Below are 113,256 nucleotides of genomic sequence, written 5' to 3' on the forward strand. Positions count from 1 at the left end.
TCAATAGGAATACGGAGATGTAAAAATGCAGGACTTTAAGTTTGCCCGGTACATACGCGGTACCTACGGAGGCAGCTGCGTATTCCCATCACAAAAATTGTGTTGTTGAAAGGAACTAGTTCCATATTAGCTAATATGAGTAGCTACTCAGCAGCTTTATAAGCGCCACACTGTTTCGTAGACAATGCCATCTTATGGCACATTCTTCAATGAAGGTTTGGAAGATGACTGTTGAAGCAAATAAAAGTGCTAAAACAAATTAGTTCTGAGGCCAAACTTTCATTTTAGTATAAGAGCAACACTTTTAATTGAGATATTATAGTAGCATATGAAAATAAAACAAGCTAAAAAACAAATGAATAAGCAAACAGTGAGCTTTTTGCTACGAAGTCGTTTCGTTTTAATGCAGACAGAAACGGTAACCACTTGTTATTTAAAAGACTGTCGACTAATTAAAAATTATATGAAAATATTCATGATTCTCTTATTTTGTCTGTAGTTAATCGTGAGTTTCTGAGACCAAAATACCTATTTAAAATATATTTTTATCTTTATTTTCTCAAAAATATTGAAAAAGATGAAGACATGATTTATACAGAGATTTTGGTGTCAGAAACCAACGATAAGTACTATTTGTATTTTACTTGAATTATTTTAATTAATGGATTTTTCGGACTGACACAAGCACCAATGACATTTTTAGCAATACAAAATGTTCTTAAGTTCAATTGTATCATAGAAGATGATGATATTTTATAAGACACAATTAATTTTAAGGAAATTGTCAGCTTTTAAATCATAAATTAACTGATATAACTCACTACTCCAAACTGTTTGTCGGCTTACAAACTATTTCTCTGCCAACCGGTACCGGTAACTCTGAGAGCTCACATGTAAACATCTTGTAACAATAGAGGTCCATATGCGATTTTAGTTTTGATTAGTAAAGTTTAAGGGTCTATTGAATTGCAGTCCTGAACAAACTTCTAAATGCTAACAAGCTTACGTCAGCGCTCGACGCTCCATCGTTTTGAGTAGGTATGTACAATACAACAGTATCAAAGAAAGCGCCGTTGTAACACACGATGCTTTGTTAATGTTCAGTTTAATTAAAAATTCAGTTGCATTTGTACAAAGAGCACAAGCATACGAGTTATTGAGAAGAGATAATAAAGGGGGCTGATAGGGTTAGATAGTTTATTTCACAGGAAATCTAAACTTTAAAATATACCTCTTGGTATATAAGGCTACCATTAAATTGTTTAATATTTACATTTGAAATATCTTTGAAATCGTGAAACGTTCCACTTAAAATAAATAAAGAATAATTAAAATAAATATTTAAATTACATGAAAAATGAAGATTGCATTCATTAAAGCTGACCTTATTTGCTATGAAAGCTGCATTTAAATTTGACAAGAACGTGGATTTTGTTAAAAGGATTGAAGGTTGCAGGAAGTCTGAAAATGAATTCCTTAATAAACCTGCCCATAGTTATTTTACTAACAGATAAAAACGTTTTCTAACTTTACTTACATTGAAATGATGTAATTTAGTTAATATTATTGCTTAATCCAATCAACACTAAAAAAAACTGAATTATTTTCATTCTTAGTGGCTAGATACATTCGACGACAGCCTTTCTCCAGTTAATTAATGAAATTCTTTACAAAAAGCTCTAAGATGTTATGACAAATTTATTAAGTTTACATTAGCTCTTTGAATAGTAACACATCGCTGTGTGAATTAACGAAACGACTTAATTAGCTGCCGTTTATCACTAGTTCAGAAATTACAACATTAATAAATGTTCTATTAATAATCGTATTTTCTTAGACACATAACTTTATTACTAAGACTGTAGTAATTTAATAAGACATTGACAATAAATCTAGATTTCTATCACTTTAAAAGAATAGACGCAACGCATACAATGTCGGCTTTATTCTCTTGGAAGCTAAATGGGTTTCATTAAGCCATTAGGACAGTGCGCTTCATCTTTTTAGCTTTAAATAAAACCTTACTTAGGTTCGTTTTGTAAAGTCTATTTAAAGATGTAGGTATTATTCAATGCTTTTCAAAATAAAAATTAACGAAATGTAAATAACATAAAGTTTTATACTTTTCTCATATAAAAGCATTCACCCCTCCTTTCTTTTAGGTCTCAAAAGAATCCTACATCCAGTAGAACGGCCTTAGACTGAAGATGTAAAAGAAAAACAAATTTAAACTTTTAAACAAATCATACAAATCGAGCATAGACTGGTATCTGAATCAACTATTACTTGTAAGGTTATGAAGTATATTATACATCATTGTCAATCCTAATATCCTAAGAATTTTCATACACCTAGTTAATAAGGCGTTTATAAGACTAAGTTTATACGAAACTCAATGAGAAATTACTAAGTTCTCGAGCTAGAGGAGTTTTAAAGTAGTTAAGCGTACACTAATTTAAAAAGTTAACCGTAACATCGAAATAGACCAGATGAAGTTGATGGAAAAATCTTTCTAAAGGTAAATTAGGTTGTGTAATGTTTTCTACTCCAAGTACACAAATATGTAATAACCAACAATTGTTTTAAATACAAGTCTAGTAGACTCGTATTAATATTTTTATTCCATACTAGCTTTTACCCGCGACTCCGTCCGCGCGGAATAAAAAATAGAAAACGGGGTAAAAATTATCCTATTTCCGTTTCCTGGTTCTAAGCTACCTGCCCACCAATTTTCAGTCAAATCGATTCAGCCGTTCTTGAGTTATAAATAGTGTAACTAACACGACTTTCTTTTACATATCGACGCTGGAAAGCATAAACGCTGTAACCCTTGAAATCGCGAATATGTTTTTCACTCGTTAATAATTTCAACCATTATCAAACGATAATGATTTTATTATAGGTTAGCACAAACTACACAATATTGCTAAATACCGCATGCTTGTAGGCGTATCAGCTCACGAGTTATGATTTTTGGCTCTCCTGTAAAGTTCATACTTTCGGGGTTACAGCGTTTACGCTTTCTAGCGTCGATATATAGATTTTAACAATTCTTTCATAAGCAAATCTACGCGGTTTCGTATAATTATCCTTCGATAAAAATGTCTTGTATAGGTACCCCTCCATACCAAGGTTAAAATGGAATATGGTTAGTCAACACATCATACGCCTGAAGTAAATTCCATAATGCAGTACCTGCCAGTTTAATTAATAATAATATTCAAAGTTTAATTCCGACTTTTATATGTGAACGTTTAAAATTAATTTCAATTACTTACTATATTTATATTTTTAACAATACAGTCTTTGTAATTTGCTCATCCATCCATCGATTCATAACTACCAACGTTATAAACTATCTTCCTTTCTATCTAAATCGAATCCTATTCAATAAAATAATTTTCAATATAAAAATCAACTACGACAGACGAGGAAGGCTCGGCCGCATAAGAAGAAAGAATGATTTTGGGAGCGTAAAGATAGCGTAAATTCGAGACGGCCGAGTGACCGCTAACCAGATGGCTGTCATCACTTATATCTGGAAAAACATGTGGATTAGGAGGATCTTCAGGAAATACAAGTCCCACGATATGTGTAGACGTGACTCAGGACGAAAGAAATTAAGGTCACATTATGAATCAATCTTTATAATAAGCCGCAATCCGCATCTTACAAAATTACATTGCCTTAATTAATATTTCACAGGTTTTTACGGAAGAACACATGAAGAAATTAACAATTAAAATCGTTCTTTTTTTTATATTTATACGTGACTTATTTTTGTTTATAACCATAATGATTCGTATGTGGAATAAGTATTATTTGTGACATAATGTGAGGCAAAATTCTCAACGGAATAATCTTATTTGTCGTTGTACATCCTGCATCCAGATGCAACCAAAGCCTTGCGATATGCAATACCATTATGCTGATTGTATGTTAGTTCCAATTAATCCGAACTGACATTGAATAACGGAATATACAGAAACATCTGTAGTAAATCCTTCTTTTATGTACGAGCCCTAACCTTGTTCTATTATCTAACATCTTTATTTTTGTTACAAATATATAGTAAAATATATAGTTTAATACCCACAACACGAAATGGTACCAACGGATAAGACAACAACAGCGAAATTGATAAATTTACCTTTCACTTAACCTTAATAAAATATAATAAATCTTGAGCTTTGATTAATCTATAAACTCGCAGATACGATAAGCTTTTAAAGTAAATTGAAGTCTTATAATTAATTTTGTGGGCGCACGGATAACTTATTAAATTGTGTTATTCATTTGCGCCGAGTACTGTATTTGTGTGATTTAGGATATAACAAATTTTAAAAGAATTAGCGAAACAAAACTTCTACTATTTATTAAACTGCAATTTGCCAACACATCATTATAACTAAAACTTTGTACCCCTTCTTAATAAATGAACGTGAAACTGTGTCATACAGTTAAAGTTAATGTGAAGAAGAGCATAAAGTTATTTTTAATCAAAAAATTCGTTGATTATGAATTACTAGCTGCCCGTGATTCCGTCCGCGCAGAATTAAAAAAAAAAACTATAGTAGCCTATGTGTTCTTCTAGGCTATGTTCAACATCTATGCCAAATTTCAGCGAAATCCATGCAGGCGTTCTAAAGATACTTTTTAACAAACATCTATCTAAACTTTTGCATTTACAATACTACTTGCTGTCGCCCGTGACTCCGTCCGCGCGGAATTGAAAAAAAAAACATAATAGTAGTAGCCTATGCGTTCTTCCAGACTATGATCTACACTTATACCAAATTTCATCGAGATCCGTTGAGACGTTTTGGAGATACTTTCAAATATCCATCCATCCATCCATCTAAAAATTCACATTTCTAATATTAGTAAGATTAAGATGGTTGAATTTCGAACATAGCGACGACTATTATATGTAAATATCCTATCCAAAAGTGCATAATATGCCATCATGTATTTGTTTACAATCTACTTTATATCTTGCTCTGAATTGATTATAAAATTTGAAAATTTACGCTGGAAAAAAGGTATATTTAAGTAGGTAGGTAATTAGTAATTACTTAGAAAAAAAAGGTTATTGTGTGAAAAACCATTACAGTTCAATGTACTACTGCTGCAGCAAACTGCTGCCATCTACTAAAGAACGATTAAAACCTGTGGTTAAAACGTAGTACACCATGTACCTAACGCCAGATGGCCTAAAATAATTATAACTTCTCTAGATCAGAGTTATTTCAGCCCATGTATTAATTATTCAATTCTGCTATGAGTGAGGTGATGATCTTCAAAGCCTGCACGAACACATACAACCATTCACCAGTCACTTTAAACAACCATCCTCTCAAGAAAGCAGAGAGAGTGAAGTACTTGGATCACCGGATCATGGATACACTCAATGATAATTTAGATTTAGAGAGGGAACGCCGGGCATTGTCAGTCAGAGCGGATATGTTGGCTCGTAGGTTTGCACGGTGTACTACACCAGTAAAATAATACTTTTTAAAGCTTATCATCAGTCTTTTTATACGTGCAGCCTATGGGTCAAACGTACGCAAAGGCTTTGCGAGTGCGCTCTTCTATAACGCATCTGAGATGTTTGCAGATGCCGGTGTTAAAGACTTTGCCGCATCGATAAGAAACAGAGCAGCATCGCTGATGCAGCGAGTACGGGGGTCAACTGCTATCTACAATTCATTGTTCATAGAGCAGGTTTGGACTGTCCCGTATTAGCCATATGGACACGTCTACATGTATAGTAATTTTGTTTAATTTGATTTTGTATGGACCGTGTATCTGCATTAAAAGTTTTATTTTTATTAGTATTCTCATATTCATTTTTTAACTTGTTATCTATAAAATAAATTTTATGAAATAAAAACATAATGTAAAAAATAGTAAACCACCGGCTGCGAAATCCCATGACTCATGCAACCAGTGGTGAAGGCTATAGACAGGAACCTCCTGACTATGCGTGCGGTTTCTAAAATAACTGTCTTTTATATCAGGCCCTTAATCCAACAATTTAGCTAGAGGTTCTTAAGATGTTGGTCGAAGCTCTTTGCTATCAGTCTATTCACCGATACGACTATCGAAATAATGGTAGTGACATATTATTATTGTTCGCGTATGGTCCAACACTACGACAAGCATCCATTAAATAGAACATTAAACATGATCTAAAATTAATTCTATACTTCATCATCATGTGTTGTAAAACTAATCACCTTGAATAGCCTTATCTACTTGTCTACACTGTACAGAAAAGATTGAATTTTGCTATATTTTAAATCTATGATTTGCATATCCTGTCATCCTGTGACAGAGACCGAGTGATGAAGCCTGAAGGATTTCGTATCTTTTATATAATCTACTGTCATGCTGTCTGTGGTATTTGCCATTTGCATTTCAATTTTTTAATCATTTAATTCAGTAATATATTTGCAATTTATTTCCTATATTTAAAATTAAGAACCATAAGATAAATACAAGATACTTGAAAATTATTAATTTGTATATTTTATCAAAAAGTTGGCATCTAAAAAATTGTAAGTTAAATCTATAGGAACATAATGTAACCGGTCTTTTCTGTGAAATTTAATTTTATGGCTACCATTTTGTTAACACCTTACTGTAATTTTTTTAAAGTGAGTAACCTGCAAGTGTTACATAATGATTTCCTATTTAACCAGATTTGTTTGATTCTTTTTTTTCAGATGGACTGGTGAAAATGGCAATTAATCACTGAATGATGAATCCAAATTAGAATGCATATTGTATACAGCGATCTACTCCCCTGCGATGATAATGATACAGATATTTTGTCTTCTATCTAGTAGATTTTACTTCTTGGCAATCCCTAAAAATAGTATTTCTATTTTGACAATTTTTAAGAAAGAACTATTGTACTAATATTAATTTTTGTCTTTTCAGAATTGGAGTTTCATGGCTAATATTTATTTAAATGGTAGGTTCAAGAGATCTCCCCATCCTTCTCCTGGTACATATGTTAAATTTTCCTATTTGCATGAAAAATTTTAAGGTAACTGTACAGTCCTTGATGCTAAGAATATTATTCTTTAAATAACTAATTAGCAGCTACTTTTATACATCATGAAAACAAAAACTAATAACATATTACATTATAATAATAAAATGTAATTTTAATTTTAAATAATATAAATTTGATTTGTTGCAGGATGGCGCTATCTACAAATTGCAAATCTTTATCACTAGATCTAGATCAAACAAATAGTAAGTATGACAGAATTTTATTTATTTATTCAACTTTTCAGAGGTTTGGTTCTTTTGACATTCAATAATAGTGCCCTACATAGAGAAGTGGACTACAGATGAAAACAATATATAGGAACACTAATCAAATCTTTCAGTTGTCTAAAATACTATAAAAGGATTATTTGTGAGCTGATGACAACAATGAACAAAGAAGCTTTATAGGGAGGAAGAAATTATGGATATCTATGTTTTTGTAATCATACATATATCCATCGTTTCTTAATTCCTAGAGCTAAAATCAACTGCTCTGGTAAAAGACAAGAAAGAAACAAGAAGTGCAATAATATATTGGAAATAAAAACCAAAATTGATTCCTTTTGGTACTCCTCCACATCTTATTGGACATAGTTAAATTACTTTTTGTTGGCATCAAAATTTAAATGTAGTAGTCATTTGGAAATATGTAAATTTTTTAAATTATTTCTACAGTTGTGACAAGGTTATTTGTATATCCGATGTATTTCAATGAAATGTATGTAGAAGCCAAAGTATGATGTTATACAATATTTATGCCTAAATAAATTTAAAAGAATTATACTTTGAGAAAGTTTATTTTATTTATTGTACCCATTTATGCTTAGAGGCATCTCACATTTACAGTGGTTTTATCATACTAATGTTATAAATACGAATGTTTAGATGGATGGATGTTTGTTTGAAGGTGTTTCTTGTCCATGTTCTATATAAATACCAAATTTAATTGAGATCTATTGAGACATTCTGGAGATACCTTCTAACAAGCATCCATTTAAATATTTATATTTTGAGAAAGTTAAAATAAGAAATGTAAATAATGTTTCTCCTTTTAATTAATAGTGGACTGCATCGTTTTTTCGATGATTTTGCCAACATCAAGGTAACAGTGTCCAATATTCCCTGACAAATGACCGGTAGTTGATGATGTTAATTGAGACAATGATAAAGGACAACATAATTGTTAGTAGATTACTTAAAAATAAGATATCAAACACAGTGATTTATAGTTTAATATTTTTAGTATCTGAAAATTTATATTAAACCTTAACCAGGGTTAGCAAAAATGGGATGTTATGGGTTTGGGAATTCAGGAAGTAGGTCATACCGTTGAATTTTAAGTTTCGGACAATTAAATAAAATGTGGTCTAAGGATCCTACGCCCACACCACATATGAAATGGTCACAAATGCGAATTACGCCCCGGGAAACTGGTGTAGGAACAAAGCCATAATCGTTGAAACAAATGTGATAGGTATCACATTCGTAGGCAAGTTAATACTGGTATTGTATCTCTGTTAATATTTCCATGTTTAAGATACAATTTAACCTTTAATTCCCTCCAAGAATAAAAGGTTGAATCGACCGAAAGAATTTACCCATAGATTGGCTAGATCTTTACCAGGTATTATTTCCAGTGTTAAGTATGGACAATTTAGCAGATTTATGCAAGTCTCAGAGGAAGCAAAATGTGATGTGAGCCTTAAAATATTATAGTTTTGTTTAGTTTGTGTGATACAACAGAAGACATGGCTTTTAACAGCCCTACTGCTTCTGCCGTAATCAATATCTTGGGTTAATGGCGTTTTCCTATAAATTTCGCCGTAAAAAATGCCGTATGAATGCTTCGGCTGTAAAAACATGTTTTGAAAACAAAAATAAACACAAAACTGAAAATGTCAGTGTCACTTAAGTGTCACTGTCAGTTATTCTTCAGTGACGTATTTATTAATTGCTATTTTGCTATTATTAGTCGCTTTTTGTAATAGTCCAATTTTCTATTCATAAGTGTTTTAGAAATAGTATGTTTAAGAATAAAAGAAGTTAATTGTTATACCTATCTGAGATCATAATATTTCTATTTTTGTATTTATAAATTATATACAACACACGGACATAAAGTATGAGAAATTTGAAAAAAAAGGTCTTTTTAGTGAATTTTAATTTCACTTAAAATTTTAGGCAAAACATTAAATATTCAATGTGAAATGAATATTAATAGATCTGGCAATACTTTTAAAACCTTCCGGAAATATGGCGCATACCGTCACCATATGCAGATGCAGTTGAAGACTGTTTGTTAAACTTGTTAATTTTTCGTTGAAGATAAATGCTGAACGAATAATTTTCTGTAAATCGACTGGACGATTTGTACATAATGTATTCACGTGAAATGTGAATTTTACTTAAATTAGGTATAAACTTTATAATAATGAACAAAACTAATATTCGAGTTTGATTGCTTGCCATTTTTTTATTTGTTGTTATAAATAACCAGTGGTTTATTTCACCATTGTAATTTTTATTTAGGTTTTTATTACGTAATACTCTGTTAAAATGGTATGTTTTTAAAATAGTTTTGTCAAGAAAGATTTTTGTGATAACACGTTTTTTTAAATGTTCCGACTAAAAATATAAACTTTAGACAACTATTTTCTTCAGTTTCACATATGTATAAATTTTAGACATCAATAATTTTTAACACCATAATAAGAATGTGTTGTTAAAAATGTATGTAAAAACACGAATCGCCAAATAGAATCAGTTAAAGCAAATCATCAGCACCGCCAATCTCTGCATCAGCCATCAAGATGTTGCAGTCAACAAGGTAAGTTTTTCATACGTACTAACTTTTTTGTGTTATTCATTCATAAATTCCACTTTTTAAATTTATATGTCATTTCGAACTTTTAGTGACATATTTTTTAATTAAATATAAAACAATTGCATGTCAAAACAATATGTCAATATGCTATTTTATTACTTCAAAAATAAAATAACGCAAAACTGTATAATTTAATACATAAGCTACAAGATAATTTAAGATTAAAAAAAATATAAAATATATAGGGAATTGGCTAACTTACAAAAATATAAAAATTGTAAAATTATGGAAATATGCTAAGCTCTTTATTAAAACACTTCACAATTATTTAACAAATTGAAATTAGCAATAACAAACATTGTTTTGTAATTTACCATGCAATTATTGCCTTTTACAAGGTCCGTTGAATATATAGTTCTAAAAATAATCCAATTAGTGGAATGTATTCTTAATAAACATAATTATTTTAATTCACTGAACTCTACTTTGAAATATCAATAAACTAATAACTTGCTTCTGGAAATGTTGCTATCTGTTATTGCTACAAATTATCAATAAATAATATAGTAATTAATATCTATATAAGTTTAAGATGACCGCTACCACTCTATTAAAATAAGATATATTTAGCATTGTATTATATTGATTATAACAAATGCGGTAAGAAATTTCCATTGTGTACTTTTTTCCAGGTTAAACTGTTTAAAGAGACCTCCGATATGAATTTTCAAATATTGAGGTTATGACAAGAACATAATAATCCTTTATACATCTAACATATTACATACTTGTATAGCATTTTCCTAAAGTAGTCTTAATTCATTTTACTAAAGTAGTCTTAATCGTTTTTAACTTTTTCGCCCAAAGGCGAAGCTGGCGATTTATGTCGTTTTATCGATCTAATTTCGAGTAAAAATTATCTTCGAATAGATAAATAAATAATCAAACTAATTTCCCTATTTTTCTAAACAGTAGTAACAATTTCAGCCAACTTCTATGAAATTCTCTAAAAGAATCGAAAATACTCAACGAATTTAAGTATACGTAGAGATTTTGTATAATTCTTCATTCATTGCTAACCCTTTTCTTATATCTAGTAAATTTCGTAATCTTTAGAACTTATGGGAAAGTGAAGTCTTATTAACCATTAATGTTCACTTGTTTGACTAAAATACATTTTATTTTAATACGTATGCAACGAAAATGGAAACTCTGTTTTGTGAATGTTTATATTTAAACCTGAAAGATCTAAGTTGAGGCGGGCAACAATTTATTTCCGATCCGATAGGTATCATCTGTACATCTAGCTGATTAAACCCGAAACACTTTAGAACGTACAAACTTTAATACTTACTGCACACGAAAACATTAATACCCGCGAAAAATATTACCCTTCTATCAGCCTAATAAAAACCTGTAACCTTTTTTCACGCCGTTGTTATAAAAATAAAAAGGTACATGTAAATAACATTTTCTATATGCCATTTTTGCGCAACTTTCCTATCCTTCGTTAAGAATAACCTCGGTTAGTGTAATAATAGGCGAGGTTATAATATATAACTCTAGTAAGTGTTTGATGACAATATAATGAAACAAAGGCTGCATAATTACTTCTTAACGCGGACATAGTCCAGGACGTATACAGATTGTTTCTCAATCAAGGAAAATATTATAGAACATTTGCGTCACTATAGTTACACAATCATTTTGATTGCATTCCATTAAAAAGTAACGCCAATGGAAATCGAAATGTGCAATCTAAGATGAATCACTATGAAACCGTTTAGTTGCAGTTTTATTTTTTTTAGATTGTATTAGATCAATAGTAAAACATATTTATTATATAATAGTAAAGAAATCTTTCCCGACATTATCTAATCTACACTTTAATTAAAGCGCATTATTTGTTGCCTTAGTTTTTATCAAAGTAATGAAATTAAACAAATTAATAAAACGCACTATGTACTTAAAAATTAGTGAGAAGCTGCAAATATTATATAAATAACTTCACCTGAACAAAACCTATACAGGTATAGCCAATTAACAATACAATTGTCTGGATGTAGGTCATTTTCGTACTATTTAAATAACTGAACTCAACCTTAAGGATTAATTATTATGTCAGATCTTACAAGTATGTATTACTTATTATGATTCCAAATCGTAAATTCTCAGATAGTTTTTCGTCTAATCACAAGAAGCGCTATAATTAGTTTCAATTAACGTCTTATAGAAACTTAATGTCCTAGACTAATATGACGGAACCTGAAATACATTATTTGGATAGGATATAACTTGCTGTAAAGACATCGATAAATCATTCTTATATTATAGGCATGATACATGGAGCTTATTACAATTTTGCGAAATGTTGTATGACATGTCTATCAGATTTGACCACTGAGATAGAAACAGCGGATAAGTTTAGTTCACGATGTCCTGCCTTCATTAAATTACTTTGGTTATTATATTCCGTTTTTCAATACCTTTTTTTGATCTCATTGTAGCTTAAAATTGTGGGTTCAATCAAAATACAGCTGAAGTTTTTACTTTACTCATAAACACGTACATGTGTAGTTCAACATACAGCCATGTGGTACTGCTTCGATAATTATATTTTGATGATCAATTTATACGTTAGGAGAAGGAGATCCTACTTTTCTAAATATTTTATGCTTTTATCCGAAATAATCTCTTCGTGCCTGTATCTAGATTATTGCGTATCGCGCCTATAATAGAAACAAATAGTTTCCTTTTGCCCTAGTAGTGGACGGAATAATGAATAGTATTTCCAATTCTAACAAGCACGGTTCCCGTTACCAATCTGAATAGAACATGCTTTTGTAAATTTGATACACGCTGAACTGCGATCAAGTAGCCTAAGGTTCGATGAACTCAAGTCAATGCAAAAGTGTAGTAGTAAAACGTTGGTTGTTACTGAAAAAATATTGATGGGTTAAAACAAAACACACTTTCCCAGACCGAAAGGAAATTAAAAGTGCTTTGATATATCATAATGATTTCACAAGCACATATAAACTACCTATCAAGACTTGATTTAGAATTATGTAGATGTATTATATTAGTATATATTTGGTGTAGACATTAAAAACTTTGTATATAATTTTTTAAATTAACCAAGCGTAATTTTGTACATAAAAGGTTTTTTTTGTCGTAGCAGCTGCGGTTATCATAAGCAGATGTTTTAAATTGTACGCGCAGGAATGTAGGGAAAGAATTTTTAATTCTTTAGGATTGTGCTTTAAAGAAAAAATGTGACGACCATGTCGGGGGCTTTTAGTCACTAAAATGTATAAGTTTATAATAATGATTAGGGACAGTTGAAATTTTTATTTTAACTTCAAGCTGAAGTTAAAGCCAAATCAAATCAACGGATCTCTGACCGATTTTTTTTAAGACGATAAATATATTTAATATCTAATAAAGTAAAAAGCTAACAGTTTTGTTTGATACATTTTACTCGAACATCACTTAATAAATCATTTTATAACGCATCATTTAATAACACCATAATATAGCAAACCCTATGTGTGTTTTTTACACGAATGTACTTTTAACAAAATAGAAATGCGCAAACGTGAAAAATGACGCGATCTCTGGTACTCGTGTGCGGCGATGATAATGCGGATCGTTTTATACGCTTAGAGAAATTACCGCAAAGCTTATATTTATTCTACGAGGTTTACACGTTCTTGCCTTGAGCAGCGACGAGATAATGTAAGAACTTTCAACGCCATAACATTACATTATTAAAACTTACTACATATAAAAACACAACTCACGCTTGTAACCTAGAGGGGTAGGCAGAATATACGTACGTTATACCTCCATTTGGTGTGGCTAAATAAACCACCGTAATCCACTTTTTGCCATTTCGGGAATTTACACATATGTGTGGATTGCATCACGTTGCAAAAACTTTCTAGTTGAGTACCGACTAATTTTTATACTTTTTTATTTTTCATAAAGTTCTTCGTCAATAAATAAATTCTGTTCTACTCCTGTATTTCAAAAACAATTATCCTTATTTTCTATCGCATCTCAAAAATAAATGTACATAACCACTTCTATGAACCAGCCTGTCAATATTCAATCGTTATCAATATCGGAGCAGATTTCAATCTAGATAATCGGATTTAAGCTGAATACGCTTTACTATATTGGTAAATGTTTCAAACTGGCTGCGTTCTGTTTCAACATCAACTTCACTAGAGTTAATATAATCGTATTTTGTATCTTGTTAGTGTTAGTATTCAACTTTTAACGTAGATTTCGTCTCAACAAAATTAAATTGAAGGGTAAAACATTTTTAATATTAACAACTGAATTTATTGCTGTATATATTGTCGAAAAGCATTTAAAATTTTTATTTTTAGATATGATTAGAATGTACATTTAACGAATCTTACTAAATATTTTTTTCGTGGAACGCACTATAGATTTGCTTCTATTTCTCACATATGTAAAGGTAAATATTATATAATACTAGCTGTCGCCCGCGACTCCGTCCACGTGCAGTTAAAAAAAACTTAATAGCGGTATGAAAAATGATGTTGTCCAATTCTCAGACCTACTGAATATGCACACAAAATTTCATGAGAATCGGTCAAGCCGTTTCGGAGGAGTTTAACCACAAACACCGCGACACGAGAATTTTATATATTAGATTTTTCGAAATTAGGACATATTTTGAATTGAATACTACGGGAATAGGGACCCGTGAATTAATGTGTTATTCTGTTATTACGGAATCCGTAAGTATTTGAAATATTACTACCGTATGATGATTTAAACTTTATCCGAAAAGTGCAACTGTTTCACTCCATGCTGAATTATGATTATACTAGCTGTCGCCCTTGACTCCTTCAGCGCGTACTTGAAAAAAAAACATAATAAGTAGCCTCCTTTGTGTTCTTCCAGACTATGATCTAAACTTATGCCAAGTTTCATCGAAATCTGTTGAGCCGTTCTTCAAACAAACATCCATCCATCCATACAAACATTCACATTTATAATATTAGTAAGATGAATTCTACCCACATCTTTCTTTTGACATCACCTTTTATTTTTCCGGTATTTGAAATAAGTTTCTGTTGGCTATTTAAACATTATCCATTGAAAGATCACCACACTGTATAAGATTTAATGTATCGCATTGTATAACGATTTACATTTAAATTTTAGCACGAAACAAATGCTAAAAACTGTCGGTAATTTTTTTCTAGTGGTCGTTGGCGGGTCAGGTCATGTTATGTAAGGGCTTGGCCGCTTCCGAACTAGGTAACATATACATAATCTAATAAAGTTCCTGTGATTTAATGACAGCCTTCCAACCAATTTACTCACAATGTTTCAATACAATCATCAAATGTCAATAAAAATACCACTTTGTTTTCCAAGTTTTGTTCGTCTGACAAAGATAGCAACTTATCGTTATATAGCGCAGCCATAATGTTGATAGGTGTTTCCCATTGGGCTGTTCGGCTTATCAATTAATCGACTCCTAATCATCTATGTTGCGATATCATTTGATTTAGACTTGTAAAACATTATTCAAATTCATCCTCTAAAATTCCAGAGAAAGGATTCGTATGGAAAAATATTTTTCCTTGCTTCCTATAAATAAGAATGAAATGCAAAGTACTTATTGCAGGTAAAATGAAAAATACAGAATATTACGTGTTTATAAATCCAACTGCATTGGCCACATCAATTGACAACAATAGTGCTACTTTATTGAAACGTATTTAATGAAAGTGTTATGAAATTTTTAATAAGAAAAAATAGTATTCGTTACCTAACACATCTATTAGTAATAAAATAACTTAACATTTAATAATTACCTGCAACGTTATTTCATTTTTCCGAGTAAACATCAAGCGTAAGCGCTCGTTTCTGACAATAAAAGTACATGCGTAGTTTTAAAAACGTTTTATGTCGTTGTTAATATAATGTACGTTTTATGAGTCTAGTCTGTTAACATCTCCGTAGAGTGAGTTCTTATGGATAAATTATCATTAATGTCTTATAACGGTCTAGTCGCAAATTGCGATATCGCGACCTTTGCTCGAAGTCAAGAGGGCGCGATGTAATCTCATTGTTATATTTAAAATTGCATGACCTTTAAAATTAAGTACAATGATAAGTCTACTTTAAAGCATTGCTGTTTTGTGCATTCATAAAGATATAAGATAAAAAACAAATTTTTGTTCGAAATTACTATTACCTGAATCAGCTTAGTATGATCCGACAAACTTATCTGACCCTAGCCTAGTAAAACTAAATGGCCCTAGCTCATAGTGCCACCCTATCAATGTTAAAAAACGTCAAAAAGACTGTCGTAGTGTAGCAATCTTGACATGTCTTAATTGATGTATCATTTTCTACGCCTACAAAGGGTCTTTAGCGAATATATTCATTTCTTCTTCTTCACTTCTTCACTAACCACGTTAACAGCGCTTACACACTGGGCTAGAGGGGCTTGCACGAATGTTTACGACACGCGCCTTCGTAACGTCATCGACTAAATATGCCAAAATTTGTATGAGATAATACAAATATGAGATATGCGATAAATATATGAGATAATGACGTTACGAAAACGTTCTCAATATTTGTGCTAAAAGTTTGTCGCAGTGTATATCTTACTAATATTATAAATGCGAATGTTTGGATGGATGGAACAACTCAACGGATCTCAATGAAATTTGGCATAGTTATAGACCATAGTCTGGAAGAATACTCAGGCTACTTATGTTTTTTAAATTCCGCGCTGACAAAGTCTCGGGCGACATCTTGTATTTATATTATATTGGCGCGACTGGCGCGATTATGACATACTTGACCTAACCCGCCACTCAATTATTTACACACGTTGTCTTGTCACTAGTCCATTGACTTATTAATCTACCAACGCACTAAGTCCGCAGAAACAATAAATTGAAAGTTCAGAGTAAATGCATGTGAATAATGGGTCTTATATTGTTGTTGAATTTCTAAAACATCCTCCCTATGATTATAGTTGAAATTCAAGTCTATTTTTTATAAAGGTGCTGCTCGCGTGCCTACGTGTCGTTAAACCTTTAACTAAATTTCCGCGATAAAGGTGTAACGTATTCAGATTGCAGCCATTTTAGTCGTTCTAGTAAAAGCGTAGCTGAACCAGGTAATCAATCCAAACTCAGTCATAAATGATTCAAAATCGCTTCAGTAGTACATAATTGGTGAAGAAATAATAAAACTGTAGTTTGCGAAGAAAAAATAACAATGTTATCCACACACACCCTCAGTGCCACACTGTCGTTTGTTAGTTTCTCATGCAGTCCCTTAGTACAGATTTTTCATTATAAATCTATCCTAACGGACCCCATTGTTGACTATTAACCTACCCTAAACAGAGTATACGTTTGCATATGACAGTCGATGATACCTCTATCTTGTCCCAGGAAATAGCAGCATATTCGGTCAATAAAATAAAATATAAATATAGTTTGAATTACATAAAAAAGCAATTTTGGTATTTTAGTCTTATATTGTGGTACTCCTTTTACGCGAATGTTGTAATTTTTCAATGAATCTTACTCTTAGTCAATCTAGTGATCTCGGAGCTTCCATGTCTCTTTGTCCGATTTAGTACGTACAACACGTGCCTGTATTGGTCGCTGTCTTCCACTTGTACCCTAAAAATAAACGTGACTCTGATGTCATGAAACAAGTGGTACGTACATCGTTCTAAAACGCTTCACGGTATGACATCAGTATAGCCCGCAACAGTCGTCTATTCGGACATTGAATTATTTATATTCTCACTGAGCCAACTGAATCATCGTACTTTTTATACAATAACAATTTTTATTCCAACTTTCCACAAAAATGTTTTGTCGTCAGGTCTCTTGAGATTTTAAACCTAACACATTGCTTGCTCGCCTGATTCTTATTGTTGTTCGAGATAGAATTAAAGTTAAAGATACATGTTTGTCAATCAAGTCGGATACGTATACGATCTCAATTACAGTATAAAACTGCTTACTCTATATTTGTTTAGTCATAAGCTCCTACTATAAGAATCTCAATGATGTTGAAAATCTAGCTATTTAGTATTTAAATCGTAACATAAACGTACGGTACGGTAAAAATAAATAGTAGGTACCAAACCAATCTCACAATGCTTAGATACTATTAAGGAGATTCTTAATACGAATCTATTTGTATGTCTGATCTGACTATAACCTAAGCCAAGGCAATGAGCTACAAGATAGCGTTTTCAAAACATACCATACCACTAGATAATATGCAAATGTATAATTATACTCTAGCTCGCCCACATTAAACTATTGTGCGGGCCACGCGTCGCACGTCTAATCATGGTGCTGTAATCACGGAGTTATTACGTCGCGGAGTGCGTCACTCGCTGATACCGCGCAGTGCCGGATCGCGTCGACAGAGAGACACTTCAACATTTCGCCTCATATAAACCTGTATACTATACAAGTGATGTGTGGGTTGTGTTCGACAAGCCCCTATGTACGATCGAAATAATGAACACAAGAGACTAGAATTAGATACAAATTCAAGAGGTACTGTTCTGCAACAATCCTTGTTGTATATCGTGGCTGGAAGCAGGTCAGTCGCAATCAGCTCGGATGCTGCTCACAATCGTGACTTGCTTATGACGCTGTGTAGTTAAAACGTAACATGTATCGCAGACACCCATACGCGTGCCAAATATAAAGTTCAACGTAAATTTGGCAGTAGCCATATGTACGCAGAGCCGTTATGCTACGCGGAGATTGTCCCGTCACCTAGATATGATGTAAAACTGCAGAAGGCGTAGAATTCATTTATGGCAATTTGGAATAGCGAAGAGAATTAGTATGCGTTTTCGAACTATAAAGCAAAAACATGTATACCTTTTCTTCAGCATGGCGACTAAGAATTACAGTAACCGACGGTAATAAAGTATACAAGACGATTATGTTAATTGCTTCACATTCAACAAAATGTCTGCAGTAATAGCGTTACTGCAGACTTATGGCATAAGATCGATAATAGTAAGAAACGTACGTTACGCAAATAACACATAATAAGACACGTAGGAGTCCATTTTATAATTTACTATAGACTGTAAGAATTACATAATTACTTTACCGTTAAAGTGTTAATACATTTTAAAGCTTACGTTACAATATACTTTTAAAGCTAAAATCGTGTTATATTCCCACGGTATAAATCAAGTGCAAAATATGTTGATTTGTTTATAAATTTTACAACAGATGAATTGATTCGATGTAAATCTATTTTTTTTTTTGTGTTATGAGTATAAATCGAGCTGGGTTGTATAATGTTATATATGTAAATCATTGAGATGACAGGCATCAATAAGAATGGCGTCATTCGAAGCATCTTATGTTCAGCAGTATTTAGTTGAAAGCTGAGTATCAGCTGAAAGCCATCAAAACTGAATAAGTAAAAAGCTTGTACATGATGCTTTTATGTCTTAATGTACTCGATATCTGAGTAGTACAAAAAGACCGAAAAACTGTAAATTTTTATCTTTCTCATTTCACAAAATGTTGTTTTATGATACTGTTGCAAGATGACTTCGATAAGAATAGCGAAATATACAAAACGTATTACTACTTATGTAGCCACGCATAAATGTTAAGTAAATGACCACGATGTATCAGTATGTTGTAAAATGGAGATTTGTGACCGGCTTCCATTTCAAATGGTGGACGTGTTCATGTTAATGGAATTATGTGAACTGCAGTAACAATTTATATCATCGGGTGAACGGCTTTCTTGTTTACCACCTTATTTATATTGAACTATGGTTCAGTACTATTGCATTTACGTTTTAAAACACCAGTTTTATAGTGATTGGAGTATAACAGGCAACTATTCAACGTCGCTTCTATAATTTTTGATTGACTTCGTAAATACAAACTAGTAATCTCTCAATATATAATGTTGAATACCGCAGAAACAAAGGAACGCATTATATTGGAAAATCCAATGATAAATGCAGAGTCATGGTCGCAACTCCGCAAAGTGTTGGTGATAAAATATATTACACAGTTAACTCGAAGATCGGTTTACCAAAATTTTTTAAGAAACAATACCGATGACTTATTTATAGTACTTTTTGTAAGGTACTTCGAATTTCTTCTACTTAAACGCTGCCGTTGTGTTTTTCCTTGTATAGTATAGTATACTATATTAAAACATGTTTTTAAAAAAATTCAAATTTTGCGTTTCATCTATCGAATAGTTTATTCCGTTTAGGGAGTGGTAATGGTATTAGATTATCATCATCAGCTCACTATATGTCCCCAAGGAGTGACGCGGAGTATACCCTAAGTTGGCGCAGAGCTTACCTAACAAGGTCAAAATCAACCACGCTGGCACAGTACGGGTCGGTTGACTTCACACATATATTTAAATTTTTTCTCAGGTACCTATGCGCACCGCAAGAATTTTCCTTCACCGCAAAAATGTCAGATGGCGGGATTTGAACCCAGGACCAATTGTAAGTCAAACGCTAAACCCTGTGACATCGACACTCTACTTAGTTATAATACTGTATTAATTACTTTGATGTTATTTATTTCTCATATTTCAAAGTCCCGCGTCTTACGAAGTTTCTCTTTGCGGTATAATTAATACCCCCTGGCGAGACTCTTCGACCTCCACGCAATAGTGTGACGCCTTATCAAAGAGCGACTACGTTTTAATATTTGAAGAACTCTTCGCAGCGAATCCTTTGTCGCAGAACTAATATATACATCAGTTGAACTTCGTCGCTTGATTTGTAGCCTATGACAAAAGTAATAGACGTGCCTGCTTACTGTTTGCTATAATTGTTAAAGGAATCCCTTTGTTCCATAACTTTCCCTGACAGTTAAGCCGGAGTTATATCTTCACTGCTTTTAAATTAATTTAAAACTATGTATTTTTATATGTTGGCCGAGCAGCGAACAATTAATGAATTTGTTGCGGTAACACTGGCCCAGTGGTTGAGTGGCCAGTGCCGCGTATCGTATACCGCGCAGTATTTTTTGTCTATTTTTTTACCTTTCTGATAAAGTTGCAAAAATCTTTCATTTACAGAACCTTTATTTTTACTTATAAGGTGTCGAAACAGAATCATAGCGCATCATTTAATTAACAAACGTAACACAATGATGTCTTATTTCGATGATTGGAGATAATACTAGTTAACATAATTTCATCGTACAGTACCTAGGACGGTGACTAATCTCATCGATATGCAGTCCAAGCTAGGAATAGAAGTAATAATTTATTACATTATTACCACGTCGTACCTACGAAGTGCTACGGCTACACATCAATTAAACTTGAGTCAATTTCCAGTTATTGAATTCCCATTAAAATAAGCCATACGCTGAAGTAATATTTTTATATGACGGCAACGTTAATATTTATTTATAAACACCACCCTCTCTACAGTTTTAATTAATTCATCAATCATCAAAAGTGCAAGGTTACTTTACTTGAATAAACGACTTGGCGACTGAAGGCCAAGGTGTGTTGCATAGCAATGAAGAATAAGTGCATTATAGTTATTTCCATGGCTCAAGTTCAAATGTTAGATGTTTTTCATTGCTCATTGGAAACACAAGTTCACTTCCTTTCTCTTTAAAAACATTTTAATACGGATTTCTCATCCTTTTTCTTTAAATCCAAATCACCACAAACCACTTCACCTTTTCTTAGGAGAAGAATGCATACTCTAATTTTTTTAATGTGTTAATATTAAACTACTTATGTATGAAGTACAGTCGACATTTACAAGAATGGCAGGGAAAAAATAGTTGAGATAAAATTATTTTTCCCTCACGTCTATTTTCATAGAGCCTTAAAGCGGTTACGCTAATTTTCAGTGACGAACGACAGATGCTATATATTTACATCTACGAAATACACATTTAATACCTGCGGTCTATATGCCCGCGTGCACCTTTCCGTCCAAGTCCCGTCCAAATTGGACCGGCTGTTTCGGAGATTAACCGGTCAACAAACGCGACATACAGACAAAATTTAAAAAAAAATGTTTTTTCTTTATCAGCTACTCAAATATATCATGTATACGAAATATTTTTTATTTCAATATTACAAGTTTATTAATATGTATGCTTTTGTGTTGGGGAACAATAGGTCTCGTTTTAGGACATTTTTTAAACTTAAATTCGGCGTTGTTATTGTCAATTCACAAAATTTAAATTTAAATGCAAGGAGATAAAGTCGTACGTACAAAAAGTTCTTATCATGCTTGCTTGTATGGCCCCTGCGAATCTAATTATATCTAAAAATAAGACTTGTTTCTTTCATAGACTAATAATGCCTACCCCGAATAATAAAGGAAAAATCAGCGACAGTGATTGTGTGCGTGTGCAAATTTGAATAACAAAAACTAATAAAATCCACGCGTCGATATTTTAGATTATGAGATACGCCGAATGTATGTAGAGATGTTCGGGATAATTCCTTGAAGGCTTTTGTTTCCAAACGTTTAAATATCAGGGAGAGGTGACTATTTTCACAATCGCTCTCCTGCGGGCTTAGGCGACGGCTGTCTTGAAGTTGATCGCGAGTTTTCCCTGATTATATTTTAAATTGTGTCTGTGGTGACTTGTACTTCTAGGTAAGTTTCTAAACAATAAGGCACTTTAGTATTTTTAAACCCGTTCGATTTTATATCATTTTAAAGACTATTTTTATATACTGTAAAAATTTTGGTTCTTAACATATAGTTACAATAAAGAGGATCATCCCTCAGAATCATTTGTTCTGAATCTAAATGAATTATTAATTACGGCAATGGTAAAAAACGACCATTTAAATAAGAAAATTTTAATTGTTATCTATAAAATTAGTAAACCTTTATTCCCTTTACCTGCCTATTCTTAGTTTGTGCTGTGAAAGGTTAAAAGATCAAATTATTACTTTAATCCCAACATTATGGCGGTCCTAGATTCAGGGAACATGCCAGTCACAAGCTTACAGGCTTCAATGGGACTTTTTAGCGTATAAGCTTATCTCTCTACACCAGACTGAAGGGTAATACCCAACTATTTTATACTTGAAATATGGAAATTCAGCATTATTTACTTGTAAGACGCAACGTGTAATTGTTCAAAACATTAGGTGAGAAATAAAAATAATTTAAAAATAATAAATATTAGAAAATTAGTAAATACCCTTAGGATAAATCATGTGAGCATCAGTATACTGATCATCATATTGCACTTTGGTTCTAGACCTAAAATTAGTTAAAAATGCAAGTTTCAATGAAACTAAAACTACAGTGATGGTGTCGTATAATTCGAACTCTCTTTATTCGACGTGATAAGTTCCTAAATTGAATTTTGAAGTTAGACCTGTCTGCCACTGTTGTGCGGGTAACAAATCTCGCCTCGAAATTAATGTCATTAAACACGAGCGCCAGCATTACAAACCCGTATGTTTTTCTTTTATGTGCGAGTATCTACATTCGTAGTGTTTTTTTTTTTTTTTCAGCATAACTCCAGAGGTTGGAGAAACACACATCGCTTTGTTACCCTGTATATGCCATTTTCTTTTACAACGCATTTCCTCAGGTAATAACCTCAAATCATAAACTCCAACTTGTTTGCTAGATTCGTCTCTTAAATCGCAACACGATTTCCAGCTTGCTAAGCGATTTTATACTTCAATACGCGAATTTTTTAATGCTTATTTTAATGGCGAATGTGAATAGTATAGTAATTTGTGTCCAATTTATGGATCGCATGACAACCCTCTTCGTTCTTATTAAAAACAAGCTCTACAGAGAAAAAATTAAGTGGGCGTTCATTCCAACACGCAAAGTGGGCTGGTGTAGGGCTTTAGAAATTGAAAATATAACTTATATAATGCCAATAAAGAAATATATACGTAAAGAAATATGTACGTTTTAAGCAGATTTATCTTCAAAAAGCAAAAGAAAAAGGGATCAAGTTGTACATAATAGTGACAGGATGTAATATCAACAAACACGAGATTTGCAAAAAAAAGGATAAGCCATTGAAGATAACAAAATTTTGTTAACATTTTAGCAATATTGTCTGCAAAAGTTTCTAAAAGAGAAACTTCCACTTTACATTTTGACAGCTAAAGTTTAAAATAATTTACATGAGTATGTAAAATATTTTGAAAGTTTTACAAGATTTTTGTTGATAAATGTAATCAAGATCACCAAAAGTAAGCTTATAGGTTTAAATTTCTTATTCACGATAAACTAAATATCGATTTGCGATGCGTATAGGCGGCCGGAGATATACGATTGAAGCTTTGCTTTGCTACGAATGTGTCCAAAATCCAACAACGAGATCATGATTAAAATTCGGTAACAGTTTCCAGTATCGAGCTTTTTATGTTTAGAACAAGCAAGAGTAGGACATTCGCATGTTGATATCTCATGGCTTTTTCATTATTATTATTAATTCTATTTACTAATTCAGGAACGTTAGAAATTTTTCAATGACATAACATTCTTAACTTAACATATTTTTTTATTTGTTTTCAACAAGGCTGGGCGTTTTTTTTTTGTATAAGCAGAGTTTAGGAGGTCAAATCGGAATTATTTTTAGATGAGTTGTGTAAGTGTTTCGGCAGAAAAAAGTTATGTTTTAACATCAGCATGTCACTGATTTTGATATAACTTTCTTAAGTGTATACTGATGTGTGTGACGTGTATTTGAGGCATAATACGCGAAGTACTTTGATGAAGGTTGAACAGCGAAATTTAACTTTGTTTAATAATTCACTTTACCATCTTTATATATAAACTAAAGCTGAGCCGCAATTTACTTACCATTGTTAAGAAGCATGTATTAAATAGAGGTTTGATAACAGATTTATTGACTAAGCTATTCTAAACATTATCTGCTCTGTGTAAAGAGTTTGTCTGTATTTTCAGTTTCGCGGCAACATCGTTAGCGGTGATTGAAGACAGTTTGAATTCAAGATAAACTCTTCTGAAGGGAGTATCGCTATCGGTCTCACGTTGGATAAGAAGCTGTCAAAGAGATTACCTATTAAAACTTTTCCATTATATACGTTAGAAAATAACTTAGTCTTTGTGTATTTTCTGTTATTTTGTAATATTATATAAAATATAATAATGCCTGATTCATTTCCTGAATCGCCTATACATTTATTGTTGTACATTAAAACAAAACTTACTTTACGTGTACATTTAATCTTTCTTGACAAAACTATAAGAGTTTATGAAAAATATTTGCTTCTGCTTTTGTAAAATATTTCATCATCAAACTATGCATTTCATGCGAATATTGATACGATTTTAAATAATTTTATCCTTGCACGTGTAATTTTATATTGCGTCTTTTGTTTTTGTTTTTTATGTTTACTTCGATCCCTGCTTTGTTGTACAATTTTTTAAAGACGATTTCATAATTCCATAGATATCTTTATGTTAGGCTATTATGTTGTAGGGTACAAAGCTTAAAGGTTTAAAAGTGATAACAAGACTTTGGCAAATATTGGCGAAGATTACACCGGCAAAGTAAGAAAATAATTAAAATGGGCAAACAAAACAGTAAACTAAAGCCTGAGGTCTTAGAGGACCTAAAGCAGAACACTGAATTTTCAGGTAAATGTATTCTTATCCGAATAATTATTTGTTAATCAACAAAATGTGCACTAAACTTAAAAGAAATCTTTTCCTAGGATTGGATATTTTAATTAGACATACAAATGTTTGGTCATGTTCGATGTGTACTAGAGATCCCTGGGCTTCGCTGCATTATCATGGTATTAATAATATGAAGTTCAAAGTGGCGAACGAATGCAGCGTTCTTTTATTGTATAATTCTGCTATCTGTCTCAGTAGAGTAGGGCACATCGCGTTTTACAACATCAAAGTTTTACTTGACACGCTTTGCCTCTATTCTTTAAAGGTCACATAAATTTCGCTGTTTTATTGAATAATTAGAACCGGTATTTTATTACAGATGCCGAAATACAGGAATGGTACAAAGGTTTTTTAAAGGATTGTCCCAATGGCCACTTATCTGTTGAGGAATTTAAAAAGATATATGGCAATTTCTTTCCTTACGGGGACGCTAGTAAGGTAAGATTAAATTTCATAACAGGAGCCAGGTCGCCTATCGATCCTAGCGTAATATTGTCCTAAGTTGTGTGCCGGTCAAGGTTGTTATCCGAGAACATTTCCCGCCAGCCATTTGTCTACGTCGACCACGCCAAGTATGAGTGACCTCCTTTCAGATGTGCCGCAAACGTTATTTCCTTACAACTTTACTTTTATGTATCTACTTTCGTAGTTCATGCTTACTATAATTTAATTCATGTCCTGAAATGGAGTGTTTTAGAATACTAACACGTCTTCCTCTCTTAGGTAAAATTATTGACATTTGTAAAAATAATTTCGTATAAACCGTAATTATGTCAGTTTTATTTTTTCTCGCTTCTATTTTTTCTCAAGGTCATTTCAAGGTGAATATTGAATTTTTCCATCCATCCAGCTTTTAGAAGACGATCGCAATCTATCGTTCTTAGAAAAATTTAGTCGACCTTTTGTTTATTCCATAAAGCCCGCTACAGATGTTTAGTTTTAACTAATTGGTCGAACAGTGGTTATAACTGAGCGTCTGTTGCGGGCTTTAGTTTAATTGTATTCTTCCCGATTCCACTAAACGTTGGATATCAGAGTTTCATTATTACGCAATAAACATGGTTTTTTTTATGGTAGATGACTGCAAATCACGTAAGTGGTTTAATTGGCGTTAAGTGACTACTACCCCAAGGCATCCATAATAAACTAATAAATTACATATGCGTTGCCTACCTTTGAAGAAGTCTTTTAGTCGAAAAAATCGGTTAAGCATAATAAGGATATTTCCTATTCATCTCCTCCTCCGTCAAATCCATTTTCTCTTCCAATCTTTTCCTTATTAAATTGTATGGAAAAGTGCCTCATCTTATCTTCAAAATACATACATATATTGTATTTATATTTTAATTTAATTGGAAACGCTTAAGCTTTCTCAAATAATCCCTAGGGTCTCATATGGCGTAACCACAATCTAATTACAAAATTAGATTATGGTTAATACGCATGGGTACGTAGGCCCGCACAGTGACCTTAACCTCGAGCAAAATAAACATAAAATTATCAAGACGAAATGTATTTGTTTTTTCTATCATAAATATAGCCAGTTTTCTTGAAAATTTCTAAATATATCGGATTGATATCAACTGATTATATAAAATAGATTGTGAGTTTATGAAGCGAAGTTTATGTAACTGTGAACCGGCAACAAGTTGTTTACATATTATATTTCAGTGTTCAAGTTTCGAGTACCGATGATCAGTTACATTTTTCAGTTACAAATAAACAGTCGAAGTTCGTAATTTGTAGGCGGTAGCAATTGTAAGCTCATGTCAGTGTAGTAACTTGATGCTTGGTGTCCTGTGCAGTTTGCAGAGCATGTGTTCCGGACGTTTGATGCGAACGGCGACGGCACTATAGACTTCCGGGAGTTCTTGTGCGCTCTTAGCGTGACGTCACGCGGCAAACTCGAACAGAAACTCAAATGGGCCTTCTCGATGTACGACCTGGACGGCAATGGCTACATATCCCGCCAGGAGATGCTCGAGATTGTCAGTGTAAGTATATCATATTATTGATTTACTATTTAAAAACTTCGCTCTATAACTAACTTCTTTGTATTCATCACATGATTTTTTGTTAAGAATAATTCTTTTATTTTATTGTTCGCTATCTGTTGACCGCGACCTCGTCAGTGTGGAATAAAAAAGTAGCCTAAGGTAAAAAGCAAGATAAGCTCGAAAAGTCATAAAGTCTCGTCAAAAAAGGGGAAGCTGTTTCAGAACAAACGCGTGCCTGTGGACAGACAAAAATGGTATCGCAAATAAACCGAAAATACATTTTTTCTAAATTAAATACAGACATTCCAATTTTATTAACAACAGATAAGTCATGAGTTTCAAAGTGTAGAATTGAACATATTTTCCAACAGCAAAATGTTAATATATGCTTATAATGCTTCTCATTAGCTCTAAATAGTTATGAATGAAATATTATGTCTGACTAAGGACTGTTACTAATTAATAATATTATGAGAATAGCAGCGGTAGTGTTTGTAAAACGAACAGTAACAAGGAGCGGTGCCTCATATCCGCAGGCTTAGATTAACTTGAAGGACGCGCACGTCATTCACTAGTCCGTTGCTTGGTTACTAAGTGATCATATTAGCTTGTATTGAATATAGTCTTAAAAACATGACAACATCAATTCGATTTGAGTAGGAATCAGATAGTATTCATGAGATTGAAGTCTTAGAATTGAGTCTGATACAATCTAATTTTCTTTTGATACTTAGTTTAGTCTGTATCTAGCTTATGTATACAAATTGATAAACAAGAACGTTGGTTCCTTTGAAAAAAATTCGCACACCACACAATGTGATAAATCATCACATAAATATATGACACTCGTCCAAATAGTGCACTTTGATAGTTTGTTAAATCATTAATGTTTATTATTTTCTTTTAATAACCATCAAAAATATTGTTTAATACTGAACAAAAGAAAATGTTACAAGGATTTGGTTTTGTATCGAAAATTCTCGTAAATAAATACGAAAAACATTTTCATGGAATAGAACGAATTTCGTTGTATAATATCGAGGCTTATGTCAGTAATACTATTAACAATCCATCGTCTATTTAATGAGCAATTACGTAATAACAAACTCTTACCTCCCTTATTTAAGCCTCTCATTTAAGTATAATAAAAGGATTTGTTTTCAATTAATAACGAGTAATTTGGATTTGGAGATTATCTTTCAGTAATCTTGTCTGATTAAATTTTAATTGGAAAAGAATAGCACTCGCTCTATACAGTAGCTAATCAGAGTGAAAAGAATCCACTGTCACTGACCTAATATCGTGTTTCCGTCAAACCGATGTTTTCGGTGTATTCGTTAATTCGATGTATTCTTTCCTCGATGTATTTGATTATTACAAACTTGAAATGTTCAAGATATATGATAATAATTATTTAAAAAATGTTAAACTTATAGCTCGCATTTATTATATTACTTCTACTGCTTACTATCTTACTAATATTATAAATGCGAATGTTTTGATAGATGTTTGTTTAAAGGTGTCCCCAGAACGGCTCAATGGATCTGGGTGAAATTTGGCACAAATATAAATCTGGAAAAACAGATTGGCTACTTATCATGTTTCTTTTTTATTCAGCGCGGACGGAGGCGCAGACGGCAGCTAGTAAATTAATAGATTGACAGTTGCTTAAATATGTACATACATGTTTCACAAAGTTTGCGGATTAAAGTCCCTCGAGTAGATATGCACATAAGTTTTGTTTTATATCATAATAAATTTTCATAAAGCGATAAATAAATAGCGCAAATTTGTGCAAAGAGTGTTGACAATGCTTTCAGTGTAATGGTTCAGACCCGTTAAACTATTACTTGTCAGCATTTGAACGTGACGTTGAATCTTGATAGAGGTGCAGGATTCAATTTCTTTTATTTCATGCTGTTGCAAGCGTGAATGGAAAATCATGATGAATACTACTTTTTTATACGAAATGAAATTTCATTCCATTTAATTTTTCATTATTTTATACACAGCAGAACGGATTTATAACGACGACAAATAAAGACCTCATGAATTAAAAAAGATCAAAGTCGTAGAGTTTGGTAAAGAACTAATAACTTGAGTCAGATAAATACCGCTGACAGTTAATTATTTTTCCTGGCAGATTCTCTTTTCTTTCCTCAAAGTATTAAACTTGCAATTTTAATTGAATCACAAATGAGAGAAACTTTTGTTATACACAGAAAAGAAAATACATTTTGAACTTAGAAATTCTTTCACATTTAACATTTGCGTTAATTAGCTGAACTGAAAGTTGCCTGAGTTTTCTATAAACGTAATATCAAAGCGCAACGAGTCCGCTGGCTCGGCCACGCGCATACATGGGACGACGGAATGGTCGGCGCCCAATTGGCCGTCTCAGATATCGCTGGATGAATGACGTGGATAAAGATCATCGGGAGCTTCAGGTCAGGGACTGGGTCGGGACGGCGCGGGATCGGGGAAAGTGGAGACTTTTGTTGTCGGAGGCCAAGGCCCACTTCGGGTCACTGCGTCACCCTAGTTAGATAGTTAAACGTAATATCAACTTGCATATAATAGCTAATCATAGAAGAAATTATTAAATTGATGTTTTATATATTCCAGGCAATTTATAAAATGGTGGGATCAGTTATGAAAATGCCCGAGGACGAATCGACACCCGAGAAGAGGACGGACAAAATCTTCCGTCAGATGGACACGAACAATGACGGCAAACTTTCCCTGGAGGAGTTCATTGAGGGTGCTAAGAGTGACCCATCCATTGTCCGGCTGCTACAATGCGACCCGCAGTCAGAGTGATACGCCAGATATTAATAATGCGGTCACACGGACATTTGACCTTATACATAGTACCTAACCTGTACATTATCACTTATGATGCTTCTATAAGCTAGTGCCCGGCAAAAGTTCCCTGTATGTGACATGTACGGGACTTGTCCTGTTGCTTAGCTGTCTATACCAGTTTAAATTCAACATGTATTGTAGTTATACGTTTTAAAATATACCCATTGTCTTATTATATTGTGATTGGACAGAACGCAAGGGCTATTTATAGATAGTTAAATTGTATTTAAAATTGACAATATTTGATAGGTTCATTTAATTATTTTAGATGTTACAGACAAAATATTTAGAATTGAAGATTAAGGAACAATGTTTGTAATTTGTAACCATATCCTAATTTGACTGTAAGGTAACAATGGTATATATAATAAATTGCCTGTCACCAGGATACTATATTCACACGAGGGCAGCACAGAAATTGTTTGCATGCACACACTGAAACAGTACTGTTTTTATAGTCAATGTGCAATTAAATAATAGCAATACTACACCGTATAAAGCTCTGCTTTACGGTTCTGCCCTCGTGTGAAACTAGCGTTACAGCGGCATCACATATTGTAGTCAGGGCATTAGTACTGCCCCAAAGTTAGTAATGTTTTAGTATACTTAATGAGTTAAGTGTTATTAAGCAAAGGCACTCTTGAGTAAAGAGAAAGCCTTGCAAGATTAGACATAGTGAAATCCTTTTTATTGTTCTTCCACAAAGGTTCTTTTAAAGCACCCTTTCCATAAGTCTTTTTACCTAAATATGACAATGTTTAGTCCAGAAAAACTGCATTTTCAATCTCAATGTTTGAGGAGTAATTACTAACTACTTTACAATCTTTCGTCAGGTTTCTTCTCCAATTAAGATTTTAATTGATATCCTCAATTTTGATTTATTAATATTAAGGAAAACTTTGCTCCTTTGTCCTCTTTATATCTTTGTTATAAGTCCAACAAATATCTCTTAAACGTACGTATACTAAACTGGAAGACAAATTGTTATTGCTTAAATGCTTGCGTACAACCAGACATCAGGACAACAAATGCTGTTAGTTTTACCATTTACTTGGTATCCTTATTTAGTAAGTTAATAGTTTCAATTCTTAATCAACTAGTCTTTACGAAAATCACAAATATCCCACCAGCTCACAGTAAATTCAATCCTAGTAAAATAATGATAACATTTCATATTTATGATCGTTTGGCGGCTATTTTCACATATGCATAAATGTGTTACTATTCAAAATTTATGGTAGCTATATTTAAACATGAAAACTATTATGTATTACACTAAAAAAATACATAGCTTGATCCAAAATGATAATTAAAACTCTCTAAATCATATTTTACATAAAGATCTGATATATAATAACTATGATTAGAAATAATGTACCTTTTGGATCTAAATAAATACATACGAGTAATCTTTTAAAATTAAGTATTATGTATAAAAACATGTTGTACAATGAAAATTAAAAATTGACAATTTGTTTTTAGTAATGTTAAAACATGAAATTGGCTAAAGACATACGCGTTAATTCAATTGCAAAGTACAAAACAATTGGCAAAATTTTCTTTCTAATTGTAAAAGACTTGATAGAAGAATCGTGTAATATATAAATATCTTGTACAGAGCGGACAAAGTCCAAAATTCTCGGATCGAAATGAAGTTAATAAAACCAGTTCTTTGTAACAAAAGTACATGTATAATAAATAACACTACATACAATTAACATATAAATATACGATATTTAGAAAAGAATGTATACAACAGAAAGAAGTGACATCTGGTTTAAAAACCACCGCAACAAACTAAACCTTTTCTGCATACGCTTTTTAACCTTTTGACATTTTTTATTTTTGTGATCTATTCTATCAAAGTTATATCACTATTAAAGCATAACAATGCTACCAATTTTTAGGGCAACTATATAATTTAATTGACAACTTTATCTTTCAATTAACCTATTATTTATTAAAAGTCTTTATAATAGCTTGATAACAATCTCCATATTATTATTATCTCACGAAAGTAATCTCTTAAAGGTTTACAAATTTTAAAGAAATATTCCAGCCTCATTTTTATATACTCAAAAAGTCTTGATTTTGCGTTTTAACCCAAAACAGAATATACTAGAAAGTTAGTAACGTCACTATGGTATAGCTAACACGACTTCCCGTCGCTTACTTCTAAAAAACATCGAATAGACTTATAATTTTTAGTTACATGTTAAATAAATATAAATAAGGAGGCTCATGCGAAATATATAGCAAAAGACGTTATGCTATGTAGAGACAGCAAATTCTCGAGTTAATTTCTAAATGTAAAACTTGAAAAATCTTCTCGAATGTAGATTCGCTAGGATTTTCATTAATGGATAATATTCTAAATTGTAAGTTGGCATATCTGAGTATACCATATCTAAGGCGTAGCTACTTTTAATATTTAAATGAAATCGTTCAAAGGTTTAAAAACATAGATATGGCTTTATATTAATGTCACAGTAAATAATTTTATCGGAGAAATCATTAGGTTACTATAGCGACTATAATAAACCAACATAACATAATTTTATATTTCAAAAACTACTAAAATATAAATACAAAATTGTATTTGTTAATAATTTTTGACTTAACTTAAAAGTTTTCATAATACTTGCTAAATTTGATTGCCTGAAATGTATTTTAAGTCCTAGCTGAGTATTTAAACCTTTGATATAGTATGTAATATCAATTTGGATCGAAATTATCCTATCCCTACCTTAATACGATCTCGGTTTAATCCTGAATCATGTTTTTAGATAACCTTCGACTGAAAAAAATCTTAGCTTTTTACTTTTAAAATACTATCCATATATAACTTAATTGAGGCATCTTTTACTATGTTTTTTTTCTTTTACACTATATATTAAAACTAATACTTTTATTAACACAAGTGCTTGTCAGTTTACTGTTCCTTTGCTGCCAAACAAAATCAGTGACTTATCTGAATGTGAGAATTAGTTTAACTATTAGTTACTTCGAACATTTACATATAGTATAGTGATAGTTTGTATAATTAACTTTCTAATATATAATTTCATTTTGTTACCCTATCTTACACATTCTAAATATTTTTAGACATAATACAGTTTACGAGATGATTGTATAGCCCTAGTCATTGACTTCACAAAGGCTATATAAATAATCATTTTTAAAGCAATAGTTATACTGTGATTAGGTCATATAAATTACGAATCAGTTAACATTTTTAGATATCCACGGATTTTTAATTTATACATATATATACATATGTAATAAAATCTGACAATAAGTATGTAAAACAAAATTAACGGTTATTATTTGTACAAAAATCGAAATAGAATCGATTTTTTTTTTTTTGGTATCTCGATACAACGTATCTAATGCACAATCTGTTTTGTTTTCCGCACAATTCATTCAACAATTTACTTTCAGAACATGTTATTGTTAAAAGTGTGAGGCGAAGTAAAGAAGTTGTGAAACTAATGTATACTACTGTTCTAAATTATACATAGCTTTCTTTTTTGGTAAAGAAATTGCTAAATCGCTAATGTTTGGAAATGTATGAAATATTTAATCATGATACATTTATGGGCATACTCGCAGTCAATCCATTTGCGTTATATAAACTAGACCTTGCTTTTAGATTAGCCCATATCCATATGTTTTGTCTCAATTTACTGTTGTCATGTAAAAGAGATTAATATTTTAATAGATAATTTTTAACATCTTTAAATTGTTGAATGTTAAAATTAAATTTTTTATCAATCTTAGTGGATTAGACAATGTATTTATCTCTTACCAACGAAGTAAATACCTCAAAGAATCGTAGACACCAGGTGCCAGGTGTAGACATAGGGCACTGTTCTCGTTGACCATGATATTCATTTTGATTGTGTATTTGGTAATTATAAGCCTTATGTACCTGTACAATTTATATTAAAATTATAGATTAATGGATCGAACAGGTCGACAGCTTAAGGTGATTCGTTTTAATGCAATGCTTAAAAGCTTTTGTACCTACTACTCGCTTAGCGAGTACAATAGCGATTGCACAGAACATGTTAACCTCAATTACCTCCTAACACCTACCTCAATTTCAGAAGCGACGAAAGTAAAATTGTAACTGTTGACTTCTTAAATTGACACTATCTCTGACCACTTCATTAATATAATAAAGTGAGATGATGGTAGATTTTAATGAAAAATACTTTTAGTATTGTGAAAGCGAATCACCTAGTGCCTTAAACATACATGTGTATGTGTGTGTGTGTATATATATATATATATATATACATACACGCGTATACTATTTTACATGCCTGCTGTTCAATGAAAACTGGATTATGCTTCACGTAACATATGTACAAAGATCCACCGCCGCTGCCAACAACTTTACTGTCTTCCAGCGCTTAAAATATAATAAAACAAACAATGCGACTAAATTCTGTAAGTGGACAAAATAAGATAAATGAAGAATACCAGTTTTCATGTTGTTTTAAAATGTACTAGAATGTTTAGTAGCACCACCACTAGTTTATTGCTAGCATTATATGGGTGCTAATTTTTACATACATTATACATAGAAAGCTTTTCAAATGATTATTCTAATGTCGGTGACTAGTTTCGTCTATTGTAAGCAATAAATTTATCCCTTTATCAATCAAGGTTTAGGAATATTGTTACATCTAGTTGTACACAGTTTTGATCTTCTCATTCGCTAATGCTTTTGATACCTTCTCTAACTTATCTCACTAAACTTTATCAACACTTGAATCTTATATGGTACATAAGTATTCTCAAATCGAAAGGAATCTTAAAAATTATTTTTAAAATTCTTATTATAATTTCTTTCTGGTTTATGTAATTTATAAGTACATAATGTAAAAGTAGTCTACAGTTATGTATCAATTCTGTTAATGTTTTGACCCAATTTGTGTAAACAATTGACTAAATCATTACTTTTAGATTAACGGAAAATCGATACGGTTTTAAAATTGATTTTCTGTTGATGTGATCGTAAAATGCGCTTATGTATAGCACTAATTACATAAATTATGTTAAATTATATTTAAAAAAATGTAACTGTTGATTGTTTGGTGAAACATTAAAAACATTACTAATACAACTATTTGGCAATTGGAATAAAATCTGATAATGCAATCTAAATAATTTGACACAGGTGAGCCATCGCGCTGCCGATAGCTAGCCTATAACAAAATCTGACACCAGACGGCCCAACTTTACATATATACAATTTTTTTTAGAATCCATTTTATATAAATTGTGTATAGATTTAACAGTGATAATTATAAACTTCTGAAGACATCGAAAGTTGTTGCAATGCTTCTTAAATTTATGTTAAAATTAATATAACTATATTGTTGTGCGAAACATATCATATCGCTTTATTTTATAATTTAATATTGTGTCAACTTGCGTATAATTAATATGTGCTTCGCTACCCATTGTAACATTGAATTGTTTCCAACTACGTTAGAAATACCACAGATAAAATAGCACCCTATTAAGTTTCCAACTTCATCAAATTATTTGCGAAGTTGTAAAATCTTTGGCCCCAATCCAACATTGAAAATACTTGTTTGTATTGTAGATTTTGACTTGACAATTTGATTGTTTCGTCAATTTGTAATTCCTGTTTATTATAATTTTCTTAATAATCGATCTTAAGGTTCAGATACTGTTTTAGAAAACAATTATTGTATCTATTTATTAAATCTTTCTTCTCTCAAACTCACTGTTTCAATTCACACTTATTAGTTTATGATTACAGGTATTTATGTAAAAAAAATATTTTCACATCATCATATCAATTCATTGGTCGTAGACCTCTCCAATGATTCTTAATAATAATAGTAAAGCGTTCAATTAAAAGTTATTATGTAAGTTGTTATTTCCCGCGAATTCGTCTGCGCGTATTTAATAAATTAAAAAAAAATCACACCCAACTAGACCTAGACCTTCCTTTTCCCTTAAGAGAATAACGTAAATCAGTTTCTTTGTGTTCGCCTACGTAGTATAAACCGCAATGCAAAATTTAAAATATAGTCAAGTAAGTTTTGGGTCAGTCAGTTTACTACTTTATAATCTTAATAGCTTTTCTCTTGCAGCTTGCGGTTTTTTTTAAACTTTCACTGCTTACATTGCGTAAAACTTTCAATTACACATATCAAAATTCAAATGACAAAGAAGGCCTTTGTCGTTGGCTGAGAACTACCGCTAGAATCAAACGTCTATCTTTGTTTTTTCGGCAATTTCTTTTTTTAATTTACTCACCTAAGGTTAATGGTATGAAAATATATAGCCTTAAGCGTGTCGTGTGTATAGGGCTTTTTATTACAAAAATAATTATATAAAAATTTGCCGTGATTGCTAACATTCTGGGTTATAAAGAAGTGTGTGTTTGCGTTATAATTGTATAGATAATGGTCGCCCATTCCTCCAAATTCCACCACAACTCATAATCAAAGATTTTTTAATTGCTTTATACTCGTCTGCCTTTTGTCCACCGGGTGACAGACATTGCCGCGGCTGTAGCTACAAAGTGCTTTTTATGCGATTATAAAAGAGTGGCTCCGAATTTTCCTAGATTTTAGGAATCGTTAATTGTTTTTTGTATCGCTTGGTAAAAACTAGTTTTTAATTCATTAAACCAAGCAGCCGTACTAATTTAATCCACAGATTAAAGGTAGGCTTACCAATACCATACCCTACCACATTCACTAACATCGCTTATTTCAAAATCAGCATGCCTTTTCATCCTCCATTTGCCACCCGTGTTTGAAAATGTATTTTCCAAAAGTACAATTTTCTGGTTTTTACAGAGTAAATTTGGAAAGTACGTAATACAATCATCTGGCAACTCTTGAAATATAAAAAATCAATAAGTGTTGCGTGTGGGTGGGGGCGCAGGCGGGGTAATTATCAAGGAAGTTCCGATTATTGATTCACAATTTATTACTTATTAGACACTCCTCACAATTCATCTCGTTATTATTTTACGGTATAATAAACTCGTGAATTGGTCACTTTTCAATTAATAAATCTTATCTACAAACTCTGAAATAATGGCTAACATAGAAGATGAATGGCAAGAAGATCCGGAACCTGTGCAGATTGGACATAGCAGCATATCGCGAAGTACGTGTCAAGAAAGTAGTGAGGTAGACTCGTCAGATAAATCCCAAAATTCACAGTTTCCTCAAAGCAGTAATGAAGAGGCAAGTAGCAATCAAGTTGCAGCAGCCAACCAAGCATCATTTTCTTTTCTTGAAATAAATGGACAAAGTACTGTGTCCATTGATTGGGAGAAAGTTAATGCTGCTTGTGACCAGGCAGACAAGGAAAGATGGGCAAAATTACCACCAATTGTGAAAAATTTTTATATAGAAGACCCAGAGGTGAGCAGTATGTCGCCCAACCAGGTAGAACAATGGCGAAGGGCAAATTTCGATATTCACGTTCAAATAAGAAAAACCTGTGATAATAAGCAGCTTGATTTGAAACCAATACCTAACCCAGTGTTAACATTTGAACAAGCATTTAAAAACTATCCAGAAATCTTAGATGCAATATATCAGCAAGGCTTAAGTAAACCTTCGCCAATTCAAAGTCAAGCCTGGCCAATCCTTTTAGGAGGAGGAGATTTGATAGGGATTTCACAAACTGGAACGGGCAAAACACTCGCTTTCTTATTGCCTGCTTTGATTCACATTGAAGGTCAAATCACACCAAAACAAGAGAGGCAAGGCCCCCCTGTACTCATTTTAGTGCCTACAAGAGAACTTGCCATTCAAATAAACAAGGAGGTATCTAAGTACAAATCCAAAAATATAAAATCAGTATGCCTATATAGAGGAACACATGATGAAGAAGATATGCAAGATGTTTTAAGGGATGTTGATATAGTTATAGCTACACCTGGTCGTCTCAGAAGATTAATTGTTGCAGGGCATTTACATGCTATAAACTTTTCTTACATTGTTTTAGATGAAGCAGATAAGCTTTTAAATATTGATTTTGGACGAGATGTACGTGTATCATTGTTTGATCAACGACCGGGTCACCAAACAGTAATGACTTCAGCTGCATGGTCGCCTTATTTATGGAGTCAAGTAAAATTATATGCGAATGATCCAATACAAATCAATGTAGGGCCTTTAGAACTAGCGGCTGTACACACAGTAACTCAACAGATAATGTTTGTTGAAGATGATGATAAAATGAAAATTCTACTTAAGTTCATTACATATATGGAGCCGACTGACAAAGTTATTGTGTTTTGTACCACTAGAGCCTCGGCAGCACATGTCGCTACAGAATTTGCTGTAATTGAAATATATTGCCAATTATTGTATGGTGATAGAGACCAAGATGAACGAGAAGCTGCTTTGGAGGAGATGTTAGATGGTACTGCTACTATCTTAATTGCTACAGATGTTGCTTCAAGAGGGATTCATATACAAGACTTGACACATGTGATAAACTTTGATTTTCCTGAAACTATAGAAGATTATGTATACAGAATTGGTAGAACAGGCAGAGCGGGTAAAACTGGGACAGCTATTACTTATTTTACAAAATATGATTGGGAACATGCTAAAGATTTAATAAAAATTCTGAACGAAGCTAACCAAGAAGTTCCCCAAGAATTGGAAATTATGGCCCAACAATATGAAGAATATGTAAATTCCCGAAGAGATAATTACTTCAACAGAGAATTAGAGCTTTTAGCATTTCTTAATTGAATTCTTGTGGTTACAGATATTCAAAGAGATTCACTAATGTGTATAAGTCAATTAAAGAAAGATTTGTTTAAAATATTTTAAGTAATTATCTCCAATCTTTATTATATTATCTTAATGTGCATTACATAAGAAGTTTTAATGCAATTATATTTGAAATGATAGCTCTTAAATGCTAAAATAATGATGTAATCAATATTAAAATGTAAACTATCACTTATAATAAAAATGATTTAAAGCCATGAATTTGAGAACAGATGAAAACAGTATTGTATTATAATTAAAGGACTGTGTAGCCACACTTATATTCGCATTATTAAAGTAACTAATATAAATTACTTGTGCATGAGTTTGAGTCTACTGTATATCTGTTCTCTAAGTCTTATTTAAAATATTATACCCAGTAGCAGTAGTACATAGGTTAATCCAATTATAATGTAATACATACATGTAACAAAAATGTAAGTTTTTGGTGTATATAGTGGAAATATTTAATAAAAACTATTATAAATACTAAAAACTAGTTTCAATGTAATTTGTTAACCCAATTACATTACTTCCATAGCAGTACTTTGATGTTGGTGCTACTGATACCAAAATATTTTCCTTTACTCCATTGCCAATTTGCTTTTATAACACTACAAAAGTAGAAGTCATTTTGTGTGAATTTGAATAATATTGAAAGTATTCAGATCATTTACAACCTGAACCTAACCTAAGGCTAAAACTACTTTTACAATTTCAACCTGTATCGATGCGCGGCTGGATATAGTCCTCTTCTCTACAATTTAATAACTCACACTGCCGCAATGTAGGTTAGCCGAGACCGCAACGTCTCAAACCATACAAACCAAGTATTTAAGCGATTACCATTACATCATACAACCTCCGTGAAGTTGGCCCCCTCACTTTAATTTTTTTAACTTTTTTTTACGCAAAGCGTTTGAGAATCGTTTGAGAGGGTTTGAGAGAAAAGAAATATCGTTTGAGAGTTCCTACTTTCTCCGTAAAAACAATTTCAAATTCTAGTGTGAAGTTGGCCCCCTCACTTTACTTTTTTTTATTTTTTTCAATGCGAATCGTTAGAGAGTCGTTTGAGAGACGTTAAGAGAAAAGAAATATCGTTTGAGAGTTTTTACTTTTTCTGTAATAAATATTTTAATTCTGGGAATCGAAAATAACATATCGATTTTTCTTTTATTACGAATTAAATATGGCAATCATGCACTAAGACGTTTCAAATTTATTGTGTAGGTAGAGAATGCTTAGAGAGTGATTGAGAGAAAAGAGAAATCGTTTGAGAGTTAATACTTTTACTGAAAAATATATTTCAATGTCGGAATCGAAAGTTACTAATCGATTTTCCTTTTTTTCCGAAATAATTATGGCAATCATGCACTTAGACGTTTCAAATTTATTGTGAAGGTAGAGAATGGTAAGAGAGTGATTGAGAGAAAAGAGAAATCGTTTGAGAGTTAATACTTTTTCTGAAATATATATTTCAATGTCGGAATCGAAAGTTACAAATCGATTTTTCTTTTATTACGAATTAAATATGGCAATCATGCACTAAGACGTTTCAAATTTATTGCGTCGATAGAGAATGGTAGGAGAGTGATTGAGAGAAAAGAGAAATCGTTTGAGAGTTAATACTTTTTCTGAAATATATATTTCAATGTCGGAATCGAAAGTTACAAGTCGATTTTTCTTTTATTACGAATTAAATATGGTAATCATGCAGTAAGACGTTTCAAATTTATTGTGTAGGTAAAGAATGGTAAGTGAGTGATTGAGAGAATAGAGAAATCGTTTGAGAGTTAATACTTTTTCTGAAATATATATTTCAATGTCGGAATCGAAAGTTACAAATCGATTTTTCTTTTATTACGAATTAAATATAGCAATCATGCACTAAGACGTTTCAAATTTATTGTGTAGGTAGAGAATGATTAGGCAGTGATTGAGAGAAAAGAGAAATCGTTTGAGAGTTAATACTTTTTCTGAAAAATATATTTCAATGTCGGAATCGAAAGTTACTCATCGATTTTCCTTTTTTTCCGAAATAATTATGGCAATCATGCACTTCGACGATTCAAATTTATGGTGTAGGTAGGGAATGGTAATAGAGTGATTGAGAGAAAAGAGAAATCGTTTGAGAGTTAATACTTTTTCTGAAATATATATTTCAATGTCGGAATCGAAAGTAACAAATCGATTTTTCTTTTATTACGAATTAAATATGGCAATCATGCACTAAGACGTTTCAAATTTATTGTGTAGGTAGAGAATGCTTAGAGAGTGATTGAGAGAAAAGAGAAATTGTTTGAGAGTTAATACTTTTTCTGAAAAATATATTTCAATGTCGGAATCGAAAGTTACTAATCGATTTTCCTTTTTTTCCGAAATAATTATGGCAATCATGCACTTAGACGTTTCAAATTTATTGTGAAGGTAGAGAATGGTAAGAGAGTGATTGAGAGAAAAGAGAAATCGTTTGAGAGTTAATACTTTTTCTGAAAAATATATTTCAATGTCGGAATCGAAAGTTACTCATCGATTTTCCTTTTTTTCCGAAATAATTATGGCAATCATGCACTTCGACGATTCAAATTTATGGTGTAGGTAGGGAATGGTAATAGAGTGATTGAGAGAAAAGAGAAATCGTTTGAGAGTTAATACTTTTTCTGAAATATATATTTCAATGTCGGAATCGAAAGTAACAAATCGATTTTTCTTTTATTACGAATTAAATATGGCAATCATGCACTAAGACGTTTCAAATTTATTGTGTAGGTAGAGAATGCTTAGAGAGTGATTGAGAGAAAAGAGAAATTGTTTGAGAGTTAATACTTTTTCTGAAAAATATATTTCAATGTCGGAATCGAAAGTTACTAATCGATTTTCCTTTTTTTCCGAAATAATTATGGCAATCATGCACTTAGACGTTTCAAATTTATTGTGAAGGTAGAGAATGGTAAGAGAGTGATTGAGAGAAAAGAGAAATCGTTTGAGAGTTAATACTTTTTCTGAAATATATATTTCAATGTCGGAATCGAAAGTAACAAATCGATTTTTCTTTTATTACGAATTAAATATGGCAATCATGCACTAAGACGTTTCAAATTTATTGTGTAGGTAGAGAATGCTTAGAGAGTGATTGAGAGAAAAGAGAAATCGTTTGAGAGTTAATACTTTTTCTGAAAAATATATTTCAATGTCGGAATCGAAAGTTACTAATCGATTTTCCTTTTTTTCCGAAATAATTATGGCAATCATGCACTTAGACGTTTCAAATTTATTGTGAAGGTAGAGAATGGTAAGAGATTGATTGAGAGAAAAGAGAAATCGTTTGAGAGTTAATACTTTTTCTGAAATATATATTTCAATGTCGGAATCGAAAGTTACAAGTCGATTTTTCTTTTATTACGAATTAAATATGGCAATCATGCACTAAGACGTTTCAAATTTATTGCGTCGGTAGAGAATGGTAGGAGAGTGATTGAGAGAAAAGAGAAATCGTTTGAGAGTTAATACTTTTTCTGAAATATATATTTCAATGTCGGAATCGAAAGTTACAAGTCGATTTTTCTTTTATTATGAATTTAATGTGGTAATCATGCAGTAAGACGTTTCAAATTTATTGTGTAGGTAAAGAATGGTAAGTGAGTGATTGAGAGAATAGAGAAATCGTTTGAGAGTTAATACTTTTTCTGAAATATATATTTCAATGTCGGAATCGAAAGTAACAAATCGATTTTCCTTTTTTCCGAATTAAATATAGCAATCATGCACTTGGACGATTCAAATTTATGGTGTAGGTAGAGAATGGTAATAGAGTGATTGAGAGAAAACAGAAATCGTTTGAGAGTTAATACTTTTTTTGAAATATATATTTCAATGTCGGAATCGAAAGTTACAAGTCGATTTTTCTTTTATTACGAATTTAATATGGTAATCATGCAGTAAGACGTTTCAAATTTATTGTGTAGGTAAAGAATGGTAAGTGAGTGATTGAGAGAATAGAGAAATCGTTTGAGAGTTAATACTTTTTCTGAAATATATATTTCAATGTCGGAATCGAAAGTAACAAATCGATTTTCCTTTTTTCCGAATTAAATATAGCAATCATGCACTTGGACGATTCAAATTTATGGTGTAGGTAGAGAATGGTAATAGAGTGATTGAGAGAAAACAGAAATCGTTTGAGAGTTAATACTTTTTTTGAAATAAATATTTCAATGTCGGAATCGAAAGTTACAAATCGATTTTCCTTTTATTACGAATTTAATATGGCAATCATGCACTAAGACGTTTCAAATTTATTGCGTCGGTAGAGAATGCTTAGAGAGTGATTGAGAGAAAAGATAAATCGTTTGAGAGTTAATACTTTTTCTGAAATATATATTTCAATGTCGGAATCGAAAATTACTAATCGATTTTCGTCGTCTTATGATTGCCATATTTAATTCGTAATAAAAGAAAAATCGATTAGTAACTTTCTATTCCGACATTGAAATATATATTTCAGAAAAAGTATTAACTCTCAAACGATTTCTCTTTTCTCTCAATCACTCTCTTACCATTCTCTACCTACACAATAAATTTGAAACGTCTAAGTGCATGATTGCCATAATTATTTCGGAAAAAAAGGAAAGACGATTAGTAACTTTCGATTCCGACATTGAAATATATTTTTCAGAAAAAGTATTAACTCTCAAACGATTTCTCTTTTCTCTCAATCACTTTCTAAGCATTCTCTTCCTACACAATAAATTTGAAACGTCCAAGTGCATGATTGCCATATTTAATTCGGAAAAAAAGGAAAATCGATTTGTAACTTTCGATGCCCAGAATTAAAATATTTATTACAGAAAAAGTAAAAACTCTCAAACGATATTTCTTTTCTCTTAATGTCTCTCAAACGACTCTCTAACGATTCGCATTGAAAAAAATAAAAAAAAGTAAAGTGAGGGGGCCAACTTCACACTAGAATTTGAAATTGTTTTTACGGAGAAAGTAGGAACTCTCAAACGATATTTCTTTTCTCTCAAACCCTCTCAAACGATTCTCAAACGATTTGCGTAAAAAAAAAGTTAAAAAAATTAAAGTGAGGGGGCTAACTTTACGGAGGTCATCATACATGCAGCTTTCCCTCTTTCTGAAGAATTAATTCCAAAGAGTATATAATGCAGTTGTTTAAAATGACATCTGCTGTCAGTGTCACCAATACCATGCCGACCATGTCTTTTGCAAGCTCATCGCCTCAGATGAAGAATTATATAGATATGGCATGCGCGTTCACCCGTAAGGGACAGATAGAGAGTACTATAGACTATACCTATATATAAGTAAAAGGATTGGGGTTACCAGTTATTTGTTTTGTCCCGAAAATGAATAATTACGATATAATTTAATATAGACCAATTTATATATTCCCAATTAAATTGTAATTAATAAACGTAATAAATATAAAAAACAATGCGTAATTTTTGTTTATGTGACTAAGATTACATAAACAGATTTTTTTAGTAATACTTAGTCAGGTCATAAATTCTGTTACATGTTTAATATAAAATAATTGAAACAAGTTTATTCATTATGTGACCATTTATATACCAAAATGAACTTAACAAAACATAGATTCTTATGACACTAAAGTTTATTCAAAATGACATCCGTGATTTTGAATACAGGCCTTCAATCTGCTCGGCCAGTCGTCTATCACAGCACGAACGAGGTCCATGTCAATATCGGCGGCTGCCTTAATCAAGGATGTCTTGAGTGACTCCAAAAAAAGAATTTCCCGATATTTTTTCCCGCGTACTGCTTCAACAAAGCGCGGCATCTCTTCAGTCTTAGGTCCATTAGACGAGCATTCAAACGATGTCCTATTTTTCTTCGATATGCACGAAGCCCTAACTCTTCATAAAAAGCTACAAAAAACATACCAATATTATAGTCATATAATTTTAAATTACTCTGTATATCATTACAGTGAACACTACATGTAAAACTACTAAATATTAAACTATTTTGATTGTAATTTCTAAGAAACAAAATTTACATGGGACAAATTAAAAAGCATACTCTTTAAAATCAACGGGATAAGAAAGTATCAAATATTTAAAAACACAGCATATACCAGAATTAAAAACTCCTTTTGAAATCTGTTGAAAATAGTATAAAAAATGTTAATTGTTTCATTTATATACATTATACATACTATAATTTATTTCCCCTAAATTCAGGGTAATTTTTACAACAAGATGGTGGTATTATTTTTACGGGTAATAACCAACCAATTTGAAAAGAAGTTTAATATGGCCGCTTGTTTCCCAGATCTACAGTATATTATTTGACACAAATGACATCTGCGTTTGGGCGCATAATGTTCGAAAAATACTATTTTATTTTAGCTGATTTTACCCGTATTTTAACATATTAGTTATTACAAAGACTGTAAAGAACAACTAGTTTGTATTTTCTTCCTTATTTTGTATGAATACATGTGAATAAGTGCGTAGTTTCAGTACTTACGAGTGAAAGGTTATGTTTTTCTCTTTTCGCTCACTACGGCTTTTACAACCGACGATACAGCAGTATACCATGTTTTATAAACTTTACCTTACTAAAACTGTAATATCAAAATATTTTTGCACAATTACAGCCACTAAGTACTCACAATTTTCGAAAAATAGCACGAATGTCAAACTTTGCTAGGGACAACCTAGGTTGTTTGTAGGGGACAACCTTTGTTCCAAACAAAGCCCAAACCCTGGTACGCAGAAAGGGACAGAAGATAGTTATCCCTGTCTTTGTCACGTCACAGGAATTGGGTATAACTGTATCTCTCTCACTCACGGTATTATTATTACCGTGTCATAGACTTGCTCATCGCAGTCATCGCAGTGTATACCATAGAGAAATTGACGAGTTGATTGTGGATCGGACTGCTCTTTGATGCATTGGTATTGTGTTTGTGGTTTATTTTTATTGTACTGATGGTTGCTTGATCGACGCGACGTTAAATACCGATTTGCTTTTGTAATTTGACTAAACCACATAAGCATAACTTTAGTTTTGTATGTAGTATTTATTATTCAATAAATATACTGCAATAAATTGTGTTGCGTACGTTGCTTAAACTGAAAGTTCTAATTATGGGTGAGTTATTCGTAACAAATTTTATGTTAATATTTCGTAAAATTTTGTATATGTACATAAACATCCTTTTTCGTTTTAGAAAATATAGTCGACGATCAAGAAAATTTGAAAAGATTTCTCCGACAGGCAGATCTCCAACAATACTTTGAGTTGTTCAGGTATTTAAAAATGCATTTATAATCCTTGCATTTCTTATTTTATGTTAGACTGGTACGTTTTTGGTACTAAATTAATTTCAGAAAAAATTTGCACCCTTTCAATTTGTGCTGTATATCTTTGAGGTTGAGGCCTTTACACTATACATTTCTATTCTAAATCTACACAATTCATATTGCGACCCCCTTACTTGATCCAATTAAAATCTCAGATTGTAAACCTAGGAAGATATTTTTAAAAAAGTTTTCTTTTTAAATTATGGATGGATATATAGATATAAGAGTTAATATTGATATTATACCAACCAAACTTTATAGAATATACAAATTACTTCCTTTTTAAATGAATTCACTGCATTTAATCTCAATTATTTATTCATGGTCTGCAGCACTGGCCAAAATGTTTGGATGTGAGCTGCACTTTCTCAATATCCCCATAGCAAACATTTATAACGGAGTGTTACAATTAAATTATGATGTTTAAATAACATTTGATTTTTTGATGGAATATATGTCCTATAAATAAAAGTAACATTTAGTAAGGTGTCTGTTCAGTTCAGTTTCTTAAAGAGACTGGCAACACACTGCTTATGGATAAGTCTTGTGAGCATACAAGTGGTACAAACTCTAGAATTATCTATAAACATTGATTTACATAAAAAGGATGAACACAAAAATACACATAATATTGTTAGGTTATGGGACGAACAACTTATAATATATTATTATTGTTGTTAATATAGTCACATAAAATATTTACATATGGAGTATTTATGTGAGTTAAGAGGGTCTTAAAGTTAGTGGGGCGAGGGATATAATTTGGGAGGTCATCAATTAGGGATGAAGTTCTGTTTGGGCAAGAAAAAAATATATGATTCACTGTTCCTTGGTCTAATGTGCATTCACATTGCAAGCTATCCTTAACACTGATTTTGGCTAAGACAACTGGAGTGCACACATAGTCTAATCATAGTCGACAGATTGTCGACGTGGTCTGCTTATTTGCATCAGGGAACCTAAAGAACCATGGCCTCACTGGTATGGATTCTTGTATGTCTGCAAAGTATTTACCTTTGCTAATAGAAGTCTCGGACCACAAAGATTTCCAGCTAGACAAAAGATGTTCCTTAGCCAAGGACACCAGGTCATGACGGTGTAGTTTGTGGTGACTCATTGAGCCACAAAATTTGGCTTCTTTAGCTAGATGGTGAGCTGACTCATTGCCCTGGATCCCAGAATGACCTGGAATCCACACAAGAGTGACCTGGAGACCTTGCAGGGAACATCTGTACAAAATGTTTTTAATTTCCATAATATAAGGTAATCTTGATTTACTTCTAAATTGATTTCATACAATTGCGTCCAAACAGCTTTTAGAATCTGACCGACTCTGCAGTAAATACCGATGATAAGGAGCAAAGATTAAAATTTAATATTATAAGGTGTCTGTTGTTGCTAGTTTTAATATTTTATGTGACAGTTTATTTCACATGAAAGTGAAATAAGCAAATAAGGTTAGGCAAATATTTTCCTTAAACAAAAAATAGGTACATTTTGCAAAATTTTCTTTTTTTAAAGAGGCTTAAAATTCGATATGTTACACCTAAACATGAAGGTACCTTATTACGAGTACAAGTTAGTTAATTAAATTTATAGTGTCTATTTGTCTTACCAAAATGAACTCAACTAATAGGTTAAGTCAACCAGTTGTCCACTTCTGTTGCTATAACATTAGCTATCCACTTTCTCTTCATGTTATCATAATTTTCACCCATTTAACTAGTGACTCAGCAACACGAAGTGAACCTTTGCATCCAACAATTACAAACGAAAAATCTGCAATTTTTATGATGGGAAATCACAAAAATCTACTAACTTACAACAAATTTTATATATGTAATACAATGGGCGCCATGTACAATTTTCAATGGCTGTTTGATTATCTTTACAAGATTTAGCATTCCTTTGGGCTGGGATTTAGATGCTTTTCTGTGAATGCTGCTGCTCAGAAAATGTACAGGCTCAAAACATGAATAAAATAACATATGTGCCACATGCATCACTCATCTCTCTCTCCTCTGTGTCTATTGTTTAACATCTAATTTTTTTTTTTAGAGATATTCTTAAGGTGACCAAACTTTCACAGTTAAAGTATGTTATAAAGGGTGATTTACATCAAATTGGACTTTCAAAACCTGAACAGAGACGATACAGGAAACTCTATAACAAATATTTTCCAAATCCGTATTTGAATAAACTCAAACAACTTCTAACTGCTAGCAGAAGAAATGAACCGGTAAGTTTGTAATGTTTTTAATGGATCAGACAGTAATATGTTTAACAACAACTTTGAATGGGAAAAATCTCCTTTTATTTTACAGATTACTCTTGGTCATAGTTCTATTCCTATTGACTTTCAACCATTCCCAGAAAATGTTAAAGTACCTACCAAACATATAATATCCATTGAAGATATAAATATCAATAAAGAGCTAGGTACAGGACAGTTTGGAGTGGTGCAACAGGGTACTTGGACCACAGGCAATCAAAGAGTAAGTATATATATATATATATAAAAGAAATTAGTTTTCGTTATACTTTTTGTAGCTCGGGAACCACTTGATCAATTTGGCTGAAAATTGGTTGGAGGTAGCTTAGCAATAATTTTGCACTAATCACTATCTTTTAATCCTTAAGTTCTTAAGAAACAATTATAATACATTGCCTGAGGCAGGTGGCCGGCCGTAATAATTAAGTCAAAACAATAAGGTTTGCAACCCCACGTGAGTAGGTTAAGACCAAGGAGATGATGACATTGCCTGGTCTTGATACACTTTATACCAGAGTTAAGGCATGCCACGCACCCACATCAAGAGAAAATATAATTTTCCTGATTATTAATAAAAATCATGTTTCACTGGCCTCTCTAAAATGGTGTCAATGATAAACTAAGTATTAGTAACAGAAAAGATTTGATTGCTTGTTCTGGAATTGCTAACTATTGATTTTTTTATATATCTTCTTTCCTGTGGAGTTCTTCTAACCAAGAATAACCTTAGCTATATCATAATGAAGGAAACTAGTTATTTAATTATTTTTTTAATATTGATGTAGCCATGTTTGGCAATGCCATGCTTACCTTGAATTGTTTAAATATTTCAGCTGCAAGTAGCTATAAAATGCTTAGGACATGAACGCATGACCTCAAATTCATCAGAATTCTTAAAAGAAGCTGCCGTAATGCACAGTATTGAGCATCCTAACATTGTCAGGTTGTATGGTGTCGTGTTACACTTGGATTCCTTGATGTTGGTAAGTCATATTTTAAGTTTTCCTTGCTGAATGTATATTGATGAACTTTGAATAATACAATGTTGTTTTGCACGGGTCATAATATATTCCACTTTGAAAGCTTCAAAGGTATACCGCATATATGAAATTTGATCTTTATATTGCGATGCAATTGTATGACGTAAGAGGTTTTATGTCTTACGCTGTCTGTCGCTATGAGAATAAATTACGTATACATAAATTTTCCGTTGGTTTCTGAAACAAATATTACTGTATAACACATATCGCCATCCCAGCCATTTTCTTTTAAAAAACAGAGATAACAATATGTTTTAAATGGGAATTTTGGTTTCGGAAACCTATAGCTATAATGTTAATAGCATTTTAAATTGACTTGGATGCTAAACATCAACCTTTTCTTTTTTCATTTAGTTAAGAAGGCGATGATTTCGCTCCCACCTATTTGATATATAAAATTGCAAACACAATTGTACCTAAGTAAATATAAGAACCATACTTGAAAAATAATACTTCATGTATTAATTGCTCATGTTGTAGAGTGTTTTACTGAAGGTTACGTTACAAATCAATTACTTTTGCTAATTTACTAAAAAGTTGGAGTTGTAAGTGAAGACTTTCGCTTTCAGGTGACAGAGTTGGCTCCACTCCGTTCACTTCTCGAGTGCCTACGCGAGGTGTCGCTTCGAGCAAGCTTTCCCGTATCGAACCTTTGTGAGTTCGCACAACAAATCTGTGATGGCATGACTTATTTAGAAAACAAAAGACTGATTCATAGGTTGGTGTTTATTTTATCATAATAATTATTTTTTACTCCTATGGCCGTTTCGGTCGAAGATTAATCTTCTGGTCAAATAAGTTTGATCGCTAATAGTTAATAATAATTGATATACAACAATTGATATTTTTTAAATTTTATTTCAGGGACTTAGCAGCAAGGAATATCTTAGTATTTAGCAAATATAGAGTAAAAATCTCGGATTTCGGCTTATCGCGTGCATTGAGCGTAGGCAAGGATTATTACCAAACGAATTACAATGTGAATCTCAAATTACCGGTTGCATGGTTAGTATATATTCTACTTTTCAGCCATAACGCCCACTGCTGGGCATAGGCCTGCCCCAGAGATCCCCACGATGATGGATCATGTGCAATCCGTATCCAGGATACTTCAGCAACCTTGACCAGATCATCAGTCCATCTTGTGGGAGGCCTACCCACGCTGCATCGACCTGTACGTGGCTGCAATTCCAGTACTACTAGTAGTAACGGAATGGCGGCAATATTACTGTAATAAATTTATAAAGAAAAACTTTTTCATCTATTTTGCAAGGAATCATTTATAGATTATGTGATCTCAGTGCCATATAATAAAATAATATTAAGTTAATTTTCAATATAATGATGCGCAAAATAATTTGAAAATATTTGGAACTATGTCAAATAACAATATGTAAATACCTCATTATTAATTTTTAGGTGTGCACCAGAATGCATTTTATATTTACGTTTTACATCGGCAAGCGATGTTTGGGCGTTCGGAGTTTGCCTTTGGGAGATGTTTACTTATGGTTTCCAGCCGTGGGCAGCTTTCTCAGGACATCAGATCCTAGAAGCAATAGATGAACCAAATTATCAAGTAAGTTTGTATGCACTGCTTCCACTACCAAATCAATTATAAATATATGTATAAAAAAGAAACAGATGAAATTAGTGAAATTTCGTCTTGGACCTCATTTTGCTTTTCCGGCAAATTTCTTAAAACATGTTTTTCTTAATTGACTTCTCAAAAACAAAACAAGCACATCCAATTAAATAAAATACTTATTGGTTGTAAACATAATTACAAAACACTAGCTGTCTGTAATAAGTAGCCTTTGTTCTATATCTGTGACAAATTTTATCAAGATCCGTTAAACCGTTCCGTAGATATCTTCAAACAAACATTCATCTAACCATCTAAAATGTCGCATATATAATATTAAGTAAGATTTGTTGAATATTGTAGAAAATATCTGATATTACCGGTTTTGGACTTACATGAATTTTTTTTGTGTTTGTAGTCATTTCATATATGTTGCTTATTATGTTTGACATGTTCGTTTTCTTTCAGAGATTGGAAAGGCCCGAATGTTGCCCCGATGACTATTATTCCGTGATGTTAGAATGTTGGGCCCATGATCCAAACTCTAGACCCAAGTTCAAAGAATTGAAGCCAAAGCTACGTGAAATACAACCAATCCAGGTTTGTATATAATGTTTTTTATAACTCACTACATACAAATGTTTTTGAATGAGTGTTTTGGCAGTGGAAATTCAGGTAATTGTAATTTTAATGCTCCTTTGAATTGCTGTTTCGTATTTTAATCTTACTAATATTATAACGCGATTGTTTGGATGTATGGATGGATGGATGTTTTTTAGAAGATACCTCCAGAACGGTTGCATGGATTTGAATAAAATAAGGTATGGTTGTAGAACACTGTCTGGAAGAACACATACTTACTAAATTTTTTTTTTAATTCCAAGCTGACAAAATGGCGAGTAACTATTACATAAATACGGAAAGATGTACATCATATGTATTTTTAAATATGAATAAAACATTAATTAGACTTTGACAGTATTAAAAGATATAAAATTCTGTAAAGTTTTGAAATGTTTATATTTATTTCAGGTTCAAGCAATCACAGATTTTCATGAACCACAAGATGGCAGACGGAGTAATTTTCTTGAATATAAAGCTGGTCAAGTAATAACAGTACTTGGAAAAGAGTAAGAACAATGCTAAAGATGTATAGTTTATTATTGTGGATAGTTTGTTTTATATTTAAACTTTTTCTATTAGGAATTTCACAAAGTCTTCATTGTGGTATGGGGTATTACCTGGAGGTACCTGTGGTGTATTTGACCCCAATGAGACAGAGCCATTTATTCAACCAGAGGTATGTTGGCAACATTTTATATATTTGGTGCTTTAAATGTTTGTTTTTTATGTTTTGTTTATTATTTCTCTTTTGACTAGTTTGTGTTTAATGCTAAATATTGCTGGGCTTTTGCAAACCTATTGACTTTATTCATACTATCTCTGTATGTTTTTTCTTAATAAATCTAACAATTTGTTAATATTTCTACGTCACAACAAATAGAAATATTTAAACTTATCTTGAAAAGTTTATTAACAATGAAATAGAATTTAAAATTAAGAAACCAATGCTTCTTAATCCTTTGGATCAAATTATAATTAAATAGAAATTTTATTATTAAACTAAACTAAACTTATCCATATTAGGCTTTATTATTTCATTAAAAAAAGTATGAAATCTAATTTCTTGTGGTATACTAAAAACAGCTGTATTAAATTTAACGTACCAATAATGTTTGCTTAGATATTGAGGCAAAATTTTAAAAGACACTAAGAATTTGTAAGCCATGGGTGCTTATTCTATTCACTATGTGACTAACATATTCCTGATACATTTGTGTCACTTGACGACACATAACCACAGTTTTCCGTACACTTAGCAAGCTTTGCCTGGTTCAATGTCACCGCATCAGTCACGAAACGCAACGCGAACGTCCGCCATATCTCGTTCTGACGTCAAACGTCACACGTATACCGGCAAGAGAACGATACATCGTAGCATGATATCCAGTCCTCAAGGTGACATGAAGCACACAGGACACGTCGGTTTGGATGGCGCTTTCTTCGGCGATATAGCATTTCTCGACCCAGCAGCTTGTGTGAGTATAACGCACAATTATGTCACTCGCCATTTGGTCTTCAAAGCTTTATTTAGAATCCGTATTAGGGACATAATCCTCTAGATGACACAATGATCAAGAGTGGAAGTAGTATTTAATATACCAAAGACATTTTATTTACATACAAAGTACTCTGCGGCTTGTAGTCATAGCAACGACTTCCATCAAATTTCACTCAAATTCAAAGACAAGTTATTTTTTTTTAAGACAGGAGGCCTAATTTTTGTCCTCTTTCCCTTCCCATCCTTTTCTTTATAAGAAAGGATGGGAAGGGGAAGTGGATTTGGCGAAAGAGGGGACGCATAGGAAGGAGAAATATCCTCTTTTTGTGAGTCCCCTTCTCCGTTAATTAAAGGTAGGCAACGCATATGCATTTGCGGATGCCTATGGGCAACGTTCGTCTCGCTATTGTGGCGAATCCAGGTGGCCGTTTGCTCGTTTGCCACCTTATAATATAAAAAAAAAATAATAGTTCAAAAATTATTTATAACAAAAGATGAATAAGGAATACATTTTTATTTATTTTTTGACGTATAAGAAATTTGATATACGACAGACCACTCTTGACGCTAGCGCCACCTACTTAGATCTTTCAGTTTTCTCCCACATGTTTTGTTTGGGTAATAAGGCTGGCAAAGCTTCTGCGGTTCCTCTTCTGTTTCTGATGTCTATTGGCGTCGGGTCAATTAATATTGCCCTCAATGGCTACTCATATGCTCCCTTCTCTTGTAAAAACATAATGAAATGTTAATAATCATTTATTGAATTGTATAAAACAAATTTCATGTCCTCATTTAATGTTGGTTTTTTATTTTAAACTTTCCTTTCAGACATCCCGTCAAGTGGTTACACAGTACAAACCATCGGACGATTTAGAACAAGTGCCACTTTTAAATCCCAACTCACCATCTCATTTATCTGGAGCAATGTGTATGCCACCTTATCCTATTTTAAAAGCCACGTATACAGAATCGAAAACCGATCGTGACGAAGTTGATTTGTCGTGTAAGTTCTACAAATACTTTGAAAACTCTTAGAAATAATCGTATTTATCTAATTTTAATTAAATATATAAGTGATTTAATTTGTATGTTAATTTCTTTTCAGACACGGATAAGAAGCTCAAAAGTCCCAAAAAGAACAAACTTAAAACACTTTCTGAACCATCTACAAGCAAGAGTATTTTAAATAAGGTAAAACAATAACTTTATTTTTTATTATTGATCCTATTTCAATTTTGTCTTCCTCATAGATACATATTAGTATTTATATTTACTGTTCATATTAAAATATTATTAATTGATATTCTTTAAAGTTAAATTAGTACCCTTTTTCATATTCATCTACTTTTTCTCTCAGAACTTTGTTCTAAATTTCAACCAGATCCGTTCAGTCCTTTTAGAATTATTAACCAACCAAACCTCATTTGTAATGAAAACTAGACGAAAGGTGTTCAATTAAACCAAAGTTTCTCAAAGGAGGCCGTTAAGGGGCCTAGAAAAAATGGGGGGCGAAAAAATAGTTGATTTTTAAAGGGGGCGGTATAATAAATAAGTTTGAAAATCACTGAATTAAACGTATACAGGTCAAAAGTGCATCACTGGGGCGTTACCAGAAGAACGAGGATGTCCAGCCAGTGTGCACTTGTTCCGGTGGTGAGGTTCACGAGTACCACGAGATATCTGACACTGACACTGTAAGAATATTTATTTATAACACAATTATATTAATTATTACTTAAACATGCTTTAGTCTAAGTTTATCTTGCCATACTTATGGGGTTTTTCCCATTAGATTTGCATTAAAAAATCTAAATAAAGTTAATACATATGTTACTATGTTATTCTTTTAATTTCATGTATGTATGATGACCATATAGTTATAAATTTTATTTTTTATAGGAAGGTACAGCGGCGGAATTGATCAAATGCGATAATTCAGCAATACCCGATAGTCCTGGCATTCCGGTACAGTTATTTTATTTTATTACTACTATTAAGTAGATTTTGTAATTTATTTAAGTTTTAGTAATTAATTAATACAATACTTTGATTACGTATATCTTGCATTTCCTCATACATTGATCTTATCATTTCCTAATTCGGACGGAGTCGCGGGTGACAGCTAGTAAATCTATATATATAAAAGAAAGTCGTGTTAGTTACACTATTTATAACTCAAGAACGGCTGAATCGATTTGACTGAAAATTGGTGGGCAGGTAGCTTAGAACCAGGAAACGGACATAGGATAATTTTTACCCCGTTTTCTATTTTTTGTTCCGCGCGGACGGAGTCGCGGGTAAAAGCTAGTAAATTATTTATAGAAATTGGATGTAATGTTGAAAATTTAATAAAATGTTAATTTTTTCTTAATCCAGAAAAGCTGCAATGATTTTGGGCAGAGTTTGCTCGATGAGATGGAATATATGTTCCGGAACCTCGACACCAGAAAACGAGAAGACGTACGTATTTTCTTCCAAACATAATATGATTTAGACCAGGGATCTCTAAACTATTTTGTACAAGTGACCCCTTTTTCCAAAAGGAACTGTTACCTCAGAACCCCCCATGGCGAAATACCTACTTTTAAGATCAATTATTATTTATTATTATTATTTTTCATTCTGACTTAGGTTATTCAATTCATTATTCAGGTTGCAAATGTTTGCAGAATTTCGGGTAAGACTTAGGTCTTATAATGTGAGTTTTATATTTTTAAACATATATTTAGATTATTCAACATCAATTAAATATCAAGTATGTACTTTTGTAATGTAATGACAATCATAAATATAATAAACAAACAAATAGAATAACTTAACTTCATTAACTTGATTTTATATGTTGATGTTGAATTGTTTCATATTGTATTGTCTCATTCATTCTTTGAAGTCATAAGTACTTTTATTTAAGTAATTTCTTGTGTTATAGACTTATAGTTAAATGTCATTTAGATTACTATAGAGCACTTACTGTATATGTAATTTGTTAAAACTTATTCTACGTGTAAAAGAAATTTTAATAAACTAAATTGATTTTTTAATAAAATTTTAATCATCATCACTTTTAGTAAATAATTACTTTCAGTAAATTTAAATTGTATAGTGAATATTTAAAATAGACAATGAAATTCTGGTCATAATAAATTTTATGAGAACAATAAAGCATATATTCCTAACATATGTGATTTAACGTAAAAGTGTGTTCGTGTTAGTAACAAGATATGTGTCACGACCTTGTATAATGCAATTTTTAGTTTATTGTATATAAAATAGTGCTAATAGAATTCATTTTTTGTTGAATTAAAAAATATATTTTTTAATGTTTTAGATTTTATACTTCTAATGATCACTCTTATATATTTTTACAGGGGATTGGTAAAAATTTTGATAACGACAACTCAAGGTACGTTTAATTTTATATTTGTTAAATATAACATTGTTTTATATACTTATATTATTTTTTTAAAGCTACGAAAGTATATACAAATGACCTTATTTATTTATTTTAATATTTCACTGTAATTCTTTAAGTACTTTGTAACTGTTTGTCCAGACCTCACACGCTTAGCAAAGCGGATAGGAAAAAGGGAAGCAATACAGGAACCATGAAACTGATGTCAGCACACGACGAGAGAACACTGGATACAGCGGTAGCACTTGCCAATGAGATAACTACCAAGTTAGTAAAGATTTTAATTTTATACATTATTACGCATCAATTTTTTTGACATTTCAAAGTCAGCTGTGCAGCGTCCTCTCTCCATATCCCTTTACTGTTACAAATTGTATTGTTTTCTGAGCAGCGAGTTGTACGATATTTCGACAAGTCGAATTTTGATTTCTCATTCAATTGAAGAAAATATCTTAACAATATAAAGCAAATTATAATCTGTCATAGGATCTCACATGCCGAGGCATCTTTTTGTTAATTATACTTTACTTATTGTGGAATAATGTCAGTAATGTTTCTGTTTATTTTTTATAAAACATAAAGGGGATGACAATATGTTTTCATACAAGTGTTTGGACAGTGGAAACAGCTACATGTTTCATTTACAGATCTATGAATGACCTTGACGGTGACCAGAGGGTGCCGAGCTCACCCAATGATCGTTCTAAGTTCCATTTCAAATTTCCTCTAGTATCGCTACACCAAAGTGCCGGTCATGACACCGAAGCCGCAGGTAAGTTAAGTAGTTTTTTTTTTATTTTACGCATAGAGAATCCGTGGCACTGAAAGTATTAAGGAGTTTATTTTTTTCAGGTAAACATGAAAGGCGAAATTTCAGCGAAGAAGCAAAAAGCGTACCGGATCTTCAAGTAAGTAATATAAATAAAAAAATGTTCCTGAAATTATTACATACATTGAATCTGTAATACAATCGAAATTTTTAATTTTAAATCACATTTTTGTATTTATAACAGTCGACGATAACTGCGGAAAGTAAACTCGCTTATACGAGTCTGATTGAGGATCCAATGCCATCTACTTCCCTTATTTCTCACATGGAGATAAGCCACAAACCTGCCACAATACCAAAGCCCGCGCCACGTTTTAAAGAACCTCGCGCAAATTTTCTGTCTCTGCAAAAACAACTGTCAACTAACAATCGGTAAGTTGTACTGTAAATTATGTATTTACGTTTAGTATTGAAGTTTTTGTCATCGCAAATTGTTTTGTAATACGCAAATACACCTACGTATGGCAGGATATTATAAACTTATAAAAACTTACTAATCAAATTGCATAAAAAATAAAATAGTCCTAGATCAAGGTCTTAATAGTTCATACAAACTAATAGTTTCAGTTTTTTTTCAGAGAAAATGAGAGAAATATATGTTTGTCCTAAATTGTTTCAGCATCTGAAACTTGTAATAATAATTACCAATTTAATATTTCAGACCGTCTTCATCAAGAGAAGCTATGGAGCAGCAATTGCATACTAATCATGTAAGTTTTAAGATGTCACACTGGAACCTATTTCAAATTGTAATACAGCATTGATTTAATTGTTGGAATGGAATAATGTAAACTGGTCATTTATTCTGTGGAATATATCTTTCAATAATAAAAAATACACGCTACAATATTTGTAATTCTTAAAACAAGTTTATGTTTATTTTTAGAATATAAATGAATTGCCCCTTCCACCGAGAAGTACGAAACCTAAATTGATCGACAAACCTAGACACATAAGGAAGTATCCTTTGAAATTGCCCAACGCAAACCCAAACCCAGAGGTTGTTCCTAAAACTGTCAACAACGATCAAGATAATCGGGTTATTATATACCAGAATGCTGTAACTTGTACAATGAAACAAAGAAATGGACAGAAAGATAACGGCCAAAAGATTTATAACCAAGGAGTTGATGTTTTCGATGGTCCTTCGACAGCCAATGTGGATACAAATCCATTTACTAATACAACAGTACAACACCACCTGAATCCGTTTAACTCCCCCCTGGATGCAACGGATACTGAAGAAGTATGCACGTGTGATCAGATAGAAAGGAACTCTCTTGTCAAAGGTATTTTAGAATTAGGGTTCTTTTCACAGCCGCAAAAAATCTGGTTTTTACGATTAGATTACTGTGAATAAGTGTGAATCCAATTGACAATGATGTTTTTCTCGCTTATAGATGTTTCTCTTGTCCTCGAATTTCTCGCTTACGAAACGGATAATGACTCATTAATAGGAGGCTCTCGTTCATCCATGTTCGACTATATGTAGATTTAGAAAAATTAACCTAATCTATATGTCGAAAAGTAATTTTTATTTTATGTTTTAATTTTATTAATGTATAAACCTATGACAACTTCAGAAATTTCTAAAAAAAATGTTATTCAAAATGTGATCAATGGTTTTAGGAACATTTGAGGGAAAACAAACAAACATTAATCTTTATTTATACACATATCGACGTTGGAAAGCATAAATGCTGTAACCCTTGAAATCACGAATATGTTTTTCACACGTTAATAATTTCAACCATTATCAAACGATAATGATTTTATTATAGGTTAGCACAAACTACACAACATTGCTAAATACCGCAGGCTTGTAGGCGTATCAGCTCACGAGTTATCATTTTTTGGCTCTCCTATAAAGTTCATACTTTCGGGGTTACAGCGTTTACGCTTTCCAGCGTCAATATATATATTTATATTAAAGAAATCGTGTAATAATATATATTTAATTTTATTTGTATATACTTATAATTTTATTATAGATTATGTATCCGTTGAAGACTTACTTGAGTTTGCGGACCAGAAGCCATGCGGTCGACAGCGCGGCGTTGAGTCCGATGAAGTTCGGATCATGAACAAGGTGCTAAAACAACAGGTAATATTGGACTTTATCAATTTATCAAGTGTACACACCCTTTACTACATTGGTTGTATTGAATGTTGGTGAAATATATCGAATAAAAATTATTTAACTTTTAAATTTAAAGTATGAAATTCTGGATTAAGAAAAAAATAAATTAAAGTCTTCGATTAATTATATTCCAATTTATATAATTATTTTGTTACTTTTTCCTACAAAGTGAAAGGTCGCGGAATCATAAAATTACTGTAAATAAGTAATGAAGAGACAGGCAATATATTATACAGTATAATAATTATTATAATATTATTAGCGCTAATGCAATACTGTATTTTGTTGGACCTATTGGAACTTGCCCTATTTAGTTGATAAGATAATACGACAGCCCTTGACCCAAAAGTATAGACAGAGATAACTGAATTCGATTTGGCAACATTCCGAGATATATTTGCGACATCCACATTTGTTAAACCTAAATATTTGTCAATTATAAGTTTTCTTAATAACGCCTGTGTAAATTTATTAATATTTTTAGTATGCATGCACTAATAAAAAGAATGAATTTGGGCGTCAATGGATAAGGTAAAAAAAAAAATTAAGAAAAAGAAATCAAGTCACGTTTTTGACACCAACAATGGTTTCAACTCTACTTAAAATAGGTAGTGAATAAATAACTCAAGATTAGTATGAAATTTACAATTAAAATCTAGATTTGATAACTCATTAGTTAGAAAGTAATGATATTGGATCTGTATTGTCTACTAAATTAGTGGAAGATCTAAGAAAGTACAAATGGCTTGTGAAAGAGGATATACGAGAGAAGGTATTGATTTCAGATATGACATCTGATAGAAATGTCTGGAACAGTAGTACATACTGTAGCCAAACTCCGTAGACAAAAGTAGGTTGAGGATTACATTCTAGAATTAAACATGTTTCAAAAAGTAAACACGCATATTTAAAATGTGTGAATCTATTTAAAAATACGCTAGCATTCTTCTACTTCAGTATAAAGTGTGTCACCAACAACGAATAATCGGAAATGTCAGTCCTATAATGAATTGTGTCACGTCTCTAGAAATATGTCAAGATGACGTACGTAAAAACTTACATATTTTATTATACATTTTAAATAAGTATGTCAACGGTACTTCTATATAATAGCTCACCATAGTTCTACTACTTCAGGGTACTTCAGATCCGTACAGTCGTTTTGTACTTAAGTCAAAACAAACATCCATACATCCATCCATCCAAACATTCATAATATTAGTAAAACTATATAACATTAAATCTAAAGTTAATCGACACAAATTTATTTATAAGTCGAACATTTTGACCACAGACAACGCCGGAGGAATGCCTCGAAGCTCTTGAGCTGAGCGACTGGAATGTGCACCAAGCCATCAAAGTTATAATGGTCAAGCTATCTGTGAACACGTCGCAAGTGACCCTTGAGGACTGTATGAGGGGACTCGCGCACGCTGCCGGAGACATAGTGAAAGCTTCCGCTGCCATTGTCACATATTTAAATGAGATAACACAATAAATGCTAAAATAAATTTTGAGTTTCATTTTGTCTGAGAGGGTTTGGTAGCGTGAGATTATTAACGAGAGAAGACAAACCAATACACACTAGATCAAATTATTTTAAATAGAATTAGGTTACGGATTACAAAATACAGCTAGTATTAGTCGATCGCGAGTCCGTGTACTACACTACCAGACTATGTTGTACATCTATGGCAAATTTCATCGTGTTTTTTTACAGCCGTTTTAGAGATATCTTCTAACAAACATCCATCCATCTAAACATTCCCATTTATAATACTAGTAAGATAAGGTCATGGGTTCGAACCCCTTGTTTGTTATAACGAATTAGTATTATTATTAGTCATATGGGTTGTATAAAACTGTAATCTACGTTCTTCATTATTACCGCAACTTTCGTAACAGGTCAACATTGCAATTAAAATGTTTATCTAAAATTACTACTTATATGCAGCTCCAGATGAGAGACAGAAAAAATCGAAGGAAAAGATTGATTTGCAATCATTGATAATGTTGCATGTATTTTTTTATTTTCTTACAGAAATTCTGCCCAAACATCTACGAAAGTAATTAAGTGTTTGTATTAAAAATGTATTTGTAATTGCTTACACATAGATGTACGTGTTACATAAATTGACCTCAAATAGTTTGGCGCAGGAGCCCCTACGACTGCTTCAGAAATCAGAAATTCGGGTCAGGTCATGACCCAATACATGATACCCGCACGGAACAATGAAACAAAGGGAAATGTTTATTATTTATAAATATTATATATACATTTATACTAAACATTTTTTTTCTTTTCTTTCATCACAGAAGCGCATAATAGCCTAGTGATCGTAATGTAATTATTAATTAGTCTTAACACGGCACCCTGGGTTCCATCTCAATATACGAATGTTAGCGTAAATTTTCTCAACTAAGATATATAAATGGATAAACACTCACGTAATGTCCGGTATCGGCACCGGCAAATTTTTTTATGAAGAAAATGAAAATATAAATCAGGTTTCTATTTGCTTTAAAATATAAAAGCATTCGGGTATTCAAGCACAGGAGCGACCTATTGTTTCTCAAATAAAACACTATTATAGCGTTTTACTTATCATAGTACGCATTCAAAGTTTGTAGTATACAAGTATTATAAAATAAAAAAGCATAACTATTCATCTTGACCAATGGAAACAACTTTCCATTGTCGAACGTCTCACCTCAATCGGGCCCCCAACCACATGGCCGATTCCATTAGGCAAAGGCAGCGTTGCTCACACCACCAAAGTTTGGATAACGTTACTCAACTGGTATAAAATGCCACCATACCACGACCTACGAAACAAGTAATTCTTTTCTTTAATCTCGTACCAATATGAATTATTCGTACGTCACTGTAGAGCAAGTTTTTCTGGTGACCTATTTAGCGCTTAACAAAAAGCTACTCACGCACACATCAGAAAATTATGCAACTAAATGGTGTCGTCCAACGTTAACTCTCACGTTCAAAATCATGTTATAAAAATGGTCGCTTTTCTAACTACATACTGTTGTCTTAAATATTATTTATTATTTTATTTATTTATTTATTTACAGTACAATGATAACCTAAAATAGAACTATGTCCCACAAAATTTTATAAAATAATTTGTATGAGTGACTATCAAATAATTAGTACTTTTAGTTATCATGAGGGGGGGGGGGGGTAATAACCATAATAAAAAGTTTACTTTCTGTAGAAAATCCTCAATCTTAATTAAAGCAAAATTATGTAGGTATATGTAAAAACAAATATAATTAAATTATATAAACCATAAGTGCAAATAGTCTTCGAGTTTAATTGTTATATGTGTTTGTAGATTTGTGAAGTCTTTGTGTTAACTGCATATCAGTCCGCAAGAGTAGGTAGAGTGGTATCGGCGCATGCGCGAGTTTTTCGGCCTAGATCTCGTCCGGGGCCGGTGTCGGTGTGTGGGTGCGAGCGTGCATCGCGCGGGCCGAGGTTCTCGCGCGTGTGTTAGTGCGGCACGTAGGACGCCGCTCGACCCAGATCGCGTCGCCGTCGCCGCTTGCCGCTCGCCGCTCGCCGCCCGCTCCACACCGCCGACTGGGATGCCGAACAAGTTTCACAGCATTTTCGCACTGGAAAATATCTCCAGCTATCATCCAACTGCTAATGATTCGATGAATCCAATCCTACATACCACAATACCCGACCCTAGAGCTTAAGCAAAGGAAGATGTAATTACCATTTAGTAACTACGTAACTGAAATCTTTTTACACTATCACACCGTAATAGGATAGACAAAGACTCCCGGTGTATTAAACAGTGCTAGAACTGAACTGCAAAATGGACTGTTATTAATATTTCATATTAGCTTCACAATGACCGATGATCGGTTGTATTGGGAAAACATTATGAAAAGATCTGAGATTTCCACTCTAGACATAATTAGTTCATCAGCAGTATTTAGGTAAGAAAAGCAAGTAATGCCTACTCGACACACTTTCCATATTCTCACCGGCAACCATAATACCTTGTCTTCTCTAAGCATGAGTAGTAACTTGAACTGCGTCCATTCTTACCGGATGTAGCGGACACACTCAGGGCCGATTGGGTCGCGCCCGACTATGCGACCTCGCACCTACTCACTGGGCCCGGCAACTTTCGCTAAGACTACAAGAGATGCGTTTGTGTGTTGAAAGTGCGTGCAACTGTCCACACATTGCAGACGATAAGCTGTACTTCTGTTTTGGTTATGTTAGGAGAATTAATGCCGTAACACTTACGCGATTTTCTTTCCTATGGTTACAATATGTGATAAAATCAACCTTGCGTGGTTTTCAGTCTCCACTACCCCAATAGATGATAGTTCATTGAAGTACTCGTAAACAAGAGTCAAAACAAAGTACCATAAATCTTACTAATATTATAAATCCGAAAGCTTCGAATTTGGTAACGAATGTATTTAAAGAACGGCTCAACGGATCTCGCTGAAATTTTCCATTCATGTAGTCTGTCTGGATGAAGTCGCGGGCTACAATGAAGATAATTTTAAGTAGAGATCACTGAGATTCTTCTCATTGAGTTTAAGAGTAGAAGAGTTTTAGAAGTAGAAGAGTAGAGAAGTAGAGTTTTAGAAGTAGAAGAGTAGAGAAGTAGAGTTTTAGAAGTAGTAGTGAAAGTAGGTTAACCTTAGCCTATCCTTGCTATTGTCTGTGTTTTTAATTTTACTTAATAAATAAACTATTAACCTCATAACACACAACCACTTGCATCAAAATGTTTACGGCTAGAAAAGTACAACTAAAAGTTAAAACGTGTTAATGTCAGCACCGGTATTTTTGATTGCCCACGGACATGCCTTGTTGCGTTATGTAAATGGTCAGAGGTCGGATTTCAATTGCGCGTGACACAAATCAAGCCGCATCCCGTAATGTCCACGTACATATATGTATGTTCAACTTGACGTCTCTACCCACGTTTGTACATGACAGTGCGTGGGCGACGCAGCATATTCATCTATTTCAATATATCAAACCGATCTATATAACACTACTAACATTCAATAAAATAATTGTAACAGGAAGTCAAGAGGAAAGCGCAGACTGGGAAGTGATGAAAATTACTCCACCAACAAGAATGAAAGGGTTTTAAGCAATTACTAGCTTAGCTACTAGCTAGCTTAACTCAACGCCCAGCAGTATGCGGTTAATGAATCGGTTGATCTTGACCAGTGATGAGGGGAATTTACAATTAATATTTTAAAAGCTCTCTATAAAATCCATGAAACCCTTTTAAAAAAGCAAATTTTCTTTAACATATCGGTGTAAACAACTTGAAAATAAAAATGCGTAGTTTAGCATTGTCACCTATGTGTAGAGAACAGTTAGTAAAAAAAAGCTCCACATTTTTATGGAATGTTAAGGTAGTCTTATTGAAATCGTCTTTGCATTCTAATAATTATAACGGCCTATTATGTTTGTATGTATATATATATATATTATGTATGTATGTATATATGTGTTGAAAATACGCGTGTATTTTAATAATTATTGTACTATACCTAATAACTGTTAGAAAGTTAAATTGCTCGTGTTCCAACGATGATTTACTTTGCGAAGGCGCTCTCCATCCGCATCAGTCATCTGTAGCGACTGAAATCTTTTTTGTTCTCTGTGAAACTCTGCAGAATTCGAAATGGGTTAAGATAATCTTTTATATACTTTTCAGCGAATATTCTGTATATTTTTCCGTGTCTTTTTTCGAAGAGATAAACCGATGAAAATAGGTTTAACTTGTAAGAATGTACATATTCAAATAAAATGTTGCATTTTAACTATTATAAGTATATAATTAACTTATAAAGAAAGAGAGTTAAGTAATTTTTAGATCTTTAGAAAAACCATTTCCAGTAGGTCTTGCGTTGTGCGTTGATACTCGTATATCAGTCAATAGGTTAGTCTTTGTACAAATATGTAAAACACATACATATATAACAATGTAAATTATATTTTAGCAAGATGTAACAATAACAACAATGTAACATCCTGACAGATAAGACAGATACATGTCTAGTTATGCTAAATATAATAGATACATATGATAAAGATACGATTTTGTTGACGATATTTGCGTCCTACTTCAACTATTTTTTATCTATTAATATCTACTCGTAGAATTATGAAACACTATCTAGGATAAAAAACGGTGAATGAAAAATAATTTGAATAAAATATACGAGTGAGGATAACGGTATCATTTTACGTTATTAGAAGAGTAGCTGAGTAGCAATTTAAATTCTACTCCATTGTGCCAACAGCTAGGGATCATTTAGATATGTAGGAATTTTTTTATAGAAGAAAAAATCAATTATACAAAATACAATATCATGCTTATGTACACAACTGTATAGTACCTAGTTCAACAAGTAAGAGGCACTCCATAGTCTCTCCATTGGACGCCAAAACCCTTTGCATTGATTACAAAAAAACTCAATACTGGGTACCATTTACCTTTTCATTTCAAAATAACAAAATGCAATGTTCTGTGAGAAACGACTAACCTTATTAATGGGGATCGTTTAAACATCAAAAAGATGAGGGTAAAATTTATCAGCGTACCTATACGATTGTAAGTCTAAGATCATTTAGTCAAATATAAATAAGGCATAAGAAGGAATTGTGTTATATTTATGGATTACCTTTTTAATTTTATTTTTAAAAATTTAAAAAATAAACATTAAATTACAGATACGGAATTCACAAATATTTGTCGCATTCGAATTTATGGTCTGTGAAGTTGAATGAACTATTTATGAGATCTTCACATTGGGATTGTGATTCATTTATTCTAGATAGACGAATTCGCACCGGTTGATCAACATTGGAATCATCCAGACATATTCATAGAATGTCTTTGTTAAACGAACTGCGGCAAAGGGTTACGTCTCTATGAGGAGAAAACATTCCAGTTATATTCGGTTCTGATCGCTTACAAGAAATAATTGTTATAATTGTCCAGTGATTTATGAACGACCTAGATTAAAAAACCGTTCCAAGCCCTTTGAAGTAGTCCTTTTGAATGGTCCCCCCACTTAGTTAAAGGTGTCGGAGCGTGATTTTATTATATTCATACGGGCGCCAGCGCCACGTGAGCTCCTTTCATATTCCTAGTTTACAACGTGACTGGATTTTCTAGATTACGTTCCAGCAGTTGAGATATGAATGCATACAAATTTGTAAATATACGACATTGCAGTGAAAAGTATGTTATTCATTATTATTTACTTTGCATACTCGTGCCCGTCGTACATGTTGTACTGGAACATTTATTTTATTTATCTCAGTGGTTCGGTCAATCCTTTGTTACCAGTTAGCCTAAATCATCACTTCTAAGTATAATATAATTTTATTCCTTCTCTTGTTTTCTTATAGTTTTTCAGGTTGCTGTTAGATTTTTTTGGAGGCCTTTTTTGATAACGTTTATCGTTAACGTTAAAGTTTTATCGTTAAAGTTTTGCGAATATATAAATATATTTTCTAATGTTATTTAGAACATGGATAGAGCTCGGAGTTAATCGAGATAGAAACAAAGCCGCTGATGCCGCTGTTTGGCCGAGATCCTCGAATATTTAATTTACGGCGATGTGGCTGCGATGAAAACGCGACGGCTGTGCAGCGGGCTCCGCACATGTAGGCCACCTAGTTTTGCGCCACCACCATCCCGCCCGGCCCCTTGCACCCTCCATCGCTGACACCCTCGCACCACCCTGGGGGATACCGTGCCCCCGCGACCTATTTATTTCCTGCTTTATGTATGAGTGCTCGAGCCGTACCCGCACAGTGTTCGGTTGCTATCTACCTATGTAAGGCTCAAACCACTTCGTATTTTATGGCTCTGGAATTATTCAAGTTTTTACTCAGACCATGCCATAGTGTGATAGAATAATCATAATTATTATGTCGACTCGTCTCTCCTAATGACTTAATAATAATATCGCATTATTTAAGCTAATTAAAACAATAAAATACTTTCTTATTTACTACCAGAGGTCATTGCCAAATGTTGTAGAAATGGAGTCCTAATTGCGGTATTTGTTAAGTTCAATAGATGCGATCGAATTTGTTCCTTGAATTATTCAACGACAGGGTTTTATCTCTTGTCGACAATGTTTCGTCCCTTTTTTACTTGGAGCTACAGATGAACTTAATTAACCTTAGTAATTTACTAAATAATAATTTTGTTATAAATTATTATTATTCGAATTCCAGTTATTTACCTGTCTTTTTTCTTTAATTAAGTAGTGATTATAGATTTCTATTAGGCATGGTCCTGGAAAACGTATATTTGTTGGTCGTTCTTTAGAAACTTACCGATTTGGGAAAAGTTCGTCTAACTTTGCTTTATGTATGTGAAACATAACAATTTGTTTTATTTAAAAAGAAGAACTTTTTCCTCGACGTTTCTTCAAGTTTCTCTACATTTAAAAGGATTCTCTATCTATGGACTTAAAAAAATTTCTAAATATCGATATTTCAATTAAAAATTTAATTTGTAGAGCTACTTCAAAATCAAATACTTACTAAAAGTTTTTCTCTTAATTAAAAAACTTTATAAGATTAATATTTAAATTCACGTGTACTTTAAACGTGAGAAGAAACTTTAAGGTTTCTTTCCAAATATAAGTTCAACTCTAAACAAATTGAGTAGAAAAATATTTCAATTAAACATTTTTATAGAAGATTTAATATTCTTTTATTTATTATCCTAACGAAGCTTAAAACTATATAGTTTGGCATTTGTACGAAAGAATTCCTCAGAGAAAGTGGAATTAATTGAGATGAATAAAAGCTAAGCCACGACATAGGAACTTTCGCTTTCGCGCATTCAACGCGTGTTGTGAATATTACTACTGATACAGGAAATGATACGAATAACGTTACATGCAAAGTTACACACCTGTTTTCATAAATCAAGTTATAACATATTTAAAAAATATAAATACCTTAGGATTTTTTGTAAGTTATGATGATTACTTAATTACTTACTTTTAATCGTAAATTCAAGAGCTTCTGAGCATATTGATACTTCTTTGTAACTCTATTGCACGATTATTCTGGTTTGTTTTGTAATACTTTATTGTAATAAAGCTAAAAGTCATAGGATTTATTTGAAATATTTTACTTCTGGCATCAAGTGCTTTGGAATGCTAAGATGTGTAAAGGTTTCTTAAAAATAATTTAAATTACGTCAAAATTTAATCAATTATCAAATGATTTAAGTCAATTATTTAAACTCTAATGTGTTTTTTTTTTGTTGGTGTCTCTTATAAGTGACAAGATGAAAATTATGTTTAGCGTACACAGCAATTAGTTGACCTCACACAAATGTTTGTCACAATCGTTAACGTATCTTCATCATCAATCTTGTTAAAATTAGTATGAGATTTTTAGTTGATCGGTTGGTGAGCGTACATTTAGTCTCCACAAGATGGCGGGCTATATATATGTGCACAACATGGATACCATATGAAAATGTTGTGTACACTTTACTCTGAAAATAATCCATTAGAAAATGATTTAACAATATCTAATCTAAATATAGGTACGTAATGGTATTAGTCAAACTAATAGAATAACGTGGTAATATCCAATTATTATCTAAAATATTAACTAAAAACTTAAAAATGAATTGCTAAACGTAGGAGGTGACAAAAAAGAAATAATGTTACTTGTTTATTTAAACTGATAATGAAATTAAGTCTTTTAATTTAACATTAGAGGAGATTAATTTCTGTAGATAATTTTCTTAATTGAAAAATTAAAAAAAACACCTATTCATTGGTGCTGCAGATTTAAAAACCTTTCCTATACGTCTTTTGTGTTATAAAGGCTGTAAGTCTTATTAGAGTGTTATAAGATTTTTAATAAACAAGTAGACATTACAAGTCCAATAAGATTTTTTGGGAAATAATCTCTATCAATGGTTGATAAATGTTGATACTCGTAATATTATAGTACTACAAACATAATTTTCATAAAGTAATCTGGTGCGTTATTAATAAATGTCGAAGCGAGATCAAAGTGGTCGGATATTGCAGCTCCGGGCTGCATAGCTGTTTGATATGCGGCCTCTTACGGCCACTTGGATAACTCACACAGAAGCGGACGGTATTGCTGTTTTAGTTTGCATAGTATTGCATTTGTAACTAGACAGTATCGCAATCTAAGCTTTCAGATGCACTCTTCAAAAAAAAAAAAACGAAACTTTTTTTCTTTTTTTCTATGTTACATGACGTAAATGCCATTGATTTTTAACATTGTCTAATGCGAGTAATAGCAAACTCAAAGCAGATTAATTAAAAATAGTCGAAATCATGCGTTGGGAATGTGGAACGTGTGAGCTGCAACAAACATTCTCAACTTCTTCAATCTTTATCCAATCTACACTATTTAAAAAAATGACAAATACATAATTTATAATTTTTATAGATGGTGACTAAAAAGTTAGGAGCGCTTGTTATTTTCTACTATAAATCATAACGTGGATAAAAGTTTAATGTCTTTGAAAGGACAGAACAAACGCTCAACAAGCGACTTTAACGTGTATTTAGATTAAAGCACTTCATGCGCTCTTCGTTTAGCTTTTAATTAGAAAAAAGTTTGATGTGTCAATTTGGCACAGATCATCAACTCCATGATGTACCCAACTATCTGTATTTTCAACAGATCCCTTAATGAATACTTAATAAAGCAATCAATATCAGCTATTTCTTTCAATCATCACAATATCTATCAAATTAGAATTCATATCAATAGGTAAATTTTTGATTCAAAATAAATTTATTTTATTTCTCCATCTTTTCATCCATTCATAAAAGAATCGTCGATTAAAGAAATCGAATACTTAGTTAATTAAGTCAATAGAATCCTTTCACCCGTTTGTAGCAATCAAAGGTAAGGTAATCAGTGTAATGTAGAGCGAGCAATTCGCTGTATACCTGCCCCTGTCAGTTCAATTACTTACGATACAATTTTCTTAGGTATGATTCGTTCGATTTAGCACGTCTATCTTCGAGGAAACCAATAAATTTTAGGATAAGTTTCAGCCAAATAAATATTTATTTATGTTGACATTATACAAAAACACCCAAGTTTATGATAATAATAGCTGTTGCCCGCGACTCTGTCCGCGCGGAATTAAAAAAAAAAACTTTATAAGTAGTCTCTGTGTTCTTCAAAACTATGTTTTAAATGTGACAAATATCAAGATCTGTTGGGCCGCTTCGGAGATACCTTCAAACAAACATCCATCCATCCATCCATCGCAACTTTCGCATTTTCGCATATTAGTAAGATAAGTATTCGTCGGTTTCACTAATTTTTAAATGAAATATATGACCATTATTATTTTTTTTAATTACTTTACGTGTTTCGTGTGAAATTTGTTATAAATTAAAACATATGGGTCAAAGTTTGTGTGTAAACCTGGACACATATTCCAGGCTATTAATTTTATCTAGGGCAAACGTCTATTTGCACATCACAAGCAATTGCAAGCGCGGAGGGGACTCGACAAGGTACAAGGGGGAATAAATAGGTTAAGTTTGAAGTGGTCGAAATATAGTAGTGCAACAATGTATTTCTTTATATTAAAAACGTAGCTGTAGTACGACGTACTTAGTCGGAGTGCTGTTAAACTTACAGAAAGACTAAAGTATTCGAAGAAAGTAGAGTTGATTTCACTGAGAAATGTCTCTTCCACTTTTCATTACAAGCGCTTTTTGTTAATTCGATGAGTACTCGTTGAATTACTCTTTTAGGAATCAATAGAAAATACCGAGGACCAAAGGAGCCCCTTACAAGGTTCAAAGGAATACTGTCCACATCAGGAGAATTAAAAGAGCGACTTCAGAAGAGTTAAAAGAGCGTGTCAGTTTTACATAGTACTCGTAACTATCTTATGTGTTAACAATGTAACAGATATGTTCTCAAGGACTAGAAACTAACCGGATTGATGCGCATTGATGATATCCTTCTATCCAAGTGCGAACATCCGGTCCAATAGCTGTATCACTTCATCCGGAATTTTATACCAATTGTTGTTTGTGTGTTATTTATGTTACTGGTATTTACAGAGCATAGGCAGTATTATTACACTTTTTAGAGGTTTTTATCATAGAAAAAACTTATATTTTGTAATACTCTGAAAAGTACTAGTGATATTACAGAGTGAGTTCCAATATTTGAATAATTGTTTTTTTTTTTGTTTAATACTTTATATCGTAAAACTTCCTACGGTAGGGAAGAAAAACCTTTATTGCACGACAACAAATAACTCCTTGGTTGAAAGTTTTATCTACTACTATATTTAACTGCGAATGTCAAATGCCGAGACATTCCTTTGTTTTCATCAATAAGAATAAAAGGAATGGTTGTATTATCGTAATGCAGGTGTAACGACACTGCAGATTCACCATAAGCCATACATGTGATTGAATTCCGGTTGGCAACGGGCTGCGTACCGAGATTTTTGTTAATATATTTTAAAAGGATAACATAGATAGTTTTCAATTTTTTTCACTATAACTACACATTCGTAAATATGCGCTGGTTTATTTGTGAAAAATTTAAACATTTGTTTTAACTTCTAGGTCACAAGCGCGAACTATTTTAAGTTTTAAAAACATTTTTCGTGTCCCCTCTTTGTCGATAGCGCTTTATCGTAGGGCAGGTGAGCCGCGAGCGGTGTTGAACAAATGTTCGCTTTGTAGGGTTGCTGAAGGTCATCTTCATGTCTACAATATTTGCTACGTGATCTACCCACCGATCTATTTGTCTATGAGAACTTTTATTTCATTGTACGATGTAAGCCGAGGACATGTCTGGGATTGTCGGATTCCAATTACAACGATACAGCTGCATTTAATAACTTAAAGATTAATGTTTTATATGAAAAGGGTATTTGTCCAATGGTGGAAAACATCTGGATGAAACAACGAGAATAAAATAAACATCTTCTCCGATTCTGGAACTTATCTTTTACGTGATAACACGCTTTCATGAACATTTAAGAATGTAATTTCATTATTTTCATAATGTTTACTTTAAACTTCAAGTAGTTTAAGGTTTTAGATTATGATCTTCCTGTGTGCTAAAATATATTTTATATATTTCTTTCCTCATATCAACGCTTCCATAAAGAATGGTATGACGTAGCAACGAGACCGGTTTTATCGTCCGCCACCAACGTCACTACAAAAGCTTTAAATTCGTAAAAGCGCAACTGGTTGCAATCAGTCCCACTCCCAACGCGAACTCGTTGCTCCTTTATAATCAATCTCTGCGCGCTTGGAATTTAAAAGAAAGTTGTGTGTCTATAAAAATAATACCTAGAATCAATTAATGATTGTTACTGTTTATGATAGCAACATATGACTTAGTACGAAATAGATACATAACTTCTAATGTATGATTTGTTTTGCATTTCGCATTTTGAATTTAACACGCTCTATGAAAAACAGGTTAAAGTATCTAAAAATAATTAAACTTAAAGGTTAGAAACCGTTTTATAGCATTTATTTTACAGTAAGCCTATTTATGTAAAGGCTTCTGACGTCAGCGAGTACGGAGCGGCAGGTCGAATTCCGAGGGCTATAAATTAGATCGCCACATAAACCGATGCAGTGTTAGCATACAGATAAGAGGCGACTCCTGAGCTGATCCGTCCGGCGGCCACAGCCATAGGATGTATTACGAGTCCGCGTGTTCCATTTGCGATTAGGCCGTTTTGGTTCTAACGAAGTCGCGAGGTGGGTGCGCGGTGAGGTGGGGAGAGGGGGGAGGGCATGGAGTTTGCCGCGCATACGTATATTCGTATAGAACACAATGCGGCATCGCTCTGCGTCGACGTGGGACCGCGCGCCAGCGTACTAGCGACCACAGCACTCATAAATACATATAGCACGGCGCTCCAAGATGCCACACCATCACCGGCCGAAGCCGAAGACGCCGGCTCCCGCTTCCAGCCAGGTAAGTCACGCTGTGCGTTCGCTTACGATTGCCAATGCGATTTCCTTCACGACTAGTTTGCTGGCGTTTTCCACTGCGGGTTATCGCGCTCTTATCTGTGCGCGTGTGACGAATGAAACGCGCTTAGATTTTCCACGCGTTTCCTATCGCACGAGCTCGTGTCGTAGATCTCGCGCGCCGCCTCACTTCCCACAAGTTTTTCTAACACTTCTGGATCAGTTTTTGATGTTTTCTTTACCTTCTTTTAAGTATGTCACTTTTGAAGGTATATTCCTATAACTCGGAATTCAAGCCGATATTCTCGTGGCTTTCTTTATTCGAGTTAGAATGTTTAAATTTGATGATTTTCTTTTTTTATCGGTTTCTAAGTTGTCATTTGTGGTAAATAAACAAAATACTTTACAACATCTCTTTTTAAATTTTTTTTGAACAATCTCTATTTAATCTGGACTGGATCAGAGTTGTAATGTCTTTTAACCCAGTTGGGGTTAGGCTGGTAGCATTTGCTATTACGCTGATGGTTTTCACAAGAGCTTTTCATGTTCTCCATAATGTGGAAATTGTTGTCATATAAATGTACTTAATGCTCCCATCTTAAACACATCAGATATATACAACATAAGAATTGTACAAATTGATAAATGTTTACTTATATTAACTTAGAAATAAATCCGACAATCCATACATTTGTTTTAAAATACTAACTTATAAGTTACCACATAATATTTTATGCTGTATCTTATAAATTAGTCTTTTAAAAGGCAAAGACATCAGCATTACAAAATATGCTAGATGTTGTAAATGAATAAATAAAAAAGCATATCTTACTAATATTATAATTGCGAATGTTTAGATGGATGGATGTTTGTTTGAAAGTATCTCCAGAACTGCTCAACAGATCTCGATGAAATTTGGCATATATGTAGATCATAGTCTAGAAGAACACATAAGCTACTTATTACGTTTTTCAATTCCGCGCGGACGAAGTCGCGGGGGACAGCTAGTACATGCATGTATCAATTAATCATAATACAAATATGTTGTTTTGATCGCAAATGCTAATGTTTACATGACGTAATAATTTAACTCGACGTTCGACATGACAACATCTACCAGGCCCAGGCCCTGTCTGTTGTATAAGTTTGAGGAAACTGTCCTAAATGGAAAAGCTTGTTTGAAAATTACGTAAACTTCTTATAAGACGTAATCGTGAATTATATATAAAAATTCACACAAAAATTAATCATCCCTATCTTTAAAGAAAAATAACAATCTGTTTCATACATGTGTTTCAATAATGGAATCCTATTGTATCAGTTTCCTAAATTCAATTGGATTGTTTTGTATTTTTTTTAGTTTTATTAACGATAAAACTTTAGAGCTAGTTAAACAACTTAACCACTACCGATATTATCTGTTCGTGTTTCTATCATTAGCTTAATAATACTAAAGTTTACAATTAGGATATCATTTCAATATTCAATCTTAAAAAATATCAAATAAACGTTTTACTAATTAAATTTCCATGATAAAGATTGAAATAACGTCATTTTAAAAGTAGTATACCAACACGACAATCATAACAGAATCAAAATGTAAGAGGAAAGGAGAAAACAAAACACAACAATGTAATAACATATCTAAGATAACCATTGTCTCTTTCTTTGACGTTGCTTTCAGTTAAACTAACAACTTTTTATTTAACGAATAAAGTTACAACAAAAGCAAAGAAGCGCCATCCATAAAATAGAGATATTTTGAAAACTAAGCAATTTTCCAAAGAAATCATGCAAGAAGTTGGTATTCCATAGAAAATATTCTATTGTGTACATCATTTTTCATTAATAATTGTTTTACAAACTCGAGAAACTGTTTCCAAACAATAAAATACATTTGAAAATAATCTTTAAAAGACAATGATATGTTTTCTATACAATACAAAACTTTATACTTCAAGAATATATTTTAAAACTGAAATAGGGGTAATTATAACATAAAACATTTACTATTTACATTGACGGGATCACGCTAGCATGCATGAACATTGAACATGCTTATCATAATAAATAATGAGTCTCACAAACTTTAAATAACCATAATATCAAAATAAATACGTAGCACTCGGTATTCATAACTTTTAAACGACACAACATTAATCCGTTTATTTGAGTTTTTCCTATTTCATCTCCAGTATGTAGAAAACAGTAAACTATGAATTGCGAAACTCTGTAATCACGACATATACAAAAGGTTTGTTCTACGAGTATACAAAATGTCCGCAGTACATACGGTCGATTTCTGCAATCTGCCGGCTAGCATGAGTTGAGCCGCACCTGCCTCCGCTAAAGGCTGACGCTAACCCAAATACCAGGGCAAGGCTCGATCCGGCCGGGGCCTAGTACCACCGGTCGGTGAGTTAAAAGCCGGCACCTACGAGTTGCGTTAGCGACTGCGCAGTAACGGTGGCCTAGTTATTTTGGGTGCTGTCCTAGATTCGAACGAGGTCGGCCGTACCGCCGTTTTCATCATCAGCAGTCAGTTTTATTCGATGGGGCCACGTCGCGCGCACTGGCCCCGCGCTTCACGCTTAGATACTTGCTAACGCCGTTCACTCGATAACGTGACTCGGTTTCGAATGACTCGCTCAACGGTCACCATTGTTTCCTAACGGTTTTTTTTCGAAACCCAGTTATACGAGCGTACTCGGCAGCTCTGTACGAACGCACGTGGCCGAAGACAAATAGTAAATAAATAGTAAAAAAAAATAGGGAGGAGCGTACGCTACGCCCCCGCATTACTACGGGCTACAAATAAGTTAAATTATGTACTTTTTGATCCCTTTACTTTAAGCTCAAATTCTCACTACCAATTGTTTGAAATATTATCACTAACATGCAGGAAGGAAATCGCATTGTAAAGGATTTCAGGATAACACCGCCCTTACATGGCTGAGCCGTGAAAGTTTTTTTTTTACTTAAAGATATTAACTCTAGAATGAAAGAGATGAAGTGAGACAGTTATGAAGATCTGACTGCGGTGATGAACACGGTGGTGGCGGAGAAGAGGTGGTGCCATTTGGCATAAAGTAAGCCAAGGCCGACGTAGTTGGGATAACGTTTACACGTGTGACCTAGATAGAAACCGAACAAACGCGACCGCGTACGATTGTACACGAGCGAACGCGCCGTCCGCCATTTTTCGATCGATACTGAATGCCAGTAATATTATCTTGTTAATGTTCCGTTCTAGTTAGCTCACACCCTTTCGATGGCTTCAATCATGCGCTTACGCTATAAGACTGAGCAAGCAAGTCATACATCACATTCTGTGAGCAATGACACTAGTATCACTTGATGTGAGACATAACCGAGCACGTGTAGTCCAGCGGATCACTCTACCGAACAATCTTCCACTTTTTATTGGAAGGAAGCAATACATGATGATTCATTGTATTGCATTTAAAAGTTCACCATGAAATCACATTTTTACAGCAAACCGCCGCGTATACGTTAGAATATTCGTTTCGTAGCGCGGTAGTTACGTCGTTCGGAGCGTACTGCATCGATCGTCGCGATTACATCACCACTTGCGTCCTTTCTCCGCGCGCAGCCCGCCCCGACCCCGCCCGACCCCACCTCCGCATGCCCCTCCGTGGTCCATCGCCACTACGGTATCGTTGACTGCCGAGCACAACCATTCGCTCTTCGGTCGTCGTCTGCTTCGGTCGTTTTCTCTGCTATCATCCTATAGGAGTTCAACTTAGTTTAACTTTTGTTCATTTCCAACTTAGTTATTTCGCGAGCTCAAATTCAAATAAATAATTTTCGGTTTTTCTTGTGAAAATAATTTCGTAGAAAAGTGATAAAATTTTTTAAAACTCCGATTTAATTTTGTGAGATGTTCGCGACCGACTTTCTTAACTTCCGCAATGTGGTAATACCGCTATTTTAGTATTTTTGAATCGGTACAAAAACGATAACGTTTTATTTCCTGATTTTCTTATCTCTTAAGTATATTATAACGGTTTATTCATATTTTCTATTTGATTTATTTTGTGGAAAGACTTTGTAATTCGCTTTTTTTTATCACGCGCGCGTTTTATTTTAATTTAAATTACAGTTGGCGTTGAAGAAGTTACTAAAAGTCAAGAGAAGAATGAAGATTTATGAATGTCAGCCGTGTAGGGGGGAGAGATCGACTAGACTTTTCCTATCAGTCAGTCTTTTTCTCTCTCCTATATGGCCGGCATACAATCATCGCCTGCACCTGGACCTTCAACCGGCGCGGCAACCTACAAACGTGTATGCAGTGACGTCGGAGGTTTCGCAAGCTGTTGCTTATTCGGCTGCGAAACCACTGAAATTTCTGCTCTTACACGAACTTTAAACTTAATATAAATGTGTTTAATTAGGTTTATTTATCGTTTTGGAAGAGTCTGCGGGGGAGTTGCAGTCGCCGCTATAGTCTCGGTCTTCATGTCTGAAATATTAGTGTAGTAAGCGTTAGGCTTGAGTCATCGTGCCTACATGACGAAACAAACGCCGCAGCGGCGCTTGCGGCGGAATTGGGCAATACACGCGAGCGGACGCTCCCCTCTCCGCGGCACCGCCTCACCCTGCCAAACCGCTTATCCAAAATTTAAACATCGTCTATTGGACTCAATAAGCGAACTCGTCCATATAACAACGCACACATTAATTAAAAGATCTTTATTTGCAGTTGCCTTATTTGACTTATTTATTCGGAGTTCGTTCCACATAGATTTTTTTTTCAGCCGAAAGCGACTGTCTCGGCTTGCGATTATAATGACGCGATTAATTGTTATGCAATGCGATGTGTATGAATAAATCAATTATATTTGAAAATTGGTCTTTCTTCTATTTCCATTTCTTTTATTACTTTTCTTTTTTTATGCTTACTTTATTTTTTAAATATTTCAAATGCTTCATATTTTATTTATTTTACTTCGAAGTAATTATTTTCATAACAAAAAAAAAATTGTATCAAACATATAGAGCACCGGGTGTTTCGAAAGTGAGCAATGGCTACCCTTGCCCCGCCCCTACCCTCAAACCGCCCAATAGCGAGCCAAAACCATGCCTTTGACGACCTTGGGAGCATGAAATTCAACGGTTCTAACTCAAAACAAGTCGAAGCGAAGCGCACAAGCTTTTTGTTACATTCTATAAAAATCTCATAGAAACATAGTATCAAACTCAAATGTAATTAATGCAAATAACAAAATGCATTCACAGATTTTAATAGGGATGACAAATTACATTTAACTTAATAGAAATCAACAATTTAAAAAACCACTAGTTGGGTTCAATTAAAATTTGTTAGAGAAATGTAGAGGCTTACAACCTAACGGTACGCAATAACGACATTCCTCCCGTTCAAGTTGAATCTATAATTGTTAGTACGTGTCTTCAAAATACTCTTGAATTTGACTATAATTGATGGATTTGAAATAAAATACAAAGTTGGAAAAACGTATAACATTAAATAGCAAGAATTTTACAAGTAATTGAATTTTCTAATCTAAGTCACCATAAACATATTATATATTTTTATGAACATTATTTTAAATAGTAGGTAAATGATCAGGAATTAAAAAATATACGCAAGCCGACGTCGTAATTATACAGAGAGAATTCACGTAATAAATTATTAGTAAGCAATAAAAGGAACGTCAGATTTGGACACTTCACAAATATTCTATCGCAAATTTTCTTGTTATTCCCACATTTTTTAATTGTGTCAAGTTTATAGTTAAGCTAAACCCAGCATGAGTTGCATTGCCAAAGTCATAATTCTAAATTACTAATGTAATGCACCAAATAGTGCAAGCAAAAATATTTATTTTAAATGAAGAACGATTTCATTTTAGGTTAGATTTCTTACAGCAAAAACATTTTTTGGCGTCCATAGAATATCCTATCAAAGTTTTCCAAAATTTCAAGGTTCAAGACTAAAGTGGTTTACAAACACAAATATATGACCGCACACATCAGCTACTTTCCCATCAAAGTCCTGTCGAAATCAACCCAGCCGTTACAGAATTAACCGGAACAAATGCGAACTTGCTGACGGAAACACAGTCAAACAAAAAATAATTTTAAAAATTTCAGGTTTTTCTTTATCAGCAACGCAAACAAACAATGCAGACTTCAATTTTTTTCTAAGTATAGATAGAAAAATAATATTGTAATATAAGATATTTTCACATAGCTAATTAGTCTATAAAGTAACTTTATTTACAATGTATCGAATTTATGGTTCTACCTTTTTAACTTTAGTGATGGAAATAAAAAAATAATCATACATATATTATAAATGCGTTTAGATGAATGGATGTTTGTTTGAAGGTATCTTGGGACGGCTGAACGAGTTTCGATGAAATTTGTCTTACATGTAGGACATAGTCTGGAGGCTACTATTAAGTTTTTTTTTTTAATTCCTCGCGGACCGAGTCGCGGGCGACAGCTAGTAGTAAAATAAATGAACACGTAAGAAGTAAGTATTATAAAACTAGATCACAATTTAATCAAGTCAAATAGACTAGGCAAATAGAAAAAAAATATTTCCTTTAAAAGTTTATTACGACAAAAAATGTTCGATATATTAAATATACGACGAAATTGACTCTGATGTCAACGCACAGTCAAAACTACTGATGTGTCTGATTCCTGTTTTAACTAAAACAAATAATTAAATTTCTAAATTTATCCTCTAAAGCAGTGATAACCAAAGTAGTCCACGTGGATTACTTATGTCTACGGAGAACCCATCAGGGGTGTTCGTTGGCAGGAAATAAAGTTGATGAATCATAAGTGGAAGATGTAATATAATAGGAAGGTTCATCGAAACCAGTAACATTTAGGGAAATCTTTGGGAATCTATGCTCTAAAGGTATAAAGTGAATTGACAAAAATGTTTTCACTAATCCTTCTCGTGGTCAAAGTCGCAGCCGCCAGCTAGTTTAATAAAAATAATCGTGTGGGATTATCATTTGTACGGAATTTATTTATGTATTATTTGCACTTTTTAGCCATTTAAACAGAAATAATTATTGTAAACGATGTTTGACGTATAGTTTTCTTTTAGGAAAATCCATCAAAGGATTGTTATATTAGTTGATTAACAATTTGAATTATCGGTGAAACGTGAATGTTGTGGCAGGATTTGTCAATGAACATTTTCATTTCGTGGTTTTCCGTCAAAATTGTTTTCAACATATTTATAATCCGCCTTGCTTCAATTCGGCATATCTATATTAACCAAAAATGTTTTTTTTTACCAGTTTCTTAAATTAACATAATAAAATGGTAATAAGTGAATACTTTAGTAGTTACTACAATTAAGAATTTAACTCAAGGTTTTTGATAGAAAAATCAAGTATTACTCGTAATTAAAAGTTTATTTATAGTTTATCAACAGTGGTAGATCTCGCAACAATGATATTTGTTGGGTGCACGAATGGGTTGGGTCGACCGGTGATAATTATGAAATACCACGGCCACACAGATGATAGGCGTGGGGTGGAAGCAATTCTGCGTTTCATCTAATGAGTGTGGTCCCGGAAGCCTAATTTTAGTCCTTTTTTCCCTAAGCACCCTTTTCTTATTAGGATAGGATGGTATGAGGAAGTGGATTTTGCGTAGGAAAGGGAAATATCTTCTTTCTGTGCGCTCCCTTCTCCATTGATTAAAGGTAGGCAATCTATCTGCATTTGCGGATGCGTATGGGCAACAGTCGCCTCGCTATTGCGGCGAATCCAGGTGGCCGTTTGCTAGTTTTTTGGTATAAATATATATATATATATATATATATATATATATATATATATATATATATATATATATATAACCGTATAGTTCTACTAATGTGACACTTGTATAATTAGATATTATCAACCTTATGATTCTCTTGGTCAAAATAACTATTTACGACTAGCTAGCTCTGTGACAAATTTCGAGATCCATGGAGTCGATTTGGGGATACCTTCAAACAAACATTCATCCATCCATCTAAACATTCGCATTTATATTATTAGTAAGATACGTATCAGTGATATTTTACGCTGAAAGTTACATTTTAATAAAGAAATGAAGATTTGAATGAGCTAAACGTACTTATGTAAAGGTAAAGGTTTATTAGAAATTTTCCGTTCAGCTTATAGGAAAATCCCCACAAGGTCCGTAGAAGTAAAGTTCACATAAGGTCATAGGAAAGTTCCAATAAGGTTAAGAAAGTTTGCCGTCTTTTGAACAAGGCTTATAAGAATTGTATAAGTCGTTACCAAGTAACCAAAGACTTACACAATTCTTATGGCGTATTCGTATGGCGATGGAAAAATTATTGGATTAGATTTATCTGATTTAAATAATAATAATAATAATAAATCTTTATTGTACATTTTACACATCTGTTTCATTATAATCTTGACTCCTTTACAAGGTTTCCCTGTATTAAAGGAGCCAATGACTTCCCTTAAATGTTGAAATGTATGGACATTTTTGAATTAAATGAACATTTTAAAACCAAAAGAGAAAAAGTAAACCAAAGTATTATGCGGGTGTGTTTATGTGTACCTGTGTGTTTGTGTGTGCGTGTGTGTGTGTGTATCTGATGTTGATTTGAATAGATACTCGTATTTTCTAGAATTACATATCTTACTTAATCTTACTAATATTATAAATGCGAATGTCTGGATGGACGGATGTTTGTTCTATTATAGAATACTGTTTTGTGATAAAAACGTTTGCCAAATCAAAATTTTACCATAGAACAAAAGTCTTTTATATTAATTTTTCTATCAACGAAAAAAAAAATACAGAAATTGTAAAGGAGTTTTCAAAAATACCATTGAATAATATTTTGATATTCGTGTTTTTGAACCCACTGTTGATTTTATAACAAACAAAACCATGGTTTCAATATAAATATGACCTACTCATGTTACAGACTTTTCGAGATATTTCAATAATTAATAAACTATGGATGTCTTAAGCGTTTAGCCTACGCAACTTTTAGAGATAAGTTGGATTAAGTCGTCATTTATTTTCGACCAAGGACTCTCTGCTAGACATCCTGTATGATTAGCGGAGGAGGCTTAGCTTCACATACATCCTGTATAATAAACTTACGCTGTTATATTTAATAAATAGTACTGTTCATTTCTTTGAGTTCCAGATAGAAACTGGATTTCAAGGAATTGTCAAAGCTTTGTATTTAGATTGACAAAGATTTTTATTTCCGTTCAAAGAGCGTCTGAAGTCTCTTTTGCCGTTCAAAGGACATCAGCTACAATGGTATAAAACTCTTTAGTCGACAGTAGTACAAACTACTAAGAGTGATTTAAAGTTACTGAGGAAAATACATAGAACAAATATTTATTTTAGATTTTGTATGTTCCCTAATGTAACAAAGTTACGGATGATAACATTGTATGGTGGATTTTATCAAACTGAGGCTTCTTGTTAGTTATTAGATCTGAAAGTTAGTATGCACGTCTCAGTCAATTAGAACATTACATATTAGCCCTCAATTGCAAGATGATGCCAAGAACTATTAGTTAAGTATCTATAATGAAAATTTAAAATTATGAAATATACTTAACCAATAGTTCTATAAAAAGTTGTTAATGTATTATATACAAATTATACACAATACATTAGCAACGTGATAAAAGTATACGATTCATCACTGATATTCAACTATTAGGGTAGAGTACATCGACAGAACTTATAATTTTAAGCATTTGACGGTCTATAACTGTTGCCAAAAATTTTAAATAATTCTTGAATCATTATGATGAGGCAACACAATTAGACAAACGTATTTCGCGCAAGCCATCGACGTAAAAATAAACCGGCAGCAGGTGTGTGAGCTTGCGCCACAATGTGTAAGAAGACACGGTCGCAGGCGCTGGCTCCAACAAACACTAAGACACGTTTTTAATTAATAAAAAAAAATCCACTTGAAGTAGATTTGATTCGACACAACTTCTCCATTCAAAATAATTTCATTGTTATTTTAGCTTTTTCTTAGTGGTCGATTAACAACTCTCACTACGGCCGTAAATTGGAAAGTTCTCCAGACTCTTATGCACCAACACACATGCGAAAACTATAAAATAAATAAACTAACAATTTCATGTCTTAGTAGGAGTGAACCTGCAATTTATAAAATATATCATATTTCAAACGTTATCAAGGTAAATTAAACTCTAACACAATATACGAGCACAAAACAGATATAACAATGTCACGAAATAATTTATTCATAACTTTCTATGCGTAAACAATTTTTCTATTCCTTGAGATGATGGGAAGAAAATGGAAATTGCAAAGTTGAAATAACGGAGAGGGTGCAACGGACAGACGTGACAAAGTTGTTTGACTCCCCGAGGGCTACATTTAAATTTTACAATGCCGTACAACAGCGAGAAATGTTTTGTGTCTACGTTCTCTACGTTAAATTGTACTTGAGAACAAATAACTTGAAATTTTAAACATAGCAGATATTATTATTGTTTTAGTAGCTGACAGGATGTTTAATAACAGACAGACTGTGTCTAGGCGCTGGAATTTTATACAATAACACCACGTTCTGAGAAGACAGTTTCTTAAAAGTACTTTATTTGCTGGTCATTTCCGATCTGATCTAGCTAGGTTAGACATACCATATATTCTAGTTAAAATACTAAATATAATATTATGTTAAAGAAACAGTAGATGAGTACGATTAACAATCGGATAGATTTGAGCATGCCTGCTGCGGCAGTATTGCCAATTTGGAAAGAGTCCAGCTATGGACTGTTTACGTCATCGCGAAGTCTCAAAGAGTTGCAACTATGACCTGTCTCACTGGTGATCGCGATTTGGCTGGTGAAAATGTTTTGACCACGACTATCTTCTGTTCTTTATTCAAGGGTCATATTTAAGAAATTAATTTTTAGATAATAGTTTCTGTCGTAAATACATATTGTTAGAATAGATAATTCTAAAATGGTGCTCAGAAATTAAAACACAAAGGCATGTGCGTGAACTAAACAAAAGTACCTACGAGACCATCTGGCATTATGTTTAAAAAAAATCATGTAATATTTAATTAATTCTTTTATACGAAACGAGCAGGCGGCCAAGGTGTAATCGGATTTTATAACTTACTCGATGCTTATCTTTAAGATTGTCTGTGGATTGTTGAAAATTGTTAACTACAACTTCAAATATTAAATTTTTACAAAAAACAAAAGAGAAATAAACAAACATTATTAAAATGGAAAACCAAGTAATTATGAAAATAGATAATGATTGGTCAAATGGCAAGAAGTGATGGATACATTTAAACTTCAAACCAAAAACATGAGTTTAAAAAATCTTCATCGTGGATTCCATAGCCTCTTTCATTCTCTGTAACAAAACAAGGTTGACATTATTTTTGTGCTTAAGAATCCTGCTCCTTACATTTACAAAAAAGAATAACATCAAAAGTGAAATACTATAATTTTTATACTTTCATGATTGTATGTGATTTATTTTTTAAACTGAAGAATTAATAAATTAAACGTAATTTTAATTCCTCGGTACATTTACCTTCTAACAAAAAACATGCATGCAATATTTGTTCGTTTTAGAGTTTATCGTACGAGTATCATGTAATTACCTAAGTTGTTTATACCATATACATCTTTAAATCAGTCACATAGCTTGCAGCACTATGTTCTAATAAGAGTTTTAGCAAAATAAGTATTACAAGATAGTAATTTATAAATGGAAAGCGCCCCAAGGAAAGTTACTACTGGACTTGATGTACTTGTAATTCAACATTAGTATATCGCCTATAGTACAATCCAGCTGTAATATTAGATATACTAAGTATTTGTATCTATTGGTCTAACTAGTGGTGTAAATTCCTAGCAATCCGTAATATTCGCTCGGCATTTAGAAGTACCGACTGCAGAAATCCCTACCTCGAAATACCTTTGAAACGTCTCAAAGTAAAACCGAACCTTTAGGAAATGTTTGAAAGTATTAGAGTAATTTGCGCAAGTTGTAAACTATTTCTTGAATTATACTAAGGTAAGTAACTAAACAATTTATGATTAATTATGAAATGCTTGAGAAATTGTAAACTAAATAAAATCATTAATGTGTAGGTATAAAAGTTTGAAAATTTCTTCTTAAATTAAATAGCTATTGTTGACATTTGTTGATAATCCTGTCCGGCGAAACATTTGGTCGGGTCTTAATTTCTGTTCGTTTCTTAATTTTTTTTTTGTTCACATATTGCCTAAAAGTCAACAATATTTCAAAGTGATTTTGCTGTAAGAACTGAATATTTCATATATAAATAATTTAAACCTTTTACATTCACGTTTTCCTGCCCTGTCCGCCGACGCGCTGGAGCCGTCCGTAAAGTATTAATTATTACTGAGTATAGACGTTGCAATGGCCTTTTGCGAGGTGAAAAGGTATTGATCGAACAAATTTCTAAAGCATTAAATATTGACAGAACTACACCAATCAAAAGCCTTTTGAAACAAACGTAACGGCATGCATTTCCAGGCGTTAATAATACAAAAGTACCTAGTTACATAATACGTAACAAAAGTACTTTATATAGAGGACGTTTCAGAAAAACTTGTCATTAGGTACGAGTATATTTAATTTGTGAAGAGAATACTTGGTACCCCTTTTTAATGTAAAATTCGTAAATTTAAGATAAATTTCGCGACCGGACGAATGTGAAAATTGATGCAGTTAAAGTTAATTTGGAGAAGAAGTGCATAAAGCCATTTTTAATGAAGATAAAAGATTATGACCGAATTCGACCAACAGGCGACCTGTTGTATTGATAAACTGTGACATTCAGATGGCGACATAAGATGTACTCAATCTTGTATGCGTACTTACATACATATATGAAGGGAGAAAGGTCTGCTGGGATGCACCCAATTGGAATTCGTAATACCTCTCTGTTAGCTATAGATTACAGATTCCAGATTCAATGTTATGTTAATTATACAAAACAAATAGCTATTTCTATCAATGTAAATGATGTTACACACAGTGTATTGCATGTACGAAATTATCAATCCTTATCTAGTATCGAAAAAAGCACCTGTAAAATGTATATTTTTTCCGTAACACTTATCCTCTACGTAATATTTTTAAGTACCAATCTGAAAGTGACAGTTTTAATATCGATCGTGTTTTTAATTTAAAAATGTATCTAAGATTCCTTCTTGTTTTAAGCAATTCAAAAAACAAGAATCGTTTGTGAGTGAACGATCGATGTTTGAGCTCTATTCGAGTTTATCGGCAGTGGCTTATCTCCTCGCCTGACTGCGATTAATTCGGCGTGAACAGTAGTACATTGAATCGATATACCGTTTGCCCAGATTGAAATTATTTATATAATTCACCAATATTATACGTGATGTAATATTTTTACCAAGTTGCAGTTTGAATGACAAGAGAATTGGGGACATGACACTAGTGTCACTGTAGTTAATCCCACTGTTATAATCTCAACAAAAACTTTATTCAATTGTTTATTGCAGTTCTTATTTATTTGTGCATTTATTTAAAACACAAAACAAAACATGTAATAATAAAAAAATGAGTATCTAGACCTATTGCGCATTAGTCGAGACACGCGACTCGTCACTTCTGATTTCACACAATGAATTGAAACACAATTGTTTTCTTCTACCTCGTCTTCCTCCTCTTAAAAAATAATCGTTTTAACTCAAAAATGATTTTCGTAAAATTTATCACACTTTGACAAAATGATCAAAAAATGACTTGAATAAAGTAAAAAGAAATAAAAGAAAACATTTATAAATAAATAAAAGAAAATATTAATAAATTGTACCGCAGTGTAGACAGGGTCGATTCCTCCGCCCGGTAATCCAATTGCTTCAGAGGTATAGGTTGTTAAGTGGCTTTTACCGGAGAGTGTAGCCTTCGAACTGTAATTGCGGGGAATTTCATTTTTATTTCATACTACATTTTATATTCCACCTACTTTTCTGATTATTTGTAAGTAATATAATATAATATAATATAATATAATATAATATAATATAATATAATATAATATAATATAATATAATATAATATAATATAATATAATATAATACAATATAATAAGATAACGTAGAATTTAATAACGTCTAGTATCAAGAGATAAATAGAGATAGCAGTCTAACTACCTCACATCTTAACTTACTACGATTACGTCGAGTAGCAGAACATTTATGGCGTTTTTGTCAAGTCAAAACTACTTTGACTTCTTTCGGTACAAGATGGAATGACGTCCTACCACAAACTAATGATTAGTTACTATGCTATAATATTGTGATATAGTTGACTAGTACACGATAAATGACGTCTACGGTATAACAGATAGGCAATATAGCCGTTAGGTCGCGAGGTCATTCACCCCGTAACTATTGATATTACAGCTCTTTGCAATATGGCACAAATCATGAATACATTAGACACAAAGAGAATTCAGAATTATATTTGTTGTAAATGAGAATGTTACATTGGTTTTCCACGGCCGTGACTTATTTTATATTCCCTTTGACAAAACAAGGATTACATTTTGAATTACTCCTAATTGTTTGACAGTGGAATTCTGTTAATATTTAATTCATTTTCATTGAAAAAAGTGTCCCAAGTACAATATTTAATTCAATTTTTAATTGAAGTGCGTAGTACTCCGAGGTGATATGTGAGTCGTTCGTTCTAACCCTCTATCAAATGTTGTGTCCTTACCTTGACCTATTTTTCGGAAGCGATATGCAGTAAAATTTCGATGAGTTGACCTCTTTACGTTAATAAACTCGGTGGCTTTTATGTCCGACAAAACAGAAAGTTAAAAAAAAAACGTTACTAAATATATTTATCTCATTTCATAAATTTCTTTACTTAATAAAAATAATATCTTTCCGCATTTCATGTTTCATAATTCATTATTTCAGCAGTCACTTATATTTATATCATGTCATGTTTCCGAAGGTCGTGTCGTTCTGACTTGTCACCCATGAATATTGATTTCCTCGTACCATAATTATATTAAGCTTGTTATATTCTTCTCCTATGTAATAGAATAACTAAATATAGCTCACTATAGGAAAGCAGCAGCTAGTTATGTATGTTCACTCTTTCAATGGAACGTCCACTTCCAACAACAATAAAGTGGATCGGAAGTATTTACTGAAAGCTCGCTTAAAAGCTTTTCAAACAATCACTGCTCACTTTATGTACCTGAAAATATCTGCAACTAAAACAATTACAATTTTACAACATGTTTCATACAAAATATTCATCACAACTATATTACACTTAAGCAAAGATAGTTTTTGAAAATGTAGTAATGTATTACCACCATTTACTAAATTGTTAAACTATTACGTGATAATGATGGAGATTCTCTAATAAAATTGTTTAAGATGATGTAAAATTCCTACCTACTTCAGTGAAGTAAATATGACAATTATAAATAAATTTATTAATTTTCGATGAGAATCCACTCAGTTAACCCTTTTAATCCAATCAATTGATAAAGCTTATTAACATAGTAATATATATTATATATCTATATTAGGGTGGCCCAAAAAAATAAAATTTTTGTTTTTTTTTCGATTCTCGTGTGAAAATATGTGAGTTTACTATGTTTTTAAGTGTAAAATAATATAAGGATTCTGAAAATTTGACGTCAAAATTTTATTTTCTAAAGGTCGCTCCGAATTTTTATAAATTTCCAAGGTATATACTTTATATCTTTTTAAAAGAGAAATTTATAAAAATTCGGAGGGACCTTTAGAAAATAAAATTTTGACGTCAAATTTTCAGAATCTTTATATTATTTTACACTTAAAAAGATGACATGACGAGAAAAAAAATTAAAACAAAAAAAAATCTGATTTTCGGCAATTTTGGAATTTTTCAAAAATTCTGAGCGACCTTTTAAGATTTTTTTTTTTAACCTGTTCTTTGGTGGAGGTTCTTAAAACATAGTAAACTCACATAATTTCACACGAGAATCGAAAAAAACAAAAATTTTATTTTTTTGGGCCACCCTAATCTATATATATTAGGTCCTTACATATGAAATTGGCGTTTTGTATGGGAGGAACAAAAAGTCGAATATTTTTTAATATAATATATTTAATTAATCAAAGTATGAACCATTATTTTCTATGCACTTTTGCCATCTCATAGGTAGTTCATTGATCCCTTTACTAAAAAAACCAGTCGGACGGGAATCAATAAAATCTTTGAAGGCGATTTGGACTCCCCCATCGGAGTTGAATTTTTTCCCTTGCAAGAAGTTATCCAAATTTCGAAAAAAATGGTAATCTGTTGGAGCAAGGTCCGGGGAGTACGGAGGATGTCTTAGACTTTCCAATTGAAGCTCTTCTAATTTAGTAGCCGTCTGTTGCGCAGTGTGTGGTCTAGCGTTGTCGTGAAGCAGCAGTGGCGTGGAGCGATTGACCAGCCTAGGTTGTTTAGCCGCTAGCTTTTCCATCATGGTTTGCAATTGCTGACAATAGACATCAGCCGTAATAGTCTGGCCAGATTTGAGAAAACTGTAATGAACAATACCGGCACTAGTCCACCAAACGCATACAAGTAACTTTTTTGGGGTTAATTTTCGCTTGGGGCAGGATTTGGCTGGCTGGCCAGGATCCAACCATTGCGCTGAGCGCTTCCGATTATCGTAAAGAACCCATTTTTCATCACAGGTAATGATTCGGTTTAAAATACCTTCATTATTGTGCCGGTTTAGTAATGTAACGCAACAGTCGACGCGCGTTTGCCGGTTTGCTTCAGTCAATACGTGAGGTACCCACCTTTCAAGCTTTTTAATCTTCCCAATTTGCTTCAAGTGAATTAAAACAGTTTTATCACTAACATCGCAGCCTGCAGCTAACTCGGACGTGGTTTGCGATGGATCCGCTTCCACAATAGCCTTCAACTCTTCATTATCAACTTGAGTCTCAGGCCGTCCACGGGGCTTGTTCTGCAGATCGAAATTTCCAGAACGAAAACGTTGGAACCAAAAACGAACTGTGTTTTCTTTTGCAACACGACCGCCATACACATCATTCACCCTTCGAGTCGTTTCCGCAGCACTAGTGCCACGGCGGAACTCGTACTCGTAAATAATGCGATATATTAAGTTTTCCATTTTGTAAAATGAGTGACGCAAACAGAAAAAAACAGAAGAAAAAAAACAAATGAATGACGGTCATCGAACCACAAATACATGAGTCTATAGCTGTACAAATTTGAATTTGGAATTCCTTACCAAAGAGGAGAAATTCGTGATTAAAGTGGCCAGTACGAAAAACGCCAATTTCATATGTAAGGACCTAATATAAAAGAAAGTCGTGTTAGTTACACTATTTATAACTCAAGAAAGGCTGAATCGATTTGACTGAAAATTGGTGGGCAGGTAGCTTAGAACCAGGAAACGGACATAGGATAATTTTTACCCCGTTTTCTATTTTTCATTCCGCGCGGACGGAGTCGCGGGTAAAAGCTAGTTATATATTACAGCTAAAACTAACAAATACAGGGGTCTAGGCTCCGAATATGAATTTGTCCCATTCGGTGTCGAGTCCCTTGGTCCGTGGGGTCCTAGAGCTCGAAGGCTTTTTAAGGAAACAGCAAAAAGATTAGTCGACATCACAGGAGACCGAAGAGCTGGCAGCTACCTAGGACAAAGAATTAGTCTAGCCATTCAAAGGGGGAATGCAGCCAGTATCTTCGGAACCTTGCCTAAAGGGACACCTTTTAATGACATATTTTAGTTTTTATGTATTACCTTTAAATTAAATCCATGTTTATTTCTTTAATAAAAAGTTTATACATCATGTATCGTTGTGTCTAATTAATAATGATAAAATTTTTAATTTTATTGAATTTGTCGGCGCCATTTTAACGAGTTGCCAGCGGTAAAATATTTCAGTGGAGATACATAAATGTGACGTCATTCGGTAGAGAAAATCCTGCGTTCGAACGGGAATGCAGTCAGCTTCGTGACAGAGTATCAAAATGTATAAAAGCTTTTAACCTTTGAGTGCTTCCTGAAATTTAATTTATTTAAAAGCTCGTTGTGTATAAATGTTTGCTGATTTTATAAAATACGTTGCGCGTCTAACATTTTAACATGTTGTTGTAACATAGTGTTGTAACTTTTTTGTTTAAGAAAATAAATTTTATCTTTAATTCATCATGTTTGGTCATTATTCAAAAACTGTCTTGTTATGTGCGATGCTTGAATTAGTCCATATTTAAGGACTGCCTTACTGATTTAATTTAAAATCACAGCGAGAATAAAGAAGAGACGGAGGATGCTGATTTCTTGTCTTTACTTGAAAACTTATTATCATTTACACTACAGTCAAAACCGTTTATGGCGACATCGTTTAGAACAACATACCGGTTAAATTGACCAAAATCAAAGGTCCTGGCTGAATGTTATATACATATCTTTCCTATTAATACCTGTCACCGGTTGTTACAACTATCGGTTTTTACGACTCAATATGAGTAGTCCCTTCGATGTCGTTATAACAGATTTTGACTGTATTTTTTTTATTCAGTATTTTTTATGTATAAAAAATCTATAAACGTTTTTATTGAAAGAAATTTTCACTTATTAGATAATTTGAACTAATGTTTTCCTTAATATAAATACTTAAAAATAAAAGCTCTCAGTATTCAGGCACTTGATTCGTAACCCAGCACTTTATTATTATTTATTGAATAAAAAATAACAAGACCAAGTAATGTTTTCAAAGGAAATAAGTTTTCTTTCAACTGTGTATTTTAACTTCTTTTGACTTATTCAAGGAATTTAAATAAATGTAAGATTCATTTATCGCATTAATATGTTAATAAAGGCTATAAATAGTTATCAACTTTTTGGTATCTAGATCTACTACAGTCACAAATTTCAGTTAAAAACGAGGTATTGGGAACTATAAAGAAATCCAAATTTTTGTGAGCACAAGTCTCACAAAAAGTTAATACTTTACATTATTTATTTTACATTGCGCTAAAAAACTTTAGAACTCTTATTTAAGTTTTATATTTTTAGGTTTTAGATTTGTTACGACATATATACTCGTGTTATACAATGTGTATGTTAAAATAGGAAGAGCCCGGTCTGTAGAGTCTTTGTTCGCAAGTGTTCAGATTCATTGTGATAAAACGTCGCACAAATTATGTTCGTTAAGGCCGCCGCAACACACAGCTGTGGCCCGTGGCGTAGTTTCTAGACTCGGTCCCTTAATTAAAAAGACCGTTGTGATCAAAAAGAGAAACGTGTTTATTTCTAACCATAGATACAATCGGCAAATGTGTTTTAGTACGTTTAAATTATTAAATGTAATGCAGGAGGCCGAAGGCACATAATTATGTAACATAATCATTACTATAATATTTTATTTATCCGTAAGTTAATATGTAAAAGGTCTTTAACCTGCGCTACACTTTGTTTCGAAATCGTTTTTGCCGTGTGCAAAAAATAAGTTGAAATAAATTTAAGGCCGTAGCGCGTTCTCGATTGCTCTATGCCGATTTTAATTTCCTATTAAATTTCCTATTACTAATATTATAAATGCGAATTTTTAGATGGATGGATGGAGGACGGATAGATGTTAGTTTGAAGGTATCTCCGGAACGATTCAACGGATCTCGCTGAAATTTATTACAGATGTAGAACATAGTCTGGAATAACACATATGCTACTTATTAAGTTTTTTAATGCCGTGTGGACGGAGTCGTGGGCGACAGCTAGTGTGTAATATAGTGGAACAATATTTTCTTTTGAATTAAGAACTGTTTATTATTCGAGATACGTTCCCACGATCCGAATTCAACGTTAAAGCGATCTTTAAATTGGGTATCTAGAACTGTAGGGCCGACTCAGGCTTATTTAAATTCTTGGCCAATCGGAGAAAACGCGAGAGTGTGGCGGTCCGGCTATTTCATTAATTAACCCTATTAGTAAGCCGAGGAGAGATCAGTATTTAAATTTCGATTGCGTTACGATCTAGACGCATAATTCCGCAGTTGATTTGCTATAAAATCGCCTACGGCTGAGTCGAGGTTTTTCTTCTATCGGTCACTATTTCATTTCATAATCTTAACAACTTTCTCTCTCACTTGTAAAGCTAAGTGATTGTATATCCGTCGACAAATTGTACTTAGCATCGGAATGAAGTTTCGCAAAGGCCCGATATAGCTCAAGCTTCGGTGTTCAACAATGGAACCGAATTCGTTATGTTAGACCCTCTGGACCTTAGCTAAGAAATATACTCAAAAAAATCGCTCGTTTCCGCTATTTTTAGAAACCTGTCCAACGAGTCCAGCCCTGTCTGGAATAGCCGACTTCGCCGAATAGCGTTTGGAGGTGAAACGCGCAAGAACGAGACGAAGAGAGATCGGTCTAATAAAGCAAAAATAGGACGGCCGATACGGTGAATTCTTGCGTGTCAATACTCATTGTGGTCTGTTTGCAACGCGCCCCTGCCCTGTGCCGAAATATGGTTAACAGTTATAGTGAATGATTAAAATTGTTCTATGTTGTTTCGTTTATTTCGATAATTTCGAACATTACCCGTAGCCTGTTGTATGGCTCAAAATAATTTATAATTTATAACTATCTATATTGTTTGAACGTATGTTGACATACTACTAAATACTATAACTGTGTATAAATACTTTATAATTATTGAGTACACAGTACAGTATTATACGTATAATAACCAATAAATCGTTGTTGCTTGTATCGTCAGCTTGTTCTTCGTACACTATCAATTACGAGGTGTCGATCAATCTTCTTTAGCAACAATGAGCAGCCTGTCCGCTAGGACACACTATCTATTGAACCTCGTCTAGACTCGTAGTCAGTACGTTAAATCCATTATCACACTCTTCATTGTTTCTATTCATAAACAAATGGATATCATTTCTAGAATTGTATTATGTTAAGGGAAAAAATATGATAAAGAAAACAGTATTAGGCTTCATACAGCTAATGATTTCTAAGGTAAAGGTTTATAAGTACAAAAAATCTAATAGCTACTGCCATCTAATAGATCTTACTGTGTAAGGTTACTTTAAAATATGACATTTGATTGGTCTTTAATCTGGTCGCACGGGAACCCGCAGTCGAAGGAATGAACCCACTCAATAAATTGTCGTATTTTCATTCTGTCAAAATTATGTTACTAGAAATACTTGAAAGCTTATTGATTTCGTACGTGTGACTCTGTAAAGTCTAATGGCATGTAAGAGCGCGGTCACGGACTATGGGGAACTTCTTATTTCTGTTGTTTTTTACGTAATTTCTGCCAATGGTAGGTTCTGGATTTATCGAGAAATGACAATCCAGTTCAGCGCGACTGTCGAAAAAGGTGCTACTTGGTGGTTCTTGAGTAAACATTACTTCTTCTGGATTTATTATGCTGAGTTTAGCTTATAGTGAAGATCAGCTCCTTAGCTAGTAGCCTAGAAATGTCATTATTTTCAAGAGTAAAATAACTTTGTCCGTGTAAGTTCTGCCAAGTAATTTTACATGAAATGTTTTTAGTGGAATCATATATTATCGATATCGATGTTTCCTAATATTACTAACATTTTAACGCAAATCTCAAGACATCAAAACAAAATTAAAATCAAAGCAAATGAACGAATGCAAATAACCCCCACGACAACTGCAAAGTGAAGAGGTGAATACAATCCGTTTAAGTCGAGAGTCAGATGCGATCTCAGTTCAAGTAAGAAATGAAACAAAAGTAACGGACACCTGTCACTAAGCGAGCTCTGTCCGAGGCCTCAAAGTTTCTAAACAATTTTATTTGGCAATGCCAAAAAAATCCCCGTTCAAAACTGTCCAGTACCGACTTTCACTGCGAAGTAGCTTGTGGAAAAATATTCAGACCTTTCTAACAAATTGGCCCCGAGACATTGTACAAGTGTCGGCCATGAGCCACCAGCCGATTTCTAATGGATTTCTAATAATAATAAACTCACCAATTAAAACAAAAAATTAAATATGGACAAAATATAAAGTAATATAAGCGTTCTACTCTCGAGGAATAAGTATATTCGAAGACTAAAGTCCTAAAAATATTTCTAAAATTTAATCCTTTTCGCAACAGAAAAATGTCAGACAACGACAAAAATCCTAAAACATTTGACGTAAAGTATGTAGGTACTTTATTAGATTTTATGTCGTTGCGTTTCATTTATTCTATTTCTTACATTATCCACTTATGCATTTTTTACGCAAACGTATGTATTTGTAAGTGTTTTCCAACTTATACACTAAAAATAATTTTGCTTCGTTGAAAATCTTGTTCTATAAAAATTACAATTTATTGAAATTAGACAACTACAAAATATATGCAGATTTTTCGAGTCCGTGAATGCCAACCCTAAAATCACAGATTATTCATATTTCACAATTTATCACTATTTTAATTTTATCAAAATTGTTTTATAACTTGTTCAGATATGTTTCTCAAAATATTTCAACTGACAATGTCTGAGAAGCGCAGTATAACTACTTATTAAAATATGATTGTTTTGTCTTTGTAATACGAGTAGAAGCATCGAGGAAAATTAAGAGTAACCTTGCCATTATTAATTACTTAATGTACATACCTACTATTATTATTATTTATCTAAGATTATTTCCATTTAACCATATGTCTTTTTACAAATGATAACATCTAGACAAAGATCTCTCGTACTTGACACACTCGATTCTGAGTCTTGTAAATACAACATCTACGTGTTTTTATAAGTTTAAAAATGTGTATTAGTAAGAATCACACTAATTATAAAAATGGTAAAGTTTGGAAGGATATATGGCTATATGTATGAATCTTTGTGACCACATAACAACTACAACGGATGTATGGATATTAATAGGAAAACGGAAGGAACAGATGACAGTCTGGAATAGGCTCTCATTTTTTTAGACGGTAAGCATAGCATCGCACTTACTGGTACGATTGTACTGTCTTAAAAAGTGAATGACTAATCTATTGTTAGAATCTAGTTAAATAATATAATATTGTTCTATTTAGACCAGTATTCTAAATATATAGTTTTATACACGGTTAATACGATCACTAGGTGGGTGAGGCGAGGCGAACGGCTGCGCGGGGTAGGAGACGACTGAGCTGGGGAGGGGCATAGCTACGCGGGGGAGGGGGACGTCTGCGCGGTGGTGGCGGAGTGCGGGGAAAGAGGCGCTTGCGCCGAAAATCGCCGGTGTCATCGCACTTGAGTAGCCTAGTTACAACGATATTTCGATAGAAGTGGCCACAAATGCTTCCCACAACGCCGCGGTCTCTACGAATTTTATTTAATTTCACATAATTTGACTCGCTAGCTACATTGACCAACAGAAATTATATAGTACTATTTATTTATTGTTCACGCTATAGTAATTATTAGTAAAGTAGGTATACCTACTAACATAAGGTATGGCTACTCAATTGGGTTTATTGGTGTGTATGTTTAAGAATCTATTTTTTTAGCAAACTGTTGAAAAATGAATTACATCCAAACAAAATAACCAACCAAAAATTAATGGTTAAAAAATATTTAAAAACTAACTAACCATCAGTAATGTGTGGTTAGTTTATAAACATCCACTAATTCCTTTATTTTGTTCTTATGAAATGATGTCGTCCCTTTATCCCATTTTCACTTTTATATTTTATCACGTTTCATATTCTTTTTTCCTTTAAAAGCCACGCACTAGTTGCATTGCACTATTGCACTTTTTTGTGTACGTGTTATATGTTAATGTTTCACTGTCGGATGATGTCACGAATAAGGCGAGTCGCTTTCTCCACTTACTTCTATCATAATAAGTCATTATTTACAAAATCTCTTGGATTAGGAACTCCAGGGACATAAGGTGGTGCGACAACAATACATATTTTTTTGATATTGTACATACAATATATATGTATATGAATTAATTGTTACAATCAATTTATAGAATGATTACCTTTTTATAATGTATAAAAGACCACTCGTTCATAAAAGACGGGTGCTTCATATAGTTCACTGAAACATCTGTTGGTAGTGTTGACCTAATTTGGCCGCCGAGTTTATTCAATGAGCCAGCAATCCAAAGTTGTGAAGCGCCAGTGAGATGTGCTTTAACTAATTAGCTCCTCTTCGCCGGAGCTACACGCTGGAGAACGTTCTAGTGTCACCATGCTTCATTAATTTCATTGTTAAATTTCTTGTTATGAATATAAAACTCCTACTCCATAGAATTATAATTGGAAAATCAAGCACAAAAGTACCAGAACAAAAAATAATATTTTTATAAAACATTCGATAGTCCGCACTTGAATGCAGAGATATTTAATTGGTCGTTCGTAGTACATATTGTAATAATGCTATGTACTACGACATAATCAACATGAGACAGACGTATGATACAGTTGAGTTCCACAAATAATTTATTTGTGAACAGATGCAAGGCAAAAAGACCGGTGAAAAGCAAATTAAAACTTACAAGAAATACTTGTAGTAAAAACAAAAGCAAGAGCGTTGCAAAAGTAAGACCGTTGACTCCTGCGAATAAAAATTAAGTAGACGAGACCTTAATCCTAGAAATAATACACAAAAATCCATACTATTCTTCGTCTTCACGACGTAAAAAGTAAAAAAAAATCATGTGAAGAATTCCAAAAGTGCAGAGACATACGAATAATTAGAAGAAGAAGAGTTTTAAATTAACAATTGATAGACAAAGTTTTACTTAGCTGAAGAGCCCTGAGCCCTGAGGACTAAAAAAAAAAAGAAAAGCCGTTCTATGTCCTCTACTTAAATAACAACGTCTCAAGAAGTGCTCCGAAATGTTCTTGTTTCCTGATTTGAATAACATCGCAAATAAATGAAAGCTAAACAAAGGCACCAGCTAATTCATAAAACCAAACAAGGCATTCATACAAGGCCAAAGTTGTTCTGACCTCAATTTATCCTCATTATTGTCATTGAATTCATTATGGAATATCAACATCTCTTAATAACTGGAAAGCACCGACAAGCAGACAAAAGTACCTACGAACCGTAACTGACAACTGAACAGACAAGCAGCCTGCCAACAATAAAGTTCCGCTTGGTCTCTCCCGGTAACCCTTTGTAATTCTACAATGCCCATCTGATATACCTAAAGCTCGAATTCGAGAAATTTACTGGATACCAATATCACTACTTTAGGTAAAAATTAAAAACAACTAACAGAGATTTGCACTTAAAGATAACACAGACAATTAAAATATAAACATTGCAAATATTTCCTTTGAAAATACTGAATCCATAAAAAACACTCCAATATTTTCATCGTTCTGCTCCAATCACTACTTATTTGATGCTTCGTTACCAAACACTGAAGTGTAATTTTTCCGTTCGCGTTCAGTGTATTTGAGCCCTTATTCGCACGAGCGCTTTTTTAAACACAGGTTAAAAAAGCGTTCAAATAGAACAGATGCATTTCCATGTGTATCTAAATAAAGATACGGCAGCGCTTTAAAAACGCGACGACGTTTTATCGCGCAGTGAATCGTTTTGAGCGCTGGGACGAAGGACAAAAGAGTGAATTCAAAGTGTTCATCGAGAGCCACCAATGCTGAGTTTTAACGCAGCGTTAAAAAAGCGCCCATGCGAATGAGCGCTTAATGAGCAGATTCATTGGTTGTAAATTTTGGCTTAATCGAGTTTATTCACGTATTAATTTAAATAGAAATTATTTGTTTCTATTTGAGTTAATTTGAAGTGTTACGGTAACTTATCTCGGGAAATGTTAATTGTGAAAGTGAAAAATAACTCATCAATTAAAACGTAACCTTTTTCACGAGTAGAGTTCAGCTGCGCTTCTTGCGCCACTTATTGTACACATTTTGATACCCTAAGGCAAAGTCAGCTATACTCGAAAAACTGACTGCCAATTACAGATAACTGCGTAAATAGATACATTTACACTTAAAAGCTAAGCAAGTAAAAGCGGATGAAAAGTTTTCAGTAATTTTTTCTTAAATGCAAGTCCTTCGATAAAATGGATGTTAACTTAGGTGTAAAAGGTATTAGTTTCCAGTCAGAAAACAAATACAAGATCTGAAAACAAATTAACACTTAGCGTTTTATCAATGTGATCTTGTGTTTCTGAACTAACGTAAATATAAATAAGATCTGTTTAAAGATAGTGGATTAGTGTTTGGTTGCGAAAACATTTACTTATGCCGTCTGCTATTTACGAGTTTAATAAAATAAGGTATTAATTTTAGACATGACATAAATTTCCCAACAACCAACTTCGTAATTCCTATTTAGTTTACCTGTCTTACATTTTAGTATTCAATTTTTGTATACTATGCCTGTAATTGGTGGAAAATAATTTATCTATGCAAAAATAAAATTACCCAATTGTAGTTTTGAGCACACATCAGCTCACATTTGTCGCACGCATTTTGGCTTTTCTCCAATTTTATATTTAAACTAACCAACACCAACTGACATTTTATGAACGAGTTTTGAAACAGTTCAAGCACTCGATCTAATATTTAGAGCATTTAAGTCTTAGAGTATAAGTAATTAACTTATATAAGTCTAAGGTTCAACATTATTTTCACTATTATCTTGCTACCAACTTCAAGATCTAACCCAAGATCTTCTTAGACTTATATGGAAACAAACTGTCGCCTGCGACTCCGTCCGCGCGATATTAAAAAAGCCAATAAGTAATGTGTTCTTCCAGACTAAGTTCTACGTCTGTGCCAAATTCCATCAAAATCCGTTGAGCCGTTTCGTAGATAACTTCAAACAAACATCCATCTAAACTTTCCTATTTATAATATTAGCAAGATAAATCGTTTAAAACGACTACTAAGGGAGACACTTAATGTAGAATTATAATGGGAAATCTACACTTAGCTATTAAGGTACCTATAATTTAAGGTAAGGTACATATAACTAATTACTAAAAGACCAACAGTTAACACATAAATAAACTAACGATTTCTTAATCTAAATTCTGTAAAATTTACGTTAATGAGAATTTTTTAAGCACATTAAATGTAAATTATAGAAACATTTAGCACATATAATCATCAAAATCTTCGTCTTAAATGCATTGTGCGCATTGCATTTGTTCAAAATGGGTAGAAAATAAACATTCTCAGCTATACACTTTCATCGGTTGCCACATAATTTAGTCTCGATTTCAGGACAGGCGTAGAAATTGGTTCACATAATTGAACTACGTAGTCGGAAATTAAAGCATGTTGTATCAGTTAATAGGATACAAAGAGGAACTTACCTAACGGCTATTAGCTTGCGTAATGAGTGTTGAATATTTAAAGTTACGAGTATCCATCCATTAAGGGTCTAAGTGCAAATTCAGCCACAAAGTGACCTGTGTCAGTATCGTGTAATTTTATTACTCAGAGCAGTATCGACTCAATATCCTGTTTCCCTTAGGTACATTAAAGTTTCCATTTGATTTACTAACCAACTCGATTTACTTCATAAAACTGAAGAAGAAATTTGTTTAAATGTAGACAAAGCACAACTCATCTGATAAACTTCAAAGGATTATTACTTATGCTAAAGTTAGTCTTTTCAGCAACATTGAAAAATACTTTGAAAGTAATCCACCTCCAATTTAATTAATAATAATGTTTTAATTTCATTATATAAAAAAAATTGCTTGCATTACTTAGTGGGTTCGTTACTGTTCCACGGAATTTGCGTTTAGTTTTAGTTAGTAATTAGTTCTGAACGCTCTCTTTCCTTATAAACATTTTTTTCTTTTTATATCTGTTCACCTTAGGTTGATAGGTAAATGATTCTGAAATAATAAACTGAAAGTAGTTATTAATATATGAAATCTACGGTAATTTTATAAAACGTCAATGAAAATTGTCCATTTTAACATATTCATTATTAATACTGGATGCAAAGCTGCTTATGTTTTATAGTATTCAATATAAAGGGATAAATTTTGGACCATAAATGACTTGAAAATACTAACGGATTATATTTGTATGGCTTGCGATCTGATATGCGCATATTTTACTAACTTTCATATCATCCAAACGTATCCGAACTTGTGTGGGTTGTGAAACTAATGAATACAATGGCAGTATAAAACGTTCAAAGGCTTTATTGTCATTTAAGCGGCTTAATTGAAATTAAATTTTGACCGCAGTTTTACAATACGAATGAATACGAATTGGACGTATTGATATTGTCACATTTGAAACAAAGAAATGTTATGTTTTATATTTCAAAAATAAATATTAAAATGGAATAAGTAATGTTTAGTTCTTTAGCGTTCTACATAATTGCTAAATAGTCTAATGAAGCTTTTCGTCGATAAATTGAAAAGTTGCTTTAACCTCTTAACCATCTAAATCTACAGTAGACCACTAGTAGAAGTTGGTACGAAATGAAGAAATGTGTATTAATCAAATTAATAAAACCGATAAAGACAAGGCCATGACAAAGACAAAGTTATAACAAGCAAATCAATATTAAATTCCCAATACAATTTCAAGACCATATACGAAACTATTATTCCTCACGAGCTATACAAGAGACTTCTATATAAAGTATTCAAGCTGTGACCTGGCTTTAGAAAACAAATTCTCCTTTCTACGAACAAGTATTGCAGTGCCACTTCAAACCTCTTACTAAAGTCTAACTAACGATCTCGTTTCTAGACAGCTTTTCCTCTGTGCTCTGATTTTTCACTAAGCCGCAAACCTGATTCTAGACGGGTAAAAAGCTTAAACTATTTAACTAAAGTACTTTATTTTTAAACTTTGTCTTAAATAATTAAGTTTAAATTTTTATTTGTAAAAAATTCGTTTTGTTTCGAAGTCACTAGAATGTACTGTTACAAGTTTTTATTTAGTTTCACTTGTCGCTGTTTTCCAACATATCTTGCTTATTAAATTTAAACCACTTTCCGGTTACAGTTTGAGCTGAATTTGTGTACGTGTTTAAATCACGTGACAATGCAATATTATGGTAGTGCTGATCAGATGATGAAGCTGGATATGGGAACTTCGCGTTGAAACGAAACAACCTCATCGAGTTTTGGCTTGATTAAAACGTTTTGACGATCTTTTTTAAATTATTATACTAATTTTAACTAACAAGAACGTAATAAAAGCTTATACTTCTTTATTAAACGTTAATTAGCATTTTAAAATAATACTTTTACTATTTTTGTTGTTGCGTAACATATTATCGTGTAACTCCTCAATAATTGAGCTGTCAAATAAAAAAAACATTCTACCCCTTTATTTAATATCACAACTATCGATTGTCTACACTCGTTTTATAAAAACACTACGAAAGATTACTACTAAAAATAACTTAAACACACTTGGTAGACACCTTGGTCAAAACGATCAATACCTTTGATTAATTTGATTAACAGTTTTACACAACCTTAATACTTACGTTCCGTAATTTTAAATACATTGAACACATTTTGTAAATATAAATTGTCGCAAAACATTTCATGTGATCATTTTAAATGATTGAATAAAACCGCATTGAGTTATTGGTTGTTTTTCAATTTACTACCGTCGAGTGAACAGACGTGCCTTAATTATTTTTTAATTGCACGAGTTTGCAATCAGTGTGACAGTAAATGCACGATCCAGTAATGCCACGTTGCGGAAAAATAAAATAAAATGCTTTCTTTTATTGTAAAAGAAACCCTAAGGGCAATAAAATATTATTCATATTAATAAGATTAACATATTTTATCGATTTTAAATTATAAACATATTTGCACACACAAATATTTTTTTAAATCTACTTATACTCGTAATAGATTTCTTTCTGTTATTCTGACAACGATAAAAGTAATTTTTAATAAAATAATCTTAATTTAAAAACATTAAAAAACCCGACTGACTGAGGCTCTAACCGCCATCTAGTAGCCTGTATTTAAAAACAAAGATTTTAAAATTTTATTTTTATTATTTTCCTCTGAATAAATTGTAATTTTAAATGTTACACTTTCTTATTTTATAATGTATTTGAATTTTCGACGAATTTACGATCACTGTAATATGCTATGAACATTCCGGAAAGAAGAATAAAACAAGACCTCTTTCGTCCAAAACGGTTCAGCCGCTGAGGCTCTAGGCCCTAGGCCGTCACAATTGAACTAACATACATACTCGTATAAATATAAACAAAACCAACGTACACAAAACAAAATAAAATTACCCTCTCGTCAGTAGGGTAAAAAGGAAAGGTTCTATGTTATACTTTCAATAAATAAAGTCATTAGTTTTCACCTTTTACATTAACAATAACTTTTTTTTTGTAATCTTACATTATCAATCATTTCTTTACTTTAAATGATTACCGCCAGTTTCCAGTGCTGTAAAACACGTACGAAAACATATTGTTATCTCTAAATTTACAAAGGAAAAGAAGAAGAAGGAGAGATGATAAAATGTTTTGAAACCTACGATTTATAGTAAAAGTATAACAATTCAGCATCACTGGTCACCGATTAATATTCACAAGGTTAACATCTATGAATGAATAATTATTTCACCTTGAGATATAAACTACATATGTATTGTTTCATTCAGAAAAACGCAAAGATAAAAAATGGTATTCAGATTATATCATAGTATTTACATATCGGACGCTGCATGTGGCCTTTACATTTTTTTTATTAAATAATATTATGAAGAAGTGGCTTAGTTCACTGGACGATTTCTGACATAATCATTTTGAAGTCCTCTAGCGCCCAAACTAAGCAACTTAGGATGTAGGATATATAGGAACGGCTAAAACACTTACGTACTTATATCCGGTGTCGGCACCGACTAGTTTCGAGCCCATCGGCGGCGGCCCTTCATCAGGGTGTCTTAGTGAGCGACGGGCCGCGTCCGCGAAATAATACCAGTCCCACTCACCCTGATGAAGAGCCCCCGATGGGCTCGAAACTAGTCGGTGCTGACACCGGACATATGTACGTGAGTGTTTTAGCCGTTCCTATATAAGTTAATGATAATGTCTCACGAAAGTTTGAATCATTTAATAGAGTATAGGAGCAAATATTTAAGTTCATATGGAGTGTGGAAACATGTTTCATGTCATCCTAAATGTAAAGGGAACTTCAAATAATGCACATGTTAAATGTTGAACGACTTCGATACAGAAGAACCTTGACCAAGTTTTTACTCCTCTACAAGTTAACTAGCCTTGAGAAACTTCTAACTACTTATCGGAGTTTGAAATTTAATTTGCTTTGACGGTCGCCTTTACTTCGAAGGGATAGAGTTTAGTTTTGTTTATAAAAACATTTTATTGCGTACACTTCATTACTTAGGTACATACTGTGACCTTCTGCAGGTATGCCCGAGCGGATTACTAACACACCGTTGCTCTGTTTTGTTCTTTCTATGTATTAGTTGAAAAAAATATTTACTGCACTCATTGCTTTTCAAGAATAAAAGAAATTCACTGTGGCAGATATCTAGTTTTAGGTTATACCAATAAACTCCTACTTATACATTTTGACATTCTTTGATATATTTAAGGTACGTTCTAACGGTGCGTTGAAATATAATGATTTTATATTATAGACTATTGAAAGAATTTCCGCCTATAAAAATATGCATTTCTTATTTGATATGATAGCCCGAACGCTATGTTTTGTGAACAAAAAAGTACAATAGTATGCGTATTTTCTTAATTCTGTCTGTATAAATTTTCTTCTATTCGAATGTTCTCAAAGCAAATAATGTTTTAGAAATTTACGCGATTACAATCCACAAAGACCTTTATTTTCTTTTGTCCTTTGTATACAACCATAGAGTATAATATAATTAAGAACCACACGTGTTATGTTATGCCATTGAATAAGTTAATTTTATGAAATAAAAAAACTTTAGATATATTAAAAAAATCCTTTATAAGAAAAGAATGAAGGAGGATGTGCATAAGTGAAAATTCCAACATCGACTCTATGTTACGGATTGTGAATTTTACCTAATATAATTCTGCAATACTGTTGCCAAACGATTCTCGAGCGTAATACAGCATTTGTTAAATCTTTAAATAGATAACATGGCCGCAGAACAACTACGCAGTACTACTAGCTCGCGTTTGTTGGACGGTTATGTACTTCTAATGCTACCACTTAAACTGTGAACTTCCGAAAATTGCACTCCTATTCAAATATTAATATTACTCTTGCATACATATATTTATGTAAATCATCCTTACCTTAATTTGTGACAAATTCTATAAATATGGCATGTATTTTCGACCTAAAAAAGTATTTTCAAAACATTTTATGATTTTTCAACTTGTTCGGAACTATGCGGAGAGTGGGTTTGTCTTTGAGTTCAATCTAGTTGAATAGATCTATTAAAGTAAATCCAAAGGTCATCAAACATGAATGCTTTTACAGCAACCATACAGAAAAGCTCATAATCATCAAATAGGCTCTAATCTTCATTTGGGAAGTTTTTTTTGAGCTTACTACTTCAAATTAATATTTGATAAAAAATCTCCTGAATTGAAGGTCTGAGCATATTTGACTATTCGCAAGTGGAATATTTCCAGAATGTACGAATCAACCTAAGTCGCAATTCACAATGTTCGTCCTATACAGTACCTAGTACGTAGTGGCCTTGTCGACGCAGCGGCCGCCATGCTAAATGCTGTCAAGACCCGAGTCTCCGTTCGCATTTGTGCCACTTTACTATCGCGTTATATGTACTATAATAAATATGTATAACGTTCTTTGATACATTAGACATTGATTGTAATACTGCATCATTTTCCTCTGGTGCACTAATTAAATTCGAATAATATGTTTGTTTTGAGATCCGTTCTTGAGAAGGAATATTTTTTATACGCCTAGTTACTGCATACTTTTATTGTCTTATGGAAAAGTAGCACGTTGCGAAACACAAATTGCGTTTTTTTATCAATAGGATAAACCAAAGAGGTTCTGTCTTCGTCTTCAGTATTCATATCTTTTTCCTTGTATCTGATATGAGCAAAACAGCGATTTTCCTTTAACTTGATTATTATATGTTTTATTAACGATTCAAGTAACGAACGCATTTTTTCTTTAAAAGTATTATTTAGAGTAGAGTTTATAAAAAGAAAAGGCTTAAAAGACTTAAATAAAAAAACCGAAATTCATATTCAAAATTGTGTTTAAATACTTAAAATATAATATGATAGAAGAAACACAAGAATATGATTGATAATGCAAATTATTGTCTCGATGGATTTGAGTCACGAAGCCAGCTGCCTCGTTACGTAAGGACTGTACGATGTTTTTTCAATGTGCATACATTTTTACAGCAACGCAAGAAAAAACATTTTAAAATAAAATGTATATTAATAACTTGAACTGGCTGCCTGAAGCTCTCTTGATATTTCATGAGACTAATTACTTTGGTCAGGAAGCGATAAAGTTTGTTCCAGTACCAACTCTGACCTGAGTTAGACCCGCACCGACTCTGAGGTATGGCTGTGGTATATCAATAATTTTACAATAATAAATCATGATATAATATTAAACTTTTACTTAACTAGACTTTAAATTGTTCACATTATGTTTAAATGATAATTTTGATATAGTGTTCCTTTTGTTCGTACAATATATAATAACACAAAATATAACATTCTAAACTAAACACAAGGAAGGAAAATATAGAAATTCTTCATTCTTTGCTACTTCCCGGAAACACACCATACTTATCATATCTAAAAGGAAATATAATTAATATTATTTTATATTTAAGCGATAATTGTGCATTAGTAACTTAATTTTGAATAATACTCGTTTGAATCAGGCTAGACAAGACGAAACCATGTGCAGACTACCTGAAATTATAGTTATGTAAATTATGTTAATTTTTCTTTATTTGTTTTTTAAAATGATTTATAATGATAACAATTAAAGCTCGATGTTAATTTTTAAAAGACATAATGTGTGCGTGCGGCCCAGCATTGGCATCGCACTTCTCTTTTTCATTAAAATACTGACGTGAAAACATGGCGCAGTGTACGCAGCGTTGTAAAGTCGGGCTTTAATTGAATGGTCTTCGCACGATCCTATTAACGTGACTTTTCAGGTCATGCAAAGGTATTCAAAAGAAAATACATTTCTTTTTACACGACGTCCTGTTATCAAAATAATATTTATGCACAAACGGAAAAAAATGATCCACGCACATATATATTTTAATATGTATGTGCGTGTTATGTTCTTTAGAACATAAACAAATTCGGCACGTAGGTATCATAATAAGAACATAAACAATTTTGTTTATATAAATATAGCACTGTTTTATCCAGGTAAAAAATTCATCTCCTACTCTACAACAAGGACTTTTGATTCTTACATGTCATCGGCGGTAAGGATGCCAAAAAGCCCACTTGCGATTAAGATAAGTCAACATTCTAAAGTCTATTCCAGTGATTCCCAAAGTAATCGAGGTCTACTTCTGTCCACGGAGACTCGGCCTGTGAACGATGGCTGTAAACAAAGTTTGATTAAAACTTGGTAATCTATGATAGACCAAATAGAAGAGATTTAAATCGCAAACATTAAAATTACTTTCTTAAAACAAATTCTTATGATGACAAATGAATTCTAGTAAATAATACATCTTTACTAAGTACAGAAACTAACAAAGTTGGAAGGAATCCAAGCGTATTTGTTTCTGCAGTTTATTTGAAGTGTGTTTGAAATGTCGTTACTTGTTAGTTTGATGCAACGAAATACGACGTGTCATTTGAATAAATAGTTGTACCTCAAGCGATATCACGATTATACGAGTACTGGTATATCCATTCGCTTATTGTATGTGTCTGTGCTGTTCTGTACACTTGTAATAAGTTGTCAGTTTTATACATTTTCCATAGATAAAATTGAATTTAAATGTTTATTCAACACTCATCTTTCCATAAGTTTGACACAGATACGATGGGCGAAAGTATGGCTGATGAATTAAACGGGAACTATGAATAGCGTAAAAATAACATTAAAAGAAGCCGATTAAGGGATAGATAAATAAAAATATTGCCATATTGCCCGCAGAACGAACGGCAGATGGGTCCGCAAAGTACTATGGCGGCCACGTACAGGTCGACGCAGCGTGGACAGGCCTCCCGCAAGATGGACCGATGATCTGGTCAAGGTTGGGGGAGTATCATGGATGCGGGTTACTCAGGACCGATCATCGTGGCGATCTTTGGGGGAGGCCTATGCCCAGCAGTGGGCGTTACGAGGCTGAAATGATGATGATGAAATAAAAATATACGTACATACAAGCTAAACTGCTACTATTTTAACATTTTAAAATCCCAAAACAACAGTATTTGTCGGGTGCATGAATGGGCCGGTGGATCGGTGCAATACCACGAGCAGAGAAGACAGGCTTGAAGTGGAAGAAAATTCGCATTTCATTCTGATGAATGTGCCTGACGGAGGCCTAATTTTAATCCACGTTTCCACCCTTTTTCTAAAAGGAAATGATGGGAAGCGGAAGTGGAATTGCCGGTGGAGGAGAGAAAAAGGGAAATATTCTCTATCTGTACGCCCCCTTTCCGTTGATTAAAGGTAGGTAATTTATCTGCAATTGCAGATGTCAATAGGCATCGTTCACTTTGCTATTTTGGCGAATTCAGGCGTTTGATAAAAAAGAAATGCGAGCTTTAATAGTCAATGAGGTATGAATTTAGAAAATCCTCTGAGCTATTAATTTTATTAGAGCAACTCTTAAAAAAATTAAGGAATAGAAAATCTCTATCGACAAATATACAACAACGTGATGTATAAAATCTTCCACACAACGTTTCTCATTTACATTCCCAAATAAAAAAACTTTGTTTCGGAACTACAGCTCGCGCTGATAAATTCATTTATTTATGTCCGGTAATACTGAATGAGAAATATTCCGATCTACAAACTACATTAATACATTTATTATTTGTTTTAGCGATGAGGTCGTAACAAGTAAAACGTAACAATTCGATATGAACAGGGTAATACATTTTTAATTATATAAAGCTAACGAATTTGACTTCATTCATTCCAGTATATTGATACCATTAGATACGATGTCTATTGCTACAGTAAAAAATAAGATGGTTTTAATTTACTTATCCTTATAATCCAGCCTGGAAGCAATATACCACTTTTGTAATATTATTTTATTATCAACAGTCCTTGGTCTTAAAACATTAATAAAATTGAGACAAATACAAAAATTATCCAAAAAGATAAACTACATATAACTCTTTTAGATACTTTATAAAATTAGTTTGTTTTACGAGTATTTTCCCATAATTGCCATCCAATTTTGTTGTCCATGTTTTCTTTTATTTATCCAGGGAAGTTGAAATGTCTACAAATTAGGGCGCATGGGCGTCGCATACATTGTTACGTGTAACTAGGACAAGGCTATCGTGGCACCGTGACGATAGTAATTGAATTGTGTCATCTCAGATATGAAATATTTCAATACGTTAAAATTAAACCAGTTTGCAATCGAGTTGGGATTCTGCTTAGAAATATATGTTAGAGGAAAAAAAGTAGATTAGCCCTAATCGTGTATTTTCACTATAAAATCATTTCTAAAAAACATGTCGTCATCCCTCCTACTCGTTGAAAAATAGAGATAAATGTTACAGTACAGGTGATAAATTACAAACATGTCGAATGAAGTCATGAATATATTTTTAAAATTCAAAATCAAATAACAATAATTTTTAATATCAAAAGGACAAATATATAAATCATATATTAATCAATCGTTAGTAAAAAGATAAGTTTCAAATATAATAGTAATCATTTTTCGCGGTCCGATTTTGATTCTGTTCATCTATCAACTGTAGTATTTCTCCGTAAGTAATGTTACCAATAACCAACAAGTGGGTTAGTAGATACCACAGCCCACTTAGTTGCTGTACGTACTTTATTCAGGACGTAGATGACGTTCTATCAAATATGTATTTTATTATAGAAGCGATAAGACTGAATCTAGCGTTTTCTTGTCTCCTGTGCCCCGTGAGTTGACTATTGAACAATAAATGGGGTCTGATTGAAATGCTCCAGATTTCAACGTGTACATCAGTGTACGTCTGCCAGTCACTTAGGCAATCAACACGAATTACCTTTAACAACTCACGGCTTATATAATCCCGAACGCAGATACACTTAATAAAGGCGTGAGATACCGGATGGGACTGTGATTCTGGATTACATTGTTAACTGTAACAAAAATTGTAACAAAGAAAAAACTCACTTATATAATATAAGTGAGTTTTTATCACCATTTTCAGTAATATGGCATAATTGACATTTTGGCGAAAATAAACATAGAATGTATAACCGTTTTGGGCGCCATTGATATAGGATAAGTACTGAAGATAAGAAGAAGAAGATCTTAATAACGGAAATTTTCAAATTTCTGCAGCTTATTTCTACCGTCGTTGTCATTATCCCTGGGCATGTATAGGTCACTTCACTAAAGGAAGTAGGTCAGTGTACGCCATACAACGAAGAATCTGGAACGACGGATCGTACACATCTCGATTATTACGAGAATCAAATCCAAATATAACGTGACAAAGAACTATTGGAACACAAAGCATTCTGCTATAGGATAAATGTTGGACTGAGCTAACCAGTCGTCTTCTACGTAATGTTCTTATGTCTTCTGTTTCTTACCAGAATTTCAGCATCCAATCGACACATTTTATATGTAAAAATATAGATTCACTCCATAGATTGAATTTATAAGTCCGAGGACCAATTAAATTACATTTCTGCCTTAGCCATCTGGACCTAAGCACCACTGCAGCATATTTTGATTCCAAATACAAATAGTGACATAGTTTTCTAGAAATTAATTAATAGAATGGTTTTATGCAACAAACCCAGACCACTAGGACGACAAAATTATCGCGATAAACGCTTATCAAAGATTTCATTTGATAAGATTATTTCATAAAGTGCCGTCTTCATTCTTGCCTTTAAAATTATCCGAATTACTTAAATATTACATATTTAATTTGAACCTAGAAAATATTTTTTATAAAGAATAGTTAAAATATGAGTGAGTAGGCGAAGAATCTTTTGTTCTTATCGTCAACAAAATGTTTAGTATTTAAAATAACACCTATTAATTAGAAGATTTTTGAAAGAAATCTTGAAAACATATAGTGATCACATTGTTGCTATAAATAATCAAGGAAAATTTATAATTCGAAAGCGAAGTGAAATTTAGAAATAAATATAGAACGAAAGATAAGATAGCTAGAAGAGAGCGACTGGCAAACCGCTCGCGAGTAACTAGGTCAAGATGATTAAAGAATCAATACTGAAGACGGCCACAAACTGCAAGAGACTCGGAGCCAGCCATTCCCAAATTTCTAAATGAATGCGCCCCGAAAACTTGAACTCTTGTTGTTCTCAATTCAATCCGACTTTCTAGTTCAAAAGTGCACTTTAACACATTTGATTTAGAGGTATAGGTATTTCTCGGTTATACTTACCTCACTCTTTGCTGCACCTGCTTACACAAACATAAATTGTTTTTACGGGTTCGCTTAATATCTGTTCTCATTTGTTCTGAAATCTTTTTATATTTCTACTCTATATATATTCAGCATGTCAGTTTTCAACTTCCAAATCTTTTATAAGTTATTTCCGACGATGCTCTTTCTTAATTATATTGCTTTTCACGCAACCCAGTCATATTTTTTTACCCCAACCACCTCCAACCTAATACCTCTCGACATTCAATCAACATACATAAAATTACCAATTGTTCCTTAAAAACCAATTTTAAGTTAACCCTTGACTGTACTTTTAAGGCAAACTCATCATACATATACATATGTAGTACGAACATATATAAAAGCAAACATACATACGCGCGAAAAACATTAAAAAGGTATATATGTAACTAGATGCCCGCTGCCCGTCATCAATGCGCTATAAAGCATACGAAATATTTCCATCTATATCCAGATTAAGCGTTGACACCAAAATTATGATGTTTACGAACGTGCGCCATTGTGATACAAATGAACCAGTATTATATGTCGGTTTATCTATTATGCAATCAGTT

At 32.8% G+C, this 113,256-nt stretch overlaps 3 protein-coding genes across 5 annotated transcripts; all 3 read left to right on the forward strand.

Moving 5' to 3' along the window:
- Positions 1–9,322: 9,322 nt before the first annotated feature.
- LOC106717057 (neurocalcin homolog) lies at positions 9,323–30,903 on the forward strand. Of its 3 annotated transcripts, none has more exons than XM_014510747.2 (6): positions 9,757–9,889; positions 23,447–23,526; positions 25,405–25,562; positions 25,924–26,042; positions 27,410–27,598; positions 30,227–30,903. In XM_014510747.2, exons 3-6 carry the CDS (start codon positions 25,493–25,495, stop codon positions 30,419–30,421), a joined length of 573 nt encoding a protein of 190 aa, XP_014366233.1. In that variant the 5' UTR covers positions 9,757–9,889; positions 23,447–23,526; positions 25,405–25,492; the 3' UTR covers positions 30,422–30,903. The 3 variants fall into 3 exon arrangements, with proteins under 3 accessions (XP_014366231.1, XP_014366233.1, XP_045541971.1); XM_045686015.1 differs by lacking the exon at positions 9,757–9,889 and adding an exon at positions 18,464–18,483; XM_014510745.2 differs by lacking the exons at positions 9,757–9,889; positions 23,447–23,526 and adding an exon at positions 9,323–9,476.
- A 6,489-nt stretch (positions 30,904–37,392) lies between these two features.
- On the forward strand, positions 37,393–39,248 carry LOC106717053 (probable ATP-dependent RNA helicase DDX43). The gene has a single exon (XM_014510740.2). It carries the CDS (start codon positions 37,561–37,563, stop codon positions 39,238–39,240), a length of 1,680 nt encoding a protein of 559 aa, XP_014366226.2. The 5' UTR covers positions 37,393–37,560; the 3' UTR covers positions 39,241–39,248.
- A 6,923-nt stretch (positions 39,249–46,171) lies between these two features.
- On the forward strand, positions 46,172–61,511 carry LOC106717051 (activated Cdc42 kinase-like). The gene is made up of 26 exons (XM_014510737.2): positions 46,172–46,401; positions 46,481–46,559; positions 48,672–48,852; positions 48,938–49,108; positions 49,719–49,868; positions 50,495–50,643; positions 50,790–50,930; positions 51,345–51,504; positions 51,979–52,110; positions 52,543–52,640; positions 52,714–52,810; positions 53,391–53,609; positions 54,461–54,635; positions 54,738–54,823; positions 55,216–55,326; positions 55,532–55,597; positions 56,009–56,092; positions 57,001–57,035; positions 57,186–57,311; positions 57,692–57,816; positions 57,897–57,952; positions 58,058–58,245; positions 58,535–58,583; positions 58,760–59,162; positions 59,865–59,977; positions 61,308–61,511. Exons 1-26 carry the CDS (start codon positions 46,398–46,400, stop codon positions 61,509–61,511), a joined length of 3,402 nt encoding a protein of 1,133 aa, XP_014366223.2. The 5' UTR covers positions 46,172–46,397.
- The last annotated feature ends 51,745 nt before the right edge of the window (positions 61,512–113,256 follow it).

The sequence above is a fragment of the Papilio machaon genome, chromosome Z (genome assembly GCF_912999745.1).
Source record: "Papilio machaon chromosome Z, ilPapMach1.1, whole genome shotgun sequence".
Lineage (NCBI taxonomy): Eukaryota > Metazoa > Arthropoda > Insecta > Lepidoptera > Papilionidae > Papilio > Papilio machaon.

Coding starts and splice junctions, on each gene's coding strand:
- LOC106717057 (XM_014510745.2), top strand. CDS start 25,493: ATGGGCAAACAAAACAGTAAACTAAAGCCTGAGGTCTTAGAGGACCTA. Junction 26,043..27,409: donor CTTACGGGGACGCTAGTAAG/GTAAGATTAAAT, acceptor TGTCCTGTGCAG/TTTGCAGAGCATGTGTTCCG. Junction 27,599..30,226: donor AGATGCTCGAGATTGTCAGT/GTAAGTATATCA, acceptor TATATATTCCAG/GCAATTTATAAAATGGTGGG.
- LOC106717053 (XM_014510740.2), top strand. CDS start 37,561: ATGGCTAACATAGAAGATGAATGGCAAGAAGATCCGGAACCTGTGCAG.
- LOC106717051 (XM_014510737.2), top strand. Junction 55,327..55,531: donor AGATATCTGACACTGACACT/GTAAGAATATTT, acceptor TATTTTTTATAG/GAAGGTACAGCGGCGGAATT. Junction 56,093..57,000: donor ACACCAGAAAACGAGAAGAC/GTACGTATTTTC, acceptor ATATTTTTACAG/GGGATTGGTAAAAATTTTGA.